Raw genomic sequence first — 144,179 nt, 5'->3', positions numbered from 1 at the left:
AATATTCCCCTTGAATCTTCCAGTTCCTAGCTACCATCAATCGTGCTGCAGTCTGCAAACTCGATATCAATTCTTTAATTTCTTTTCCACATTTTAAATCTTCAAATAGTGACAGTAATGCAACTTTTGGTGTTTGTTCTATCTTCATTCCCACTATTTCTTCAATCTCCAAAAACACCATCTTCCACAATCTTTGTACATATTTGCATTCCCACCACATACGTAAATATGTTCCTATTTACATATTTACGTTCCTATTTACGTTCCTATTTCTGGGTAGGGGGACGGAGCCACACCTGCTGGCCTTGACCCCTATGTCAACATATACATCAGCGCTTGACCACTCTGTCTCAAACCTTGAGAAAAATGGTCTCAAGGGGTGTTCTATTTGCATTGGCTTGAATGAGAGTAGAACTCTCCACACAATCAGGAACCTCATTGTCTGTTCTCCCTTATCTTCCCTTTTACACCATTTCCATATTGTTCTTATTTTCTATGCCTCCTTGTTTCGTTTTGTTTCAAGTCCTTCCTCACCCACCATTACCACCACTAGTGTTTTACTTTCTCTATAGGAAAGAGTAGTGTTATGGGGTTGGGGTTGGACTGAATAAGCTTTCAGTGGTTCCTTCCACTCCAGTGCCTATGACTGCAAAGAGATTCCAGATCTCTTCCAACTATGTAACTCTTGATTCTTAAGATTTCTATAAATAGAGCTAACAGTGTCAGTGACTTGAGACGATGAACTGTTCCTGTCATTGTTTAACAAACCCATTAATAAACATGAGTAAGTAATGATTTTCTTCAGGAAATCCTGTTTCACTATGGGTTCTTCTAGACATCTAATAGGCAGCAGGAATCTGTTGGAGTACTAATGCTGTGAACTCTTACCATATGCTCAGCCTGTATATGTGTGTAAATGAACTGTCTACCTCAAGCCATACATTCCCAGTAACTTCTTCTAAGGAAACTGAATCTTGGGTAAGCAATAGATCCCCTGAAATGTCTCACTGCTCAGAAGTGGAGTTCATGCACATAACAATATAATGTAAGAGTATGGAATCTCTCTCCCCTGCCATATACACCCTGACACCCCATTGCCACATTGAACAAAATGCAATCTTTCTATAATACTCTTCCTTTTTATGTCAAATTTGACTATTCTTGTCTCTTATAGTAGGAACTTGGGGGAAATGACACTTGACTATTTCCACCTTCTGTTCAAATTCAGCATTTCTTATGTTCTGTGGGGGGATTACTTCACCCAGATACCCACAAAAAGCTTTGTGGTATCACCCAATGATGAAAAACAATTTATTTATTTATTTATTTATTACATTTTTATACCGCTCTCTGGGCGGTTCACAAAAATTAAAACCACAATAAAACAACCAACAGTTTGCCAATTGATCCTCTTTGGGGATCTTGATTATGTTATTAATTGTGTGTTATCATTGTGTGTTTCATCCCCTGCAATGGTTGATTGATCATTATAGGCTCAGTATTTTCATTTTGTTTCTTTATTTATGTATTATTTATAGTATTTTAATGCTACCTTTCTGTAAAAACCACCCAGGCAGTTTACAACATATCAATAACAATAAAAATGGTTAATAAATCATTAAAAACAACAATGAATTATAATTTGAAATATTGCAAACAGCAAAGTAATTAAAAGCAATTTAAAAGGCAAAGTTTTGAGAACCAGTGTGGTGTAGTGGCTAAAGTGTCGGACTAGGACATAGATGCTCAGCCCAACCCACCTCACAGGGTTGTTGTTGTGAGGATAAAATGGAGAGAAGGAGGATTATGTATAGGGTGACCAAAAGACTGGATTTGCCCGGATTTGTCTGGGTTTTTGATGGCAAATCCGGGAGAGGGGGAAATCCGGATATATTTTTTTTTAAAGAGCAGCTCTAAAGGGAATTAACAAAAATGCTTATAACTCCGTTATTTTTTAAGATAAAGACATGAAACTTGGGACAATGGTAGCTCTTAGGAAGGGCTTTAGTCATACCAAATTTGAAACAGATCCGTTCATCCATTGATTTTTTAGGAATTTTTTAAAAATTGAGGTTTTAAAATTATTATTTTTTAAATCGTCATTTTTAAAGTTAAAGAGATGAAACTTTGTACCATTATAGGATTTAGGTAGAGCTTTAGCCACACCAAATTTGAAACAGATCTGTTCATCCATTGATTTTTTTAGGAATTTTTTTAAAATCGAGGTTTTAAAATTATTATTTTTTAAACTGTCATTTTTAAAGATAAAGAGCTGAAAGATGGCACCATGATAGCTTTTAGGTAGAGCTTTAGCCATACCAAATTTGAAACAGATCTGGGGCCAGTAGCAAACCCTGTTAACAACAACAGCATGAGTGAAGATACAGTCAGAAAAGATATTTGAGGGAAGGGGAGAATGTAACACACAGAGTATAGCAAAAGCTTCAAAGTACAGCAAAACCTACAAAAGTAGGAGTGAGTGAAGTTAATTTCAGATACATTGAATCTCTCACTTGTTCTTTATTTCAGTGATTTTAACATTAAGATGTTATGTAGAACAGATTTGTCTTAAATGTGTGCTGTAAAATCAGACATGTGACCAAGGCTATGTTCAGGTGGGCACGCCCCCTTGGTCCTGGACATGCCCCCTTGGGGGTGACCATGTTGTCCTCCTTTTTGGTTTCCAAAATATGCCACCTTGGGTTCCTTGAAGGAAAAAAGGCAGGATATGAATGCAATAATAATAAAACATTAAAAAGTTGTGTCTTGAGCCCTTTTCTAAAAGCAGAGAGAGTGAAAACCAATCATAACCCCAAACAGAGTACATGCCAATATTTGGGACAGTAGAAAGGCCTCTCACCATCTCTGCAAATGGTGGTATCCTCAGGAGGGCCGCTACTGCCAATATTATTAATAACACAGCACATTCATAGTGAGATAGGCAGTCCCTTAAATAGCCAGATGCTAAGCATTTTGGGCTTTAAAGGTTAAAATCAAAGCCTTGAATTGAGCCTGGAAAACAATTGACAAACAATGCAGATCTTTCAAATGAATGTTTTATTTCCTTGGATAGTAAGGAATTCATCCATGCAATTTCAGATGATAGATCCCCTTAAATTTGAGATCCTGTTCCATGCATACAGGTTTTTCCACAAGCTCAATATCATTTTGGGAGGTGTAGTTTGGAATCACATAATGCATCATGATGTCATGTGTCCCACGTTATGTATCCCTTCCTGAATGGTTGTTTCCATCTGGCTTTTTATGAAATGTCTGCTTGCTCTCACCAATAAGTACATGGAGGAGAGAGAGAGAGATGGATGAGTATGCAACCTACATGGATGTTTCTTCACACAAGATTGGTTTGTGGAAACAGGTTGAATACTAACTTTTCCCTTAAAAATTAAAGTAACATCATCATGTTTCCTCCTGAAAGAAAAGAGTTAAACCAACTTGCTCAGCACAGTCAAAGAAAGGGCCATAGTTTAGATGCGTGGACCACACATGTTCTGAAGCTTGCAATCGATTCCAAAAATAATTTAAAAATTCACTATCCAAGCTCACTATGATGGTGAGCATTTCAAATGCATGAGTTTTGACCAACAAACCCATTCATTACGAACTTTGTCAGCATCACTATTTCCAATACTGAAGTAATACGATCCTGATCCTGAGAAATGATTAGCAGTGTAGCTGCTGCATTTTGCACCAGCTGAAACTTCTGGGATGTTTATTCCATAGCTGTTTCTTCAAGGGGCTGTGATGAAATGTCCAAAGAAGAATATCATGCACGGGTCAGCAAACATAAAACTATGAGTAGAAATATTGTGACAAGAGAAAATATTTTTGGAACATTTGTTTCTTTCACTAGAGAGTTTAAAGTTCCTCATCCCCCCCTTTTAAAACTTACAGAGAAGAAAGTTTACATGGCTTTCACATCCCTAAAAGCAAAATATGACTTTACCTCACAGCTAATTAAGATGCAAACCACACTGCAAATCTTGTTAGTTTCATAATTATAAAATGTGACTTCTATGATTGCTTCTGTGTTTCTGGATGTATTTGGAGCGGGGGAAGGGGAAAGGGGAGCAGAGTTTTATCATCAATGATTGGAATGAGATTCAAATTGAATGCATTCTTGTGAAATGAAATCTATTTATAAAATCTATAAACTAGGCCACATTCCTGAAATGGATCAAAATGATTCCAAATATGTTATTCATCCTTGGTATATACTCGTTTGAAGTTAAAGAAGTGTGCTTTAATGAATCTTCAAAGTGAAAAAATTATTAACTGCAACCCAAAATAAATGTACATCTGTTAAGATCATCCCTGAAACTGTGATGCATTTGACATAAAATATGTTTATATGAGTCCAATATACACATACAAAAAGCAGTAAGATAACATAGGAAACAACGCATCGTTTAGGTAACCATTTTACCAAATAGAATCCTTGCTTTCCATCAATATTAAAATAAATATTTCTCATTGTTCTTGGCTTTGGAACAATACAGGATCAAATAGTCATAAACAGTTTTCTGTCAGCACTGGAGACAGGAAATGGGCTGTATGCAGAAAGTTCCAGAAAATTTTACAAACAAATTCAGAGCAAGCAACCACAGTTGTTCTGAATAAGCAAGGATTTCTCTACACATGGAATAAATCTTCCACATATTGATCCATTCTTAATTAGGTTTGATATGCACAAAAGGTTGCCGCACATGCACAGTTCCTTTTCTACAATGGGACTACATACAAAGCACGCATTGAACAGATGAGCAGAGCTATCAGATCTGATATTGCTAACTACCTGTTTAAGGGGCTGACTTCAACCTCCCGCGCCATCCCAAAGCTGACAGCTCCAATAATATAGTGTAGTATTGGTTTTTTATGCCATTTAATGCACTTCACCCTAAAATCTTTTCTGGGGATGAAGGCACAGTTTATACATTTTTCAAAGAAATCATTAATTAAATAAATCAGCCAGGCAGGTGAAGACTCACCGATTCTCAACCACAGCAATTCACAAAGTTATTTGGATCAGGCCTCAAGAATGTAAGAACCGTACAAAAACAAAGCACACAATAGAGGTGTGTGCCTTCTAGAATAGTAAGTCAGTGGCATTATATTGTAATGGCTGAGCTATATCAGCCAGGAACTCTGATCGCAACGCAGTGTGTAGAGAAATAATGGTGTATGGAAGAGCTGCCTGCTCCATGCAACCTATGGAACTTCCTTCCAAGTATGTACCCATGGAATCATAGCTTCAAAAGGGAATCTTTACAATTGGGGTGGGGAACCTGCAGCCTATCTGCTGCATGCAATCCTCTGCTGAATTTCATGTGGGGTGGCCCAGAAAGAGCATGGGAAAGATAATTATGTAATCCTATAGTGCTGCTAACTCTGGCCACTTTGTGCCCTGCCTCCACTTACTCTTTCCGGTGGCTCCGCCCATCCTGATCTAGCTCCTCCAACATTGGCTGAAGGCTCCCCATTGATTTTTCCCATAGGTTGATGGTACTTCATAGGAAAAAAAAATGCCCCCCTAGCCTGCTTTATAGCCTGCTTTTCTGCATTTATTATTTATAGAAATACTTATGAATCAACATTTTGTTCTCAAGGGCCTCCAAGTCAATATACATTTTTAAAAAACACACAAAACAATATATATCTTTGCCCTTCCTGGCTAATAAGAGGTGGCTGAGGAATGGTGAATGCAACCTTGTGTGAAGGGGTGGCTTCTGCTATCCTTAAGGGAGTAGTAGTGTGACCACTCCTGAAGAAATCCTCTCTGAACTCAACTACTGCCCAAGCACAAATACCCCTTTTGTAGGAAAGGTACTTGAGTGGGTCATGGTGAAGCACCTGTAGGCACTCCTGGAGGATTCTGATTATCTAGACCCATTCCAGTCTGGGGTTTGATCTGGTTACAGGACTGAATCCTTTGGGGGCACTGTGTTACAGAGGTTCTGGTCTTACCTGCAGGGTCAACAGGTTCAATTTCAGACAGTAATATTGGGTGACTATTCCTTGACCCCTTGGCCACTGAACTATGGGGTTTCATATGTTACAATCTTGTCCCCAATGTTGTTCAACATCTATGTAAAGCCACTGGGAGCCATCATTAAGGGATTTGGAGCCAAGTGCCACCAGTATGCTGATGACATCACAGCTCTATCTCCCTGTGACATCAGGTGAGTCTGTACAAGTCCTAGATCAATGCCTAGACTCAGTAATGGGCTGGATAAGGGCCAATAAACTGAAGCCAAATCCTGGCAAGACAGAAGCCCTGTGGGAGAGTGGTTCCCAAGTCCTGGAAGTAGATTCATTGCCTGTTCTGGATGGTGTTGCATTCCCTTTAAAAGATCATGTTCATAGTCTGTTGGTATTCCTAGATCTGTCACTGTCACTGGAGACCCAAGTGGCCATAGTAGCTCAGAACACCTTTTGCCAGTTTTGACTGGTATGCCTGCTATGGCCTTCCCCAAATAGCTTGGCCACAGTGTTGGAGGCTTTAATAACCTTAAGACAGGATTACTGCAATGCATTCTATATGAAGCTGCCTTAAGGGTGTCCTGGAAACTGGAGGTAGAAACTCATTTGCTGAGGGAACTGCACTAGTGCCTATATGCTGCTGGGCCAGGCTTAAGGTTTTTCTACTACTATATAAACCCCTAAACAACTTGGGACCAGGATACTTGAGACAGCACCTTCTCTCTTATCAACCTGCCCAGTCGCTGAGGTCATCGGATGGGATTCTCTTAGTGTTTCCATGTGGACCTATGGCCTGGCTCGGTTGGAGTCGGCCTGGAGTAGAGCCTTTAGTGTGGTGGCTTCCTCTGGAAGTCAGGAAGGCAACAACAATGTGTTGTTTTCGGTGCCTGCTGAAGACATCTTTATTTCAACATGCCTTTATTGATTGACCACCCATAGTTTTTATTGGCATTGTTTTTGTTGTTGTTGTTGTTGTTGTTGTTGTTGTTTTAAAAAACTTTTAATATGTTGTTTTTATTCTTTTAATCTTTTATTGTTCACTACTCTGAAATCTCCTCAGATGTGGAGCAATTTACAAATATTGTAAATAAATAAATGAGTTCAACAAGAAGGTGCTGGTACAGAGAAGGCCATCTACCAAGTAACCAACCAACCTGGCCAACACAGCCTCTGATGAAGATTGTAAATTACAAGCAGGCTCATCCAGGAGAAGGGGACACAACTAACTGAGATATATAGGATTTCCCTAGAGATGTGAAATTTACCTGTAATTGGATACTGGACAAAAGTGTTGTTCCTCGCCTCGATCCAAGTGGAGAGGCGGGTAAGAAATATATGATGATGATGATGATGATGATGATGATGATGATGTGAGGTTTCATTCTGCCTGTGGACATTTGATCAAGAAAAAGAAACTCTTCCTATGATATCAAGTGGTTTGAGATATAAGTCTGGCTATTATTTGTTTATTTTAAAAATTGTGTAGTCCAGGTCAAGTTGATTTGAGCTAAATTGCAAGTACCAGCCCAAATTGGTTTGAGTATGAAGAAATGGAAGGGCAGAGACCTGACTGAAACTCTTTGCAGGGCTCCAGATTTAGTTCTCATGGGAGCATACCACCACAGACATGCATGTGGGGGAATCATTCATTTGGAAGGGCCCTCAAGTAAAAATCTCCTTGCATGTGGAAAGTTAGATGGTTAGGGAGAAGGCCTTTAACATAGCTTTGCCCTTAGCAGCCGGATCTACACTACTGATTTAAAGTGCTTTATTACAGTTTTGACAACTGTATATGGAGCGTGTCCTGGGGCCCAACAGTTGTCAAAACTGTTATAAAGCACTTTAAAGCAGTAGTGTAGATCCTGCCAGGTGAGATTTGTGTGTGTGCAGGGAGCGTCTGATGTTCGAACTCTTTCAAAATAGTGATTTCCTTCATGTATATTTGTACCACATGCCCTACTAAAGTTTGATATGGGCATATTGGAAGAAGATAGTGAGAGAGAGGCAATGCAGGAGGTTGTATTTACAATGAACTAACCTTAGCTTGCACTGGGTTTTCAGCGGGCATTCCTAGAAGCGCCAGTACTCTGGCTGGCTTCCATAGAACTAACAAATTCAGCAGGGTCTTATATTTCCAAATTACAGCAAGCAGTAAGGTCAACACTGAGCAAACAAAACTTGATATTTTAAAACTCTCCCCAAACTGCAGTTTCCACTCAGGTGCTTGGTATTTAATTTATCTCGATGAGGATAAAAGTGTCCCTTACTGGGATTTGAACCTTTTGAACAGACCACCAAGCCCACTTGAAGAATCCTACACTTAGGGAGATTGCAGCTTATGTTAAAATCCCTTGAAAAAAAAGAATAGATCCAGTTCCCAGGATAACAGCATGCAAATTACGTTGCAAATGAAATAACATGCGGAGTCCTAATGATACCCTTTGCTAAAAAGTTGGCTTTTCTGAGTGGTTCCCATATCAGCTTTCTTTTCCTACATCAGTGGTCTTTGTCTCAAGATGAGGATGACAGAAGCTGATTTTGCAAGGAATCAAACTAATTAACTAACTAATAAAGAATGATTAGTCGATGTGAAATGTTGCTCTTCAGATATTTAGCAGTCTTACCAAATATATCCAACACCTGATTACAGCTAGTCTGTGTTTTTCAGCTACTTTGGACCCAATATGAGCACCTAAACTATTGAATTCACTACCAAGAGCCAATTTGGATGGCTTTAAAAGGGGGTTGGATAAGTTCCTGGAGTAGGTATCAATGGCTAGTAGCTATCAATGGCTAGTAGTCATGATAGTAAAGACTGAAAGTCTATGTACACCAGTTGATGGGGAACATGGGTGGGAGGGTGCTGTGTATGTTTTATTCCAGCAATATTTTGTAGTAAGGTTGCTGTGGCCACAATTTCAAGAAGTGGGAAATGGTGAACTGGCTGGAGATGATTGTAGAACAGAAACTGATATTGCAAGACAAAATGTTCAGCCATGATTTCTTGAGGTTTATATATTATTTATAAACCCTTTTGTTCACTATACCAGTGAACTAGCAGAATAGCAGCGGGTCTTAACTATGAAAGTCAGCAAAGACCAAATTAACTTCAAGACAGAGTCTATTTAGTTTGGTACAAAAATAAAGTATTTTACTGATAGAAAATAACACAGTTTATGGCAATACAAATTTACACCAACATACTCACACACTTGGTCATACAGATTACAGCAGGGCTCACAGCAGTAGAGAGAGAATATTTTAATCTGGTTACAAAGCTCCAAAACTCTCTTTATATACACTTCCCTGAACAAATGATGAAACCACTAATTGGCAATGATAAGACAATTAGACTTTTGCATCATCCCAATAATTCAATAAAGTCCACCTGCAAACTTGACCTTTAAGCTGATTGACTGATGCTGAGTCTTCAGTTTCTTCCAGGTTTTGCAGGCTTGTACAAAGATATGGAAATCACAAAAAACCAGTCCTAATTCAGGACTCCCAACACCCCTTCTTTTTTGGGTTTTCCACTATTTCACCACGTTACAACATTTGTACAGTTAATCACATTTTTAGCCCTCCCTGAAACCTAACGTTTCACAAATCTCCCAATGTTTGATGGCTCCTAACGGTTTTGTAAAGACGTCTGCCAAATTATTCTGGGACTCACAGTAGACTATGTGTTTTAAACTTTAACAGTCACTGGCTTCACCACTGGGACCTTAAAGTCCTTTATTGCTGGATCAGTCAAGTAACTTTACCACTCACCAGCACCATACTTAGCCTTTTTGTAAATCGCCACACAACTCTTGCTTCTTGGAACTTCCATGATTTTGGCTTACTTCCAAACATCAACATTCCAACGTTGCTTTTCTATCATTTGCACAGCCAATGCCAATTTGAATCATAATAGCACAAAAATTCTCATCTGACCTCTGCAGAAAAATTTCTCCAGTGCTCCAAGGTTCGAGATACCTTAAGATTCCCTTAGACACTCCAGGCTGAATTTGTTTTACTACATAGAATAAGCACAAAGAGTAAAGCATATGATTTCACAGTAGAGAAAATGACGTTAAAGTCCCTCCCTATCCTGACTAAATTCCTTGGCGACTAGTTTCTAAGAAACTCTGTTTACAAGCGGCTTGCTTTTAAAAACTTCTCCTCAGTGGCAAGTTAAATACTTCTGTCCCGGAGGCAAAAAACTTCTTCTCCAAAAACCTTGTTGACTCGAAGACTCTGTAATTCGCTTTCCATGGCACACTCCCATTGTTTTCGTTCAAAAGAACTTAATTGCTTTACTTCCGCATAAGAATTAGGTTCACAGCTCACATTACAAGCGTGTATTCCAAGCCTATTGTCTTTGAGACCTGCGGGGGATATGCACCTCCTCCTCCTCCTCCTCTTGCTCTCTGTTTTCTGGCTCGGTCTGAGTTGCTACAGGCGTTTGCCTGCTAGAAGAATCTAAATCTAGTAAAACTGACTGATTATCTCTTATATATACTTCACGCAATTTTGTCCAGATCACATGAACAGCATCCTCTCTATTAACATAGAATAGCTGATCATTCCTCATACAGAGGATTATATAGGTTTTTGCTTTCTCTGCATTTCAATTCCACTCTCTCAAATCAGCTGCACTTAAATCTTCACCGGGTGGGTCTGTAACTACTTCCCACAGCCCTTGGTTCCTTAAACTCATTTCAATCTTAAATGACCAAGTAATATAATTTGTGTCTGTGAGTTGTTCCATTTGTGTATTCATTCCTATTTGAAGTGCCATAACTGCTAATTGGTTGTTTTTTCAACCCTTTTGTTATTTGAATTTCCTTTTTGGGAACTGACCGGCTTAACAACCTCAGAATCCCTTTTCAAATTCAAAAATAGCCTTCTATCAGACAGCGTGTGACTTTGTAAGACAAAAAGCTTTACAAAAAAGCCTCTTCCTTTGTCTAAATCCCAACGTTCTTTTGAAAAAGCAACGCTCCAGGGCAATTAGTCAACGCACGGCTTCTCTGTCTTATCAGGTCCTACTGTTTCTCTGTTAAGAACTAGAATTATGTCCAGACTGTTACTGGCCCATAACCTCTTGAGGTTTATATATTATTTATAAACCCTTTTGTTCACTATACCAGTGAACTAGCAGAATAGCAGCGGGTCTTAACTATGAAAGTCAGCAAAGACCAAATTAACTTCAAGACAGAGTCTATTTAGTTTGGTACAAAAATAAAGTATTTTACTGATAGAAAATAACACAGTTTATGGCAATACAAATTTACACCAACATACTCACACACTTGGTCATACAGATTACAGCAGGGCTCACAGCAGTAGAGAGAGAATATTTTAATCTGGTTACAAAGCTCCAAAACTCTCTTTATATACACTTCCCTGAACAAATGATGAAACCACTAATTGGCAATGATAAGACAATTAGACTTTTGCATCATCCCAATAATTCAATAAAGTCCACCTGCAAACTTGACCTTTAAGCTGATTGACTGATGCTGAGTCTTCAGTTTCTTCCAGGTTTTGCAGGCTTGTACAAAGATATGGAAATCACAAAAAACCAGTCCTAATTCAGGACTCCCAACATGATTGTCAGATCCCAGCAAGAATATGGCAAAATGAGGGATCTGTTGGTTTCACTAAAATGCCTTCCTGCATTTTCATTACTTCTATACTGCATCCTATAAAACTCAGGGCTCCTGGGCTGGCACACATTTTAAAAATGAGACAAGAGCCCTTCATCATGCCAATTTGTAATTAGCATCTCCCTGTCATGTGTTCTAGTTAGCTTTACTTCACCTCATTTTGTGGTATGTAAACCCTGTGAAGTAACTCATACTGTTGGTGCTATGCTGTAAATGTAGCTCCTGCAAGAGAAAGTTCTGTTTTCCTCTCATTTAGCTTCTGAGTGATTTAAACATTTGTTAGAATTTTCCTGGAATCTTAAAGTTTAATTTGGAAGACTGTCATGGAGAGCACATAACATAAAAATACGATAGCTAACGAGAGAGAGAGAGAGCGACAGTGATTTACTAGCGGGCAATGATGACAAATTCCACATTTGCAAAAATATTATTTTTTAAAAAAGCATTAGTTTCACAATATTTCCACTTGCTTTGAATCCAGATGCTAGTTTTTAAGTGGGTAGCATAGGGGCAAAACAAAATTTCGGTTGATATACCTTGCTGAGTGAAGGGGCACTCCTGTCAAGTGAGCCGAAAACTATGTGGGAATTGGAACACATATACTCTAAGGATGTGAGTCACAATTACACTTGCGATGTTTGTTTTGATTATACAATCAACTTGTATCTAATACAAATAATAATAATAATAATAATAATAATAATAATAATAATAATAGGAAGTAGTTTTCTGCCAGTCATTTTTTCCTTCACGTTTTTGTGCTACTCGTGTTAAGAGAACACAAACCAAAAGAAAATAACACCATAAATCTTGCTTCTTATGTCTCTGGCTAATTTGTGCCTACAAAATAGAGCAGGATCAGACAGTAAGCTGCCATCTCCAATGTAGTGATCATGGCGGTGCAATGAACAGCAAAATGGCAAAGCATTTATCCAAGCCCGGATGGTTCTATACTTAGGATGAGAATTCCCTCAAATAATGTCTGGTAGTGATACAAGCCACTAAAATGGTGATTCCTAGGAGGCAAGCAGTGAGAATTGTTGACTAAGCTAAACTTTGAACCTGATAGAAATCAAAATGGATACCATAAAGGATTTAAAGCGCTTTAAAAGCAGTAGTGTAGATCCCCTGCAGATTTAAAAGTGGGCAGGGCACCTGCAGCTTTAACTGTTGTGATGAAGAGGGAATTTCACCAGGTTCTCCATATATACAAATGACACCTGCTGAAATTCCCTTTTCTATGCAATTGTTAAAGATACAGGAGCCCAGTCCTCCTTTTCATATAGTCAGCCTAGCATAATGCCAGCCAAATTATTTTAGATCTGAGGCAGAAAATCCCACAAGTACCTGTCTCCTTCCCTAGCAGTAAAATTCATGTCTAGTGGTCAGGGATAATGGGAGTTATAGGTCAAAACATCTGGATGGGCAAAGTTGCCCACCCCTGTTTGTAAATGTATAAAGCTTTCGCATGAGTGTTCACCTGGTGGCAAATACTGTCACTGTGTCATGTGTGAAGCAGTCCAGAAATGCCTAGAAATTGTCCTCTGATGTTTCTCTGTATTTTCAGTTCATAGAAAAGAGGTCTGACTTATTTTTGTAAATACTGTGCAGTGCAAGATGATTCATGTTAGATTAATTTGATTTTAAAAAAAATTAACTCTGCATTTTGAATCATTTTTTCTTACTTTTTATTGTTCACTGCCTGGGAAATTCTGTAAATAAACAAACAAATGAACAACGTATTCAAAATTTAGTTTAAAATTTACGAACAGTAACATCAAGTTAAAATGTTACACTGTTATTTTAAAAATAAAATAAATGAATACAAAAATACATAGTGCTCATGCTCTATAAACTGAACGTTTCACATTACAGCCCTGAATGTACCCATGCACTTATATTTTCTTGGCTGTTATTTTTACACCTATATTAATCCCGTCATTCACAAAGTTAGTCATAGGCAGGATCTACACTACTGCTTATAATGGTTTATAATGATTATGACAACTGTTCAGGCCCAGGACACATTACATATACCGTTTTCATACTGTTTTTTTAAAGTGTTATATCCTGCTTATGTATGTTCATCATTACACAATGGGTCATGTGCATGAAAGACACAACATAGATAAAACTTTCATGGGATTTTTACATCTACTTATATACAATCCTTTTCAGTGGCTTTAACATACATTCAGCTATAAGTGACCAGTTGTAGAATAATCAACTCATTAGTTCCAAGTCAAAGGAGGGAGGTGTGTTTTGCAAAAGTCTTTACCCCAAGTGAAAAGGGGGTGCTTACATCAATTTTTCAGGGTAAACAAGAATAGGAGCAGGGATTGATGACAACACATGAGATGAGGGAACAGGGAGTGTCAGCATGGTTTCCTTAGCAGGGCATGTTCTCTGTTTTAGTACATTGTTCTATGAGAACAAGCAATGAATCACAGTAGCACAAATCTGTAAAACAGGGAACATCAGAGTTGTTGCTTCATTGACATACTTTCTCTTTCCCTCTCATTCTAACCTTGGGTCATTAAAAGGCTTTGTTTGCATTCTGTAACATTGCCTCATAGCTAAATTTGATGGATGTGTGGTGCTGTGACATCATGACATTTTCTACATGATCCCTGATTGGTTGGGATCATGTTTTGAAGAAGCCAAAGAAAGAAGCCGTATCAAACATGGAAGTGAGGGAATGGCTCTAACGCAGTAACATATTGGGCCACAATCAGGCACAAAAAGAAAAGATGAAAGCAGATGTAATCTTGACTTTTGAGTATATTTAATTCATTCAACATAAATTTTGCAACTGAATATGTAAACAATAAACTCTATCACTAATTCTTCTTCGTTTCCTAAACTGAGCATAGGATAGAAATACATCAAAAGTAGAGAACCGTTTCTGATTCTAAATATTCATTACCAAAATGTTGTAAGAATCGTTTAACTGTTTATGATCAGTGCAATACTTTACATAACTACTCAGAAGTCCCATTGAATTCAGTGGGACTTACTTCCAGGTAAGTGTGTATAGGGCTGCAGCCTAAGTATTATTTGTAGTTGTGGTATTGGAAGAAGAAACTGAAGCCGTCTTCACATATTATTTCTTTCATATACAAGAAGTTGAAAGACTTGTGTTGATTTTAATGTTAGAGTGCCTTTGTTTCTGTAGCTGATTAATGTGGCTGAAGGTTGCATTTAAATGATGCAACTGTGTGGATAGGACTGATTGCACATACCCGTTCACTGAGTCAGGCCACTGGTCCATCTAGCTCAGTATTTATCTACACTGACTGGCAGCAGCTCTCCTTGCTTCAAGATTGGAATTTTTCCCTGCCCTACTTGGATGTCATATGCCAGGTATTGAACTAGGGCGACCACTTAACCGGGGCCAAAAAAGAGGAATTGCATCACCAAAAAAAGATGACAAAAGAAGACACTGATTTACATAGCATTTGCATATGCTATTTTTTATGTATAGATGCTAATTTAGAAATAATGGTTATAACTGAAATAGAAATACATAGTGTACCATAGTGGAGAAGACTGACTAGGTGACCTCTGCGCCTGCTTGTTCTGCTGTCCAGATGATGGCCAACTTCAAGGACCCTGCTTTCCCTCCTCATAGCTTTTGACTATAAAACAGATTTGGACTGGACATCTCTTCAAATAGAGGACTCCTTCAAACAGAGGATTCTCCTCTGTCAGCTATCCAAAATAGAAGACTGTCCTCTGTAAAGTAGGGCACCCACCACTGAACCTTGGACCTTTTACGTGGAAAGCATGTGCACTACCACTGAGCTACAGTTCTTTCTTATGCGGTCATATCATTCACCCACAGTCCCTTGCCACATCGGAGTGCATTGCAGAAAATGGACTTCATTGTTTCTTGGATACATATTTGAAAAAGTATTAGCATACACATGCCCTCATATTTTACCCCTGCTTCAGTGTGAGATTATAAGCTTATTTTTTAATATCATAATAAACGGTGTGTTGTGATCTCAGTGTAGATTTCCCCAGGGAAAGACATTTGTTGTAAGGCATAAATAAACACACACACACACACACACACACACACACACACACACACACCAAGTTCTCGCCTCAATGAAAATACTACAAATTCCCTGAGGCGAAAGACAGGAAGTATTGTAGCAGAGAAGCAGTTTACACTATAATTAAGGATTCATTGGGTTCTAGCTGTAGTAGTTCATAAAATGAACAACAACAAATATTATACCACACCAGGTGGGTTGGGAGTTCTGGAGGGACAAAGTGAGATTGTATATTGGAATGATGTCATGTAAAGGCTATGGTTTTGAGGACACCAGGCCTAGAAAGGAAGTCTATATTCACATGGGATTCTACAATTTCTAATAGCATAAGTTAACTCTTTCTTTAGCTCCCCCACCCCACCCACCCCCGATGTATAAGATCTTAAAACTGTCACTGACCACAATGCTTGGTTTGGCATTTGACCAGGAATGACGATAACAAGTCTTAATGGAGAATAATTTTTGGTTCGTGCTACAGCCATCATTCATAAATACCATTTCTATTTTGTACTAAGTGGGGAAATGGCTTGAAATGTTTTTAAATATAAAACAGCTACAATTTGAAAGCAATCCGAGACTTTTTTTTTTAAAAAAAGTATATTTTGTAAGTTGGGGAATGGTGACCAATTAATAGAAAAGTAATCTAAAGCACTTTCTTCTAAAAGATACAAGGCCAAGCTGATAAAATGGGAAGGACAGGATGTGTTTGAGGATGTGACAGCAGCAGCTGATACAATAAGAAGACAAACTCAAAACTAGAACCTAGAACTTACTGTAAGTACAGGGAAAGTAAGCTCCAGAGTTGAGGGGCTTCATGGCAAAGTGCAATCCCATGGGCCCCCTCCCATTGGTGCTTTCCTTCTATACTAATGCCTGCCCTGTGCCCCCTTTCTAATTGTTTTAAATGTACCTTTATTTTTTTAAAAAAGTTCCAGCAGTCCAATGCCAAGTGGTTTCCAACTGCCATCTTAACTTTCCCTCAAATGCCTCAGAAATTGAGTCAATCTGCAGCATTGTGGCCCACCTTTTTTTTTTTTTGTAGTGGTGGCCATTTTCCCCTCCAAAATGGGGCCCATCAGAGGTGGGCCCTCTCAGGGGACTTGGCAGCTGCCTAAGCATGCCTAATGGTAGCAACTATTTTATTTAGATATGACTTTTATTATAATGCCCCCTAATTTGTATATTGCTGGTCTAAGTTCTTATATTATCTGTTATTGATACTGTTGATTTAATAATATTGTTGCATTATCATAATTATTATTACTGTTTTATGGTTGTTAATCAGAAAAACATGTTGGAATATGTTTGGGTTATACAACTTTTTACAAATAAGTATATTAATCATGCTTTAAAAACTTCTGCATTAAGCTTCCTTTCATGAGTGGCAACCAGTCTTGACATTACACCTGACTCCAAAGGTTCCACTACTGATTATCTTGAGTTTCATACCTTTAATGGACTTATAAGCTCTATTTTGCCCTGCATCTGATAAGCGTCTTACAGATATTTAAAAATCTTAAGAGACATCATGCATGGCCATTTTTGCACTTGTCCTAATTTAGCACCAACGGTGAGATTTGCTACCTTCATATCATGAATGGACAGCAGACTCGCTGTGGGTGGGGGAAATCATGCTCAGGGCAGGACAACCCCCTATTTCACATCTCCTTTGAAGTTAGGTTAGATTTTACTGCAGTGGTGGATTAAGCCGATGCACAAATCTTCAAGAAGATGTTTTTAAAAGATGTGAAATAATGGTGAAATAATAGCAAGAGCTTTGTAAGGTGGAAGGTGTCTTTTTGCAAGGGGGAGTTGGCCAGCAAGATGAGCACTACAGCCTTTTAAGATTTTTGAAAGTGAGAGAAAATATTAAACGCACACCAAAATTCCATTGGGATGACATAAAGTGGTGGTGGTGAAGGAGGTAATTGTGTCACTGATCTCGAGTGATGTCATAGATGCTAATCAATAGATGCCCATGTTACTTACACAGCCACAGTCCACAAAGGGATCGCAAACAATGTAGACACATGTGTTGGGGTGACACTTGAAATTTCCCAGGAAATCTCTGCATGTATGCCATCTGAGGGCTCTGAAGTCAACAAACATTTCGAAATGAAACTATAAGGAAGGTTTGTAGAGGGTTTCTAAGTAAATAGCTGTTTCACAACTGACGAATAGCCCTTCCCTGGGGATTCACAAAAACTTGTGCCCTTTACAGAAGTGACATACAATAATTTTATTTTAGATGGCATTTAGTGGCTGAGAGTAAAAAATGCTTTGGGTAAGTTTAGATAATATATTTCATGTTTTATGATCTGCTTTAAATGTTATAACTTGCTCTGGTGCCCTTGGGATAGCATATGCTGCACCGTGCAATAAAGAATCTAAGAAATAAAATGAACTGATGGCAAACTGTGTGTTAAAGGAACACAGAAATTTGTTGTGGGATTTTTTTTTAAATCATTTCAATGCCATTAAAACATTGAAATTATTATTATTATTATTATTATTATTATTATTATTATTATTATCATTTATATCCTGCCTTTTTTCCTCCAAGGAACCCAAGGCGTCATACATAATCCTTCTCCTCTCCATGTTATCCTCACAACAACAACAACCCTGTGAGGTAGGGCTGGGCTAACAGTATGTAACTGGCCCAAAGTCACCCAGTGGGTTTCCATGGCTGAATCGGAACTAGAACCCGGTTCTCCTGACTCCCAGTCCAACACCCTAGCCACTACACCACACTGGCTCTCATTGGGCCCAATAGCTCACTGGCAGCCACTACATTGGTTTGCCAGCTATTACCATTCCTGTACTGGCATAAACTGGCAGCAGTAACCCATGCTCTGATAACATTTCAACTGGATTACTGCAATGCTCTCTATGTGGGGCTTCCCTTGAAGACAGTCTAGAAGCTGCAGCTTGTGCAGAATACTGCTCCCCTTGTGCTGATGCCAGGTAGCAAGATGTGAACATATTGTCCCAGCTTTGTGAGCTACCAGGCACAAGTCAAGGTTTCAATACAAGTATATAAAGCCCTAAATGGCTCAGGAGCCAAGTACTTGAAGAACAGTCTTCTCCACTACCAACCAACCCAGGATGAAAGATCAGCCGGGGAGGCTCTGCTTCTGGTGCTTTTGAGGAATGTAGCCCATTGGGGAACCAGAGATTGGGGTACCACAGATTGCAGAGTGTTCTTGGTGGTGGCAGCCTGGCTTTGAAGCTCCCTTCCAGTAAAGATTCAACTGCCTTCAACATTGTTGTCATTCAGGTATTAGCTAAAGATGTATTTACTTGCACAGCCTTTGGAGGGCATAGGCAAGTGTTTGATCTATATTAGTGATGTTTTATTGTATTCTATTTTATTTATTTTAGAGTTATGATTTTAATACTGGGCCATTAGCAGTCCTGGGCTCCTTGTGAGAAAGGGTGAAATATAAATCAAATAAATAAAAATCCATATGTATTTTGACATCAGGTGGACATATTTCTCCAACTTGGTACCCAAGACATTTTATTTATTTATTTATTTATTTATTTATTTATTTATTATACCACCCAATAGCCGAAGCTCTCTGGGTGGTTCACAAATATTAAAACCATAGTAAAACAACCAACAGGTTAAAAGCACAAATACAAAATACAGTATAAAAAGCACAACCAGGATAAAAACCACGCAGCAAGATTGATATAAAATTAAAATACAAAGTTAAAACAGCAAAGTTCAAATTCAAGTTAAAATTAAGTGTTAAAATACTGAGAGAATACAAAGGTCTTCAGCTGGTGACGAAAGGAGTACAGTGTAGGCGCCAGGCGGACCTCTCTGGGGAGTAGCTTTATTGCAGGTATAGTCTACAGTATGGGCATAGATGCACAGGACAGGGACCCAATCCAGCCCTCCTATGCTCCCAAGGTGACCACGCCCCTTTCTCCTGACATCACCACCTTTTCCCTGACGATCAACTGTCTGGTAGTTCCCTGGCTTTTATGAAAAGTTGAAATGCCTCTCATAAGGTTTAGCTACTGGTGGTAAGTGCTTTAAGCTAAAATGTGCTGGCATTTTTGGTATTTTGGGCTTCACCCCTTTGTCTTTGGTCCCCCACCTTTTTGCTTCAACTCCACCCATCATTGGAATACGGCCCCAGAGCACTTCTCCAAAATAGAATTTGGGATGAAAGAGCTTCAACACTCCTGTGTCAGCATGCTCTGTGAGGGACAATGACAGATCAATGAGGCAACTGAGCACATCTTCATTAGACTGACTGTTCCCTGGTTCTTTGATGGAACTACCAAGTTTATGGCAACCAGCTTGATTGATAACTGGCAAATAGAGGGAGAAAACCTGGAGGCAGTGACAGACTTTGTATTTCTGGGCGCAAAGATTACTGTAGATGCTGACTGCAGCCAGGAAATCAGAAGACGTTTACTACTTGGGAGGAGAGCAATGACAAATCTTGATAAAATAGTTAAGAGCAGAGACACCACACTGACAACAAAGGTCCGCATAGTTAAAGCAATGGTATTTCCCGGAGTAACCTATGGCTGCGAGAGCTGGACCATAAGGAAAGCTGAGCAAAGGAAGATAGATGCTTTTGAACTGTGCTGTTGGAGGAAAATTCTGAGAGTGCCTTGGCCTGCAAGAAGATCAAACCAGTCCATACTCCAGGAAATAAAGCCAGACTGCTCACTTGAGGGAATGGTATTAAAGGCAAAACTGAAGTACTTTGGCCACATAATGAGAAGACAGGATACCCTGGAGAAGAGGCTGATGCTAGGGAAAGTGGAAGGCAAAAGGAAGAGGGGCCGACCAAGGGCAAGATGGATGGACAATATTCTGGAGGTGACAGACTTGACCTTGGGGGAGCTAAGGGTGGCAACGGCCGACAGAAACCTCTGGCGTGGGCTGGTCCATGAAGTCACGAAGAGTCGGAAACGACTGAACGAATTAACAACAAAAAAGCACACTTATGATTGGCCACTCACAGATGTTTGCAGATTCATTACGTGATGTCACCAGCATCCAGGGCCTCTCCCATGCTATTCCCTGGAAACTGCAGGTTAAAAAACCAAAGATAATGTGGGAATATCCAGGAAATTTCACCATCTCCCAACATGTAACCTCAGCGTTGTGCTATAATCACGCCACCAGATGGTGCAGCCTCATTAAAATGAATTGAGCACATGGAGCAAACAGACAGAGGAAGAATTAAATTTCAAACCATGTGGCTGCCCATGTAATGGCACTGATCACATCCAAGAAGAAATCAGATGCAGAAAGTCACAGTAAGGCAGCACAATTTTTTTGGAATGTGGAGAAGCCCCAATTTCCTAAACAGACCTCCATTCCTAGAGCTTTAGCTTACAAATGCAGTTAACACAACTCCAAGAACATTTTCAGTTTTATGTCTCTGGGAAGCCTAACAAGCAAAGCCCACTTGACTGGAGTGGACTACAGTCTCATGCAACTGCACCCTAAAATGGCAGCACTCATGAATCTCAATGATGATCTAGCAAACTGATGGAATGTTCTGTTCGTGTTCTGTTCCGGTGATCAAGCTAGGTTATGACCTAGCTCATTTGGGTCAATGGCTTTTCTGAAAAGGACATCTAAAAACCCCTGGGAATTAGGCATGTGCTCCGCTCCGATTAGAAGCGTAGAAGCAGGGGCGAATTGGCCTGCTCCGCCTTGCCCAGAGGCGGAGTAGAAGCGGACCGCGGACCCCTAGAAGCAAGGCGAAGAGAAGCACCCATTTTCAGAGCAATCCTCTTTCCGCGGTCCGATCCGATCGCCATCTTGAAACATTTCGCCCATAGGATTGCATTGCGGAAAAGAAAGGGGGATAACTGTGTTGTTTTTGAAGCTATCTTTCTGAAAATTCTTGTGCTTAGAGAGTTGTGGATGGGGGTCATTTTGAGACTACTCTCAGCTCTCTGCGTGGTGCAGTTCGTTTGCTAGAATTTTTTAAAAAACCGGCAGGAAAAATACCTTTTCCGAAGGGCTGAGGGGCAGAGTCAACTCCCGGTCATGATCACATGATCCCAAAGTTGGAGGAGGGGATAGGCAAAACGGGTACAGTCTGAACGGACTTTTCCCAGTGTTTTTTAAAACAGTAGCCCCACCAAATGCACAAACACAACCTGAAATAATATACTACTAAGCCAATAATAAGAGAGCACTGCTACCCACCCTAACTTTGGGGAACAACTGAAAAGATGTGGTGCAAGGGGATGAGCTCCCCTAGGGTATGCCATGTGGACGTGCCCTCACTCTCTCCTGTACTTGGAGGGCCATCAGAGCCCTCCAAAGAGAGTAACCCGGTGAAGCAATGCCTATCATGAGTTGAAGTGAGAGCTTTACTCCTTAGAGCTCTTGTGGTGGAGCAATGGCTTTCATGAGTTGAACTGACAGCGTTGCTTCTTAAAAGACTGGTCACTAGGACCAGTCAAATTGGCAGCTGCTTCCCCCTCCCCTTTGCACGTCCCCCTATTACTGGTAAAAGACAGATATGGCCTTTTTTAAAAAAGTTCTTCTTGTTGTTTATTCAGCAACACTGCTTTTAATTCCACCCCTCCTTCGTTTATTTATTTATTTATTTATTTATTTATTTATTTCATTTTATATGCATTACTGACTTATCCTTGGCTCACTTCCTTATGCCCCCAGAAATGTCTGCTGCCTGCCTGCCTTCCCTCCCTCCTCCCCTGCCCGCCTCGCAGGGATGTTGTGTGTGTCTGGCTTTGACTCAGGGGAGAAGTCCTTCCTGCGCTCAGTTAGACTTTTGGAAGTTCCAAATCCATTTTTCAAGTGTGGAAGAAGATTCATAGGTTTATCTGTACTCCCAATTCATGGCATGTTGGGATTTCCTTTGAAATGGCCCCATTGAGATGTCTGCAGGTTTAAGCCCTGCCAAAAAACAGGGGATGATGGGATTGCCTTGTACCTTGGCATGATTGTGGGTCTAGATGGCATCTGTGAGTGTGCTCACTTCCCTTTTTTTTATCTGTCCAAATGTCAGAGAACAGTCCACGTCTGCAAATGGGGTGCCCGATTTTCATAAATTCCCCAAAGTTCAGGGGATGATGGGACTGCCTTGAGTCTTGGCATGCATGTGTATCCCTGGATTAGCTGTCATGGTGGCGAGTTTGAGGTTTCTAACGTGCAAATTGACGGAGCTATCGAAAGGGGTGTGAATGGGGTGTTGGATTTTCATAAATTCCCCAAAAATCAGGGGATGATGGGATTGCCTTGAGTCTTGGCGTGCATGTGTATACCTCCATGAGGTGTCATGGTGCCAAACTTGAGGTTTCTAACTTTCACAGAAAAAAAGTTGTATACTTTTTTAGCTTAATGCAAGCCTATGGGGAGGAATGGAGTTCCGATCCGGATCCGGAGCTCCGCAGCGGAGCGGAGCAGGGGCGGAGCGAAGTGGCCCGATCCGCAAATCGTTAATCTGGAAGAGAAGCGGAGCGGGGGGTCCGTGCACATCCCTACTGGGAATATTGCATCCTCTTACTTATCCTTGAAAGCAATGCTCCAAAACACTGCCATCTTGTGTCCCTTTAGCATTTTTAAGCAAAATTATTACGTGCCAAAGAAGATCTTTGAAGATAAGGATATGACCCGAAATGTATTTGAAAAGGAACAAACGGCCAGGCTGTTATTTATATAACAGCGGTATAATTTGTACAACCTTGTATTTTGATGTCACTTCCAAGCATACTATCTCTCTTTCGCAACCAGTGAATGTGCTCATATTAGGGCTAACTATCATTCTTTCAATAGGATTAGGGCAAAAGAAACTGTAAATCTGTATCTAGTAGCTGTGCCATTTTTCAGTTTTACTCTAGAGTAGGTTCAGGGGGCATGTTAGACCCTGGCCTTGGGGGTGGGAGTGGGGCTTATAAAGATCCAGATTGGGCTCTATGTGCCTACTCTAGAGTAAAAATAAAACCAGCTGTGGATTTAAAGTAATATCAGGTTTGGATCTCATTCCACCAGCGACCTAGGTCCTTTCTTCTCCTCCCTTTTCTCCTGCATCAGGAAAAGGAATAAGGAGCTATCATTTTTGTCAGGTCCATGACTGTACTTTAAAGGAAATGTGAAGTAATATATAACATAGAAAGGTACTTCTAGAACACCTTTTTCTCACCACTGACCAGTGGCAGTCTGCCCTCAGACACCTAGACTTAAGAAGCAGAGCTTTTTTCCAGGACTGATGGTAAGACTGCAATTCAGACTGAGGCCCAGTACATCTCTTTTAAAGAACTAAACATTGTACATGCTCACCTCACCAGCATTCTGAGAAACAGTGCAAATATTACTTGAATCTTTTACAGCTTACAGCTTATGGTTAATATGTTCAGTGGTAGCAGGGCTGGGATCAAGTATAGGCATGGCTGGGACCTTGTCAGGTGCCCACACCCCAATAGGTTCCCACTGACAAGCGCCCTCTGGACTTGCTCCTCCTCTGGACCAGTTCATGTCAATAGCCTGCATCTTACTACACCTTATGTATATTGTGGTGGCCTATGGCTCCAGGCAATAAGGTTACTGCTACTACTTCACCTGGTCACTTTCACCACTGGTTGTGTGAAGATTTGAACCTGGGTCTCCCAAGCCTTTCTTTATCACCTGGAAGAGCATAGCAAAGAACTATCCAGTTTTGGGACTGCTCCGGCAGGCAGTGATTGCATTTGCTCAATCTACGTATAGCATCATGGGGCTCCAAGTGAGCAGGTTTGCAGTGGCAGAAAGTGGATGCATGACCACTATGCATGAAGTCTTTAGTTCTTATCAGGTATTCTGGCATCCTCACAGACAAAAATATTTTTAAAAAGTACTTAGCAATGCTAGGTCAAAATCCTCCAAAGCCAAACATTTTGTGGTTTTGCAATGTTTTAAGAAAAAATAATGAAATGGCTCCAACGTTGCCATTTCTCTTTGGGCCAGTCAATATGTTCCCTAGTCTTGTTCACACTATGAGCAACTGGACTTCTAAAATGTGCTTTTGATTTTGAAATTTCCAAATCAATTTTCGTGATTTTTTAAAATCAAGATGATGATGATGATTTACATTTATATACCACCTCACAGCTGAAGCTCTCTGGGTGGTTTACAAAAGTTAAAAACTTTCTTCCAGTTGGTTCTAGTTTAAGAGAAGCACAGAGAGATCAAATAACACAGAGGAAAAATTTAGTGCAAATTGTAAGCAAAATGTAGTTCCCTACTGACTTTACAGTAGAATTCATTAAGGTACTGCTACCTGACAGTGCTTCAATCAAAATGAGCTTCTCTACATCCTGTTATGTCTTCAGAAAAAAAATCACTCAAGGTTTTAAAAAATACATTATGTGCCGAAATTTACAGGAAGAGTAAGACCAAACCAGCATTTTGAATTTCTCCTCAGAAATGGCCTTCCAAAGCCAAGGCAGCATGCTTAACAGGTGATGTAAGTGCTGGCAATGTTAAAACAACCCGCCTGTTGAAATGATGATTTATTGAACAAATATATCTCCCAGCAGTAACCGGTCTCTTTCACCTGAGGTCACTTAGGCTTTTACCTTGTCATAGCTTATTGAAAAGGTCTAAATCTGTAATCAGTCACTGAGGCAACAATTTACCAGAAGGGAAGAAGAAAAATACAACACATACACACAGACGTGCATGTACAAGCACGTTTGTTGATATGTGCCTTTGAGAACGTTGACACACCAAGTCTTTCCTGTCATAAATTTTCAATGCCTCCTTTCTTCTTTTGGTAAGATGTGTAAACTGATCTAAGTAGCACACATTTCCAGGCCTTAATGCATTCTTTAAGCCTGGGTCAGATTGCTTTGAAATAGTTTGCTTTTCAATGTGGAATCAAGAAATCACTGTCCTTGACAACATTGGAAAAACAAAGCAAAAAAAAGTCTTCATTGACTGTATTTTCTGTTTTGTAGAACTGAGGTATTCTCCTCAAAATTTTGACAGGATTTTTTTACCACAGAAATCTCATGGATAATCAAATGTTCTCAAATTAACAGGTGGAATATATTTTTAAAAAAAATAAAAAATCCATTGAATTATCCTTTAAATTAGCAGACAACTTAATCAGTTGTAGTAGAAGACTGGGGGTATTATTTGAGGATAAACTGAGTTTTCCTTTGCCTTGCCCCCTTCTCATTCCCTTCCCCTTTGTTTGCCATTAGAGGGGATGATAGGAAGAGAAACTTAATGATCATGAAGCCATTTCTGTTGAAATAACTGATTCTCAATCACTCAAAAAGCTAAAGCATTTTAATTGAATCACTTCCATTCTGAATTATTGCCATCATTATAACAAAAAATAAAAACTGATGCTTTCAGTGTAATCTTGTGCACAGTGCCAGCTCTAGGGCAAAATACCCTCAATGGTTTCCCTTCCTGAGTGAGTCTACCTTCTCACTGCTCCTGTAACCAGCAGCTATTGCTCCTCATCCTTTGTCCTCACAAGTGCTGCCACTTGCTTGCTTGACAGGCAGAAAGCCAGTGAGCAAGTAGGCTGTGGCATCTAATGCTCCTCCTTCTCACCACCTGCAAGAGGCAGATGAACAAGCAGGTTGCAATGGGGAAGAAGAGGAGCAACTCCAGGTAGGCTCTTGTTAGTGGGCTTGTGCTGCTGGAGTGCCAGCCCATGGCAGGTGCCAAACCATGCCACCAGCATATATACTGGGAAGTATGCCACATGGAATTCAATGGGATTTATTCCCAGGGAAATTTGTACAGGATTGCAGCTTTAATTTGGATGGCTTTTCTTTGACAAACTCAAAAATATAAAAGTTCAAGTGGGCTTTTCCCCCTTTCAAGGCAGTTGTTAAATTTAGCTATCCTGCAAAACTGAAAAATGTAAGGTAGCCACATTGATGAGTGGATTAGGAGAAGGAACTTCTAGATGAAAATAACTTTGTAACTGAGCCTGTTTTCTATTCTCCACAATGATCACTATTCAGTGCTATAATTAAGTGTTCCTTATTACTATTTCCTGATCTCTGCTGCACTCTACTGGATTAAATATGTAAGGGTGTCTGTTATTATCTTTAATGAAGGCCTTTCAATTATCCTACAGGTTAAGGGCTTTCATTAAAAGCTACAATACATTATACAATAGCTAAAATACAATACACATATACAAACAGATAAAAGAAAAAAACATGATTTATTCCTTATGTATAGTAACTAAGAAGAGTCAATTAAAGATCAGATGGCATTATGCTAGGGTACTGGATATGTGCCATACTATAATAAAAAGTGGATGCCTTCCCTAATGATATTATAATCAAGTAACTCAAAACCTAACATAATCCATTCATTCAATTAATTAATTAATTAATTAAATGTATGGATAATTTTCCTCCTACTGCAGAATAGTAACCAAGACAACTCACAAATATAATAAAATCCATTAAAATCAAAATAACTCAGTCCAACTTTATTAAAATAAACAATTCATATCTTCAAAATAAAATAACCCAGTAGGACAGTATTGCCAAATCATTCAACCATGAAAGACTGTACAATACAGAAAATACTATGGATAGATAATTTAAAATTAATCTACAAATAATTTACGAAAAAGGGAAAGAAAGACAAACACAAACATATATCCTCATAACATTATAGAAGAAAGCAATTATATATACCAAATATTAAATGACCAAAATAAAAAAAATCATCATTAGCAAGCACCTTTTATTATTTATTTATTACATTTATCCATGCCTTTTTTCCTCCAGTGAACCCAAGGTGGCAACATAATCCTCTTCATCTCCATTTTATCCTCACAACAACAACCCTGGCCAGATCTACACCAAGCAGGATATAGCATTTTGAAAGCGGTTTGAAAACAGTATATGGACCCCAGCAGTTGCCAGTACACTTCAATACCATTATAAAGCAGTTGTGTAGAACCTGCTGCTACGACACAGCCTCTGAACAACAGGTCTGGCCGCGGACTTTACCTGCTCAAGCTAAACCCCACCACTTGAGGAGCCTGAGGCGAGGGACAAACACCGCCTTTCTCCAAACTATGTGGGAAAAGGGGTTAAAATTGGAAGGATTTCAGTAATAAATCAAAGCGCTGTGAATTAAATGTGCTGATGGTGATTTAATGTCAGAGTGGATGTTAAATGTATATAACTGCAGATGATAAATGCCAAAGAAACACATGGGATTTTTGTGGTAGTTAAAACAAACTGAATAAAAAATTATTTTAACATTCACAAACTTTGTTTCAAAATAAAACTTTTCAAAACCTTTTTAAAACCTCTCATCCAATCCTTTCTCTCTTCACCTACACGCTTTCCTTTCTCTCACACAATCACTCTTGAGCTTTCTATATTATCAGTATTGTTTAATATACATCAACTGACTATGTGCACACCACACTCAAAAGACACCCCTCTATACACTGATCCTCAAACTCTCCAGAACAATAGTACTCTACACACAGAGAGCTAACGCGCTAAAGACTCAAGAAGTACCAAAAGTCTCTCTCAATCCCCTCAGTCATTCCCTTATATATCACTCCTCCCCCTTCTAAGACATTCTAACTCCACCCACTCAGGTCAACATTCTAAGCACCACAGACTTACCAATTCAGACATACATTAGGGAACTGACTTGTGGAGTGTAATGCCACACCTGCCCCTGTGAGATAGGTTGGGCTGAGGATCTGTGACTGGCTCAAAGTCACCCAGTGGGTTTCCATGGCCGATTGGGGACTAAAACCCAGATCTCCTGACTCTTAGTCCAACACTTCAGCTACTAAAGTACACTGGCTTAAAAAAAGACTGCATTTAAAAACAATGTAATCTTCTGAGTAATATTTACATTACACACCTCCAGACATATTAAAAGTAACAACACATCTGAACAACTAGGGTAAGATGCCAAGATTAGCTGGATCAAGTTTTCTCTAGCCCCCTGATAAAAGTTAGAATATAACATCATATGTACCAATCTTTTAATATCCCTAGAATCACAAAGGCAAAGTCTTAAAGAAATGAGTATTCCTTCATATTGACTTTCCAACCCACGATACTTTAGAATAGTTCCATTCTGTAAATTATGAGCACTTTGCAAAACGTTAGAAAATGTTAGCAGAAGAGCTGGGGTGAATAAACACAGTTAAGCTTGTGCCAACTGGTTTGGCCTATTTATGCCCTGAATTCTCTGTCTAATTAAAGATGCAGCTTGCAGTTACTCCATTGTAAGCACAAAGGTTGACGAAAAACCTAGCATGTGTAAAAACTAAGGAATGCTTTTCTTCCAGCTAGATACATAAGCAGCACTGATTAAGTTCAGGTAGGCAAATGCACCGATTAAGTCACTTGGACAGAGGCACAGGCAGTAATGTAAGGCCTGTTTCCATATGATGCTTGTTATTGTATATAGTCCTGATTACAAATCTAAAGTGGTTCCTATCATGCATCTTGGGAGTCCCACGATTTTCCTTTAAAAACTCACCTGCAGTTTTTCAGAGTGATTAAAATGGTCAGTATACCAAGTTCATGTGCTATATCAAGCTTGAGTAATCACCACAACCTGATCAACTGTAATAGCAACTTGCCTCCTTTAGGATAATTAAAAATGAAGCTCAGATAATGCTTGGCCCTAGCTAACAAATAATCCTTATGGGTAGAAAAGCTTTAACCTGCATCCCAAATCTGAGTAGTCATGATTATTGGTTGAGCTGTTTGGGGAGGGAGTCCCTCAGACAAGGCATTGCAGTAGAGAATGCCCTGCAACTACAGATGCCATAAGCTGGAATACATCAATTATAATGACTATAGCCAATGTGCTGCTTGTGGGAAGCAATGTGCCTCCAGACACCTTTCTTGATGCCTACCTATGTGCCCTACCCTCCTGCTCCCCTTTTTAATTGACACTTTTTCTTACCAGCAGCTAGGATTGCTGTGAAATAGATTTCTCTTGGGGCATGTCTACACCATAGAGGGGAGTGGGAACGATCCCGGACTTACCTGCTTCTGGGATCATCCCTGGTGTCTATATGGAAGCTCGACATCCCAGAAGGGAAGAGGGATGTCGCGTCCATCATTTTTTTTAAAAAAAAGACAGCGCTGGAGCGCACTTGGACTCCAGGGCAAAAGTATGTAAAAAAAAAAAAGGCTTGACCCACCTCAACCCTAATGTCTGTGCACTCCCCCCCACCCCAGCTCCTTCCCTCTGCTGACCCCTGCTACTCATGGGAAGAGGAAAAAATGGGACAGGCATCCACACTGCTAGCGGTCCTTGGGATTGTCTCAAGATTGCGGGAAAAACCAGGAAAAAAGTGGTCCTAGTTATCCCGGGGAAATGGAGGGATCATCTCTACCGGCTCCTGGGATCCCCTGTGCATCATGTAGATGCACAGGGACAATCCTGGGAGATATAGGGCTGGCGTAGAATGCCCTTGGTGCTGAAAACTGTGGGTTCAAAGGAGTTCTTTAGTGTGTTGGAGAGCAGATCTCCTTACTCATTTTGGCAAGTTACTTCCCTTAACCTTACCTCCTATTGTGGCCATTTTGTGGTGGTGTCCAGGACAGTTTCTTCAAATTGTCAAATGTTGCAATGGCCACAAAAAGTTGCTAATCCCTGCTACACAGCCATCAGCATGGCAAGTGCAAAATCAATGTAATCTACTAGGTAGCAAGGTAGCAATTTGTTACACAGAAAGGAAGACACAACTACATTACTTGTTTCTTTTTGAAAGAAACCAATTCCACCTATTTTTCTCCATCAAATGTTGGAAGACAGAAGACGGCATGTAAGCAGCCACATCAATAACTTTGCACTCAAACATCACAGTAACCCTGTTCAGATGACACTCTAAGCCACGGTAATTAAGCATTTTGAGCTAAACATTATGCCTTGCCGTGTCATGTAAACCATTCCTAACCATGGTGGTTACATACCCACAATTTAAACACACTCACTGCTGCAAAAGGGCCATCTGATGATTCCTCATGGGCTTCAATGATACACACATCCTGAACTCCCCAACCCTCAAAGACTTTCCCATTCATTCAAATGGAGAGAAAACTCTGTATCCACAGCCTTGACTTCTCAATGAGTAGAAGCCCTGGGTATGGATCAGACCTTTGACTTGAGATGTGAGATAGCAGTATAAAGTAGGATGAATTGGGGGGGGGGGGAATGGGAAGCAGGCCAAATTAGAAAGATACACCGAATATACCTTTGAAAGGATCTGTAATTAACTTCTTGGTGTGTTTTTGTGTGTACGTTTTTGCCTTGTGGGTTGATAGATTCTTTACATTATGTAGTCAGCATTGGCTAGTTTTCAGTTCAGGGAAGTCTGTGCAAGGGAGCCAAAGGAGAAACAGACTTTGTTTTGTGCCTCTACACCAGTGTAACATGTTTGGAATAAGAAATGTCAGAGCAAAAGCGGGGGAGATGGATGCATGAAAACAAGAGTAAAGAACATTGTTTTGGCAAATTATTTCCTTCATGTCTGGAGGGTTTTTTCTTTCTTTCTTTTTAAAAATAATAACACAACCCACCAGAAGGAATAAATGAGGGTGGCTGATGAAATGCATTTTGACTTTTTGATGAATGCTTTAGATTGCTCCTTAAGAAGGATGCATGTGGTTTCAGAAAATAGGAGAAACAAGGTTTAATAAAACCAAGTGGAAACCAATTAATTGGGCAGTAACAACATAATGACAGGACTGGGGGAAAGACAGGCTGGTAGCAGAAAATAAGGCAGAGAGGCTGATGATATGCAGACTTCCAGATCTGCTTTCTTTTCTCATCTTGAGCACTGTCTTTCCTCTACCAAAGCTATGTGGTTCTTGGTTGATTCTTAATACGCCAAGCAGCAATAAAAGCTAGTCATAGTTTAAATACAGTGTCAACACTGCCCATGATGCTTTACAGGGTTTCACAAGCAAAGTGGTCAAGGTATCAGCCAGGGAACTAAGAGCCAATGGGACGTTGCCCTTCCTCCCATGAAGACCACAATCATGGCAAGGAGGAGACCAACCTGACCCATCCATCTGCCACAGAAGGAGTAGCTGCAGGGCCAAAAGCCCAGAGACCAAGGGCTACTGGGTTGCATGTATATTATAATAATCGATTGTAAGCGGTCTTCAGATCAGCCACCTTAAGTGCCATTTGTGGTAGAAAGGTGGGGCAGAAGTCAATTAAGTAAAAACATATGATTGACTGAAAGGTAGGATATCAATCTTCTAAATAAATAAATAACTTCGTTCCCCCAAAGTGTTTGATAGTGGGGAATATAACAAATGAAAAGGGCAGAAACATTCATTTAGCAAAGGGAGAAGTGTCAGAAAATTCAGAGTTGCATGTACATTACTTTAAATCTGTGTCTAACAGCTGTGTCTAACTTCTTTTTTGCATTTCTACTCTAAACTAAGTGCACAAACACCATTTGGATTGGGCCCTTACTGTGGGGGTAGGTGCGCTTTTAAGGCCAAGATAACCCCCTTGCACTTACTCTAGAGTAAAAATGAGGAAAAGATGTAGCTCCTAGACACAAAATACTGTCTGTTTTGGCCCATAGTTACAGTTCTGGAGGTATTAAAGTGTTGAGCAAAGGTCTCCATGAAAAAAGTGGGGTTCTGAGGAGAGAGGGGTGCATAAATATAATGGGCAAGAAGAGAGAATGACTGGACAACCTTTGAGTAATAGAGGATAGTAGAGTCGCAGAGCTGAAAATTGATGGCAGAGACATATTATTTCCCTGTTCACACATTTCCAAGAAGTGGAGAGTGAGAAAGTGGATGATAATGTAATGAAGCACACACAGGAACACAAAATGTGTATGAATTAATAAAATATTACTTTATTTCTCAGGTGGATTCAAAACTATGGGAAATTTTTGATTAAAAATAGAGAACCATATTGTTTGTGAATTCAAAAACTTTGTAATTCAGTAGTTATAATTTCAAAACATCAAGTTTCAAAATGCTCAGTCCTTGACTATATTCACTTCTAGTGCTTCCAAACTTCAAATTTAGAAATTACCATTTCTCATTCATAAACGGGAAGGCTCAAGGTATATGATTACCCATCAATACATCATATTTAAGACAGCATTCCCAGGATTATTCAGAAAAACCCTTCTGAGGTCCGGAAAGGCATGGAAAGAACAATGCCAGCTACTCTCCATGGTTGGAAAATCTAATTTGGAGAGGAAGTAAGGGCGTGGGGAGGGGAGGACACTGGAGAAGCCAGGATCCAAGTTAACCTGAGCCTCCTCTAGCCTTCTTCACTACTCCTCTAGCTTTCTTCACTTGTGCTTTTTATATTGTATTTTGTATTTGTGTTTTTAACTTGTTGGTTGTTTTATGATGGTTTTAATTTTGGTGAACCGCCCAGAGAGCTTCGGCTATTGGGCGGTATAAAAATGTAATAAATAAATAAATAAATAAATAAAATACCCTCCAAAATCACTAAAGACTGAGGACTAGGAAGTAAAGATCACCTCTGCTGTCCCTCTTGCCCTGCCGGCTTCAACCTAGCAGGACATAGAAACCTTGGAAGCTCCGAGTTCGGAGGCTTCCAAGCAGCAGGGGCGCAATTGATATATTTATGTTCTCTACATATTGAACGCTTTATTCACCTTTCCAATGCTTCCCCCTGATTATACTTGACTGTAAATTATAGAACAGTAAGAACCTTCATGTCATTTAATGTAAACAACAATAACAACCTTTACATATGTATACCAATTCATAAACTCACTAGGTTGGTTCTTAATATGTTTTTAACTATAAGTGCTTCTTCGGAGGGAACACTTCTCAATTTAACAAAACTCCACGAACTTCTTACTTCTGTTCTGGAAAGCCCCATATAATGTGCTCATTGATAAGGGATTTATAGTAATCAGGTATATAGAACTCTGATTGTAAGATGTATCCAGGAAAGTTCATATCTATGACTGCAATCCTGTTGCTTAAGAGTTGGGAACATATAAATGAGTGATCCAAGAAATGACTCAACCTTCTCCTTAGAAAGCTTGCCAAATTCTTTTTATTTTTCTAAACAAACTCCCACGATTCCAATAGCAACTTAGAACAAAGTAATTCTCCAACATGCAAGGACACCTTCTTGTTTTCATTTTCATAAGTATCTCTAGGCGGTTTATGTTCAGAAGGCTCAAATAGGCCATGCTTATATAACGATAAATTCCAAAATTACAATACATAACTTCCTGAGGCTTGGATGCCTAGAATGCCTTTCTTGCCTGCCCAACTGCTCCACTCCATTCCTTTCTTCATTCCAAATAAGTTTTTTCTGTAAGGGAATTGATTAATGCACAAAAATACTAAACAAATACCTTCTTCTTAAGTTTAATGGTGAAGCAATGTTAAAGACAAAGGTCCATTACTGCCACCAAAGGCCATAACTCAGTTGTAGTTGGCCATAAATTGTGGTAACCCATACAAACCTCCACAGAATTTCTAGCACTGAGTAAGCAAATACCTGGTGTATGGGGTGGCAGCTGCTCCAAGCAGTGGGAGCTGTGGGCAGGTAGCAACACTGAGGACAGAACTGTACTTTCCATGCAGTTTGCCATGTTCTCCCTAAGCTAGACTGATGCTCTCAGGTACATGAAAGGAAAGTGTTCCATCACCAGCTAGGAAGTAAGATTCAACAAGTAGTCTGGTCAACTTCTGTACACGTGATGGAGAGTGGGGGCAGGGTGCCCATCTTGTCCTTTGCCTCAGGCAACAAAATATATCAGGCTGGCCCACCAATACAACTATTTTTATGTGCTTAATCAGAACCTGCTTTACACATTTTGGCACTCTAAGCGATCAATTATGCACTGCTCCCCCTGCTATTGGTGTGCATCCCCTGTGAATTAAAAATATTTACACACCAAAGTTGCCTGGTTCCCCCCTTCCTGACTGGTTCCATCTACTATTTCCACTGTGACATTTCACCAAGAAAAGTCTGGGCCCTTTTTTGCAGTACTTGCATGCATTTCCAAAAGCTGGCTCCTTGCAATGCCTATTCACTATATGGGTCTCAGATTTAAGATTACTATTAACAAGTGTGGGGGTTTTTTTGTGTGTGTGTGGCTAAAACTTACTTTAGGTTGCCTTAACAATAAACAATCTTCTATTAACAGTTTGGTAATGGAATGGCTGCTAATTCCCCCCCCCCCCCCCGCCCCAGGTACTATAACTGTGGAGACTCCCATTAAGAATCATGAAAGGGAAAGGATTCTGAGATTGCCATTGCTTTGAGTGATGTGTGATGAAAAAGGTCCATCAAGGTTCAGTTCATCTCAGCTCTCTCCCATTGAAGGGGGTCAAATCCCAAACTATGGCTTTCAAGAGGCCAGATCTCAAGAATAAATGTGGCAGAAAGGCTTTCTACTGCTAGACTAGTCCTCCCTGATCCAGTTCCCTCCAGATGCATTGGAAGGCTGAAATTTCCACTTTCCCCACCCTGGCAGGGAGGGAACTGAAGAGAACCAGGTCAGGGAAAGCTGGTCTAAACGATGCATTGATTTATTTTATCCAAATTTTGCAAAGCCGCATTAAACTTCATAACGATATGCTCTGAGACTTGAAAACGGGATATAGTTTTCATTCATGCTGAATGCAAAGCTTCTTACAGCTTTTATTCTCTCAATAAAATGCTAGTTTCATTTGTAGGTTTCTTCAGAGAGCACCGCCACTGTAGTAATGTGATATGCCTTGCTGTCCCCAGAATTGGGGAATTTAATTCCTAGTAATTCCATTTTATTCTACCTGAATATAGCTGAACACAATAGCATGGATTGCTCAAGACAGCTTTGCAATATAGAACACTAAAAAAGGTCAGTGCTCTCAATTATAAGAACATTCATATTTTGATATTGGGTTCCTATCGGACTTCGATTTCAACTACTCATGTGTGTTCGCTCTTACACTTTGCTGTCACTAAAAATCTTCAGGGGAAAAAAAAAGAATAATTTCATTCATGTGCATGGGAATATTTCCTTGGAACTGAACCGATGAATCATTGTTAAAAGTGAAACCAAACTGAAATAGAAAAGAATGAGTTCCCGTGTTTTTTCAGGGGAATCTCTATTTACATTTTATAGCAAGAGAATCTTCTCATTTGCAGACATAATTCCACTAGGGGTGTGCACGGACCCCCCGCTCCACTTCACTTGCAGATCCGCGATTTTCAGAGTGGGCCGCTTCGCCCCGCCCCCACTCCACCCACTTCCGCTCCGCTCCGCTCGGAGCTCCGTTTTTTCCCCCCCATAGGGTTGCATTGAAAGCTAAAAAATTATACAACTTTTTTTCTGTTCAAGTTAGAAACCTCACGTTTGGCACCATGACACCTCGTGGGAGTATACACACGCACGCCAAGTTTCAAAGCAATCCCATCATCCCCTGATTTTTGGGGAATTTTTGAAAATCGGGCACCCCATTCACACCCCTTTCCATAGCTCCGTCAATTTGCACGTTAGAAACCTCAAACTCGCTACCATGAAAGCTTATCCAGGGATATATACGCACGCCGAGACTCAAGGCAGTCCCATCATCCCCTGATTTTTGGGGAATTTATGAAAATCCAACACCCCTTTCCATAGCTCCGTCAATTTTGCACGTTAAAAAAAAAACCTCAAACTCACCACCATGACAGCTTATCCAGGGATACATACGCCGCACGCCGAGACTCAAGGCAGTCCCATCATCCCCTGTTTTTTGGCGGGGCTTAAACCTGCAAAATTTGGAACTTCCAAAACTCCAAGTGAGCGCAGGAAGGACTTCTCCCCTGAGTCAAAGCCACACACACACAACATCCCTGCGAGGTGGGCAGGGGAGGAGGGAAGGAAGGCAGGCAGGCATGCAGCTGGCATTTCTGGGGGCATAAGGAAGTGAGCCAAGGATAAGCCAGTAATGCATATAAAATGGAATAAATAAACAAATAAACAAAGGAGGGGTGGAATTAAAAGCAGCAGTGTTGCTCAATAAACAGCAAGAAGAATGTTTTTAAAAAGGCTATATCTGTCTTTTACCAGCAATAGGGGGACGTGCCCGGGGGAGGGGGAAGTAGCTGCCAGTTCAACTCAAGACAGCCATTGCTTCACCAACAGCTCTGAGCTTGAGAAGTAAACGCTCACTTCAACTCATAATAGGCATCGCTCCACCACTAAGAAGTAAACGCTCACTTCGACTCATGATAGGCATTGCTCCACCGTTTTACTCTTTTGGAAGGCTCTAATGGCCTTCCAGTGCAGGAGAGAGTGGGGGCACGTCCACAATGAGATGCCCTAGGGGAGCTCATCCCCTTGCACCACATCTTTTCAGTTGTTTCCCAAAGTTAGGGTGGGTAGCAGTGCTGTGTTTCTATCTCTTATTCTTGGCTTAGTATATGATTTCAGGTTGTGTTTGTGCATTTGGTGGGGCTACTGTGTTAAAAAACACGGGGAAAAGCCCGTTCAGATGAAGAAAGAGAAGTTTCCCAGAATCCCAAGTTACCCGTTTTGCCTATGCCCTCCTCCAACTTTGGGATCATCATGACCGGGAGCTGACTCTGCCCCTCAGCCCTTTGAAAAAGGTATTTTTCCTGCCGATTTTTTAAAAATTCTAGCGCGCGACCCACACGACGCAGAGAGGTGAGAGTAGTCTCAAAATGACCCCCATCCACGACTCTCTGTGCACAAGAATTTCCAGAACGATAGCTTAACCCCCCCCAGTTATCCCCGATTCTTTCCCGCAATGCAATCCTATGGGCGAAAAGCCGAAAATCACCGTTTGAGCCGCGCTGTTGACCCGATTTTTAAAAAATTCTAGCACGTGACCTGCACGATGCAGAGAGGTGAGAGTAGTCTCAAAATGACCCCCATCCACGACTCTCTGTGCACAAGAATTTCCAGAACAATAGCTTCAAAAACAACCTAGTTATGCGCGATTATTTCCCGCAATGCAATCCTATGGCGAAATGTTTTCAAGATGGCGACCGGAGCGCTCCGCCTGAACTAGGAGCTCCGAAAAATGGTCGCTTCTCTTCGCCTTGCTTCTAGGGGTCCGCGGTCCGCTTCTACTCCGCCTCTGGGTAAGGCGGAGCAGGCCAATCCGCTACTGCTTCTACGCTCCTAATCGGAGCGGAGCACATGCCTAAATTCCACATATTTAGGGGAACAGGATATCTGCATATACTGGCAGCATCACTTCTTCGTAGATAAAAGTATGATGCATACATCAAAGCTTGTCTAAGCATGCTGCCTATTGTTGAGTAAATATATTATTACTTTATCAAAAAGGCAAGTGTTTAAGGCCATCTCATTGGTTCAAGTCCTGCAATGTCAGGAAATTGGAAGCTAAGGCTGATGTGTCCCATGGCAGTGATGATGTTATGCAATGTCATAAACTGTGCTTGCTTCCAACTTACCCTCCTCCATGCACCTATACTTTTTCTTGGTCCTTCAGATCCAAAACCTGATGGGGAGGATAGAGTACCTGGGAACAGCATAGACCTTCAAAGCTTTTCACGGTCTAGCTCCTTCCTATCTCTCCTCTCTCATCTCACACTATTGCCCCACTCGTGCTCTTCGCTCCTCTGATGCCATGTTTCTCGCCTGCCCAAGAGTCTCTACTTCCCTTGCTCGGCTTCGTCCATTTTCTTCTGCTGCCCCTTACGCCTGGAACGCTCTTCCAGAACATCTGAGATCCACAAGTTCAATCGCAGCTTTTAAAGCTCAGCTAAAAACTTTTCTTTTTCCTAAAGCTTTTAAAACTTGATGCTGTTTGGACTTTATACTGTTATACTGTTAGTTTTACCCTACCCTGTGCCTGTTTACTCTACCCAGTGCCTGTTTGCATTCTCTTCCCCTCCTTATCGCTTTACTATGATTTTAATAGAATGTAAGTCTATGCGGCAGGGTCTTGTTATTTACTGTTTTACGCTGTACAGCACCATGTACATAGATGGTGCTATATAAATAAATAAATAATAATAATAATAAGATGCCCCATATTGTTATGAACTTCTATTTCTGCTCCATAGGAGACTTTTCTTTCAGACAATGCCTTGAGCACATTCACATTTATGACATCACAGCAACTCAACCAATGGCCAGAGCATACAAATAGGCAGAAAGTTAATTCTTACTGCAGCATTTCCCAAGCTGGCAGCCTCCACATAGTTTGGACTTCAACTCCCATCAGCCCCTGCCAGCATGCAGGAATCCTAGGAATTGTAGTCCAAACATCTGAAGAGCACTATCTTAGGGAAGACCGACCTATTGTGTAAAGGACATTATGCTATAATGAGACCAATCTGATTCATTATAGCACAGACTAGCTTTGACAATTATTTCATCCTCACCTGTTTTACAGTATTAAAAAAAAAGACTTCAAGATGTAGTGAGTTTGGGCAGAATCCAATGTTAATTATTTACAGTTAAGTTTGACCTAAATTCTTATGAGATATATGCATGCTTGGAGTCCACTAAATACCACTGTATTAATATCATGGCAGACATGATTTTTAAGATTAAAATGCAACAGATAGCAGTTTCAAAACTGATTTTAATAACTTCACACAACTTAAGAAAAAAGAGCATTTATAATGATTTGTTCATCTTTGTACAAGAAATTGATGGGTATCATTTCATGTTGGGCAAAATATACAAACAGTACTATAAGGATACATACAATCTTATGCATATTTATTTGGGAGTAAGCCCCATTGAACTCAGTGGAACGGACTTCTGACACACACGCAGAAATACATCCATTATAAATAAGTCTTCTCCCAAACTTGATGGAAAAGATTTAAAACTATGATGTGAACTTCTAGGGTGACCATTGTGCACTCTCGTTAAAAGCGATTGTTGTCTTAATAGTCGCTCTGCAAAAACCTACTGAGATTCTCAGTCTGAGAAGAAACACCTTATACTGTGTAAGGCTGAAAACACATCACTTACTTATTTGGCATATTACTTTGTCCAAGTAAAAACCTCAAGTCAGTTTCGTTGTGAATTTCCACAAATTGTTTATATAACCATTGCTGATAATTGAACTGGACATTGTGGGCCAGTCCGGGCCCAGAATATCCAGTAAAATAAAGTAGCAATGTGATTGTCATGTTGAGCACTTCCCAGTCTCCCATTCCAGTGCATTGGCTGCAGCTTGCAGTGCAAAGGCAGTGCAACTCTGAATGTAATATGGTGACAGCAGTACGTTTTCTATTAGATGTTATCTGAGGAGATTGATGGCAGCCACATTTCCTTTGCATTATCTACTTTCGGCCCTAAGAACACTTTAAAAGAAATGTATATTATGATGTGAAACGTGCAGAGAAGCCTGTGTTGAAAAGACTTCAAAGACATTATAATTAAAGGCGCTCTGTTTTGTATAAACAATGACATCACTTTTGTTTGTTATAAAGAAGTCATGAAATGAAATTCTATTTGGAATGTTTTTGTTATCAAAAGTGCCATCTTGACTTAGATTGAAATAGTATGGCAATAATTTGTAGACACTGTGTGGAAAATTACTGTGTAATTTTTAAGTAATTGTGTGTCAAGTGATTTTTAAAATGTTACTAGGGAGTAATCCTTTTTAAAGAAAAGATGCAGCTTTCATAGCAATGAAAGGCAGCAGGGTGGGAGATATAAACAGCAAGTCACTGGAAGACAGATATACAGAAACAGAGAAAAAGCAAAGATTAAATAAATGTGGGCATAAAAAAACCACTAACAAATGACGAAGTAGTAAAATCAGGGTTATATGCTTCAGTACCATGTATTAAATAAGCAATACTAGCTATTATTATGAATTAACCAATTTTCATGAGTGCTACTCATATTTTACATGTAACCATTCTTTTGTCAGCCAGTATTAAGAGATAGCTTGGCCAGTTTTACTAAACCGATGTAGGAAAAGACACTATGGTGAACCAAGGAAATATGCAACAGACCTGTGTTTTCCAGATACGGGGTGTTCCTCAGGTGGATGCTTTCAATGGAGGTGGGGGGGCTTAACACTACCCCAACAGGCAGTGGAGTTTCATGGCACTGCATTAAAAGGCAAGTGTGGTGGTGGATGGTCAGTCAAGGCCGCAGCCCGATGTGCGCCATTTTAAATTGAAGTATTTTCCTTTGCTAGGTTTTAGGAGCAGCAAACTGAACCAGCCAGATGTGGCCTTTGAAGCAAGTTGAACCAATCAGACATGAAACTTAGCAAAGTAAAATACTTTAATTTAAAATGGTGTGCCTTCAGGCTGCAGCAGCCTTGACTGGCCACCTACTATAGCACTTTCCTTTGGTGTAGCCAATGCAGGCAACAAACCAGGAAAAAGCCTGTGCCATAGCCACTCTGATTCTCTCATTTGCCATTCACCAACAAAGGCAGTGTTTGATTGGAGTAGCAATGAGCCGAATCAAATTTAGCAAAGGAAAATGCTTTGATTTAATGTGGTATGACACAGGGGTGCAGCCTCAACCACCCACTCCACAATGCTTTCCTTGCCATGGACAAGATACAAAGAAACATGGCTGGCAGGGCAGCAGGGAAAGGCTGGCCAGGAGCCCCCCACAATTAGAAGTACCTCACCCAATGCCCCCTTAAAAGATGGTGGCGCCTTTGGATCCATGCACATGCAAGAATGTGGCCATAGACCACCTGCTTCCACTGAAATTGACTCCCATGCTGACTTCTATAATTCCAGTCAGTGGTGCCATAAAAATCAATGGGTTATAACTAGCATGTTGAGCAGAGCATTCATAAACTAGTACGTTCATACTTCCCCCTAGATTATCACCATGCCAGAGATACAGACGCTTCCAGACATCATTAATGGGCCCTGAGCAGATCTATATTTATGGTATAGTTTCCTGGGGTGATTTCAGGATGTCTCCAAGTACCTTTAGCTCCAAGTGGCCAGCACTGCTATTTCAGCAAAAACATGCACATTATTTACCTGTATTTGTTATCCATAAGAGCCTTTGATCGACTGCAAAGGCTCCTGTGTTTCAAGAAGCCTGCTATTTCAGCAAAAACATGCACATTATTTACCTGTATTTACTATTCTCAGGCTTATGTCCTAATGCTCTGGAAATCACAGCCTGATTAAATGACAAGGTAAAGCATCAAAATAACTTCCATCGTACTGATCCTAGGAACAAATCTGTATGATACACATCCAGATGAGATTTCCAAAGGACAGTTAAATGAATTCTCAGTCCAATGCACATTACATTTCACCAGGAACTGATTATTACCAGGAACCAGAGAAACATTTGAAAATCCAAGCACAAGAGTATTTGCCCCATGAGAACTTGCAAAAGGTCATTTAGCTCTTGTTCCTTTGTTAAATCTTTCATTATTTCCGTGCTGCTCTGAAGAGGAACTACCACTAAAAGCAATGCAGCAGTTTGCGGCGGCTGCAATCAAAGTAGATGGATTGTTTTTTACCAATCCACCAGTATTGTACTATTAAATGATTGATTTACACCAGTGAACAAGGGTTTTAAGAACAACTCATGTTGAAAATAATAAAAACGTGGGCTGGATTAGATCTTAACTAAACACACTTATAAAAACACACTGAATAGACTCATCATGGACAAGTTTAAATAACCAAAGACCAAATCTGTTTGTGTTCCATTATCTTGTATTTAATATTAGGATTTGACTGAAACTTCTTCCTGCCATGGTTCGGATCCAGAGTTGATTTGTCCTTATGTGTTTGCTTATTTCAGACTCTCTCTTCATCCACACCTATGCTGCTTGTTTGTGTAAAATATGTTTTGCTCTACTGCAGAGGTAGGCAACCTGGTGCTCTCCAGATGTTTTGGCTACAACTCCCATCTACCCCAGCTAATCTGGCCAATGGTCAGGGATTTGGAGTGTCCAAAACATTTGGAGGACACCAGGTTGCCTACCCCTGCTCCACTGAAATGGCTTAGCCTGACCTATGATCAGGAATGAATAAAACTACATTAATCTCTTCTTCCTCTAAGGACTAATGAGAGCATTCTGTCACTTGCTGCAGCAACACGTTTATGCATTACATAGTATTAGAACAGCAACCAAAATGGAAGGAATTGTCATTTGTTCCCTTCCACCAGGGATACATACTTAGAAATAGAACCCACAGGTACTTCTGCTTCCAAATTCAGGAACTTATACCATATACTGATGATGTAAACACTCCCTGATATTTTTGTGGGAAATGCAGCATAATATGCAAAAAGCACATATTAATATAGCTTTAATAACAAACAATATGTACTGAAAAGAATGACAATGTGAAGTGGCAGAATTAGAAAGACAACTGGAAAGAAAGACCCCTTAGAAGGAAGCCTCCACATCCAATGCCCTCTCAAGTAGCTGCTGATAGGACATGAGGAACAACAGACGTGAAAATGCTCCTCCTTTTAAATGTTCTTCCTCTAGATAGGCCTTTGAGAAAGCACACTGGTGGCGTCTTGAGAAGCCGTAGAATTTCTTGTATCCTGGCCTCTCCTTTCTCCTCCCTGCCCAACAGAACATCCCCTTTTCCTTCCCTCCGAGGTTGCATTTGTAACCTTGAGAAGCGGCTGGTGTGGTTCTTGCCACAGCAGCCACAAAGGATCGGAACTCGAGTCACATTTCTGAGGTCATAGCAGTGTCCTTAGCCTTGGGAGGGGGACACCAAACAATCCTATGGTCCCTGAGATGCTCTCCTAGGCAACATAGGATTGCCCTCTCTGTCAAAAACAAGACAAAAAAGTTCCAGCTGTGATCAGAATCTATTAAACATATGGTGCATCATAATACACACAGAAAGAGAGAAATAAAGAATTTGGGGGTTGGAAGCTTATATCACAAAGGCCTGTTAAAGGCCTGATAGAAGCTTAACCTCTGCTTCAGATTAAATAGTCAAGAGCTCTGCGTACAATGCAATATAAACTGGAGCCAAGCCAAAACAAGCTTTTAGTTTTGTTTGTGCATTTATTATGGCCGCCAACTTGGATGACTTTAGAAAGGGCTAACACTAATTCGTGGAAGTTAATCTATCAGTCGCTGCTACTCATGTTGGCTATATAGAACTGCCAGAATCAGAAGCAGTGTACTTCTGGGAACAGCAACAGGAGAGGGCTATTGCTCTCATTACCTGCTTTCGTGCTTCCCATAGTCATTTGGTTGGCCCTTGTGCATACAGAATGCTAGACTAGATCCAGCAGGGCTCTTATTACTGAAAAGCACACCCAGCTGGCCCACTGAAATGTCATCTATCTCCCTTGCCTAACTTCTGGACACTAGAGGTACTCAAAGGCTACTTTCAATGGTGCAGAAACCTCCCATCTGTGGGATCAAGAGACCCGTTTAATTCCCGAGCTTGTCTGACTAAGCTTGGGAAACTTTCTGATCTATAAACTAAAGCTTAGGTAGAAACTTTTTATCTATTCATTGTAAATGCCCTCACTCCATGTGACTACAGGCATGTCTTTTACTAGTCACATGAGCATGGTGGATTTACAGAGAGCATGTTGACAAGCAATCTTGCCCAAGGTTTAGCTCCGTTGAGTAAAGAGATGTGGTCAGACAAGCTCAGGAATTCCATAGCTCCTTTGCACCTAAGGCTTAGAAGCTTCCTTGGGTGGGTGGGGGCTTCACACTCTGAGATGTAAATAGTACCCATAACTTGGAGAAACAGCTGAGAAACCTTTTCGATTTCCATGCAAGTTGCTTTGGGCTTCTTTGATGAACGTTCCTCCTTTTTGTAATATGTATACTTCGACATGAAACATCAACTCAGCTTCAGTACTGACAGCTCAAGCTGTCTAAATGGTTGCTTAGAGCAACAATATACTTAGGAATGCCAGTGAAGCAGTTACCAATCCTAAACATATGTCCCATTTCCCCATGTCACAGAGGATGTTAGAATGCACAGAATGACTTTTATGTCATGCGGCTTTGACATAAGCTGAGAGTTTCATTTCAGCATCATTGCAAGGGATCCTGGGATACACTTCTCAGGGGCAACAAAATATTGGACTGACCCTGGTTCTGCAATTTTCATATATAACCAAAGACCTCCTACATGGATATCCCTTTTCTTTTGATTGGAAACTTTTATAGATACAATTTCTGAACTTCTGTTTATAGAGAAATATAGATGTATTGCTTAATAGTAGAGGAATTATCTCCACCAATTTTGGAAGAAATCTCTGGTTACACATGACATGCTGTATGTATAATTTCTATTGTGACCAAATCTGTATTATTATTGTTATTATTTGCCGAAAAGAAACTCTTCTTCATTGTCTGTCAATAATTACTCCACTGATGATGACTCCATCTGATGGGAAATTACACGTTTTAGTGGTTTACTTGGAGTTGTCACTCTTTAAGTCCTTCTTCTTTCAGTTGTTCAAGTTCATTCAATAAATCTTTGCCAGCTGCTCCTGCTTTTGAGGCAAACAAAGTAGCAGCTTGATTAAACCCCAGAGTCTTCAGGCTTCTGGCATAATCTGCAAATACCGCATGGATTAGTTTTTGTAAAATGTGGGTTAAGGAATATAGAATTGAACAGAAGTAACCAGGTATCAGACTGCTTAATCATCTCTCCCCCAAACAAGAGTCATCTGAGAGTGGGACTATTTGTGGATAGTGATGCTTATAGCTAGCACCACCCAGGCTTTGATCATTGGTATGACAATCCCCAATACTGAGTTGTGCTCCTTCCCATTTAAGAAGTTGCTCATCATCATCTAGATCCTCTGTTTTTATTTCCTTCTTTGGAAAATGTTGTCCTTTCCCCCCCTAGAATGAGTATTTTCTTTTTCTCCCTAGACTGAGTAATTGAGTTTACAGACACAATGCATAACACTTAACCCCCAAATAATTCTTCTATTTAGTAGGCGTCTATTAAGGCACTGTGCATAATTTCAAAAAGGATATTTGCATCTTCATTAACATCAATTGTGCCATACTTGAGGCAGGCTTCGACAAACAAGGCGGCCCTATCAAAATACCTCACGCTGTTAAAGAGAAGGATGAAGGGTTAGGCTTTTAAAAAACAAACACATCGCTTAAAAATACTTTCAATTATTTTGTATCTAGGAAACATTGTAAGTTTGTAACAGGACTCAGTGATGCCTTTGAAGCAATGCTTCAAAGAGGGCCACTAGTTCAGTCTCCCAATTCTGAACAATAATTGATATAGCATATCTCAAGAGCAAGTAAAAATGCTTTTGACCCTACGCTTCCTGAAAAGAATATCAGTTAAAACACATTAACAATGAGATATACAAAACTTGCACATCTTCATTTCATGGCCTTTTCATCCCATTTTCTACATTTTTAATCTATATCTGTATACCTATCTGTCTGCATATTGATACCTTTTAACTGAGAATAACACTGTAAGTGGACTAGTCTAAGAACACTTATGCCGCAATTAATTTGTCAAAAGACAGTGGTTTTGCTTTTAACAGACTAAACAGCTACCACTCTGGAAATCATTACTCAAGGGATTATCACCAAAGGAGAACAGCCCTGCAATAATATACACGGCCATTCAGATGCAAGTCCCAATGATTTCAATGATGCTTATTAAGGTACAGGAATGCATCCTAATTCATATTCTTTATAGAACACTTAACATCCTCACTCTCTCATAAAACACGTATTTTTGAACTGACAAATTGTAGCAAAACCATTTTATTCATAAAGGTATTGCAGTTTTAAGTCTCCATTGGATGTGTCCGACTTCTGCCAATTTCCTTTCACTGGGGTTTATATCCTGTTGGTGTTTTAAAACTGTATTGAAAGTACTGTATGCATGCCACTGAATCTATATTCTTTATAGAGAATGGGGCTCATGACATTTCAGATGAATAAGGGAAATAAATTGATAAATTGATACAAACCTGTGTAACATCTCTGCAACTCTCATGAAGCAACCCAGGGAGAGGAGGACAAGGATGGCCTTGGATTTCTGATTAATTTGTGGAGAACAAAGGTGATCAACCCAACGCTTCAGGACATCAGCACATTCCTCTGCATTCAGACGAACCTATGAAAGGAATTATTTGAAGGAAATTTAGAATCTAAGTCAGTTTAAGTTTTCATACAATCATAGAAAAGCAGAGTTGAAAGGGGCCTACAAGGCCATCGAGTCCAACCCCCTGCTCAATGCAGGAATCCACCCTAAAGCATATCTGACAGATGCTTGTCCAGCTGCCTCTTGAAAGCCTCTAGTGTGGGAGAGCCCACAACCTCCCTACGTAACTGATATATGTTTTATATGTTTTAATTAGTTTTATGTATTGTATAATATTTTTGTATTCTATGTTGTTCCCTGCCTCGATTCTGAAGGAGAGGCAGATAAGAAATAAATAAAATTATTATTGTTATTGTTATTATTATTGTGACCCCCTCTTCTCTCCGGCAAGTGAACTATGAACGTGCCAGCTTTCATCTTCCTGGCTTCTTACCTGGTCACAATGTATGAATATAATCATTTATTAATCAGAAGAATCTCATTTAAGATAGGAGGACTGAGAAAACTACCTACTTTTGCAAGCCATGCTGCTCGATTCCATTCACCATAGGTTTGCAGGTAACGACACGCATCAGCAGCTTTATCGATTAAACAAAGTAACTGGACGCCCTCTGGGAAAGGAAAAAAAACCCTATAAAGATGAACTAGTCAAAATTTAAAACCAACAATGTCCCCTTTGTTAATTATGGATGTCAGAGGGACCCTGACTACTTGCTATCTCCAGAATGCAAGGAGTATCCTAGCCCAACTACTGTCTATTACTAATTGTGATCCCAAGCATGCATTTCTACTATACAAGCCATCACAAAAAGTCACACAAACTTTCTAAACAGGATCCATTGTTACAGTGCAGGGATTGTAAATACCTCTAACTGCCTCCACTTCTCTCAATGCCCCATTTTTAATTTTATAAATATGTAGCGGTACTTAAAACTAGGTCCTAAATTGAACACTTCAGGCTCAGTCTGTTCCAAACTGCGAGTGTTTTAGGTACATGTTACATACATAGGAATTGGATGGATTGCACTGCATACTGAAAGGGGAGTGGAAGGGTGAGGACTAAGCTCAAGACTCATGCTTGATTGGACATTACACAGCCATGGCCTATAAACAACAACAACACACATTTTGTAAACTAAAGTTACCATACCACCATACCACAGCAAATTTTCCCAAAGGCTCAGGATCCAATTTTAAGTAGACACTACGGGTACATCATTATTCCAAGAAACAGTTTTCAGCAGTACTTCCCCTTCTTAGGTAGCACTCAGCTACACTTAGTTCAAGGGGGCTTCACTCAAAGTTGCAGCCATTATTTTGCGCTCAATTAAGAGAACGGATATCTCACCAGCTAGCTTTCCATTTGCGATCATGTTGGTTGCAACCAATTTGATGGTGCTTTGGGAAGGACCTGAGGAAGTGACTGTTGTGACCAGACATGCCTTGAGCGAATCACAGTAGTAATAGGGGTTCTCAGCACTTGTCTCCAGAAGCAACTGCACAGCTCTATCAGTCTGAAAAGGGGATAAAAAAATAGTTACATAAAAATAAAGCTTTCAACGCATTCTAGACACCCAGAATAGCCACCACACTCGTTTGGCAGTTGTTGTTTACTTTTAAGGGGAAATGAAATCATACTGTAACAATAGCTATTGTCTATGTAACTTAATTTTGCCTACGTTTGCTAATAAACTGCTTGCATGAGCCAAAACTCAACAAATGCAATTGTAAAAAGCCTAAACAGGCAACATAAGACAGGCTAAATTAGCAATACAAACCTGGCCCAAAAGTAGTAGCTGGTCAGTGCATTTCCTGGTGTGATCGTAATTTGATCTTTTCACCTCTTGGAGATTGACCCTTTCAAGCTGGAATTTCTGCAGAGAACCATATGTAAATGAATAAGAAACTGAAACTGATTATTCATAAACAAGTAATATGAGTCCTACTGCTATATAAAATAGATGATTACAGTCTCAGAGGATCCTGATCGAAGGACCTATTATTATGTTTCAATGGTGTAAATTCCTCATAACTTCCACAAGTCATTTTCACATGGGAAGGTTTATGAGTCCCTACATGGACAAGTTGGCCCATGTATATTCTCCATACCAATAAACAATGGGTAAATTGACCCTAAGAAAGGAAGGGAAACAGGAACAGAAAGGGATAGAAAGAGGTAAAGACACAGAAAAATAGCTGCAATTAAGGGTGCAATCCTATATGCATCTACTCAGGAGTAACTGCCACTGAACTCCATGGGAATTATTTCCCAGTAAATGTGCACAGTAAAGCATTGTGAAAGGATTTAAAATTCTGCTGATCAAAATTCTTGAAGATGAGAAGTTTCCGACAGATGCTAAAAGAAAGGGAAAGCAAATTAAAGGAACTAAAAAGTAGGGCTGTGCTCCTCTTCGGTTCAGAGAAGCGATAGCGGAGCGGCCTGATTCGCCTCCGACAAAGGCGGAGACGAATTGGGTTGGGGGGGGGGGGCTGTGGATAGAGGCGAAACGGTTCGCCTCGATCCGGAGCTCCAGACGCAGGTAAGTGGGGGGAGGGGGACTCACTTGGCGCTGCTGCCGCCGTCCGTGCAGTGACGGAGCCAGGTAAGGGGCTGGGGGGCTTACCTGTGTTCGTCGCGGGCTTCAATTGAGGCCCCGGCTTCAAGCCGGAAGAGGCTGTGGCCTGCTTCTGCTTTGTGGCCTGGTCCTCAGTTGAAGCCCGTGACAGAAGCAGGTAAGGGGGTGGGGAGAGTTTCGCTTACCTGGCTCCGCCGCCACCACAGCGGCGGAGCCAGGTAAAGGGGCAGGGGGGAGGGGGGCTTACCTGCCTCCGTTGCGGTCCATCGCGGGCTTCAATTGAGGCCCTGGCTTGAAGCCGGAAGAGGCCGTGGACTTCTCTTCCGGCTTCAACCGGGGCCTCAATTGAAGCCCACGACAGAGGCAGGTAAGGGGGGGGGTTGACTTACCTGGCGCTGCCGTCCATATGGCGACGGAGGTGGATCTCGCTCCATGGAGCAGGCGTTGGGCGGATCAACCTGAAGCGGTTCGGGCCTGATCCGGAAGTTCCAGATCAGGCCACGAAGCGGGTTTGGGGGTGGGGGGGAGTCTATGCACAGCCCTATTAAAAAGTGGCTAACAAGTTGAAGAATTTTAGTAACAGAATTATGGGAAAGCACATACAAAGGAACATGATACTAATCTAAGGGATAAAAGGACTAAGGCTTTCAACAAAAATATAGCTGTGGGTAGAGGCAGAATATGAATATGGTAAGAACAAAGCCACCATCTGTTAAGACTAAACCTCTGTTTCATACTATTGATAAAATAGTATAAAACTATTTATACTATATTTATAAATATATTGATAAAATAATATAAAACTATTTATACTATTATACAGGTATTTATGTTGCTTCACTTTTAGATTATGGCAAGCGAAATGGCGGCTGACTTGCTTGGTACTGAAGTTATAATTCTTACATTTTTTTTTATACATCAGAAGGCAGAAATTTTGGCGTAACTCCTTTGTTTTTGTAAGGTCCTCAAATTCCTTATGGGTACACCTTTGGAGGATAGTGATTCAGCTGTTCTTTGGGCATGAGGCATTGAGACAGTGTGGCTATATATACAAAAATAAGCTAAGTATCCTATCCCCATTTCTTTCAGTGACAGAACCACAAATCCAACAGATCCTGCATTGCAACTCTCAAAGCAAGCAGTGTCAAGCATGCATTTCGGTACATGAGGAATAAAAACAATTATACATGTCTGTATGTATAAAATCCTGAAATGAAAAGACTCTATATGAAAGTGAAATTATTCCCTTTATTGATCTGACTTATTTACTTGTTTTAAAATCTTGCAATACCTGGAAATAGGTGTTTTCACACAGTGTATCGTAACATATATCTAGCGGGTTCATCCATTTTTCTTGAATAGTGGGTGTGCCTTCCATTTTTACTGTTAAAGTTTTTTCTCGGGAAAAAGTATGCAAATAATGGGCTGCAACCGTCCAGAAATGAAGTTCAGATTCATCCCCATATAGCCTGGGAAAAGCAAAAGTCAGAATTAATGGTTCTATAGCATCTACAGTTTTAGAAGACAGACTCATCATCATCATCCCGAAAATAGGTGGAATATGAAAAAATATATCAAACCCTTCTGAACGGCACTCTATTTATGCAAAGAGCAAGTGATATTGTCCATCTAGGACTCTGCTACTTTGGAAAACAGATGGAGCAATTTCCACACACATCAAGAACTGCTCAAGGCAGGGCTCCCCACAGATTGTGGGGACAACTCCATAAATGTTGCACAAGTGCAAACTTGTACCAGCAAAAAATGAAGAAACAACCCCTAAGAAGTCATTCAACAGGCAGTTTGAGGCAGAATAGGATAACTTTATTCCACTTGCTTCACAGCAGATGCTGCATGTATCTTTACAAATCCAACTAACAAATGAACAGAAAGACAAAAACAATGCTCTAAAAGTTTGGTTTTTTTTAGTATAGCTAGCAGTGATGTGGGTTTTCAGAAAATTTTGAATTGGAAAATTGTTTGAATTTAAGAGAGAGAGAGAGAGAGAGAAGAAGAAGAAGAAGAAAGTGACTGAAAACTCTTTACATTAATTTTAGCATCCCAAAGAACTGTGCATGATATGCTGACAACTACTCATCAGTGGTCAATTCTCTTCCACTACGGCTGTTGGGGCACCCTCAATTTCACTGTCACTATTTATTAAATGCTTTTCATTCCAAGTCATATGTGTATTTCATTGACACATATGTATTCTCTCCCTTAATCGCTTAGGATAATCAGCTGAAGACATTACAGCTTTGAAATTTCCAGGCTTGCTTAATACTGGGCAGAATCCAACAGGGTGCTCTGCCCCCTCTCCCGGCCGATTCTGTTCCTCAACCAAGTCCCACCACCTGCGCAGTACAGATTTAGCGCTTCTGGGAGCAACCAGAAACAGAAAGAATGAGGCAGTTCAGTGGAGCTCACAGAGGGGAGCTCATTGCACAAAGGATAGGTCCCGCTTGCGTAACTGAATTGGTATGAGGGTTGACCTGTGCAATAGCTCCGTTGACAGACCGCCCATTGTATTTGCAATTGGCATACATTCATTTTTATTAATGAACATTCGAAATGGCAAAAAAATATTATGGAAAATAAAGCACTGGAAAAATGTCCATGGAAAAAAATTCACCCCACATCACTGATAACAAGCTTCATTGCATCTTTTATTTCTTCATTAATGTTGATCCCAATGCTGAACATATATATATTATACACACACGTTACCTTAATCCAAGGAATAAATAGCCCTCCTGGTTTTTAACAGAAACACCTAGATGCTCAGGCATAAAAATACATGAACATTATTTGTAAGATAAATACAAAGAGCTTTTGACTTTAACACATTTCTGTTACCTTGAAAGTAATAGGCACCGCTGCAAGAGGGTGAACTCTGGATCAAGTAAAAGTTTCTTGATGTCACTACAAAAAGATAAAACAATCTTGCTGTATGGCATATTCAAACACATTATTGATGTTTTTATTAAAAAAGAAACCATTCTCATGTTTAAATGAATGAAAAAGCATAACTTACAAAAATATAACAACTGAAACATGGTACAAAAGATATAGAGTGATCATATCATCACACTCATCAACTTTGCCAGTACTTAATATTGGTCTGGCTGCCAGATTGCAAGTAGAAGTCCTAACACGAAAAGTGAAATATAATCCTGATACTGAGAACCAATGAAAATCTTGTGAGTATCCTTACTACACATGAATAATATTATCACTCTGATTCTACATGCAAGAGTATGGGGAATACCAAAGTTCAAGATCAAGTTAACTCCAAACATGCCTAATAGAGTATCACAGCAGCAATTCAAAGTCATTTTTGTTAATGCATTTTGGTAGTATGGCACATCAACTGAAGTATGCTTACTTGGACAATGAGTGCAACTGTTCTTGCAGCAGATTTTTAACATTTTCATTCTCTGGATAATTTCTGCAAAGCAAACATTAGGATTTAATAGGCAAATATCGGCAGTCAGAGGACAAATATCTCAACTCTGATCCAGAGTACAGCAAATGGCACAGAAGGCTGCACCCCCTATGCGATGCTCAGAATTTAAAAGAGAAAATGGGGGTGGAGAAAAATAGACTCCTCTCAGACTTGGATCAGCTCTCTGATGCTGAGAAGTGGGAATGGGTCTTCTCTTCTCTTCTCTTCTCCATTTCCGTTCAGTACTGTGAGGAGCCACAAAGCAGCGCCTTCCTGCATACAGCCAATCTAATGCATGAATGGCATTCCCCTTTTTTAATGTTTGGGACAGATCCACCCATGTAAAGGGACAGATAACACTGAGAAATCCCCAACACGGCAACCAGGAATCTGGGAACTGCATGAGGATATTTTAAGCCCCCACCCCAAACTGGATTTACATGCTCCTACATGTTGAATTTTCTTGCTTCATCAGTGTAATTTCATACATCATTGAGGCATTTCAGCTGCAACAAGCTAAAATTCAAGTACTGCTAATGTCTTTTGCATTTTGTTATTTCCACAATGGTAGCTGAACAAGTTGAACATAAATGCCTGCACATACTATCCCTGATCCAAAGAGGTCAGTACATGCTCTGTTTTTCACATGTCCATCGTATACAAGTACATCCCCCACCCCCAAATACTCATTCTTGTAGAGTTAAACAAAGAGATGTATGGGCACATCTGCTCCTTCCAGTGATGTGAACAGGAAAGCATTTTAAATGGAAGAAGCTCTATAGTCGGGATGGGCAACTGGTGGCCCTCAGATGTTTTGGCCTACAACTCCCATCATCTCTCACCATACTCTATGCTGGCTAGGGCTGAAGCAAGTTGCAGGCCGAAACATCTGGATGGCCACAGATTGCCCGCCACTGCCCTATGGGCACGTATGCAAGGAACCACTGGCCCATTCTAGTATTGTCTATAATTCATGATATACTGATTGTAAGACGCACACTAATTTCAGTACCACCAACAGAAACAAAGCTTTGATTCTAAGAAATAATAAATGCACCCGCGATTCTAAGACGCACCCCATTTTTAGAGATGTTTATATGAGGGGAAAAGAGCGTCTTAGAATCGAAGAAATACGGTAGCTGAATTGAACCACTAGAAAGAAATGTAATGTGAGCAGGTGAAAATATGCTCTGCATATGGATAGGCACACTAAATGATTATCAATGACTGGTTCCAAAATGTATGAAATTCAAATCTGAATTGAACATAGTTGGGTCTTATGATTCACCGGCATATCCCTAAACCCTTAGTCTTTATTTTGCCATCTCATAAAACCAGAAGTTTGAATATTAAAAAGGAGTCTTACATGTCTGAAATATCCAGGGAATATTTATTACTCCAAGGTTGGTGTAGCAAGAATGCTTTTAAAGCTAAAGAAGCTCGTGGAACAAGAAGATACGGGCACCACGCAGGTTCTAGCAACAAAAAAGAGAGGGGGAAAATCACAGTGTCAATCAGTAAGGATGATAAAAAAAAACCACAAATATGGATAGAGACAACTAAGGCTGGCTGGGAACTTTGCTTACTTACTATGTCCCTTCAACTAGAGTTTGTTATAGTTTGCCTTCATTACAATTTCCCAAAAAGAAGTGAAGTCCCAAGAATGATCTTCATATTACAGATAGTGAGGCTGAGATGTTGTATGATTAAGGGCACGTCTACACCAGCCCTATATCCCGAGGTAGACTTTGGATCATCCCTGTGCGTCCAAGTGACGCACAGGGCATGCTGGGGGCAACCTGGGCCAACCAAGGACTTTCCCCGTGATATAGGGAACCGCAGAAAACCTGATTTTTCCACGGTCTCAGGATTATTCCGTGGAGCATGGGCCATGTGGCCACTGCTCCCGGGTCCTCCCGTCATCCCCGCGTGTAGGGACTGTAAAATGGGCATGGAGCTGCACGGGGGCAGTCCGTGCCCATTGGGGGTGGGGAGCGGGTTTGGGGGTGTTGGGGTTTTTTTTAACCTTTTTGCGGAGGAGCACAACTGCGCTCCTTCTCCCTCTTCAGAAAAAAAAAATGACGGCTGCGACGTCCTTCCAGGATGTTGTGTGGCTGTTAAATTTGTAATTTTGCATTGCTGCTGTTTTTATCTGGTTGAGCTTTTATATTGTATTTTATATTAAGGTTTTATACTGTTGTTTTATACTTTGAATGTTTTTAATTTTTGTGAACCGCCCAGAGAGCTCTTAGAAACGTAATTAATACATAATAAATAAATAAAGATGCTGGGGGAGGATCGTGAAAGCTGCTAAGTCCGCGATCCTCCCACCTTTTACACCCTATGGTGTAGACATGCCCTAAGACTACTGAGTAACTTCCTGGCTCACAGCCTATACTCTTAATCACTAGCTGTGAGGGATAAACACTGATCCCTTCCAACCAGGTCGTTCAGTGGCATGGCTTAACACAAAGTTCAGCATGGATTTCAGGTGGGTTAGTTCCTTGTAGTTCATCAGAGCTTCATTATAAGACTTTTCTTGGCATAATGTAGGTTTGCTGCTCTGATTCTAGGGCATTAATCACATTGAAAAATAGATCTCAACAGTTAAGATAAAAGTTAATCAGTTAGCCTTATAATGAGTCAGCACTAGAAGAGTTACAAGAGGACTTATAAAAATGCAGAAATGCGGAGTTGGGGGGGTATTCTGTAGAGATAATGGAAACTAGTTCACTGAACTGGCAACAGACTGAACATTTGGTACACAACAGAAAATCTGGACCAAATGTAAGACCACAACAGTAATAGACATTGTTTATTTACCCCATACATGAAGAGTAGGGAGAAGACAGCATCAGTCTTTTACATTTATAAAGTGCAATCGCGATGTATTGATTGTCATACTTCAGAAAATTTGGATTGTAAAATCTTTTGAAGCCACTGAACTGAAGAGTGCAATTTATTTTAAAGACAGAGCCTGCATACATTTGTGTATATTAATGTGGTTTGAGAGATAATGATAACGATACCTATGGTAAACATATTGATTAAAGACAAAGATTTAAAGAGTGAAAGCACTTTTCCTTTTTTATATAAATTCTTATTACTAGACTAAGCAAATGTAGTAGGCACAAAAACAATCTAACATTCATACAAAAGACAAGGATCAACATTATCTAATACTATGGAAAAGCACTTTTCCATAGCTTAATTTCTATAAAACAAATCCGATAGATTTTAAAAACACTGGCTGAGATACAAAGAGTTGTTTAAGTTAATGGGAAGGTCTTGGGTGGAATTATTTGTGGGGGAACACTTCCACACCCCTGCCCTTTATGTGCCATATAAACAGCTTGTTTAAAAAACTCAAACATTTGAAAAGCAGTTTGCCATGTGGCAGCAAGGACAGCTGTTTGAGAAAAAAAACAAATTTAAAGTCCCAAAGGGTATGGAAAATGGCCAATTTCTTGTGGATATTCACAACCAGAAGCTGAACCACAGCTGAGGCTGCATTGCTAGTCTAAGCTTCAAAGGATGGAGCTTTTATCTAAATAAATGTTCTTCATTTCATTCTACAGTACTGTTATAGAATCAGTAAATTCTATTCTATTCTATTCTTTCAATTCTATTTTCAATTCTATTCTTACTTTTCTTATTTTTAAAATTCTTATTTTTATTTCCCCCCAGTAATGAGTTAAAATAAAAATGCAAAACACACAGCAAATATATAACAAAACAACAAAAACAGCTCTGGAAAATGCAGAAGGCATTTTTTAAAAAAATGTTGAAGTATCAGGCATTTTTTCTAATGATGAAGAGCAAAAATAGTGAAAGTTGAGGTGCCCATTTTAAAAATGATCACGGAAAATGAAAAAAATAAACAAAGACTTGGCTCCAAAGATGCCCGTGCTGCCTTCTCACACACTTCTGTTCATGTGCTGAGGCTTTTCTGGGCTCCCCTTCCTACTACAGCCCTTTGCATGCCCCTGAGGATCAAGGGATACTCTAGAGCAGCATGCAGTGAAGTGTGGTGCAATCCTAGGAGAAAAGAGCAGGCACTCAAGAGCATACATGCAGAAGTGTCTTCCATTTGCAAACAGGTTTCTTTGGATTTGAGACAACATTTCCATAGGTTAAATGCTTGCAATTAGTATTTTGTGAGAACAGATGAGAAGAAATCGTATTTTAAAACATGATTTACTTACCTTTGAGCCTTGGTTTTGGTGTGGGATTGGCAAAGGAGACCTCTCTCTTTTTACTACTTCATGCCTCAAATGTAGTGATTCAGGGGAGCTACGTCATTGCTTTTGGGCACTTACATTTCCCTAACCATATGCCTCAAACTCTGTGCTTAATGGATCTTCCTCAATGCATAATATTGATGTTTTAGGATGAGAAACAATTTTAAACCACCTGGGTTCTTATGCCTGCACTATGAAACTTGCACAACCCTGGTGGATAAATTGCATTTCTCTCATCCTCTGGCTGCTTCCCATCATTTCAAGTGTCACATAATGCAATCTAATATATAAAAAAATGAATTGCATTGCTAGATCTTTTTCCATACCTGACAATTCTTGCTCATCCATTCTAAAACATGCTGATTTCATTGTCATCTCTAGCACTCTGATGCATCCATCATCTGATGCCAAGATCACTTTATCTGAGGTACACCAGTCAACATCAAGGACGCGGAAGTTAGCATTTCTGCCACTTCGTAAGCTGCTCACCATTTGTACCTTAAAGATGCAACATATTAAAGCTTTACAAAGGGCATCAAAATCAAAAAATGTCTCCTTTTCCATGTACTTCCATTATTTTTTTATTATATATGAAAGATATTTTTATGGTCCCTTAAAATATATTGAAATTAACCTTTGCTTCTAATATTTTAGACATATATCCATGCCAGAATGAGGTTGCCCTCTAGATACCATCTTCTAAAGTTAACTTTTACATTTAAAAGCCTGGGTCTAATATCTGGATTTCACTGTGACAATATTGCCGTGGAAGTCTTCAAAACTGAAAGTCCACACAACTGCTTTTTGTCCTGCCTATTGCCAATCTTTATTTCAAATACTCTTGAAACTATTTTGTTTTCTGAACACTTCAAAATAAAATTGAAAAAGACATCACACAAACATTCACTGTAATCAATATCATGTGGTCATCCTTCAATTTCATGCCAGACGTCAGATTTAGAAAGTATGCAGGGCGGATAAAAATAGGTAATTTATTTATGTTTATAGCACATATTTTTGCTTTAAAAATTGTAAATCCTAAGTTCCTCTTAAATATTTTTGATATTACATAACCATGTTACCTCCATACAGAGACTCCAAACATAATTAATGCCTATTTCTCTCTATCAGATATACAGAGTTAAAGGAAGCTTTTCTGTGTAAAAGAACCAATTCAATCATTTCTCAAATATGAATATTTGCACTTTACCAACCAACCAAACATAGGCATTTCATTTTCACCTGATCAAAATAAACTGGTCTGCCCAGTAGCTATCAGACAGATGAATCATGGATATTTAATTTTGCTTTCTACTTTGCATTTGTGAGGGTGGAGCTAGGCTAAAGCAGAGCGAAGCAGAAAGGAGAAACCCTGGAAAGAAGAAAAGACAAATCTACCCAATGCGCAGGTTACTATAGTTCCATACTTAGCCTCACAAACGGTCATAGCTGTGGTTGTAAGAAATGGCCTATATGGGAATATTTTAAAGACATTCACTCTATAGGTGAAAAAGGAAAGCAGGCAAAATGTATTCCAGTGGTTGTAAAAATTAAACTGTGTATATAAATTTCTATTCAGTTGTAAATTAACATGGTTTATTGGTCAGTTCTGTGCCACTGTTTAGAAAATATATGTAGGCTCCGTTCATAAGATACCTTAAACCATGGCTTTAACCATGATGGTTAAGCCAGAAAGCCGGGCTGTGTTCAGAAGACACCTTAAACCATGGATTTAATCATGGTGAACAAAGCAAAATGCCTTACACACCATGGTTAAAGCTGTGGTTTAAGGTGTCTTCTGAACACAGCCTGGCTTTCTGGCTTAACCACCATGGTTAAAGCCACAGTTTAATGTGTCTTCTGAATGGGCCTGTAGTAGTATCAATAGAAACTTGACTTGGGGGAATCCTTTGAGAGTAACACCTAAATGACGGAAGCCTCTAGGATTGAGGACTTCCGAGTATCTAATGCCCCACTGGGCTCTTGCCAGTAGCAGTGAGGGAAGCTATTTTCATCTCTCCATTCACCTTAAATGCATTTCTCACTAGACTGGGCTCAGAGCTAGCTGTCTGGGACCAGGGGACAGGAGCTGAGAGGCTTGAAGATCCAGTGCATTGCCAGCCACTTGCCTGACTCTAACTTGCACTGTTCTCCTCATAAGGTTGTGACACCAACCTCGGGGAAGGAAGCCACTGTGGAACTTTCCATGGCAGAGTTGAGAAAAATTCCCACTCAGGCGTTCCCTTCTAAGCTTGTAGCACAGTCTTAATCTTTGAAGGGGGAAATCCCCATCATCCTACGGATCCTCCAGCACTATCTAGGGGCTACAGAATGGTGCTCTTGAAATGATTAAAATCAGCCTTTCATCTTGATGCAACCTATAAACCACTGGAGGTATTCCTCGGGTGACCATACGAAAAGGAGAACAGGGCTCCTGTATCTTTAACAGTTGTACTGAAAAAGGAATTTCAGTAGGTGTCATTTGTATATATGGAGAACCTGGTGAAATTCCCTCTTCATCACAACAGTTAAAGCTGCAGGTGCCCTGCCTTCTTTTAAATCTGGTCACTCTAGTATAGCTCCTGCAGCTTTAACTGTTGTGATGAAGAGGGAATTTCACCAGGTTCTCCATATATACAAATGACACCTGCTGAAATTCCCTTTTCTATGCAACTGTTAAAGATACAGGAGCCCTGTCCTCCTTTTCATATGGTCACCCTAAGTATTCCTTATAGGGAGGATTGCAGGGTGATATGCCTATTTAGCAAAGTCCAAGTATTTGAAAAACATGGATAATTCACAATTCAGTTAACTGTACACAGGAAATGTTACTACCAAGAGAGGCCTTGTGCCTTTTCACTATAAGTTTAATAATAATTTTAGTGGCTCAAATACCTGGATAGCAACTAATATTGATAACAGTTTGAAAGAGCCAGAAAAAGTATAAACCTCTTTTTGAAAGGCATGACTCTCCAATAACACCAAATGTTAAATATAATTTCAGCATTCCTATTTAGCACAAACACAGAAAAAGTAAAAACATAAATAAATGTTATCTACCTCCTTTGTATCCCAAACTTCAGCCCCATCGTTATACATTGCTATAAGCTTTTGGTTTCCTTTCCCAGGGGCAAAGCGTATCTTCCTCACCCAGCCTCGGTGTGTGGGGATACCCCTGGAAAGAGATCAATAGTGCACATTTTCCTTAAAAAGAGTTTATGCTGCGATATGGCACAGAATGAAGAACTATGTTCATCTAAATGAAAATGTATGTAAGGAACTTTTGAGGAAAAGCTGTCAGTTAATACCATCTCTGCCTCTGCCCATATTCTTGATTTGATTAAATACAATGTGGCAAACTATCATTAGATAACTAAACAGTGAAGCATGACTAAAGCACTATGAACATGACCCTGGCATACAGTATCTGTGGCAATCTTTCCAGACATGTATTTTATAAATGGTTTTGAAAACAAAGTTGTCTGACTAAGGCTCTCACAGTCAACTTCCGTCTGGCCTGCTCGTGCAGCAAAATTATTTCAAGCAGGTGCTCTAGATTGGGCCCAGCTCATGAATAATTTGGGCAGATTGGCTGCCGCCAAGAAGTCAAAACAGCACTGACCTCCCATCTGCATGGTAAGCCATTCTGTGAAATGCTGCCCATGTGGTTTGGCTGATTTTCAGAAATGCCAGGGCGCGTCTACTCGTACACTCACATTCTCGGTTCCTTTTGTTTGTCAAACTTTTGCTTTGCAATCAGTTGAAGATTAAATACAAACAAACAAACCTGATCTAACCCACATACAGAGTTTTTCTGCAGATGTTTCCCTGGGCAGCTCTCAATTACAGCAAACCATGTGATTGTTGATGTACCACACAAAATGACTTACCACACCGATTCAGGCACACACTAGCTGACATTTAGATGGCAATCAATTCATGAGTCATGTATGAATTGGGCCTCAATGGAATTTTATGCAGATTACTACCTGGATACCCTGGCTTTTAAATCCCAGAAGTTCAAATTTCCATCAACGTCTCCGAGAACCAAGATATCTCCCTTCCATGCGATGCATGTTATGCTGCCCATGCTTCCCTACAAAGATTTCAAAAGCAGAGGTTAAAGTGACACAAAACAGATAAAGTAGTTGTTTAAAACACACATATGCATGTATATGGGAAAAACTGCAAATTGGGCAATTTGGGGCTATGTCCCCTCCCACAGCAGCCCACTGTGCCCCATCTCACAATTTTCAGAAGTCTCCGTGAAGCCACTTCCCCGAGGGCTTAATTGAAGAAGAGAGTATGGGAAATTCTTGGTCACTGAACTTCCTTAAGGGTCAATCCTAAAACAGCTACACTGGTTTCCAGTTTGTTTCCGGGCATAATTCAAAGTGCTGGTTATGATCTATAAAGCCCTATACGGCTCAGGTCCAGGTTATATGAAAGACCATATTCCCCCTTAAAAGCCTGCCTGTGCTTTAACAACGTCAAGGGAAGCTCTTCTCTCAGTCCCACCACCATCACAGGCAGACCCGGTGGGAACATGGGAGAGGGCCTTCTTGGTGTCTGGAACTCCCTTCCCAGGGAAGCTACACTGGCTCCCCTCCTTTTAGCCTTTGCAAACTCTTGCTAGTTCACTTTTAGCCTTTGCAAACACCTGCTAATTCACAATACTGTCTACAGTTATTATAACTCAATACCAAAAATAATGAGGTGAATCTTTCCATAATGAATACAAGAGAATCCACTAAAGTAACTAATTAAAAATTTTTTAGGCCATCTTTAAGAGTAAACCGCTCTCAAGGTGGCCTATTTTAGTATAGCTTTGAAGCCTGAATTTTCTTTATTATATTTTAATAGCACTGGATTATATGTATTGCACTATAAACTATGACACACACCCACTGTAAAATAAATGCACCCAAATGGTGGAGTTCAAATGCCAATAAAAAGGGTTAATGTGCCTTACTGGGAAACAGAAATTGTATGCTTGCTATAGGAAACAGAGAAGCCAAGGATCAATTTCTAATCAACTTCCATTACCTTTTCTTTTACTCTAATACCTGAATAAGATGGTTGCCAGGAACAAAGCTAACTGTTTACATAAAACATGTACAATATAGTTGGGAGAGAAAAAAACACTAGACAAGCTATACATCACTGTACTCACAAGCTGTGATCCTCAAAGCCATTCACTAATAACCAGTAATTTAGTTAGCACTATAGCGCACAGAATAAAAAAAGTAAAGTGATACCTACCCAATTGACCTCACAATAAAAAAAAGTACTTAAGAATCTACTGATGTTAAATGTTTTGATCACGGTGGAAAATGAATACCCCCTAATTTCATGTGTGCCTGTGCATGGGCACATATCCATATCTATCCATATAGAGCATAAAGCAGATGTGCTTCTCACATGACCAAACTTCTCCCATTACTATCAATGCCATTCACATAAAAGGAGGCTCAAGTAGAGTCAGGGTTGCTATATTATTCATCAATACTTGTAGCAACAGATTATATTGTATTAAACACCCAAGAAAAAAGGTACATAAAATACAGAGAAGTTTTGCCATGATTATTCTCATCACCCCCAGCCCACAGTCGCTATCAACGATAGGGGCCACGATGCAACGATGGGTGGGAAAATTAGCTAGTGAGTAGGGTCAGGGACAGGGTATGGCTTAGAAGACAGGAAGGTGAGTTATTGAGCATCCACCTCAAACAATACGTGAATTTCTCACGATGCACAAAGATTCAGGGGCATTTTCATTCCATTTACCCTCAAAATGCCAAAAAAAGTCTGGCCAAACACTTTGGCACAGCAATACTGTAGTGTAACGTTCGGCTTCCAAATGCCATTATATGAGATTTAGGGTACAAATGCCCATGGGCACAGTGCTGTGCTGCTACAAAGATGATTTCATATTTCCCCTAGAGAAGACAGATGAGGTTCCTATCAGGTTTCCAATTAATTAATGGTCAAATTATATATGGCTAGTAAGGCTGAAAAGGAGTTAATTTCACTTCTTTTCTTACATGGATTTAAGTACAGAAAATCCATAAAACTAATAACTTATCTTCATTATTTCTGAAAATATTTAAGAAGGGATTAACGTTCTTATGTGAAAGGGCACTGGACTCTAAAGCAGCAAATCTTGAAATGACGCTGCAAAGTTGGTAGAAATGGCTCAAAATAAGGAACTTCAGGAATGTGGCTAAAGGCTGCCACTTAGAATATTTCAGACATGGAAAGTAGTTGTTTTTTTAAAATGATATGGCCACAGGAGGTCAGCATTTCACATACACACTATGATTTCAAATACCATGCCTTTTGTAGGCATGCTACTGTAATCTGAAGGCAAACAAAGGAAGCAGATTCTGGAGTCTCACTGACTGGAGAAATCCCACTGTCCCCAGCAAATTGTTTGACATTCATAGCTCTTGACTGCTGTCAGATGGTTGGATCCAGTCTTAGTCGTACTTAGAATAGGCCTGTTAAAATGAGGGGGGACTTGACTAAATTAAGTCCCCTCTAATTTTAATAGGTTTACTCTAAGTACAACTAAGGCTGGATCCAATAAATGGTAATGCATCTAGTCCAAACCATGCATGGGAGTGCTCCAGCAATTCACGCGACTCCCCTGTTGTGGATATGAAGTTCCTTGTGTACAGTCAGTAACTGCATGGATACTGCATGGACTGCTGTTGGATCAGACTAACAATGCTTGCCTCATGCACAGTATAACAAGTTGTTACAGATATTCCTCAGTGCACTTTCCTGGTAAAAATACAATTGGTATTTGCTATCATCGTTTTAGTACAAGGTTTGAAGATAAGAATACCTATACACTGCCCTAACTTATTTGTGACTTATAGGGTAGATTTTTATTTCAAAGAGGTTTCATAATTATCTATTACTAAAAGTATATTTTATATGACCAGTAGAAATGTAGATTAATATTAATAACTGGAGGAAAGCAACAGGAATGCAGAGCCATCGTTTACAATGGCAAGAGACAGTTGTTCAAGTTAAGTTTTTATCTATGGATCTCAGACTATGACAGATACAACACAAATTCATACTATGGGCTTATTGTACTTTGATGAGAGTCTACAAACTTAAAATTGACTCAGAGATTAGATGCTGGTGGTACAATAACATAAGCTTCGGAATGTATCAAATGATACTGGATTGCTCAGTGATACCACCTTTTTGTGCACAAGCCAATAAGCATGTAATCATGACACTTCGTTTGTCTTATGATACTTTGGTACCTCATGTGATAATTGGATAAATCCCCAAAAGCATGACAATTGACTCCATCTCATGAAGTGTGGTTGCACAGAGCAGCACTGGTTACTAAGTTTTTATAACACTCTTAAAAATTTGAAGTCAAAGCAATCCCAGGATGTGCAACAACAGATTCAAGATTTCATCTATGGATTCAAAGTCCACAGATGAGTACTTAACTTGCACTATTGTCTCCTGTCAGTGTAAAAGATGGATTTTTGCTGTGCATGGTTGGGCAACATCAGTAAAAAAGGAGGATTACGACTAATTGAAAGAAACATGGGCAACTATCTAGAGAAGAAAGGCAGATATTCCTATAATCACTCCTTTTTTGGTCTTTCAATGTTACAAGAGTGTTATAAAAAATAAATAATGATGGCCTGAGAGAGAGAAGGAAGAGGTAGAAAGTATAAGTAGACTCAGGAGGAGGGTTATAATAGGTACTTTCACTCTAAGTACTTTTTTTTAAAAAATCTATAAAATATAATAAAAAAGACATTCAGCAGTAAACTTACATCAGGAGGAATTCTTGCGCTATCTTTGACAGAATTCCCCTCCACCGTCAAGTGATAAACTTGTCCATCGGTATCTGTAAACACAAAGTGCTCCCGAGCAGAAATGTTCTGGCTCAAATCAGATTTACTTTCAGCTTCCTGCAATAAGCTTGGGAAGAGAAAGCAATACAATAAGTGATTTTCCTTTTCAAATGAACAGTTCAGTTTATTCAATATACATTTATATTACACATACATATTTTCTTGATACATATATTATATCTATCAATGAAAGAAGTAATCTCTTAATAAAGGCAATGCGAACAAACAAACGCAAGTAGACATGGACCAAAGTCTAAAGTTTCTTAGAAGAAAATACAACTGCTTTCAGTTCATGTTCCCTAGTCCCAGGGTATGTTCTTAAAGGCACAACGATGCAACAATAAGGCTGAAGATAAGAAATTCTGGGTCTTGTTAGTGCCTGGATGAGAGATTGCTCAGGAATGCTGTACCCCCACCTTGAATGGGGTTCCATGGAAGAAAGGTGGAATAGAAATGGAATAAATAAATTCCATGCACATGGTGAGATATTCCCCTGCCCTACTGTAGCTCCTCGCCTAGTTTTTCACATAGTGTGTTCAAAAAAAGAGTAAGCAATAGAGACCTGGTCAACACAATCACAGTGGCTGAAACAAGCCACTAAGGCTTGTTGCAAATGCTGTGCTTGCCAGGCACCTGCTGGCTGGATTCCCCCAATTTACCTCCACCGGCACGGCTTGCCATGTCATCCGAGGCTGGACGGCATGTCTTGTTTGGGATGGGCAGCAACCCTCAAATAACCCAAGTTGCAGTGGTTCAAGCCACTCCAATGTGGGTAATTAGGGAAATCTGGCTGATACACACGGTGGATTGTTTCAGCCACCACGATTATGTGAACAAGGCCAGGGAGGTCCTGCTGTTCTGCTGTATACATGGAGCTTACCCACAACTGGTCTTAGTTGCTTGTCGCACATTCATGGTAAGCAGTGCTGAATCTGGTGCATAAATTAGGTTAAAATCTAAGGAACTGTAAACTAATAAGCTTCTTATCTAAAAGTATTATGCAGACAATCTAGAAAGTGCACAGTCACACCATCAGATTCATAGTTCTGCAGAAACTCCCAAACTGCATAGGAAGCTTCTGTGCATGTTTACTTAAGTGTTGTGTCAGAGATCTGTGCAGAATTATCCCCAGCATTAAAATCAATGAGAAGACCTTGTGTGCAAACAAGGAGCAATTGGAACTACGTGAGTATTTACTAAAACAGCAAAGGGGAACCTGAGACAGATATTCTAATGATCACAAGTTAAAATCTAGAATCAGCACAAGCTTCCTGTCCACGTTGTGCAGCCCCTGTACCATGTTTATTTATTTATTTATTACATTTCTATACCGCCCAATAGCCGAAGCTCTCTGGGCGGTTCACAAAAATTAAAACCATAGTAAGACAACCAACAGGTTAAAAGCACAAATACACAATACAATATAAAAAGCACAACCAGTTATAAAAACCATGCAGCAAAATTGATATAAAATTAAAATACAGAGTTAAAACAGTATTATTATTATTTATTTATATATATATAGCACCATCAATGTACATGGTGCTGTACAGAGTAAAACAGTAAATAGCGAGACCCTGCCGCATAGGCTTACATTCTAATAAAATCATAATAAAACAATAAGGAGGGGAAGACAATGCAAACAGGCACAGGGTAGGGAAAACAGGCACTGGGTAAGGTAAAACTAACAGTATAAAGTCAGGACAAAATCAAAATTTAAATTTAAGTTAAAATTAAGCGTTAAAATACTGGGAGAATAAAAAGATCTTCAGCTGGCGACGAAAGGAGTGCAGTGTAGGCGCCAGGTGGACCTCTCTGGGGAGCTCATTCCACAATCTCATATTCCAAAATTTGAAAATCTCCCAGCCGAACAAATAAAATAGTTTTGCATTAGATGTTGTGAGCACAGATTCTGAGTGTTCTTGGTACAGAATTTAGGTTCGCTTGGTGCAAACAACAAGTGATGGTTTGGCATATAATGTACGGTATGCACATGTGATCAGAGAAACTGATTGCTAAAAAGCTTGTTGGTGTTTGTCTTAAACAACTGATTTATTTATAAACCATGCTGTTATTGTTTGTTCTGCTCTCTCTCTCTCCACACACACAGAGTTACATTATAGTAATGCTGGACAATTCTGAACCCATGCTTGCCTCCTTCTGTTGATCTCATAGTACAATGGGATTTCAAAACACGACTGATTTAAATCACAACGGGGATGAATATTTTATTTTGATACCTCCAAAATCAACAGCTGCAATGCTAAAAGAGAGTAACCTTTAGGAAGAAAGCACTCAAAAGAAAAGCTAAAGTGGATTCTCATTTAGAATGGTGCTGATACCTGATCACTGAAGACTCTAAACTGCTTTGCTCTGTATCTGATACCACTGTTTGTCGGGCCATCGCTTCACGGGTTGCAAGCTGCTTCTTTCTTAAGCTCTTAAGGTTATGAGAAGGTGACCATTCCTGGAAGAACAGAAGCCATAACCTTTTATGTCTACGGATTATTCACCAACCCAAAAATTCCATTTGGATTTAATTGCATGAAAAAAAAATGTTATGAGACACAGCAACATGTGAGTAAAATCCCATTTTCTTCCCATCTTGCCTACACAGAGCGAGAAAAAGTGAGGGAAGGATTTCTACACTAGAAGGTATAAATCCCATAAATGATTCCACAAGCAAATAGCCATTTTTAAAGCCATACAAGAATTAATCATCATTTACATATTGAATGAAAAACTCAGAGAACTCCTTACCAAAGCAGTGATTGTAGGGAAGCTTTTTGACATTTCTCTTAGAAGTGTGCATGTCCTGATATCCCATAATTCCAAAGGCTTGTCTTTAAAAATAACTGCTAAATACTGCCTGAAATAAAAAAAAGGCATTTTCCACATCAGAAATACACAAGAAAATTTCCCAGTGGCCTTTAAATGCTATAGAACTGAATGGGAGGCGTTTAACGCATGGACGCCACCAAAAGCAATGACTCTCCACCTCCTCTTCCATTAACCTTTAGTAAGGCAAAATGTGAGATGACACTGTGTAGCTTCATGCTATCCCCCAATGGCTGTTGCCTGTGGGGATGGGCAAACTGAAACATAATGATATCAGGCTGTGCATTTTGCTTAGAGATGTGAAGATGCAGGGGAGGGGACCCCTGGTGGGTTTTTTTTAAAAAAAAAGTTGTATTTTTCCAAAGCAGGAGGGTGGGACTGAAAAACCAAAACTAAGCCCAGGTGCATAAAGGCTAAGTCGTAAGTGTGTACAATATTCAAGTTCGTAAAACATAATTATTGTTTGCTTCTCACAGAAGTTACTAGGGGATGCAGGGGGGAGGGAGTGTGTGCCTTAAATTACTATTTTCATTTGTTGTTATTGTTGCATGGCTGAATTTGGAAGTGCATTAACATCATCTTTAATGGAAGGTTTTTTCATCCTAAACACACACTCACACACACAAATGGATTCAGGATAACTAATTCCCTACAGTTACTATGATACTTGGAGCTTAATAGTATGCATCCTTACCGAGAAGTAAGTCTCATCAAGTTCAGTGTGGTTGCTGTCAGGTAAGCATAGTGTTGAGTGAAAATACTGCTCTCTACTTCATCAGCCCCCGTTTGCACGTAACAAATCTTAGGGAACCATTCATCAATTGGGAGGAGGCTTCAAAGGACTGTGAGGGACGTACCATTACGCCAATTAATGTTCTTTTTTCGTTCTGTTTAAAAACTTTTGAACTAACAACTGCCATTCCAGCCCCCTTCCCTTCAGAATGTTTCAAGCCCTGATAAGGCAGGATTCACAATCATGGGATCTCTGCAAGTGCATTCAGCTAAACATGCTAACAGAGCCGTTTACAGACCTTTGTGCATCTAACTGACAGCCAGGAGCGTGGAGACATTGGGGCGGGGCTTACATGCTCATCCCCCCACCCCCTCCACAATTTGGCCCTACATGTGAGCAGACGAACGCCTGTGAAAGACTATGATTAATATAAGAAAGGAGGAGACATGAAATGGGTGCACCAACTGTAATGAATAATTCCATCCTTGAATGGAGTTATTAGCTAGTCTTTGGGAGAAACGGGGACCATAACGACAGCCAGTGTGGTGTAGTAGCTACAGTTGGGAGATCCGGGTTCTAGTCCCCACTCAGCCATGGAAGCTCACTAGGTGACTTTGGGCCAGTCAGGAGGAGGAGGATTATGTATGCCACCTTGAGTTCCTTTGAGGAAAAAAGGCAGGAAATAATAATAATAATAATAATAATAATAATAATAATAATAATAATAATACCACCACCACCACTGATAACTCCCTATCTTTATCCACAAGCACAGCACTCAGTGTATTTGAATGGAAAACAGCCCACAAATTCGTTATCTGGACATTACCATTTGCTTGCTTAAAATTTCAATGTTTACTTAACTGTCTTCTTTCTATAGAAAGCCCTGTATGTACTTGATTATTCTAGCCTGCTACAAGGATGTTGGCATAATTCAACATAAGAGAACACATTAACTTTTTCCTGACTGAGCTGCTTACTTCAAGTGAGACACCTTTATCATTTCAATGGCTGGTTCATCACTGCCTCGCTCCCCACGAAATGCAGTGCTTCTACCTAAAACACAAAAGATATAAGGTAGCCAATACAAGGAAAGCCAGTGTAACTGACCTGTCAGTTACTGTTTCTTTAATCACACTGAACATCTTACATTTTGTCTTCTCAGCAAGCTACATGTTCAGTCTCTGGTGCCCATGTTATCACATTATAATAGCTTTCTATGTCATGAATATAGCTTAAATTGAGATATTGAACATGAAACATTACTAGAGGTTTGGCTCCAAGCCTTCCTGTTATTCACACTCCTTTCTTTCTGCTTTCTACAAGGGCGAAACCTCCAATTTCAACCTACATTTTAGCCAAGTTCTCAAGTCTTTTTGATTTAAAACTAACAAACACTCTCTGAGGTGTTGGGCTAACTCAATCTGTTCAAAATTGTAACAGCAGTTTAATCAGAACCAAATCCTGAAAAAATCTCCAATGTGCTTTATTCATGCTCAAGCACAGGTTTTCAACTACATGGATTACATTAGAACACTTCCAACTATATGGTTCCTCTAGTTTAGAAAACAAGAAGTCCTGCAGAGAGCTGGATGTTTAATATATGGAAACTAGCACAAATAGCATTAAAATGCATTTACTTGTACAGGCATGAATTTATTTTCCAAACTGTGTCAGAGTTATTATTTTTGTGGCTCTTTTCCCACCATATTAAACAGCATTACACTGTACATTTAAAATATTGTGTGGAAGCTATTTCAGAAAATGAAAGGGACATTTCCATTATCATTACCAGCTTGTAAAATCATTTCTTTCTTTTGGTGGTAGATTTCTTTCTTTGTGGGAACATCAAAGGAAGCATAAATGGCAGCCTGCTCATGGAGAAAAATTAGATCTCAAGTGATCCAATATTTTCAGATTTATTCTTTCATTATATCCCATAGTTATAAGACAGTAAGAACATTTTAAGACTGAATTCCTCTGGGCAAGCTTTTTGAAATTGAGAAATATGTTGAACATACTACAGGAATTACAATACACTGTGAAGCTTGTTACCAGGAAGCATATTCTACCAAGTTGCCAAGGCATAACCCATCTGAGCAGGACCATAAGAACTCTGTTCAATTCAATGGGCTTGGGAAAGCTGTTAAGCTAATATCATGAACATAGGAACAAGTGAGAGCCAGTTGTGGTGCAGTGGTTAGAGTGTTAGACTGGGACTTGGGACATCCAGGTTCTAGCCTCCACGAAGCTCACTGGATGGTTTTGGGCTAGTCACTGACTCTTCGCCTAACCTACCTCACAGGGCTGTTGTGAGGATAAAAATGGAGAGGCGGAGGGCCATGTAAGTCGCCTTGGTTTCCTCACAAGAGGAAAAAAGGCGGGATATAACTGCAATAAAACTAAAATAAAATAAGTGTGTGGTGTAAGTGGCTAGATAGTTGTTTTTAAAGCATGAAATCTAGCTTTAAACCCCAGCTCAGCCAAGTATTTCTCAAATTAAAGGTATTGGACACCAGCAACAGGAGGAGCAAACACTTATGCATATCTTACTGTTAATAGGCCTATAATAAATTAAAACAGGATTTCCCGAACTTTGAGTTTATGACCATAATGGCGACAATTCCTGGATTGGTTAACCACAGATGAGTAAAATGACAAGCTGTGTGCTCATCATTTTCATTTTCAATTAACAAAGCAGGAGACTCGTTCCTGGATTATTCCATGATGTGTGAACCTGGAAACTATAGGTTAATTCTGGGTTAAACAACTCAGAGTGCACCTTGGAATTGCCCATTGTTTGGTACTGGGTTAATTCTGGGTTGTTTAAGCTACAGTTAACCCACAGTTTACGTGTTTGCATGTCACGGAACAACCCAGGAATGGGCGCTTTGCTCATTTGCAGCAGTTCCTGGGTTTAACGAACAAAGGAATTGCCCCCACTATGTGCAAATCAGGTCACAATTTCTTTGAGACTGCTGGACTGAAAGAAGGGAGAAACACATTTCACACTGCTAACAGGCCATTATTTTCAAATTGCACAGAGAAAGGCCACAGTAACGTGTGTGTGTGATTTAGAAGCAATGCGGGAGTGTGGTGGATATCTCTGATGAGGGAGCTGAGTTTGGAAAATGTAATAGGCTTAGAATGAGATCAAGATTTCATAAAGTTTGAGAACTGCTGATTTAGCTGTACGTTTAAACTAGAGCTGAATTATTTGTATTCCAAGATGAAGTTAAAATGTAGTCAGTTTTAACAGTGCTCCATCTTTTGCTGACAATGGCAATTTCTTCTCATTTACGCCCTGAAGATGATTCATGAAATAAACGTGCCAAGCTAGGATCATCTAAAATGTTTTGAATTCCAGTTTCAAAAAACTACATTAGCTCAAAGCCAATAGATAAGAGTCTACACAAGCCAACATCACCCAGGTATTATATCTCACTTATATGAGGGTGTACTGTTTTTAATATTTTTATATTGTTATTTTCTGTTTTTTGATTGCTGTTCAACACTTCAATGATTTTCGCAGGAAAATGACATAAAAACACTTTAAAAAAAGCCCAATCAATCAATAATTCTTGTCAACAGTTATGCTACACAATATATTTACCTGTGGGAAGATCAACCAACTGCAGCTCATTTCTTACAAGCCCCAGATTATTAGGTGTTGATGTGGCAAAAGAAAGGAAGCTGCTCAAGCTTGTCCACTCAATGCCCCTGTCAGAGAAGAATATATATGAAGCACATTATGTAAACTATTTGAGTTTATAGGAAATGTTGCAGGTTAATGGTGTGGGGAAAAACTGCTCAATTTGCAGTGAGGAGAAAAAACATGCTGAACCAATCAGTGCTTCCCTTGAAAAAGAAAAGGTGATTGCCACACTGCAATACGGACGATATTAATATGACTCATCACAGAAAGATAAACACTCTTTTGTATCCATAATACAAGTTTATGTGAACACTACAGTACACCAACTTATACAACAAAACCAGTTTTAAAGTTACGGCATTTACCAATAGGCACTGGTGAAGGTAGATCTTTATTTCAAGTAAATGGGCATCATTTTCTATTCAGAAATTACTTCCAAAAATATTATAGGAATGTGCAAGAGAAAAATAGTGATTTATTATGGGTTTTTTTGCCTCTGTTACTATGTGGCCCAAAGTAGGTTTGTGGTCTGAATTGTCAGTGACTGAAGAGAGACTTTGGGGTCATGATGTATATATCAGTAAAAATAGTAAAAAAAAACCCTACAGACTAGGAGGGGGAGAAACATTGAGCTAAGGGGGGGTGGGAGATAGCGAGGCTAGAGTGTGGTGTAGTGGGTAAAGACTGCCCTTACATTTCCACATTTTAAATTTAATTTTTTTTTTCTGAAAGGGGCAGGGAATGGAGAGCTTCACAGGCACTGTTGGGAGTCTACATGGCACCTGTGGGCACTGCCTTGGGGATCCCGGCTTATACCATGAACACTCATGATTAAGAACAAAATTCCACAAAGGAAGTTTCAAGCACACACCAACCATTTGCCATTTTTGCTACACACTTATTGTGCAGGTTCTGGGAAAATGGAACACTTCATTCTGACCACCCTGCCGTGTTTTAATAAAACGCTAGCACAGAAATATAATTCCATGCTGGGCTAAGTATGACCCACTTAGTTGCATTGAGAGTTAGGTGCACTTCTGCTTCAAAAAGCTTGTAGAACTTTTGCTTTTGTTACTGTCCTTTGAATAAAAGGTGCCAGAAATTTGTTCACAACATTAAATCAGAGTGAGTGTTACAGTTCTAATGCACAAGTTCAGAAGCAGACTCTTCTATTTCTATTTTTCAGGTAAGTTGTCATGAAGACTACTACCACTGGATGCAATTAAGAGTTTCACTAGGTTAGTTTTATGGACTACACCTATACTTTAGAAGTATAAGGCTCATGGATTTTTATATACAATGCAATTTGTAGCAGCCACTTTAATGGAAGTAAGGGATAGAGAGAAGCAGAGTTTCACAGCTTCAAAACCTCCAAGTAACACAAGGTGACCTACTTTAAAAGTCACTCTTTATTGTGAAATTTATATAGTCTCGATGAGGAAATGGTGACTGCAGAAGGGCAGTGGGAAATAAGAACTGATAGGTTTATTTCCCCTTCCTATTTTAAAACTTTTATTTATCACCCATAGTTTTGGTTCACAAGTAGGACCAGGAGGGGTGACCTAATGTGCATACGTACGTACATACATATATACACATATGTGCATGCACGGGTACACACACACAACTTCAATGCATTCACTGAAGTTCCACAGATCTTTGGATAGATGCCTCAACAAGACAAAATAGTAAATAAACTTTCCACTTTTCCCTAATCTATAGCTGATTTAACCAAGCAGTTTCTAACCTGGCACAGCATTCTCCCTGAACAGGTACTTATTCCAGATTTAAAGACAAAGAATATCCTTCCATAGTGCAAGTCCATAAGAGCAGCATTTCTCCAACTGTGTTGTTATTTATCATGGGCCCTCTGGGGCAGATATTTGGAGATCATGAAGGGCTGAAGAACAGAGGAAAAAGCACTAAAAATCGCCCCTTTCCCTGTTCTGCTGCATGATACTTTCCAACAGCAGAGAAACACAAGCTGATAACATCTTCAGAATATAAGAGGAGACAGGCAGAATTGGACCAAATGTCCATCTAGTGCAGTATGTTGTTTTCAACAGTGTCTAGGAAGATGCCTACAGCAATTCCACAAACAGCACATAACATAAAGAACTTCGGCTATTGGGCGGTATAAAAATGTAATAAATAAAAAATAAATAAATAAAATTTCATTTTCACATGTATACTATCTCTGAATATGGAGATTCAGACCTATACTAAGACAACTAAGTTGTCTCAGCTCTTTACACAATCATCTCAGGCCATCATGCTTCCTGCAGAGGTGTTCTGTAAGCTAAATTATACACTGGCTGAGTTTGGACAACACGATAGTCAACGGTGGGGCAATAATCGACTCAATAGTTGTTTATCTAAGGGGTACTCCCCGCATAACATGATAACAATTGCATGTGGTGTGGATTAGGATCAGCATTGAGTTGATTAATAGTCCACGCTTAGCTGACTCATTCATCCCCTACCTCTCTCTTTCCCTCAGTCCTCCTGCTAGTAACCTATCAACCATTGCTGCCGAAAAATCTATCCTGCCAGCTGGACTAGAGTGGCAGCCACCACTTTGACTGCTCTTTCCTTGTGGTTCTGTGGCTGATGAAATAACCAATGGTGGTCGAGGAAAAGACCAATGGTGCCCTCCACACAACTTGATAACCAATAGTAGTTCAAATAGCCAACTTTGCAATGCATTGTTTATTTGTGTTGGTTATTTTGGCCAACTAACTAACCATTGGTTAAAACATACACACCATACAACACGCTAAACCATGGTGGGTTAAATAACCAACCGTAGACTATTTAAACCACTATTGGTTATCATGTTATCTGAATCCAGTCTCTATGTTCTGATCTAAGAAGCTACAGGTACTTCAGCCCAGGGGTGGCCCTCCAGATGTTGTTGGACTACAGCTCCTATCATTCCTAACCATTGGCCATGCTGTCTGAGGCTGATGGGAGTTAATCCAACCACACCTAGAGGGCCACAGGTTTCCTACCCCTGCTTTAGCTTTTCCTTCATAGATTGGCTATGTTGCATGCAATGGGCAATGTTTTAAAAAACACCCCTCTAAATATACAAACTTGCTCATGCAGCATTAATTACGAGGCAGCCCTACTTTATCTCTTCATACAACCATTCCCACATTTCAGGGAGCATGGGGAAACCTCAGTACAGATGAAATACATGGTTTTCGGCGGTCAGCAGCTATTTCTGTGATCATGGCAGATGGCAAGGCTGTCCCTTCCTCACTTGTGTAGCAACCCGTCTCTGGCATCATCAGGGGGGTTGGGGGAAGAAATATGAAGGCAGAAATTGGTGTCTGAGTGGTACGTGAGTTTTTAAAAAGTGGATGGGTAGAAGGTAAATTTCCAGATGTTTTGGACTTCAACTCTCATAAGCTACTGTCTATGTGTATAAGACAGTCACATTGCCTTAGCCTAAGCAACCTAGCAGGATTATTGCAAGGATAACTGGATAAAATGGTTTCTGAAGAAGAAGGAGGAGGAGGAGGAGGAGGAGGAGGAGGAGGAGGAGGAAGGGAGGGAGGGAAGGAAGGAAGGAAGGAAGGAAGGAAGGAAGGAAGGAAGGAAGGAAGGAAATGGTTGCTGACTTACATCCACATACCAGTCCTGCTCACATTTGAGTTTTCTTCATTTGATACTGTGGGGCTTTATGGAGAAAATACATGGATGACTGTCACTTGCGAATCAGCCCTACACTGCTTTACATGTACAGCTTACAAAGATGTAAAATGTAAATGTAAAACCTATCAAAGATATTCCAAAGTAGCCTTAATTTCCAAAACTGTATAAAAGAATAATAAGGAAGTTCTCCCCAAAAACAAAATGTTGTTTACCTCATACATAAAAACTGAGAAAAATGAAGCATGAATTATTTCTATATTCTTTGTAGCTAAGAAATTTCACACGCACTTTCATTTTCTCACTGTTCTGTCAATTTTTACAAACATATTTTGCATTTCACAGCTACTGAGGAACTCCCAATAGTTAATTGTCACATGGGGACTTCAATTTATTTTAATTAAATTTAATTTTAAACCTAAGATGTTCAAAATGTTTTAAATACTTTGATAGCACAGAGTTAAGATTAGGAAAAGCCCTAGCTAGTGTATCAATTATTAAACGGAGAAAAAGATGAAAGTATGTTTAAAATTATGCATATCACATTGTATAAAGCACTGGTTGAACTTGAATGAGATAAGACATTTTAAATGGTTTTAAAATTAACATTTGTGAAATATTAGCACTGCTGTTTAAGCTTTAAGTGTTCTAATATTAATATAAAAATACAGCAGAAAACTCAAAAGGCTAAACAACAAAATATCAAACTTATATAGACCCACTAGCAGTTACAAGAAAAAAGAGGAAATAAATTATACAAAAATTAAAAGCAAGTACTCTTTCCCCAGTGACTATTGTGTGCAATACAAATCCTCTATATGATCCTAGCAATCAAGCTTAGAGCAGATTTTTGTGATCACACTCTTCTAACTAACCGCTGCTTGTGTTTTGACATGTTTAACAGTTGGTACAAGCCAAACTCTGATTTGGTCTGCCATGTGTCACAGATAAATGTCATGCTGTATTGTGGTGTATAAACCACTTTCAGACTTGCTTGCATCCTGAAAAAAGAATTATTGGAACCAGCTGTGATATCTCTGCGCACAGATGACTGAAATAATCTTTGTCCCAGCTACTTTTGAAGCATACCACAATACTGAAATGTTGTGTCATTCTGGTAGGTCCTAAAAATGGGAAATCAGCAAATAGGAAGAAGACATCAGCGGTCTAATTAACTCTGCATGGCTGTGACTAAATACCTGATTATTTGTTGGAAAGATTTTGACCCCACTCTTTGACCAAAAAAAGCCGCCCACACCAGCTTACAAATATCAATAATAAGCCAGTCCATGCCCTCAGGCTTATGGTTTGAATACTCAAAAGGAAAAGGGATTGAGAGGGAGGAGGAAAAAGGCAAAGGCAGGCACTGGATCTTAGTTGTGGTTCTTACAAAAACCAGCTAGAGTGGAATGCATACAATTCAAGAAGTGGAGGAGGCAAAAACTGCTGAGCGGCCTTGTTTCCCTCCCCTCCCTCTGCTGCAGCCCCATGGGATGGGAGGGAGGCATCTGGGAGGAGACTTCAAGTGCAGTGGTCCATTAAATGCTCATCTGACTCTACTGCTCACTCCCAGCTTCAGAGAAATTTAGAGCCGTCTTAGCCAACATCACGCCCTCCAGACGTTTTGAACTGCAACTCCAGGGATTCCTGACCATTGAACATGCCAGCTGGAAGTGATGGAAGTACAAAACATCTGGAAGGCACTGGGATGGGGAGGGCTGCTCTGGATCAGCATAGCTAGTCGTCATCAATCGGCATCCTCTCAATGACATAGTATGGCTTATTTTAAAAGTCAGGCTAGCGTAACAGAAACTTTAAAACAGAACAAAAAATAAGCCTCAGTGAGCAAAACTGTTTCCTATAAGATACACCTCATAAGTCGTAATGCATGTGGTGGGTAGCTGTTCCATCTATTCGTATTTTAAATGTAATTTTAATATTTATATGTGACTCACATAGAGATTTATTATATTCAATAGCAAATAAATACCAGAAATAAATAAATAATATACCTTCTGATGCTTCTTTAAAAATATAAATAAACAAAGCAACCATGGGTGCCTGGAATGGTGAGTAGAGGGCTATCTAACTTTTTCCTAATCATGCACAAGATTTTTCCCCTGTGGAAAGGATAGGATTAAGCAGACCATCCTCATTCCAGACTCCCGTGGCTGTTTGGGGGTTTTCCTTTAAAAAAACACACACACCAGTGGCTAGGAGGAAGAAACAAGGAGTTGCCAGTCACATATAGCTTGGCCCATATAAATATGGCTATTATCAAATTTGATTTGGCATAATTCCCTATGCTGCAATGTTCCAGAGAAAACAAAGCCATGCATTCAGCCTTGATCAACGCATACATTAGTTACCAGTTCAAATATGTATAATGCAAACCAATTTTCACAACAAATCAATGTTTTCACAGAGCTATGGCCCTATTTGCGAAGGAAGATTATCCTACCGAACAATCTTCCAGCATGCCATTTACGATTAAGCCAACTGTTTGCATTTCTGATGGCACCTTGAAACATTTTAATTCTCCTCTCCACAAACAATTAAAAACAACTCACTTGACTTCACAGGAATGAATGCTCAGCTCTTTATGCAGGAGCCCACTGGTAAGGTTGTACACCAAGACTGAGCCATTGCTTGTTCCTGCAAAGAGTCATTTGTATATTTGTAACATTTACAGAATATTAACATTTTAAATTCAACTTTGGGAAACAAACAAAACTGAATTTTTCACAAAGTTTGCTTTGCTAATTTACTCTCGGTTGATGAACTGGGCACTAGCCACATTTTACATCCAGCTTCCCTAGTACTAGGGAAAGTCTTGCGGGTCAGCTAACTTTTTATTTAACAACATGCCCTGTTGTTAAGGTGACAAGGAATGAAATGCAGGTGACCACATGGAATCCTTCTGTTCTGCTTCTGCCAGCTCCCTCGGTTTACAAGTTGGCCTTGAAGGAAAGGGCTTCCAGCCAGCATAGAAATGCAGAAAGCAGGAACGGATTACTCTATTCCTCCACTTGATTCTATGATAGCCCTGAAGTAAGGAAAGCTTCTTCTTCACAGACCAGCACAGAAAGAAGAAGAACATATTTTCTTGCTGGCTGTGGAGAAAGGGGGTTGCCTATAAACTACCAATCTCTCAGCAGGATAGTAAGAATTTTTGCAGGCCAGTAACTTTTGTGGGCTTGTTTGCAAGGCATAAGTCCTGTCAATATAAAGGCAGGCGGGTAGTGTTTATGCACAAGACATTCCAAGTAGACTGGCTCTGTAATTTCATGTATTTAACCAAGGATCAGGTAGATAATCGATCACAAAGATCACCTCTAATCTCCGGCAGAACCTTAATGGATGATTCATCCAAAGCAGTGCGTATTATGGGGTGGGACATTTGGGCTTACCTTGACTTATTACACAAACAGAATTGCTGCAGTGTCCTGAAGACTTATCTCATACACAGGCACTTCCCCTTAAAACAGTGAAAAAGTCACCAGGGCAAGCAGCAACTTCAGCTTGAGGGACGAGGCATTCTGGATTAAAAATGTTACTGTAGGTCGGGGGGGGAGCCAGTGACCCTCTATTATTATTATTATTTATTTATTTATATAGCACCATCAATGTACATGGTGCTGTACAGAGTAAAACAGTAAATCGCAAGACCCTGCCGCATAGGTTTACAATCTGTTGTTGTGAGACTCCATCTCCAAACAGTTCCAGCCAGCATGGCCAATGGTCAAGGACAATGGGAGTTAGAGTCCAACAGCATCTAGAGGGACACAGGCTCCTCATCCCTGCCAAAGATAAACCTCCTCTGCAGTGTCCCCTCGGTTACAGAATGCCATCCCCACAGGTTTATTTATTTATTTATTTATTGCATTTCTATACCACCCAATAGCCGAAGCTCTCTGGGCGGTTCACAAAAAATTAAACCATTCAAAGTATAAAACAACAGTATAAAAACATGATATAAAATATAATATAAAAGCACAACCAGGATAAAATCAGAAGCAGTGCAGAAATACAAATTTAAAACAGCCAAGTTAAAATTAATTTATAGACTGTTAAAATACTGAGAGAATAAAAAAGGTTTATCTGGCATCAGCATTAATACCTTTTCAATGCCAGAGAAAGACCTTTTCAACCTCTGTGCTTTTAATATCTGGTATTATGCCACGTTTTAATACGGTTAACCCTATGGAACTTGTTAGGCCTCATATAGCTGAAGTCATGATTTCTAGATTTCAACTATTTAAAGTGATCATTTTAGTCTTAGCCCTGCTGCTGTACAGAATGTTGTTTATGTCGATTTTGAGATGTTTAACCAGTTTTAGCATGTCTGCATGTCTCCCACAGTGAGATCGTTACTGGGTGACTGATAAACAGAATGAATAAACCTCAGAAAAATATGTGTCAGTATTGAACCTGCAAAAAATCTATTGCACTGCATAAGACCAAGACAAGCCATGAGAAGAGACTAAGCAGACATCATTTGGATTGTACAGAAGAGCAGGGGACAAGGTTAGCCATCATACTTTAAGGCTGCTAACCTTCTACAACGAAGCATGGCTGGAAATGCAGGGAGTTTTTTTCTTATGTTTTTCTAGATGTTTTTGATGTCTAAACACACATAGGATTGCACCCTAAAACTATTAACTGCTTTGAGCAGGAGACGCTTCACTAAACCTGATTCAGGAGTGCATTCCATTAAAATAATGGCAGACCTTTCTGAACTGGCTGGCATTTTGGAGCCCGAGTTAAGCAGATATTTAGCTGGGGTAAGCTTAATTCACTGCATTTTCAGCATTTTATATTTTAATTACTTGAAAAATGCATCGTTAGCCACACTATGCCTTTGGCTTGGAATGGGACACAAACCAAAATGATGTCATATGGCAGAAGTAACCAAGAAGAGGAGAGGCTGCAAACAGTTTTGCTTAAGAAGAAAACTTTTCATGTTGGATGACTGCATTTATTCTGAAAAATAATTCAAGGACTAAAGTAGCTCAGTGACATACTATTTTGGAGAGAAATAGGGCATGTTTACATTTAAGGGTATAGAGGGGGAGGATCGTGGACTTACCTGCTTCCCCGATCCTCCACCAGAGTCTAGACGGCTATGCGATGTCCCAGAAGTAAGGAGGGACGTCACGGCCACCATTTATTTATTTTTTTACAGAAGAGGAGCTGTGTGTGCGGAATTGCTTCCCCCACCCCACCGCCATTGGCACGGAGCCATCCCGCATGGCTCGGTGTGCGTTTTAGGCCCCGGGACCATGCAGCACACCAGCTATGGTTCTCAGGATGGTCCTGGGACCGTGGGGAAAATTGGGATAACTGGGCAACCAGTTCGCAGAAATGGAGGGGTCGTCCCTGCCTGCCCCCGGGATCCCCTGTGCGTCATTTGGACGCACAGGGATGATCCTGGGAAAAAACCAGGTGTGGACATGCCCATAGTCTCCCCAAGGTTACATACAGTTTACTACCCACACTTGTTATTGCAAAGAGTCAGACTAAGAAACATGGTGAACTCTCCTGTTTAAGGAAACTTACCAACAGCAAGGAGAGGCTGATACTGCTTTATGTTTTTTGTGGTAAGAGGTGGACACATGCGTATAGCAAACGGAGGCAAAGGGAGGCCTGAAAGAAGCCCGGTTAGCAGGAATTTTAAATGCACTTCTTGTAAACAGCAACTTCTTAGTTGTTCTTCTGTAGAAAGTGTGCCTTGCCCTGTTTTATTTTAAAACAAAAAGGAGCACAGATCATTCACACGTGATTTGGCAGAGCAATCACAAAACTGAAAAAGGAAATCATCTTTCCAATAAAACTTTACTGTTTATATAGCATAACAATAATATTTTATAAGAAAGTTGTTCAACTTTATGCGTTCGACAAGTGCTGAGTCAGTTCCAGTAAAAATGATCACCTCTTTTACATCAGTGTTATCTAAGAACAGCCCTCAATCAGAACTGTGTAGGGTATGTTCTTCTGTTTTCAGAAGCCAAAGATTTAAACAAAAAAAAACACAGAAAAAACAGAAAGCACAAACATCTGTTACATTTTCTGTTAATTTAATCTTAAATACACACAATTCCCTCAAATCTTTTCAATTCTGTAAATTCCACTTCATTGTAATGATCCAAGTCTTTGTTGTAAAAGACTGCATCCAAAGTAATTAATTATCAAAGCTAAAGTTAAACATAGAAAAATGACTACTTAGTAAATTCCAGGGAGGGAAGGCTGTTAGTTGCCATAAAATGAATGAAGATTCTTTGACACTTTAAACACAGGAATGCAGTTATGGTGGCATCTGTTTTTGTGGACTGGAGCACTTTGTCGGATGCAAGTGTTACCTGCTACTCAGGTAATTACTAAGACAGATCTTTAATGAAATCAAGTTGGCTTTAACAGCTGCACCCATGTCTCAGAACAAATCTTAAAACCATGTATATATTTCACACAATTATAAGGTTTGTATATTGGATTTTACAGTACTCAAAGCATTAAGGTGTAATCTGCTTTGATAATTTCCCCCCTAAAAATCAAAGTTTCAGTCAAAAAACTTCTCATAACAACATAAGTTAATTCAATGATGTAAATTCATTCTCAGAATTCTGTTTGAACCAACTGCATACCAGCTACATTCCACATTTTAGCAGATTTCTGCCCCTGCATTACTTACCTATCATATTATCTAGTGACAGGTCGGGAAGCTTATTCTGAGATGCTCCAACAGGAATTCCACAGAACGAGATGGGTGAATACAAAGGTGATACACTTGAATGGCTGGAAAAGGCAACAACAACCACAAGACGTGAGCATGCACTCCAGCATGAGCAACACCTAGGCAGAAAAAGGGTGGGGTCTCCACAGACAGGGGCAGCTTTGATTCTCAGTGATTAGGGTCAAAGGGGGCAGGGAGTAGGCTGAATACCTATTGTGTTCCTGAAATGCTGTCTATTTCCCTGACAGATTCACCCACCCACAAAACCAGCTGTGAACACACATATATTTAAACTGCAGCAGTGGCAGACACTTGCAAGGGTTGCACATAATGGCAACCCACAATTTTAAAAATGTAAGAACGTAAGAAGAGCCATGCTGGATCAGATCAAGGGTCCATCTAGTCCAGCACTCTGTTCACACAGTGGTCAACCAGCTATCAACCAGGGAACCACAAGCAGAACAAGGTGCAAAAATAATAAAAAATGTGGTTTGTCATGAATAAGTCTGTGTGCTAATACACACTGACCCATGGACCTCTCATATTTGGTTTGCTTAGCATTATGTGCATAGCAGGAACTCTGACTTGTCTCTTCCCTGACAAACCAGAGAAATAAGCCAAGAACAAACCATGGGTTATTTCTCTGGCTTGTCAGGGGAGTGAAAAAGTAGAGTTCCTGGTTCATGCATGGGTTGCTTAGCTGCCTCCATTTGCAGTGAGACGAACCAGTACGCTGCCTTGTTTGTGACAACTCGGTTTTGATTTTTACACAAAATACTAGGTTGTTATTACATGCCAACCACTTTGGATTTTGCTTTACTAAGATCTCTTTAGTTCTTGGGGGTACTACAACTGCCTGTGCAATTACTTTCTCAGCATGTGAATTTATAAAATATTTACATGAAAACTGTGTCCCAAACTGCTACATCAACCTTATTTCTCTCTATATTAGAAATGCACCAGCATCATCACTTCTATAAACTCCTTGTGTATACATTTAAAGAGATGATAAAAAATGTAAGCAGGTTACCTAGTGCGCAGACTTCGGCCTGCAATGGTAGACCTCAGCTCCCATATCATCACTCTACCATCACTGATTATGAGAGCTGTAGAATTTTCATTCACTGGACAGCACACCATACTGAATGGGCGAACAGTCTTGGTAACCCTGATGGCATCGCATTGACTTCGTAAGTCATAGACCAGCTCCTGAATGGGATCAGGGTCTGTGAATGTCAAAATACCAGATGTCGGATACCCACAGCTATAAAAACAAACGCAGTTACCATGCCTGTATGCCAGTTCTTCTGATCTTCACTGCTACATCTTCAATATGATAGGAATTAACAATATTTTTATATAATAATGTGCTAGGTCATATTGCACCACTTACTGGAGAATAAATGGGCACAATAAAAGATATAGTAATCAATTACTAAAGAGACTGAAGTATGTGAATATACACTGTATGTCCACAGAGAGTAGGGACAATTATCTGCATTATATAATCAAATATCTTCACGTTATAACTATACTGAGATGCCATAAATACCAATTTTAGCTGGTAAATTGACAGCCCAAGTTTGATCACTAGTAAGTGGAAATTCTGGCTAGTGTTAACTTCATAACTTCAAATGTGAATTATCTAGTTTCCTAGATATGAGTAGCCCACTCACCTGGATCTTCATTTGATGTAACACTTAAACTATGGGCAGATCTGCGAACTCTCAAAGTTATACAGCCATTTTCATGTAGGCAGAACAATCCATCACGCTGAAAACAAGGGATTACCTAGATACACAGAGACAGGAACCATAAATTAGTTTTCTTCATATTCCTTCAGCATTAATAAACCAATACAAATCCCACAGGGATTAATGAGTGGGAATGGTTACAGTTGTCTCAAATTAGCTTCAAGTGTGCCTTTATTGAATCATGACTCAGTATGGAGCAGGATGAGGCTAACCTAAGGAATAAGATCATTTATCTGATTTATTTATTTGTGACATTTATATACTGCTGAGTATAGTAAAATCTCTCAGCCGTTCACAATATTAAGATCATGTAAAGTCTACTTGAGTTAAACTTGCAGAGTCCAAAAGATTTGATTAAACACACACAAAAAATTGCCAACTAATTTTCTAATCGTTCATATGCTCCTATTGATTACAGGGTAGCCTGAGCAGTAGCCTCGCATGTTAGTTGCCAAATAGAAATGGCTAAAAAATCTTAATTATTAATATTAACATTAATAAATTAATGTTTATAAATAATCTCCTATTTGAATTGACCGTGGTGAACCTTATAACAATACCAAATTGAAAATGTGTCAATAGAGTAATTTTACTGGCTTACGAAGAACACTCAACATCTCTTAATACAGATTATTTGTTCCTAAGAATGGCAGGTACCCTTTGGTATGTGCAATTAACAGAGAATAAGAAGAGTGATAAAAGGTTGAATATTCTTTTATTGTGATCGATTTCCACCTCCCTGATAAAGAGGATGGAACCTGGATAGTAGTAGTAGCCTTAAAATACCTCCACCAACACCACACAGAACTAAAATGCACAAAATTAAATTGTGCAAAAGCTTGGTTACATATAGTGAGGAAATCCACTTTAAGAAAACTGTGTATTATGATGGAGGAAACCTCAGTTACTTAAAATATTATTTATGCTTCTATACTAACACCTAGGAATTTGTGTTACAGTAGAGTGAGTTTCAATACTTTTCAAAAAGTGTTAAATGTCTGAGGTAGGAATCACATTAAGGTGACTTTGAGTAGGATTTTGTACTTTGTAATGAAGAATTCCTTCAAAATGCCACCATCTCCGCCATGATAAATTTATTCTATCCGCATGAGTGAGCATGCTTTATTCTCAGACATTTACAATAGTTGTGATGTTTAGCTTTATTTCGCAGTGGCTCACATAGATTAACAATTCCCATAAGATCAAACAAGCTCAGATAAGCCCACATGTTCAAAAAAGGTGATGTCACTGATGAAGAAAGCATCTAAACAACTATAAAATGAGATTTCCTTTCACCACAGGGTTGTTTCCATTTTAGTAATTTGCAGCAGACTTTAGGGAGCTGAATTAAATAGTGTTGCCATGCCAGGCTCCAATTTTCTCTCACCTTGTTTATTGCTTTTCACTATATGTTAACCACAAGAATACCACCATCCACAAAAAACACAATAAACACGCTGCAAGTGCTAGCTCTTATTTATTTTTTCCATACACTTTTGCCAACTTACCGGCTATTTTCCCATTTCAGAGCCTACAGCAACTTGCATGCATCCAGTTGTCAAAAATTAGTTTGGCAAGGCGCTGACAAGGAGGCCAAAGTGACCTCGGGGTATAGCTGTCAGTCGTAATGCTCCTTCAAGGTTATTTTACTTTTCAGCACATATTTTGCCCTGAAACTTCTGGTTTTATACTCCCTACTGACTCACAACTGTTGTCTTGGATGATTATTGCATACATCCAGTCTATCAACAGAAACATCTGTATTCCATAAGGAAAGTGGAGCAAGTGAACTTTAAGCAAGGCTTTAAGTCATGACAAAAGCTTTGGAAGATATGTTGTGAAAGGAAGCAAACTTTATACCTTGCCTTTCAGCCCCAAACAAGCTTATTTAGCATTGAGAACAACATAAATGCCACAAATTATGTGTGTCCCGTCCCCCTCAACTGACGTTGCCTTCAATGGCAAATACCTCTTCTATAGCTATGGACAAATACAGAGCAAAATGGAATTAAACATTCACGATAACATTAAAAGACACATACATATTTCCAAGATGGATTTATTACCTGTAGGAAAGGCACTCCTGTTCTTTCGATTGCTATCACACCTACTGTCTGGTTTACTTCAAGGTCAAGAATCAAGATTTCTCTTGGGTAGAGTAACAACATGTAGTTTCGTTTGGAAGGCAGGTAGGATAGCTGAAGGCAGTCATTCAGTGTTACTGATTCGGCACTAAACACATCACAAATAAGCCCTATTAAAATATTTTTAGTAGCGAATGGGCCAGCTTTTTGCAAAGCTGTTAGTGTTCAAATACACAAAATGGAACCCACAACAAAATTAAACAGCAATGTGTAATGCTTTGTAAACAGCTACTAAGGACATTTTATATTCTTTCATCTTCAATAATTGATAAGGCTATTACAGAAATACTATTTTACCATAATCTTAAGAATATTTGAACCATAACATTGGCAACCAGCTCTTTTTGTCCTGGTTCACACATAACACCAGTTAGGCAGGGGGAAATGTGCTGCCTCCTGCTCGTTCATTACTTCCGCTTTGCACCCTTTTGTCAAAAAACTCAGGAATGCCCCTTTCTTGGGTTGTTAGTCATGACGTCCAAATCTGGCACTCTGGTTTGTTGAGGATTAAACAGCCCACCAATAAACCATGGTTTCAAACACTCGGTTGTTTAATCCTCAACAACTCAGAGTGCCAGGTTCAGACATCATGACTAACAACCCAAGGATGGGGCATTCCTGGGTTGTTTTGGAAAACAGATGCAAAGTGGAAGAGATGAGCATGCGGGGGGCAGCATGTTCACTCATTCCTGGCCCTGGTTTAAATTCCATTCTGTGGCTGGGTTCATGCACCATGGTTTGCCATGAAGTGTGGACTCAGCTGTGCTAACAAAGCATGATTTGCTAACCACAAACAACCCAGAAGGAAAACCCATAGTTTGTTGTTGGTTTGTAAACTATGGGTTGTTTAAACCATGGGTTGGCATCATGTGTGAACCCAAAACTGTGGATTGTGCATGGGTTATTTCACCAGGTGGTAGAGGCAAGAGTAGAAAAACAAACAAACCCCACAAACCAGCTGCTATACATGTCAGTACTATAAGACTGTAAAAGTGCTTGGGATACAAAGAGAAAATGCACAAAGGAGGGAAGCAAACAACCCAGAGATGGAGAAAATCAACCACCAGAAACAAATTATCTGCCAAACCAAGCCTGGGTAGGGCAATCAACCATGGGTTAATCAAGGATTAAATAAACGATTGGTGCCAACCAGGACTGTGCATTTTGTCTGGGCCAACAAAAGGCGGCTTTTTTAATTGATGTGTTAATTGATCAGAAGCATTGGCTGGCAAGTGAGAAGCACTTTACAAGTCATAATGTAGAATTGGACAAGCACCCACATCTCCCAAACCATAAAAATAGGCTCCAACCCAGACAAAGGAAATTATGCTTTGGTCCCACTGAAATCACTGAAACTCTGGATCGGACCCATAATGGATCAGAAGAGAACTTGCCATTACTGCTACTCTCCAGCTTTCCCCTTTTACTGCTGCCGGCCTCCTCTGGAGGAAAAAAATTGAGGGAGCCAATTGTGAAACATCAAGCCCAGTGAGAAACTCTGAATTCTATTTAAACCAGGCCTCTGTGGCCCCTTGGAATACAGCAAGGCCAGTATTAGTAGCATGGATTATCTTTACTGCTGTTTGGGTTTTTCATCCTGCTAATTTTAATTCTGCTCCATATTTGTTATTTCGCTGCAATACTGAGTTTATTCTATATCCATTGAAATGTTTTTTTGTCTTATTTGAATGTATTGATATGTTTTGTAACAGATTGTTATCTATTTTGGTAAAGTGTTTATTGGGAGCCACTTTGGGCATGGTTTACCGCTGGAGAACAGCATATAAATAAACTTAAAACAAAATACTTAAGGAAACGTTAAAGATACCACCTAAAAATGCCCCCATCGCTCTACAAAGAGACTAAAATAGCAGAACCAGTTTCATTTTTGTCAATTTTGAAGGCTCTACCCCCTGGAATGTAAATAGACATAGGCTTTGCATGCTCTATAAGCCAACATAAAAAGATACTATTTCGCAAAGAATTGCCAAATGAGATGTCATCAGGCCTTTGTTTGAAATGTAAAATTCTTATTAAGGCACTGATCTTACACTGGCATTAACATCAGGCGTTAAGTGCCTATTCACAATGCAGTCTGATGAATTTGTTCACACAATTACTGACAAATCTAAAGCTATTCAGGATGAAAAAAGGAACAAAGAACAAAAATTGTGCCATATGAAACTTAATGCTTGCTAGGAGAAACTATCAAAATGCAATGATCAAGTTTATTAGAGGTAACATTTTTTAAAAATAGACTTGACACATATTTTCTAAGAAAAATAAATAACTCACACCTACATTACCTATCAAGTACAAAACAAACCAACAGAAACATTCCCAGACCAACATAACGTTCTTGCAAATGTCTGAAACATTTTGACAGGGGAGCTTACCAGCAGACTGTGCAATTAGGGAGTCTTTTGACTAAGCTTCTTATGCAGTTATCACCCTGGGTGAACAAGTGGTAACTTCAGTAAAATTCTACAGCCACTTCCATGAATTTGATAATATGTTTTGGTGCAGCCAAAATTGTAAGGGGGGGGAGGGTTAGAAACTACCATCCCTCCCTTCAAAGGCTTTTGTTGTATTAATGACACGGTTACTCTGGATAGTTAATCATCACAACTGTCTGTAAAAAACAAAAACTAATCGAAGATAGCTGCTCTGGTCCATGAGAAAAACAAAATCTAAAATCTACAGTTGGGCAATTATTAGGACCAACAAAAATGTCACAAAAGTGTGCAAGCTTTAGAGATTCCCAGAACCCCCAATTAAATGGCAAAATCTTTCTCCTCCTCTAAATAAGTAACAATTTACTGCCCTACAACCTGGGTTAATAGTCACAGAGGCAAAAACGGATTTTTTTTAACCTTCTCCTGTTCTTGACTCCTTTTAAACTGCTATACAATAGACCAATCAATTAATAAGTCTTACAGTATAGGCATTATACGGGTTCATCCACACAGGACAAGTTTTGTGAGCATAGCAGAAAACACTCCCTTAATACTTACCTTGGTTTTTCATTAGTGATGAGAATTTTTACTTTGTCCAAGGCCTTTTTAGCCCCAGTAGCAGATACGAGCTTGTTATGAACAGGACTGGAATGGGGGCTGGAAATGTAAACCTTTTTCCCCGAACTGACAGGGGCCTTGGAAGGAGAGAAGTCCGAAATGAACACTATTCCTTCACTTGTGAGCACTGCACCAAGAAAAGGCAGTTATTGTTAAAAACATGTGGAGTAATTTGATAATAGCATTTCACTTTTAGGGCCTGTTCAGAGAACACGTTTAGCCATGATTAGGCTAACCCTTTTGCAGCAAATGGTTAGTGAGCATGTTTAAATCATGGGTTATGTTAGCCACCATAGTTAGGAATGGTTCACAAATACTAGCTATGACAATTAAATCTGATTTTTAAATGGAAAAATAGTGTAGGATTATTGGCAGACACGTTTGTCCTTCTAAATTAGTTCAGCATACCAACTTGCAACTACCCACAACTTGTCGCTTGTATAGCATTGCCCCATAGGATGGATCTCTAAATGAAGAGGCCCTAATGTACAATACCTTAAAAACCTTTAGGCTATAACCCTTCATAACTGCCTTGAAAGCAAATTCCAGTCAATTCAGTGGGACTTATTTTTGAGTCAGCATGCTTGGTAGTAGGTCCCTCTTGAAAAGACCTCCTCACACACATGTACACATAATACACCCAAACTAGATCCTCATTTCTCATTTTTACGTAAAAGAAATCAGAGGGAGGGAAAAACCCACACCAGTTTATTAGAAAGAAGTAATGACCAAACTAAAAAGAATATAGAGATGTTCTAATTAAAGTTTGAACAGAAAGAGTAATGTATATTTTTGAAACCTAGCAAAGAACTCCAGATGACCTAACCCGTAGGTCCAGTCACAGAATACCATCTATTTATTTATTACAGTTCTATAATGCCCAATAGCTGAAGCTCTCTGGTCAGTTCACAATAATTAAAAATAGTTAAAAAAAGAATAACTAGAGTTCTAGGTCTGGACAACACAAATAGCTTTTTTAAGCAAAAACAGAAGGACACGTTTCTAAACTCCTCTTCCCAGCCATGTAGGAGGGAGGAGGGGGAGGGTATCAGCCTGAGACTCACTGTGGTTTCTTCATACTTGTTGGACTGCAATTCCCATCATTCCCAACCTGCATGTGTTGCAGTCCAACACATCTGGAAGGCACGAGGCTGGGAAGGCTGGTTCAGCGTGGTGTGTGAATGCGGGCAAGAGTCAGCCCTGCATTTCCCTTCTTCTCCGCTAATGATGCTATCCCCGTTCAGTACACTAGAGACATATGATGAGCCTGCATATGCACTGTACTTTTAGACTCTCAATTTTGGACTTGATTTGTGGTACACTTGCTTAGCCATTAACACCTTAATTAATTACTTGCTCTGCAACCATTCTCATTTGACCACTTCAGATTCAATGGTTTTCCCCCAAGGTCTCTCTAAAATATTACATATGAGCTTAATTAAAATCACCCTATGTTGAGTTCTCTCTCTTTTCTCTTATTGCATTTCCATGCCTTTTGCCTTATGATCCAACAGAAAACTTTCATGCAACAGTAAAAATCACTCCTACGGGATAGCAGGGAAATGAATACTTCTCTAAGACAGTACTCACATGTTAAATTTGAAGGATCAAAGGGATCAAATGAAAACGAAAGGATGTTTTCTGCATAACTTTTCTTCCAGAGTTTGGTGCCAGTATCTGCATTCCATAACACAATGTAATTTGGCGGGTGAACTGCAAGTAGCAGATCTCGAGAAGCGTCCTGATTCCACAGCCATTGCATATCTGTCAAGAAGGAAGGTGGGGGGGAAGAGAAGCAATTGCTCTTGAAATAAAGAACAGCAATCCCTTTAATCCTCTGGGTTTCCAGGACAAAAATCAGAATAAGTAACATACTGGAAACCTACAGCTAAATATTTCAATATTTACAGCAAATAAATAAATCCTTGTGTTGCTTAAGAATTAAAAAAATGAATGGCATAGGCATATCACAGGTTAGCAAGGTGTGGAAAACCACCAATATTATCTATTATTGTTCATTCAGAGAAAAATAAACCTCTTAACAGCAACAATGCCTAGAGATGTAAAGGCCCGGGGGAAATCTAGAAAAATTAGGGGGGGAAGGCTTTTCCATTTTTTCCCGAAAAATTGAAAAAATGTAAAAAAAAATGAAGAAAAACAGATTATGCAATGTTTTATTTTAGCATGATGAATAAAATGTTTAAGACAAGGTGTTCAGATATTTACTTCTCCAAATGATTTCTAAAAACTATGTACAGTATCAGATTATTACAATTTCTGTGCACCGAGGACAAGCAAGTCCTAGGTTGCAAACTGAGACTACAACTCTCAAATGCAAGAGCAAGATGCATTTCTGCCTCTAGGAGACACTGCCATTGAAACAGAGACAAATGTGTCTGATTAAATTTCATGCATATTCATTGAATCTTGGTCCCTGCTTTTTCTCAGTTCTTTTTATGGGAATGAATAGAAGTGAAGTACTAGGGGAGAAATAAATAATTTTCTTTGCTACTAATGTTGATGGTCTCTTCTTTTTAAATTGTTTTTTGTATGATCCTCATAAACTGCAAAACCACAGAGGTTCCTTACAGCTCAGGAGCTTGTTGCTCCATTTGTTATAACAACAACAAAGTTTAAATTTAAAAAAAGTAAATTCAATTTGTAATAATGGATTAAATACACTGTACTTTTAATTTAGCAAATGTGATAATTTTATGCCAAACCAACTTGTACATAATTACATCTTATGTTCCGAAAATAACAAAATGACTTTCAATCTGTAAAAAGTACTAATATTGCATCCCCACCCCCAATTTTTCCAAAAAAATCAATTTCCCCCCTGAAACCCCCTGGAAAAAAATGTTTTTTCCCCACAGCTTCAAAATTTACAGAAATTTTACATCTCTAACTCTGCCCCCTACCGGTGGAGATGGGAAACTGCCAGAACACATCTTATGAGTAAGAGGAGCCATTCAGCTGACATCTCTTTCTTAAATGGCCCTGAAAGTCCACAGAGCCCAGTGCAATCCTTGCCAATGTTGCTGGCAGAAGGACATCCCAAAGCATTTGTAAGCAAAGACATAACGTGACACTTGCTACATGGGCAGAGCTTGGCACCAAGACAGTGACAAGCCAGCAAGGATCGGAGGTAAAGGATTCCTAATGCAAGACCACATGGTTGGTTGAGTCTAAGGACGACTGTCATTTGCACTTTGTTAATGGAGAGGGGGGGAGGGAATGGGGGAGACAGGGCAGGAAAAGGGAGCTGAAAATTAAAAAAATAACTGACAGCAGATAGATGACATATTTGGATAACTTTGAGTGAGATCAAAGGAAGCAGCCTGTTAGGCATGCACAAGTGCTTATTTATTTATTTTGTTTCTCTAATGCCCAATAGCCGTAGGTCTCTGAGCGTTTCAGAAAAATTTAAACCATACAAAATAAAAGTACAACTGGAGCAAAACCAAGCAGCAATGCACAGATTTAAAATACAGATTTAAAACCTCAGAGCTTCTGACATACCCACAGGGACCTTGCTATTTTTTCAACTACAGCTCATTCTGCTGCACCAGAAGGAGTACCTCAAGGAAATAGGAATTAGGAAATAGTTTGGCAGTTGGTACAGGGAGCTACAGTAGAAAGGAAAGTCCTCAGATGCCCCACTGTAGCCACAGAACTCTCCCTCCTGGTGCTTTCCAAAACAATCTAGATCCGGTTAAATTAATCTTGACCAATGCACCCCTGAAGAGTCATCATTCATTCAGGATATTAAAAAGCAAACGAACTTCAAGACAACGGTCAGCAATTTTATTTCTTAACAACCTCATTTTTATAACTAACTAGGGAAAAGTTACAATTAATTACTTCAGATAAGGTAGCTAGTGGCTGAGAGCTTCCTGAATGTTCAGTAAAGGCATACCTAGGGTCAACAAATTGTGTTGCCGGTTGGTAGGCAACAATTATTCTGACTGGCGAATTGGAATATAGTAAAAGCGTGCCTAAGCACATGCAGAGTGCCTTTCCTTTTCCACTGAGGTAGTGCAATCTGCCCCTCTCCACCCCTCCCACACAACCTTGAGAAGGGTTTATAGGACAGACAGCATAGGGCTGAGTCCCTCAGGCTTGCATGATCCCCTCTGTTTTTGCTAGCAGCCAGAGATCTACCAATCAAAGCAAGTCCCAAAATGGTGGCACAGAGGTAGAGCAAGACCCAGGAGGCAATTACCTACTGCAGAGGTGTTGAACCTCACATCCACCAGCCAAAATCAGCCTGCCTGGAGTCCCACTGCAGTCCTCCCCAAATGGCCTAACACAGGGATGACCTGCATATACAGGTACAAAACCGTTACTACAGAATATTATCAAAATTCTGGGATGGGGCAGCTGCAAATGGACCAAGTTTGACACATGTGCACTGATAAGCATTGCTCTGTTAATGACATTAGCTTTGCCCTGAAGAGTGTCAGTGACATTAACAAGGTGGCACTGGCCCCTGCAAGCAAACCAAGTGGGCTTGGCACTCTGCTCAGTGCATCCCCCACCCAGATGAGCCACAACATTTGCAGTAACAGGTCTGGCAGCAGTGGCGATAAAGCCTACTAGGTGGCATGCCAGGTGTTGAGGCCGGGAATCAGAAATCCTTTCTGATGCCATTCAGAGCAGTAGAACACAGACTCCCTCTTCCCCCCCAAAAAAACCCACTGCAGGTTTTTCTGGCGGTCTAAATTTATTGATTGATTGCTTATGTATTTATCACATTCTAAACCATCCAATAGCCAAAGCTCTCTGTATAGCTTCTGAAAAGCAAGTTCCTTCTAGATAGCTGGCCCCTGGGCATTCTTACTCACCAAGATCAAAGACTTGAACGCGTGGCTTTGTGGAAGACTGAACACAAGTATTTTCTATTTGTTTGGGAAATGGTGATGTGAGCCCAGATCTCAAGATGACACTTAAAGTGCAATCCTATACATGTCTACTCAGATGTAGGCCCTAAAGTACTCAATTGGACTTATTTCTAGGCAAGTGTGCATAAGACTGCAGCGACAGCTCTTTTTAACACCAGAGCCATATAGATAACACACATGAGATTTGCTTTACACACTGCTGGGTCTCATCACACCTGATGGAATATGGCATATGCAACCCAAAGAACCCCGAGCCTGGCCACTAAAAAACAAAAAAGCTGTCAAAGGCTAACTAACAATGAGATCATATTATAGTTATCATTTCCTGAATCATAACCTATTTTCACTTGCCTCATTTCATCGTTCTGTCTCATCACTCTCACTCATTGCTTGATAAGAGAACTAATTGCCAGATAAGGGGAAAATATTCCTTAGCTGGAGGGGGCAGCTAAAATTAATAAAGAAAATAACATCTAAGAAAAATGAATGCTGAAGAGAACTTGAATAATTATTGGAAGGGAAGTATAATGCCTCCATTTTGATCTTGACAATCTTTGATGAATGCAAGCAAGATTATCTTTAAATATGTGGGTAGATTACAGATGACAGATTCAAATAAGCTACTACAGGAGAAGAATCAGGACTAAGTGACAGCAATAGTAAAACATGCCCAGAATTTAAACACCTTATTACACAGATATATTCAGCACTGTATATGTTATGCATTGTGACCAGATCATTTCCACTTCATCATAAGAAGCAATCAAGACAAATTTCAAATTACTTCAACAGCATTTCAAGCAATGCAGTTAAAGGAGAAAAGTGTTTGGGTCATTCTGGGTCATAAAAAGTTTTACAAGACAACTTGGCAAGCAAAGTATCAATTATTCATGGAAGCCCATGTTGGAAATTTCATCTCATCAAGATGCTGCGAATTTTACTTCAGGAATAAAACACATCTATAACTGTGATGATAATGAGGAATGTGGGTAGTACTATAAACAGCAGGAGATGCACAGCTTGCTACGTGGGGAAGATGCCACCAGAGAGCTGAGACACATTAGAGAACATTAAGATGGAAATTCGTTTTAAAGAGAAAAATGTTGAAAACAAGCTTTTATTCTTGCTCAAGCTGCTATCATTTTGAAGGGGATTCCAAATATAATATAATATCCTATTACTTCAGAACTCAGACAAGTCAATCACCGAGCAAGTGGCTAAGTTTTTGAACTTAGCCATTTCTATTAGATCCACTATGATTACTTGTCTGTTTAATAGCTAAATGTACGGTCAGTCCTTTCATATGTAACTTTTGCTGGAATGGTCTATTGACTGCAATAAAATTGTTGTTGTTGTTGTTGATATCATATAATATAAATGCCTTTTACTGAAAGGCATAACAATTTTGCACTTGCTGCCGACAGTTTGTGAGAGAAAATTAAGATGACATGATGTCACACCTTTTCCAGGCGCTCTATCACTGAATGATGGTTCCAGCCTAACAGTACTCTGTTATAAGATTATGTATCTTCAGTTAACTGAGCTGAACAGAGTTGCTAGAATACACATCTGAAATGCACAGATGCAATGAAAAATCCAAATAAAAAATAGAGCAAAGAGGGTTGCATATGTACTGTTGCTTCTGTGTGCCCTTCCAGTTTTCCTTCATTCATTACTTACAGCTTTTTTTAAAAAATATGCAGGCTACAATTCCATACAATAGCCTGGTCATTTAACACTTCAATCACATATTGATTCTCTTCACCATAGCTTTACTAAATACTAATTAACATCCCTTGCAATGGGATGGGAAGCCCATATGTGAAATGTACCACCACGTGAACAGGTTGTGATGATGAGCAAAAAAACCCAGGAAATATTCAAGCTCTACCTACTGCATACAACCCCCTAAAGCAGCATTCCCCAACCTGGTGCCCTCCAGATGTTAGCATGGCTAATGGTCAGGAATGCTGGAAGCTGTAGTGCAAAATATCTGGAAGGCACCAGGTTGGGGAAGGCTGCCCTACTGCATGATCAAGCATCTAAGCTGGCCAAGAAATGACCTCTTTGAAATCCTACCCAATAAAACACACAATCTAACTTTTAGAGGAACTGAGAGTTACTGCATAGAATTTAAATTTCAAAACAGTAATGCTCACTGCTACACAAGAATTCCTAATCTGGCTTTGTTTTACAACTTTCAGTAGCAACTGTGAAAAAGGAGCCCGGAAGAGCAGATGACTTGGTAAACTTGATATTAATAAAAGCCAACATTTCCACTCCACTTAATGTGAACTACAGATCAAGTAATCCTTTAGGTATATTCCCCTTACAAGAAGGGCACCTTCTTTATACATATGTCCCAAAGACAGCAATATGACATAGCAAGTAATATTATTCAGAATAAAATGGTCTGCGATATGCTGATTTCTTTAGTATACACACACACGTGTGTGTATACTATAGAAATCAGCTTATCGCAGACCATATACTGCGATATAACTGGGGGGGAGGGGCTAGCAACAGAGCAGACTTCTCCTGAGGGTCAACTGCTGACATACTTAGAATTGCCCTGAACAGTGGGATATAATTTGCCATAAGTAAAAGGAATGTCATTATAGGCCCAGCTCTACAGAAAAGATCAAGACATTAAAGTAAACATGTTTATTAAAATGTATACATCACCCAATGATCTCAGGATACCTTACATTTTTTATATTGCATCCACAGTCTGATTGAGACAATAAGTTAGTATGGGAGAAATTAACTAAGTGAAACCATAGAGAAGGTGAAAGGAGACAGTGGATGCAGAAAAGGGAGGAAATAGTTATGCCTAAAGGAGAGTCATGACCTTGAGTAACTATACTGCTCTTTACTCAAGGGCTCACCAGTCTAGTTTTATTTCTATACACTTCTTCAGCATGTATTCCAATGTTCAAGATACACTCACTGTGCAACCTTGTAAAGATCTACTCAAAAGTAAGTCCCATTGAGTTCAAGGGGCCTACTCCCAGTTAAGCATATATAGAATTACACCATTAATGATTTGTGTAACCAGCTATAAAGATAATTAAAATACTTTCCAACCATTACCTTTTGTAAAATGATTTCAGAACTTTTCATTAAGTGAAATAAAGCCCCATTAATCTCAGCAAACCTGAAGTATGAATGTTTTATATTGTTTTTAAGATGTATTAACCCTTTTTAAGCCTCTGGGACAAAGCAAGTAAAACATTTACAACTGAACAATCATACTGAGTGCATCTTCTATGCAAGGAGAAGTGCACACACTGGAATTACTTGAATGTAAATAGGAGTTAGCAAGATTGACTACTTAACATTATTTCTTCTTCTAGATAGTAAGTACATTTATTATTACAACATTTTGTGGTATACAAAAAAGCAGTTTCCTTACCCTGAATGGGTTTTGTGTGCTCTTGAATTTCACAGCGAGCAGCTCCTGTAGCTACATCCCAAACAATTATCTTCCCAGTGGCATCAGCAGAAGCCAAGCGCAAAGAATAAGGTGATCCAATATTGTGGTGGTAGTTTTCCTTAGCCCACTTAACCTGAAGACAAGAAGGTAAGTAAAACTGACAGTTATTTGTAACAAATAGAAGCATAAAACACTTTTGGATCACTTTCGGCGGATAATGAAGCATAATCAAGAAATTATAGTAGAAAGAACTAGTTTGTGCTATTTCTAGCTGAATAATATGAGGAAGAATGATAAATAATAAGCTAACTGGGGGAAATAAAGACAGAACAAATGTAGTTACACCAGTTTTCTTATATGGCAGTTAGAAATTAATCTATGCTATATCACTCCCTCTAATAGTGAACTCAGGTGATGCATGCAGACAGCAATAGCACTAAAATAGGGCCACTGAAAAACAGGGTTTACAGAGGTACTAAAAACATTTAAAATAATTCATGAAGGCAGCCCATGAGGGTTGCTCTTTGCTCATTTTAGAGTAAAATGTTGATTATGCAACCTTCCAAAAGATTGTTTTTGAAATTACCTTGACAACGTTAGCTTTGTGCCTTTCCAAAACCTGGAGGGTCTGAGCAGTCTTTGAATCAATCACCAGAACAAGAGAATGGCATCCATATGCAATCAAACCTTGCCAGCCCCTAGAAAAGTATAACCATATAGTCAGAAAGAAAAAGATAATTTCAGTGAGCCTTGGTAGACATACTGCTGCTGGGGAGCACAAATAGGACAACACGTTAAGGGAGCAAAAAGCAGAAACATGTTAAAGGAGCAACCCTATGCCCCCCAGACAGCATCTGGGGCAGGGGGACACATAGGATTGTTCGGTTTCTGGGCTCTGATGTTGGAAACAGAGTTAGAATCTCGGAACCCAGAAACCATGCTTCCCCTATGTAGCCAGCATGGTTCTGGCTATGTCTCCATACTCAGAAATGGAGTGCACACACAGGGAAAGAGAGTGTTTCCTGGGGAGGGGAGGGGAGGGGAGGGGAGGGGAGGGGAGGAGACTAGGGCCGTGGACATTTATTTATTTATTTATTACATTTTATACCGCCCAATAGCTGAAGCTCTCTGGGCGGTTCACATACGACTTTCCCTATGGCTGCCCCAGCCTCAATGCTCCAGCTGCCCTGTACTGGATATTCGGCTGCTGACTGTCCTCATAAGATTACTCCCTAAATGTGTGATTAAACTACTTATGATCCAAAAAACTGTAATTATTCGGTAACTCCAATAAGTTTCAAGTCAAGAATCTCCTCTCCCACAAAAAGAATACACCCTGTAGTGACATCACAATATATCTGGAAGACTCTTTTGGCAGCTACTCTTAGGCATATCAGCAGGAATCCCCAAATTGTTCTATTTAACAATCATAGAAGAATTTTTCCTCAGTTCTCCAGCGATGGAGGTCTAGTGCCCTTTTTCCTCCATTGCGCCCTTCTCCAGCATGCTACTAGCTTGTCTTTTAAGTTCAATGTGTCATTGCACCCACACCTCCATTTACCATTTAACTCATGCTCCCTTTTGCTAAATATTATTTAGAAGATGCTAAATCCAGCTGCTTCATAATCCCCAAAACCAGCTATTTCATGATCCCATCTCAAAGCCTCACCCCCTCCATTTTTTAATATGCCTCATCAAATTTGTTGCAGGTTTCTGATTGTAAAGGCTGGCTGAGGGATGCCAGGAGTTGTGGGCAATTTTTCTGTCTAAACATGCATAGGATTGCATCTTTAGTATCCCACATAAATTAATCATATACCCTGCATTAAAATCCAGACAGGCTTTCAAACTAGTTTACATTTCACTAATGCTCTCCTTGAGACTGCGCTTTCTTAACTAATCTAGCATCCACTGTCCAACACAAGATTCCTACTCCTAAATTTCCTCTCATATACCGCCATGAAGCTTTCCCACACAACAGCTTGGGCAGCACCCCACACCTATCTTCCATCCACTGCACTAAGGCTGGACTCCCGTATACTAGCTTTCCCCAACCTGGTGCCCCCCAAAACTTTTGGAGTGCAACTCCCAGCATTCCTGACCACTGGCCATGCTGGAGTTGAAGACCAAAACACTTACTTCAAGAGATTTCGTTTCGAGTCAAATTGCATACGATCGGAGTGTGACCCTCGCAAAACTTAATGATCTACCCACAGTTTCCTTCATAGTCCACGCACGTGATCCTATAACAACACTTCCCCACTCCCCCACCCCACCGGCCTGGACGCGGCTCCCCTCCTTCCCCACTTCTACCCCTTTCCCACTCACCAATCTGCCGCCCCTCGGTTCTGAGGGTTGAGCGCCCCGGTCAGGGTCCGAGCCGACAGTTTGATGTTAACCATGTAGGGCTGCATGGCTTAGAAGAAAGCAGGGGGTGGGGTGGGGGGGTCTCGTCCCGAGCGGCCGACAGACCGGGGGCGAAGAAAGGAACCGAAGCTTTTCTAAGGAAGCAGTCTCTTCCGGGCGGGGCGCCACCAATCCTTGTCCCCAACTGATCCGACTTACCCCGCCGGCCGCAGAACATTGGTTCCGGCCCTCAAAGAATGTTTCCGCATAGGGAGAAAAGGGGGGAATTAAAGAATTGCTCCAGGGTGATTCCTTCCCGCATGCTCAGTGGCGGGAATTGAAGCCGCAAGATTTTAGCTTGCCCCTACCTTTCCCCACTCTATAGATTCACTTGAGCATGCGCAATAGCAGCAAACCAAGGCTTAAGAATTGCTGGAGTTACGCTTCTTATTCGTAGAGACAAAGTTTTCTTAACGTCTTATTATTGTAACTATGATGCTGATAAATTTATTATTATACCGCCTCCGAGCAAAAGTTTCTATTGAGAGGGCGGGTCGGCAGAGGTCGCTAAATTAGCCTTCCACAAACAGGTGCCCTACAAATCTATAGGACTACAATTCCCTACATCCCCAGCCATCACGGCCAATGGGAGTTGTAGTCCAAACCATCTGGCAGGCACCAGCTTGAGAAGACAGGCCCAAAGAAATAGGGTGTAACAAGATGTAACTTATGGAGGGAAATGCATGATGTTCTGAATTATGGAAACATTTTTTTAAAAGAAACCAAGACTCGTTTGGAAGCACTGAGTTTATCCATATAGTCTGACATATTCCTATGCCTGATTTCAGATGGTGCTTGGGGAAATAATGGAGTCTACCTGTCCTGTCCCTCACTGCCCCAATTTTAGCCAAGATCTGAGAATTCTCGCCTGCAGTTCCTCCTTGCTTGCTTGAAAAGCCACATCCTGAGCAGTGGTAGTGCAGTATGCAACACAGCAGAACTATCACAGGTTTTACTTTTAATATTTTTGTTTTGTAGCAGTTCCTGCCTGTTGGTAAGCATTTCTATTTTATTTTAGATAATCATTATTTATATCTTTAAAAATAATAAAGAAAAGCTATAGATAAAAAACACATCCAGCTGACCTCTTACAGCTGATGGCTTTATTTTCTTATTATTGATTGATATAGTACTGATAGTGTTTACAGTGCTGAGTGCTCGGTAACATTGCACTTAACATTTACAAAGTAAAGCTGTGTTCAACTGATTTTTACCTAGGGCAAATGGACTTCTTTAAACGAGCAATTTATAGTATACTCATGACTGGCCACTCAGTGTTCGCGGGTTATTTTGACGACAACGACGTGAACCTCCTACACATTTCCTGTTCCTTTTCCCAGTTCATCCGTTCAAAAATAAGCCTCAGAAAAGCCTCAATTGAATATGTCAGGATTTCCTGCTGTGTGTGGTTGAAGTTGCGCTATAAAATGCCCACTAGAGGATGCTGTCCCATTAAACTATATGGGCTGGTAAGTTTTAAATTACAGATCACATGGTCACTGCTCGTGTAGTTCAGCATGTTTCAAATGCGGAAGAGAAGCAGGAAGCAGAGCGATGATAAGGAAACACGATTTCCCCCTGTCTGAAAGTCCTCAATGACATTAAAGTGGAAATGGAAAAAGAAACATACTTTGAAGTTAATGGAAGGAAGATCGTTTTTGTAGCAAGTATCCAAACAACCTGTAGAAACTTGAAAAAGGATTACAGAAACTTACTTTTTCCCACCCTAGTTCACTGAAGGCTACAGTGAAAAAAAAGGGGGGAGCCACTGAGCTCAGCTCTGTGCCCCCTCAGCTCAGCTTGGCAATCCCCTCAGATTCATGCCCCACGCAACCAGCTAGCACACCCACCCCTAAGGCTGGCCCTCAGTGCGACTGATAGACATTTGTCTGAGGTCAGCTACTGAGTTCATGGGTGAGATAAGGCTGCAGTCATATACATATTTACCTGGGAATACATCCCATTCATAGAATCATAGATGATGATGATGATGATGATGATTATAATTATATTTATTTATTTGTATCCTGCCTTTTGCCCAATGCTCGGCCTCATTGAATAGAATAGCAGAGTTGGAAGGGGCCTACAAGGACATCGAGTCCAACCCCCTGCTCAATGCAGGAATCCACCCCAAAGCATCCCCGACAGATGGTTGTCCAGCTGCCTCTTGAACTCAGATGGACGTAGTTCTGAGAAGACATGTAGAATTGTGCTCTTAGATTGCAATCCTCTTACCTGGGAGGAAGTCAATGGGAGTTGACATCAATGGGGCTTACTTCTGAGTGATCATATATAGGATTGCACTGCTAGCCACTATGCTACACCAGCTCTCATTGAACTTCAGTTTCAAAAATGGTAGGCTTAAGTGTCATAATTGTAATTCTACAAACTTTTTTTAAAAAATAAATAAATTATAATGCAGTAAACCATTTCAGCCCACATACAAAATCTTCTCTTAGGGCTCCATCATACGTATTTCCCCCCCTGCTTTGCCTCCATGGTTTTTTTTTTTTACCTCCAATGCTCTTTTGCTTGTTTGCTCTTCCCCTCCACCCTGCCCCTTTCTCTTTCTCCCTCCAGATCATTGGTTGCTCCTTCCCCACCTTTAACAAGACAGTCCTGTCAGATGAGTACTTCAACCAGACTGCCTGGCCAAAATGGAACAACCCTTTAGTCTGGCTCTTTGGGGGCATCGAGGGAGTACAATATTTGTCTCTGCAGAGATTTAGGCATTGTACAATTATTATTTTTTAAATGCTTTCGACCCTGGGATGCAAGGTTTGGGATTTATATTGAGGCTTGGAGCCCACTGCTGGGAGAGATCGCTTTTCCCTCCCAAGACTCCCATGTACATTGATGGTGCTATATAAATAAATAATAATAATAATAAGACTTGATGCAATCCATTCAAGCCAACAGCAAGGCTCCCGTCACAACACACGCCCCCAACAAAGGAAAACACACTTAGGGGAAATAATCCAGACTTTAGGCGTTCTAGGAAAAGATGGAAAAGGCTGGGGAAGAGGCGGGATGTCAGCAGAACAGGCACGGTGTCATGTGAGTACCGTGTTGCAAATCTGCACACCAGGCATGGTGAGAGTGCACTAAATCGCTGGTGTGATGGCGCTCATGTCATACACTGAACTCTGTCAAAGTTCATTTGAGCAATCAAGATGACAGTACATTACAAAAATACGTCATATTATACCTGAGGTTATATTTCTTATAACTGAACCAAAGAAAAGTTGCATCTGGAATAATCCAAGTCCTTTTTTGTAGCTGAGAAATTATACAGATGGTTCTTATCACACAGAACCAGTGAGCCACAAATTAATTCTTGTGAAAAGCAATAATAATGCACAAGATAGAAGACAAGATCACAAACACATAGCTTACTCATCTAGAACCAAGAGGGTGCTGTAGCTCTTCATTTTTATACAGGTAAGGTATAGAGAAGGGTTGGAGAACTCATGCTATAAGGCTCACTAGCTTGATTTAAGATAGTACTGTGAAGCCCCATCTACTCCAAATGAAAAGGAAGTTTTCCTGTTTCCTTAATAGATAATACGATGCTATTTAGCAAAATCTTTGTTGAACAGATGTTCATTCTGTTGTCAACGAAATAAAACTAGTATTACAAAAAATAATTATAAATATTAACACCTTCATTTTGCAAATGCCATTGTGCAAAGCAAGTGGAAAGGACTGCATATCATCAGCGGAAAGCCAGAAAGATAAAACATTAGTTCTGCACAAAGTTCTTCTGACTTCCCTAAATGAAAATACGTCTGAACACATCGACAACGTCCTTTTTCAAAAGCATGAAAGCCAGAGGACAATTTGCAGTGCAGTAAGATCATTCACTGGAAGAGGGGGAAGAATACTAAATACCTGTCCTTTTACAAAATGTATTTTATCCATAATAACTTGCCAGTCTTGCTAATAGTATTTTGAAATAGATATAAGGATATCATCATATTTATTTTGTTGCACTACCGAAATGAATGTCAGTTCCTGCTCTATGCTATATCTATACACACATACATACAATGTGGTATTTATCAGTACAAGTTCTAGACATCTAATCTCTTTACTCTCATAATGCAGTTGTCTTATACATTTTTTTAAAAAAAACCACAGCAGACCCTCGGGTATACTATTGTGAATAAATATCTGTATTAAAGTATTATAAGATTTAAAATGATAGTTTATTTAGAGTTGTATGACTAACTAACATTTGTATAAAATGAAAATTTCATTTTCCTCTTATGCAGCTTGTTCACATATAAAATTGATTGTAGAGATCATTGTGATTATATTGAAATCCCACAGTATCCTCTATAATGTTGTCACACTGTGTTTTTTTTCAACAAGAAGTTTTTAACTAGGGGTGTGCACGGACCCCCCGCTCCGCCCCGCGGGCCGATCCGAAAATTTCGGGTCGGCCCGCTCCGTGCCGCTCCGCCCATACTCTGCTCCTCTTCGCCGCGGAGCTCCGGCTCCGAATCGGAGCTCCGCAGCGGAGGGGAGTGGCGCCAAGTAAGGCCGGGAGAGCAAGGCGGGGGGGTTACCGGGTCCTGCCGCCATCGCCGCCCGTGCGGCGACGGCGGCAGAGCCCGGTAAGGGACCAAGGGGGAGGGGGGCCTTACCTGCCTCCGTCCGCGGTCCGTCGGCATCTTCAATTGAGCCCGCGGTTCAACCAGGAAGTCTGGGCTGCAAGCGGCACAGACTTCCTGGTTGAACCGCGGGCTCAACTGAAGACGCCGACGGACCGCGGACGGAGGCAGGTAAGGGAGAGGAGGGCGGGGGGGGGTTACCCGGCCCTGCCGCTGTCGCTGCATGGGCGACAGCGGCAGCGGCAGGGCCCAGTAAACCTCACTTACCTTTCCAGCAGAGCTCCGGATCGAGGCGAAGGATCCGCCTTCACCTCGATCCTCTTCGCCACGCTCTGCTGGCCCCCCAATCCTCTTCGCCTCTGCCTTAAGGGCAGGCGAAGCCCCCCACTCCGCTTCTAATTCGCCGGTCCGGTTAGAAGCGGAGCACATCCCTATTTTTAACCCACCACTTTACAGAGACTTCTGCTCCTGGATTCTTTGTGGGATTAAGATCAGCTCCTTTAAACATGTTGTTTTTCTTTTACTGCTTTTCTATATGTTCCATTACGCAACCACTGGCACTGTTGGTATAATAGAATTGCACAATTCCACCAGGGCTTCATGTCACCATTCACAGAAATACCAGACTTTCCTTGTTAGAACCCCCCTCCCCCCACTATAATGTTTGCAAAGCATGGGAGAATCCCTAGCGGATAACAACTTCATGTAAAGCACCTGAAAACTACCATGAATGAGGAATCATGAGCACACAATCAATGCTCTTGTGGAAAGGTTCTTACTCTTTTTATTTTAGGTGTCAATGGTAAGAGATTGTGGGAGTTGCAGTCTATCAACACCTGGAAGGTCACATATTCCCCATGTCTGGTCTATCTCCTTTGGCTTTGCCAACTAAAAGGATGCAATCAACATCTGTTACATTTATATACTGCCCCATATCTGAAGCTCCCTGGGCCTCTTTCCTTCCTCTGCCAAAATGTGAAAAAAAGAGAACACTAAAATACAGTGTTTTGTGGCTTATAGCAAAATACAGGGGTTCTCTAATATTCTACATATGCATATTACTTCATGCAGGACATTGGTGAGAACTGTTGGAACTCACTACCACTCTCTGTGAAGTGAGAGTATTTCTGAACTCACCTGCCACTCTGCTGTGGCTGGCCCTGCAGAGGGAGATCAACAGTGATCGGGAGGCTATCTGCCACTATTGGCCTTCTCATTCTGCAAACCTTGCTAAATTCCTCAGATTGCCTGGAACACAATTTGAAAACTGCACTGGCTTGCCTTTCACAGAGCTGCTGCCTTGGAGCTGTGAGTGGTGAAAAAGGAGCAAGATGCAGTTATCTAACCAAACTTCGATGGAAACTATAATTTTCTACTTGATCTCTGGCAGCTTTTTACACAGAAGATGATAATTTAGCCTAACAAGCCCCAGGAGATTGAAAAACATTTCATTTTGTACTTCTTCGGTGGTTCATCCTCTCCAAGTGGGCAGAGGCTGGCTTGGCGTGTGTCTGAAGAGAATCAAAAGAAGACTGGGCAGCAAGGCAGTAGGCGAGCTCCATGGAAGAGCAGAGCAGAGTATGCGTTTCCTGCTGTTCTATTACTCTTGGCTCTGCTTGGCTCGTGCTTTCTATAATTACTGAAGGGTTTCTTCAATTCTGGATAGCGCCTTGCATTGATAAGCTGTTTGCAAAGGGCGACTGCTAGTTTTTCTTTTGTCTGGCTTGAATAGACAAGGGAGCAAGGGAGCAAGGTGACAGTAGCTTCATAGGATTTGGAGTTGAACATTTTTGTGTGATGCTGCATTGGGAGATTTAAACCATCAGGTGGAGAGATACAAACACATTTTTTAAAATGATGCTTTGGGAAATAGAATAATTCTGTTTCCCAGACAACATGTTGTTACAGCAGATACTGCCAACTGGATAGCTCTAGTTTTCCCTGTTATTCTTGATTAGGGACAAAGCCCTTTGTGTTTATGTTGTTCCACAAGGTTCTGGGACAAAAGACTTGTATGTGTGTCTTGGTATTGTGTAAGATGACCCTTTCCACCCCCCACCCCCTTGAGTCTGGCCCTAAGCCCTTAAGGCAGGGATGAAGAACCGCCCAGAGAGCTTCGGCTATTGGGCGGTATAAAAATTAATTAAATAAATAAATAAATAAAATCTGTGCCCCACCAGATGTTGTTGGACTCCAGATCCCATCATCCCCAACCAGCATGGCCAGGGATGATGGGAGTCGTAGACCAAGAATATCTGGATCGAGTTCCCCATCCCTGCCTTAAAGCTATACTTAGATGAGCATTATTTAGAAAGAAGACCCTTGTTTTTATACTGAAGTGTGTACAAGACTAAAATCCAAACAAGGATACTTTTCAATAAGGTCATGTGATGAATATCAGGATAATCATCTCCTTTTGAGAGAGGAAGGAAGACTGTGAAGGGGATAGGCCTCCTCTGGGAAGAGGTTCACTGGGTATGCACAGGATTGTTTGTTGTGAGCTATGCAAGGCTGCAATTCTATAAGTGCTTCTAATGGCTGGGACTTACTTGTCTGGGTTATAGCTGTGTCCAAATGTCCTCCCAAAATTCTTCACCCTGTTTGTGGGCAGAGAAATGGGGCAGGGGGATTTTTACCAAATTTCTTCTGGGGAAGGAGAGATTCTCCAACAGTTTCTTGGACTGGGGCTCAGCTCACCCTTAGCAGTGGTTGTAGCACAGCTTCTTTCCTTTTTCCTAAGGGATTTTGTCTTTGAGCTTACTTTATCATTGTGAAGAAGCTGAGGGTTCTTTCTTTCTTTCTTTCTTTCTTTCTTTCTTTCTTTCTTTCTTTCTTCTCTCCATCACACTGCATTCTCCCTGGCTTCCTGTGCCAAATCTACACGGAAGATGTAGAGCTTTATCACACCAGCGTTCTACTGTGCAATCACTGAGAATTGCATGCAAAGGACTCAGACGTTTTCCACCTTATAATCTGCTTTGATTGTGAAGTACCTCCATGCATCCTGCCTTAATTGTGCTATAAAGCCAAAAGATTCGCTGTATTTAGCCCCTATTTTTGAGCATATCTTCCGAGCCCCCGCTGGGGGGCAGGAGCAGGATTTTAAAGAAATGCTTACATCTGCGTAAGCTTTAAAGATAAAGACACCAAAATTGGCACAATAATAGATATTAGGGAGAGCTTTAAGCATACCAAATTTGAATTGAATTGGGTCATCCGTTGATTTTTAATGATTTTTTTACATTTCCCCCCTTAAACTCACTTCCTGGTGTGCAAAGGATCGCTGTCGCCCGGTAACAAAAACAACAACAACCACGAAAGCTTAGCGCTATGGGGATAATCCGAGGGAAGCAGGTACGTGGGATGAAGCTTTTAGTGTGGAGCAACACGTGATGTTGTCATTCCACAGCAAACATGCAGCTTCTCTCTCAAAAAGGCACATTTCCCCAAAGTCCTTTTAATGTATCTTTTTTCCTTAAACGTGGATTCCACATGGTTCCACTGCAGTGGACCATGTTCCCATGAATTAAATCCTGTATATTGGATGTGCCTAGGGGTATGTTTGTGACTTAGCTGTGACCTGGTCAAGGAGTGGGGCCCATCCCTCCTCATTTCTCCACCTCACCCCCACCCCATTGGCAGTAGATGCTTTAGGCACAGACTTTTCCCCCACTTAGCACTATTATGCAGTAGCACTATTTCACTGCTTACCTGTTTATTTTTTAATTTGCATTGTTTCTCAATTGCACTGTTTCCTTTCTCTGTAGAAAGAAGTCTTCAACATTGCTTCTTCACAGTCCTGTGATTGCAAAATGTGCAACGTCGCAGTAGGGCAATAGTCATAATTGAGTTGTACTGAAGTAGTGAGGGCTTCAATATTGCTAATTCACGCTCCTGGTGGATGTGAGGGGAGAGGAGTGGGATAAACTACAAGATGTAATTAATCTCTTCCCTTAAACTTCCCTGAGCAGGTGAGCCTTGAGTGGGGGAGGTAGCAAGCTTCTGTGCAATTGATGATGTTCAGTTCTACTTGCTGGATTCTGCCCACCCAACCCCAAAGTACGGCAGTTCACATTCCATTTGACCCGTGAAAGTGGGTTTTTAAGTAGTGTATACTCTGCTTTTCTTGCTTTATGTGCCACGGACAGACCAAGAGAAGACTTCATGAATTTCATGAAAATCCAGATATAACCAGAAAATGCTTCTGAATCTATTTCCATGTAGACTGGGCCCTGATCCGAGAAAGTCCTACAAGTGGGATGTCTATACGGGTTCTTTACTCCAACCTAAACGCACAGATTCATGTTTCAGGACACGTGACACAGCCTTCCATTCGACACAGCACAGGGTTTTTAACGTGATAGTGCGCATATTTGTACTTGCAATTTACCGCGACTTTTGATCAACGTCCAAGTTTGCACCGCATTATAATTATGTATCATTGGTGGAGTTAAATCGCATTTAAATAGCATTTCAGGGCAGGACAAAATGATTGGCCGATTTCCTGCCTTTCTACCTATCGCGTCCTCCTCTGGCTCCCTCGTTCCTTCATGCCATTTTCATTTTAAATTATATGATTCTGTGGAGCTCCACAAATAGAGCTTATAATATTAAAACAAAGAGGAGGGAACGGGCAGCCAGAGGGATGAGATGTGTTCAATTACCCTCTCACTCATTGGAAAAAAGCTCAGTGTATTTAAATGCTACATCCCCCTGCATTGACTGCCTCTCCACCTGTGCCCTGCACTGGGAAACTTTTTTCTTTTTGGAGGGTTGTCCTTTGCAATGCACTGCTTCCCCCCACTCTCGCATCCTACTCTGCTGCCTCGTTCCTCCACCCCCCCCACCCCAGAGCTCCGAAGGTACAATTTATAGCTTCACTCGTCTGTGCTCTGTATCATCATATGTGCACATTAATAACTGTACTTTTAAAAATCAGGAGATAAATCGCTGTTGCTGCTTTGCCTAGATTCAAATCTTTTCCTAGATTCAAATCAACGAAAATTCAGGTTTATATTCAATGAGGAGCAATCCCATCGTCATATAGATGGGGGTGGGGGCAAGGAGGAGTTACCCATGAAGTCTTCTCTTCCCCTTCAGATTTAACTGAAGTGCAGGAAGACAGGGAGGCTGCAGGCTGATGGAGAGATGACTGTACCATCAAAGGCAGGTCATTAACACATGCTCCTTTGCCACCTCATATGTAAGGTAAGCACAATAAGCCTGAACCTCACCAATGGGAATTTCTCTGAAATTTTCTTCTGCATTGAACATTTGCTTTGAAAACTACGTTGTTTCTATCAAGTTGAATGAGAATGTGGAAGAAATCTTTGGCGTAACACTAGTCTGGGTAGTCCTGTATAGGATTGCATTGTAAAACACTGAACTTTTACTCACGGTAGCAAATTCTGCACCAGCAAATTCAAATGTTGTATGAATTCCACCCAGTGTCTTTGTGTGTTTTGCACAATTTAATCAGCTTCTGCTGTCCACAGGGAGGGAGCGATGAACAATAGGGGACCCTTTCTCTCAAGCCACCGATAATCCTTCTGAGCTACACTCTAGCCTCAGAGATTTCACTAAATCAGGCCAGTGCAACATATGGCCCATCAAGCCAAACACAACTCATATCTCAGCAGCCACATATGGAAGCCTACTAGGGGCTCAATAAATCTCCTGTCTTTAATGCCTGCTTAGTACTGCAGAAACAAGTGACTTGTTCAGCACATGGCAGGCTACACTGCTGGGCTATGTTGATTTGTACGGATCACAGGCTTGCACTAGGTGCTGCCCACACACATTCAAGTTTATTGTTTGCAATCATAAGGGATAGAAAATTAGGAGGGGGGTGTTGTTTTTAAAAGGTGGTATTTTTAGGATGCTGAGTTCTAAGCCAGTGTGGTGTAGTGGCTAGAGTGTCAGACTGGGAGTTGGGAGATCCAGGTCTAGTCCCCACTCGGCCATGGAAACCCACTGGGTGACTTTGGGCCAGTCACAGACTCTCAGCCCAACCCACCTCACAGGGTTGTTGTTGTGAGGTTAAAGTGGAGAGGAAGAGGATTATTTACGCTGCCTTGGGTCCCTTGCAGGAAAGAAGACAGGATATAAATGCAATAATAAAATAAATAAATAAACCCAATACCACAATCCTTTCTTTTTCAGTGAATGCATGGATTCACAGAAGACACTCTGCCCTGAATATGTTATATATCATTGTAAGTGCTTATGTGAATGAAGATCTATTAAGCAGCTTGCATTTTGAGAAGCAAAATAACCAAGGAGCATTGAGGAGGAGAGCTGACATGTGATGGATATTTGGCATGACATCCTTTTAACATGGGCACTCTGAGGCCTATGTGAAGCAATATAGGACACCAAGAAGCTGGCATTCCGGTTAATGTTTCTGACACAATTTGGTCTCTGTGGCATAATTGCTTGAAGAAAAAGAAAATACTAAAAGACTGGCTTCCTAGATAAATCATGTAAATCAATGTATATATTCTAAATTCCAAAAGACTAGCCCCGTTAATCTGTAGTTAGAAAAAGGCAAAGGGGACAATCTAATGGGAAGTGCTCCTGCACAAGTCCTGTTGAAATAAATGAGCACTACTGTGATCTTAACAATGGTTCAATTGATAATGAGGCTTGTTCTAGAGAATGTCCTGGCTATGCAAAGGGTGAGGGGACCAGAGTTACAAATGGGTGTATAGCCCTGTGCATGCTTATTCAGAAGTAAATCCTACTGAGTTCAGTCTGACTAGCCAAATCTACACCAAGCAGGATATTGCACTATGAAAGTGGTATGAAAGCGATATATAAAAGGCAAGAGCCACACTTCTGCTTTGTAGCAGTATTGAAGTGCACTGACAAATGTAGGCAGCCATTCACACATACCATATCCAGCTTTCATACCACTTTCATAGTGCTATATCCTCCTTGGTGTGGCTCCTGATTTTTATATACAGCTTTCATACCACTTTCTTGGTGTAGATTAGGCATTACTCCCAAGTACGTTTTGGTTACTGACAGAAAAGTTGTAGAAAAACAGCCTGCTTCTTCACAAAAAGGACAGTGAAGACGGTAGGTGTGTTCATACTTGGAATGAGATGTACTGAATCATAAACCCAATTATCAAGGTAAAAATGAAAGAAAATAGGAAAACAAGTCCCAGCTTATGAGACTGGTACAACCGGTCTCCGGTAATGGAGAATGAGATAATGTACAGATTGGAAGAAATGTGGTCTTCGGAAAATGAACTATCATATATATATATATATATATATATATATATATATATATATATACACACATACATACACACACATATATACATACACACACACACACACACACACACACACACACACACACACAAGTTTAGGTGTCACATAGAGGTCCTGATATGCAGCAATTTCTGGCTACCCAGGAATTGTGACACAGATGCCCCCTAAATATTTTTTCTACACTTGAAGTGAAGAATTTGTTAAGGTAAAGGCAGCAGATTCTGGGAAGTGGATGGCTGCCCTCCCCCACCCACTAATATTTTGCTGTGCCTCGAGGAAAGGAGGGGATACCATTCATTCAGGTATGAATTCCTGGCATGTTGCATATTCTGGCTACCCATGAGAGTTGTACAAGTACATTCTATCTGGCTACTCCTAAAGTGGAAGAGCAAGATGATACATAGGCAGCAGATCCTAAGATATAGAACTTTTTGAAAAACAGCAATTATATTTTGTTACACCTAGAATGGAGATGTAAATAGTATTCCAGGTATAAAATTCTGCCATAGCATTTTCTCAAAACATATCCTGTTTACTTGAGGGCCAGAAATGGATGTAACATATAACCTAAATAGTTGCTGGAACATAAGACAAGCGATCTAGAAATAAGAATGTGGGTTTTACAATTCTTGTTGTCTTTTGGCCTCATTGTGTTAATTTCATCTCTGAGCGACAAATTTATCTCTGAGCGAGATGTTCCTTGCATAGATGATTAGATAGATCCTAGGAATTGCACTCAATAAAGGAGATGGCCTTAATTTGAGACTCTCTTACAAATGACAGATATCCATTTCTGGCAAGGTTTCAGTGGGCTCTAAGGTTATTCAGATAAAAAATAGAATCAAATTGCTCAACTTAGCAAAGATTCAACAGTCATCTTGCACAATCGCAGAATAGTAGAGTTGGAAGGGGCCTATAAAGCCATCAAGTCCAACCCCCTGCTCAATACAGGAATCCACCCTAAAGCATCCCTGACAGATGGCTGTCCAGCTGCCTCTTGAAGGCCTCTGGTGTGAGAGAGCCAATGGCTATCTCACATTAGGTCAACAGCATCACTGGGTGTAACTGGGAGGCACCATGGGTACTAAAATGAAGAGGTGTACTATGCAAATACATATTTTGCAGCTATTTTCCCCCTGAAGAAGTTGATACTCTTATGGCATAACATACAACCCACTCCCATATACTTAATTTATATGGCAAAAATCTAATAACATGCTTATATCCCATTCACAGGATGAAAGCAATGGGATACTAAAAGCTTACCCTTTGTCTGAAATACTAAAAGATTACCCTTCAATTACTCCCCCCCCCCGCCTTCGGAACACACCAACTGATTTATAGAATTGTTAATTGAGTGTCACCTAGTAACACCGACTTACAAGCCTTTAAAAAGAGAGTCTCTGGGGAGTTTGTTAGAAGAGTATAAAAATAGTAATTTGCAGTGGCCGCTGATAGCAGGTTTAGAGCCAGGGTCATTGCCCTAGTAGAAAACTAGTATTCCCCTCTCCATGGTCGTCAAAGATAATATTGATCCAATGTCTTTGTGTGTTGTGACTGCACAGTGATTCACGTTATCTTTTGTCTGGGAGAAGAGATAGGCTGGAGGCAAAGAGAAGTGAAAATTGGGGGAGGGGGAGGGAGAACGTCTAACCTGCTTATGGAGCAGTCTCTATCTCAGGGGTCAGAAACATCACGCCTTGGAGCCAAATCTGACCCTCTGGGGTTCCCAGATTGCCACATTTCCTTTCCCTGACCCCAACCCTTACTCCCAAACACCATTCGGTGATTTCCCAGTTTTTTTGCCATTTCCCCCCATTTTAAAAGGTTGAAGTCACTAGCAGTAAAAGATTTAAGCCACAATAAGCTAGTTTTGGGGGGTATTTCTGGTCCCGCTCATTTTGCCTTTGGCCCACCCACTCAAGCTGAAAGAGGTTCCCAACCATTGCTCTATGTGAACACTGTTTTCTATGGCATGAGCAGGATGTCCAACAGGTGCGCAAGTATATTGCAGGGCTTCAGCTGTGGGGAAAGCACCATGCATCTCTGTGCACTCTGAATACAGAAACCTTTTGCATCACTGTGAGGTTCCTGTCAGTGGAGACTGAACCACCAAATATTAGGAGTGGTGGGTAGGTTTTGTTTGTTCACAAACAGAAGTGGAGAAAAATGGCCTCCTGAAATTTGCAGGAATATCAAAATTGGGGGTTAGTATTTTGCCAAATATTCTCTTGGGAAGGGGAACAGATTTTGTAGAGCTTTACTTTCCCCCATAGGAGTGAATGACAGCCGTAACTGAGGAAATAATGGGGGTGCCCTTGGGAACACCACTAGGGTGGGAGATAAACCTGCCTTGCACCTCTGGTAATTACAGTGGCTTATATTGCCTTATTCTGAGTCAGACTATTGGTCCATCTAGCCCAATATTGTCAACAGTGATTGGCAGCAGCTCTCCATGTTTCTGGCACTTTTCCCCCAGCCAGACCTGGAGACAGCAGGGATTGAACCTGGGACCTTCTGTATGCAAAGCATGTACTCTATTACTAAGCTATGTCCCCTCCGGTTTCCTTTGACACATATAATTCAATGGGAACCTCAGGGAATGGAGACCTTTCTTATAATTACAATAAATAATGTTCAATATTTACCAAGCACCTAAAACTAGATGCCATCTATAGAAGTAATCAGATAGTGTTATGATGACCCAGACAACCAGAAAAAACAGTGACCTGGAGGCAAATCCAATAGATGAATCAGTAACATTACATTTGGGCGCCAGAAACAAGCCAGAGTCCAGCAAATTGGGACTGTCCAAATCGGTGCCTACCAAGCCAGTATTCCCAGGGAGCTGGACCTCACAAAGAAACCATCATTCTTGCCCCCCCAGGGGCTTCACATGATAATCCTGCTCACCTCTGCAGGCAGCATGCCTGCCCAGAAAGAGATGATCATGATGGAAAAGTAGCGGGGTGCCAGAGCAATCCCTTGAAAGTTCTCCATTCTCCAGTAAGAGGATAGGGGCTGGAGGTGAGGTAGGTAGGCTCATGAACTATTTAAAGGTTCCATTTGCCCCCAGTACTTGTAGGAACAAGATATTCCTAAAAGAAGCCAGTTCGCTGTGGAATGCATGAGTCGGATTCATAGAAATCTTATGTCATTTCAATCTGTTTTGGATTATTCCAACATCTTCAGCAGCAAGAGGGAACACTCCAAAGAGTGGATAGGGAGACATTTTTCTCCCTCTCTCAAAATACTAGAACCCCGGGGTCATCCCATGAAACTGATTGGTGGGAGATCCAGGACAAATAAAAAGAAGCACTTCTTCACACAGCACATAGTTAAATTATGGAACTCACTACCAAAGGATGTAGTGCTGGCCACCAATCTGGATGGCTTTAAAAGGGGGTTGGATAAATTCCTGGAGGCAAAGGCTATCAGTGGCTACTAGCCCTGATGGTTGTGTGCTATCCCCAGTATTCGAGGCAATAAGCCTGTGTGCACCATTTGGTGGGGAACGTGGGCGGGAGGGTTGTGTTGCACCATGTCCTGCTTGTTCATCCCTGGCTGATGGCTGGTTGGCCACTGTGCGAACAGAGTGCTGGGCTAGATGGACCCTTGGTCTGATCCAGCATGACACTTCTTATGTTCTTAAGAGGAGAGGCCTTGCCTGCACCTGTCCACCAGAGGGAGTGAAAACACCATAACTTAGTACTGCTGAAAAAGGAATTTTTTGGAGTATAATAATACAAAAAGTAGGAAGTGGAAGGGGCCCAGGGTCATCCATGTGTCATACACACATAACGTCAGGATCTTCTGTATCAAAACATCCCCTAAGTAGTCAGTTCATGTCATTCGGTGTGCAATAAGCAAGACTGGACAAGGTGTATCATTTATTTATTTATTTATTTATTTATTTATTTATTACATTTTTATACCGCCCAATAGCCGAAGCTCTTGCTAGAGGTTCTTAAGGGGCGTGTTTAAAACATTGGCTCAGGAAAAGCAAGAAGACTACAGCTGAGAGCAAAAGCACTTCAGAAATATTAACCTGCTAAACCTGTGATGATTGTCAGCATCCAGTCATGCCCACAGAACCCAGCCCTTGTACAAGGGAACATCTTATCCTCTTGCATAATATATGCAAACCAAGCATATTCACACAGAATATATTCATATTTTGCATAATTTATTCTGCCTTGGTTAGTCATGGGAAGAGGGAAGAGCTGCATATGGCACAGAAGCCCTATTCATTTGGACATTGATTTCATTGTGCATAGTCCAGATACTTTCACACCTACTTTCACACCTTTAAAAGGCAGAAACTACATTCCTGGGCTCCAATTCAAAGTGCTGGCTTTGACCTCTGAAGCCCTTCATGGTTTAGGACCAGGGTACTTCAAGGTCTTCCTGTCTCTATATGAACCTGCTCACATACTAACCCTTTTAAATGAAATGCCTCTTCCAAGTTCCCTCACCATCTGAGGTGAGCCAGGTGGCCACCAGCGAGAAGGCCTCCCTGATGGTGACACTCCAGTTGTGGAAGGCTTTCCTCAGAAAGATTCACTTGGAACTGACTTTGAGCCTCATCAGATAGGGAGGAAATTGTGTTTCCCTACCGTTGCTTTGCCTCCTGCTTCGTGTCACAATAGGGATGAACAGCTTCCTTGAAGAAAGAGGAAACAAACATAGCAGTGACCCCGTGGCCTACTCAGTGGGCATTTTTATCATGCAGCTTCTCCTGCCCACAGCAGGAAACAGCGACAAGTTTCATTATAGCCCCCCCCACCAAATGGATTTTCCAGGTCTTTTTTCTTTTCTTTTTTGTGATGGAAAAAAGAGCAGAAGGAACAAGAGACGTGCAGCAGGAACACTGCCTTGTCAAAATGTCCCACGGAGAACTGTGAGTGGCCAGTCGCGAGTGGGCCATAAAATGCTCACCTGATGATGCTCTTGATTGTCCCTTCAGCACCTGCCTTTTTATTTTCCAGAGATTTTTGATGCAGTTTTAATCCTGCTGACTGTTTTAAGCACCTTTATAATGTGGTGGCTTTTAGCTTATTTTCTTTTTGTGTAGGCATTTTAATGGTTGTATTCTTTTGTAAGATGCCCTCAGACTATGATTAAAGGACAATATTGACTGAATGAATGAATAGAAACTTGCTACTGAAAAGGAAAACCAGAAAACCAAAAAAAAACAACAAAAAAACAAAACTCCAAGCTGAGATTCTCAGGGCATTGAATTCTGCACCCAACCTCAAACTCCATGAAGAAATGTTGCCATTGCACAGGACATACAACCCTTGCTTAGACTGGACACTCCACTAGTCCTGAGCTGGCTTTAAATCCCTCCTTACGCCACTGAGAAAAACTACTGCAGGGTGAGTTCAGTGGCATGTGTGTTGTGTAACCCCTGTTCATGCTAAGAGTCATTCACTCTTAGCATGAACAGGGTGCATGCTTAGCATGAACAGGGTGCATGCTTAGCATGACATAAGAGTCATTCGCCTCATTGACTTCTATCAGCCGTTCTACCACCACAGCAGGTCATCCTGCCTAGTCTGGACAGGTTCAATAGACTCTCTGAGCTCATTAACACTCATTAACACCTAAACGGTTTGGGGCCAGGTTATCTGAAGGAACGCCTCCTCCCATATGTACCTACCCGGACCTTAAGATCATCTACAGGGGGCCTTCTCCGTGAGCCCCTGCCAAAGGAAGTGAGGCAGGTGGCTACTAGGAGGAGGGCTTTCTCCGCTGTGGCACCCCGGTTGTGGAACGAGCTCCCCAGAGAGGTCCGCTTGGCGCCTACACTGTACTGCTTTCGTCGCCAGCTGAAGACCTTTTTATTCACTCAGTATTTTAACACTTAATTTTAACTTAAATTTAAATTTTACTGTTTTAACTCCGTATTTTAATTCTATATCAACTTTGCTGTGTGGTTTTATCCTGGTTGCGCTTTTTATACTGTATTTCGTAATTGTGTTTTAAACTGCTGGGTGTTTTACTGTGGTTTTAATTTTTGTGAACCGCCCAGAGAGTAATAAATAAATAAATAAATAAATAAATAAATAAATTCAACACTTAGCTCATATTGCACTATTACATTTAGTGAGCAATCCTTTGTCCCCTAGGGGTGGAGGGGACATAGGATTTTTTGGTTTTCTGGCTCCCTGCCTCCTCCCCTCCCCCTTGCAGCCAGCTTGGAGTGAATCACAGTGGCTGCCACTCCAGGCTCGTAAAACTGAGCATGGAATGGGCAGAAAACGGGCATTCCCAGGGGTGGGGAGGGGAGGAGACCATGGAAGCTTTTTTAGACAGCTTCTTCTGGGATGCGCCGCCTCCCCCTTCTACTCTGAAGATCCCCGGGTAGCCACTCAAAATTGAGCATCTAGCAACAATTGCAGGGTGGACAACGCACAGAGGAAGGGATCCTCTCCATCCTTCATGTTCCCTGCATTGGATACTTGCCCTTAATAGCTATAACCGAAGCCCTGTCTAGATAAGAATATTACTAGTAAAACAGTATCACTTCAGATTGCAGGGGAGTATTAATAAATAACTAATAATATGTTTATTTTTTACCCACCTCTTTCTCTGGATCGAGGCATCAAATACAAAGATACTATAAAATACATAAAACTGATTAAAAACATATAAAACTAATACATTATTAAAATAACAGCCAGACATCTTAAAATTTTACTGGGTAGGCCTGCCGGAAGAGATCAGTCTATAGCTTTTTTAAATTCAGAAATACTGTTAAGTTGGCAAATCTCTCCCAGCAGGCCATTTCACAGTCTGGGAGCAGCAGAAGAGAAAGTCCTCTGGGTGATGGTTGTCAGCCTAGTTTTCGCTGACTGAAGTAAATTCTTCCCAGAGGACCTGAGTGTGCAGGGTGGATTGTACAGGAGAAGGCAATCCCACAGGTAACCTAGATCCAAACCATGTAGGGCTATAAAGGTAATAACCAACACTTCATATTTTGCCCAGAAACTAATTGGCAGCCAGTGAAGTGATTTTAAAATTGGTGTAATATGGTCACCCCTAGGTGTACTAGTTACCAATCTGGCTGCCCTATTTTGAACTAGTTGAAGTTTCCGGACTAGGCACAAAGGTAACCTACAGTCATGTGAAAAAGAAAGTACACCCTCTTGGAATTGTATGATTTTACATATCAGGACATAATAACAATCATCTGTTCCTTAGCAGGTCTAAAAATTAGGTAAATACAACCTCAGATGAACAACAACACATGACATATTACACCGTATCATGATTTATTTAACAGAAATAAAGCCAAAATGGAGAAGCCATGTGTGAAAAAGTAAGTACACCTTATGATTCAATAGCTTGTAGAACCACCTTTAGCAGCAATAACTTGAAGTAATCGTTTTCTGTATGACTTTATCAGTCTCTCACATCGTTGTGGAGGAATTTTGGCCCACTCTTCTTTACAACGTTGCTTCAGTTCATTGAGGTTTGAGGGCATTTGTTTATGCACAGCTCTCTTAAGGTTCCGCCACAGTATTTCAATCGGGTTGAGGTCTGGACTTTGACTGGGCCATTGCAACACCTTGATTCTTTTCTTTTTCAGCCATTCTGTTGTAGATTTGCTGGTGTGCTTGGGATCATTGTCCTGTTGCATGACCCAATTTTGGCCAAGCTTTAGCTGTCGGACAGATGGCCTCACATTTGACTCTAGAATACTTTGGTATACAGAGGAGTTCATGGTCGACTCAATGACTGCAAGGTTCCCAGGTCCTGTGGCTGCAAAACAAGCCCAAATCATCATCCCTCCACCACCGTGCTTGACAAGTTGGTATGAGGTGTTTGTGCTGATATGCTGTGTTTGGTTTTCACCAAACGTGGTGCTGTGCATTATGGCCAAACTTCTCCACTTTGGTCTTGTCTGTCCAAAGGACATCGTTCCAGAAGTCTTGTGGTTTGTTCAGATGCAACTTTGCAAACCTAAGCCGTGCTGCCACGTTCTTTTTAGAGAGAAGAGGCTTTCTCCTGGCAACCCTTCCAAACAAACCATACTTGTTCAGTCTTTTTCTAATTGTACTGTCATGAACTTTAACATTTAACATGCTCACTGACGCCTGTAGAGTCTGAGATGTAAATCTTGGGTGTTTTGCAATTTCTCTGAGTATTGCATGGTCTGACCTTGGGGTGATTTTGCTGGGATGTCCTCTCCTGGGAAGATTGGCAACAGTCTTGAATGTTTTCCACTTTTGAATCATCTTTCTCACTGTAGAATGATGAACTTAAAATTGTTTGGAAATGGCCTTACAACCCTTCCCAGATTGATGGGCAGAAGCAATTGCTTCTCTAAGATCATTGCTGATGTCTTTCCTCCTTGGCATTGTGTTAACATACACCTGAATGCTCCAGACCAGCAAATTGAAAAAACTTTGACTTTTATAGAGGTGGTCATACTTGCTGATGATTAATTAATCCCGGGCATTTGATTAGCAGCACCTGTCTGCTACTTAGCATCTTAATTCCTATGGAAGCAGTAAGGATGTACTTACTTTTTCACACATGGCTTCTCCATTTTGGCTTTATTTCTGTTAAATAAATCATGACACGGTGTAATATGTCATGTGTTGTTGTTCATCTGAGGTTGTATTTACCTAATTTTTAGACCTGCTAAGGAACAGATGATTGTTATTATGTCCTGATATGTAAAATCATATAATTCCAAGAGGGTGTACTTTGTTTTTCACACGACTGTATGTACAGAGCTTTGCAGAAGTCAATCCTTGAAGTTACCAGTGCATGCACTACTGTCTTAGGTCTTCCAACTCTAGGAAGGGGCACAGCTGGCGTATCAGCCAAGCTGATAGTAGGCACTCCAGGCCATCACATCTATCTGGAACAGTCATTTGGAGCGTCAGATCTAGAAGCACACCCAAGCTGCGAATGCAGTCTTTCAGGGGGAGTGTAACCCCACCCAGAACTGGTTGACACACCTCCAAACCTAGGTTGGGGGTTTTGACAGTAAACACCTCCATCTAGTCTGGATTCAGCTTCAGTTTGTTTTTCCTTATCCAGCCCATTACTGCCTCTAAGCATTCATTCAGAGGATACACACTATCTTTAGCTGATGCTATTGTCGAAGGCATAGAGAAATATATTTGGGTGTCATCGGCACACTGACAGCACCCCGCCCCATGCCTCCGGATGATCTCTCCCAGCGGTTTCATGTAGATGTTAAACAGCACTGGGGATAGGATGGAGCCTTGCGGTATTGAATGTGTGAATGTTCCCCACCCACCCGAAAAAAGTTCCTAGACATAGAAATCTAGCAAGTCAGGGAGAAGGCTAGGTGGTTCATCTGTTCTCTCTGATGTTAAATTTATATGTGCAGAAATGGGCGCAGTCCAGGAAACCTCTTCTGTCATTAATTAGCTAATTGTCTAGACAAAGCCTCACTTACAGCTTTTGCCTGTGCTAATATAAGATGACTCAACTCCAATCCTTGAATAGATGTTGAAAACAGTCAATGCTTAGAGTGGTATTATTAAGCAAAGCTTAGTAATAAAGATGAAAGATTCTCTGATATTACACTGCATTAGAAGTACAGTTGCCAACGCCGAATAAATGCATCTTTAAAAACTGCATTAACTGAAATTTCACTGGCCCATAGACAATGAATAAGATTTGCATTTTTCTGCTATCCTCCATTAATGAATGTATGAATTACTGCAGTGACAGACAGAAGCGATTTTCACACTTTAAACTTTTGCTGTAAAGTATTCCATGAGTGAGAGTCATGAAATAGTGCTTAGTATTTTTCCTAATATGGCCCATTCTCTGTTAGAATTTTAGATCTGAAAGAGCTTATGTAAATGTTTCCCACTAGTACACTCATGATTTGATCTGACTTTGAAATAATGCTGAAAAAGCAAGTTTTATGTTCACTGCTAAAAATTAATGTAGAAATAAAGAACCTCACAAGAACCATCACAAGTGACATATAAAAATGTCCTGCACTTACAGATGCCTGGCAGGGCAGGAGGAGCAGTGGCATGGCTGAAATATTACATCCATTAGCAGAGTCAAAGATATCATAAGCTTCATGAGGAATGCGGCTGTCAAAAATATGTTTAAACAAAGATACTGCCTACCTCATTCTAACTATGGCCAATACTTTTTGACCAAACAGCTTCACTCTTTAAAAGCATGGGCTTCACAGTCTTGATCATACTCTTCAAATAATGGTAGGGTGTCCTCTTTTTGAAGGCATCCTCCTTTTGTTTGAAGGGTAGGGCTGACCTAACCAATTTAAGGATAAGGAAACATAAGAACAGTTGCACATCAACCGTTAGCACATGGTCAGCTGAGTATACAAGCAAGTGCGCAAGCTACCAGGTCACAATAGTCCACACTATAGTAAAGTTTAATGAATTTCTACACATATTATAATTCTAAATCTGCATCCATACATATAAATTAGCATAGACAAATTTTATGTAAATTGGCATCTTTTGTCCTTTTTTGGGGGGTGATCCATTTCCTCTTTTTTGGTGATTCATATGTGGGCTAAATAATGGTGCCCTTTAATTTATCTGATGTACCAGCGGGTTGCCCAAGATAACAAAGTGGCGTTACGGTAACCATCCTTGAAGCAGCCTTACAAAGTCTTAATAAAGGGCAATAATAAATAAAATATAAAACATAAACTGCAGCATCTCATCCAGCTTAAATACCTCCAGTGAAAGAGAGCCCGTCACCTCCCAAGGTAATCTGTCCACTGTCAAACAGCTTTCTCCTAATGTTTCACCAAAATCTGTTTCCTTATCATTTATATCCATTGGCTCTAAACTTACCCACTGGAGCCACGTGAGGCTTTTATCGTGTGCTCATGAATGGTCACTTATGGAAGTTTGTAGGTCCTTTACAAAACGTTGTTATCCTCTAGGGCCTCTCCCATCCTTTTGACCTATATCACGGCTTTTCCCTTAATGAGGAAAAATGCGGTATTAAATCTGGGATGTGCAAATATTGCCGTGAGTAAACTGTGCAATTGTGCTATACCATAATGCCATCTAGTGGCTGTTTAATGAAACATAGAACTTGCAGAGAAAGGAAATCCATGGGGAGGGATGTGTGGAAAGCAAGGGAAAGCTCGTGTAAAGAAGCCAATTTTGATCTAGAAAGGAATCTGGAAGTAGAAGACTCAATGAAGCTGTGGGATAAAAGCATGGTGTAGAGAAGCCCCAAGTCTGCTCCATCTTCTGTGTCTCGGCGCTTCTGCTTTCTGAAGAGTGTTATCATGTCTTTCTGTGATCTTCTATTCTTCAGGCTAAATATATACCCAGTTCTTTCAGCCATTCCCCATAGGACTTGGTTTCCAGAACCCTCACTATTATTTCCACCCCCTTTTCATTTATATCCCATATAGAATTGTAAAAGAATTTCAAGGATGGGCCTTGTGTAGGAAACAGAATAAATTTATATTGCGTTTTTTCTGTGTGTGCAATTTTAAAGGAGATGCCCTACTATTACAACACCACTCATAGAACCTGTTCAGACAATCTCCAGGCCCTATGTGATACAGCTTGTTTCATAGCAGTTTCTGCAATGCAGGATGAAGAAGATCCCATGTTTAAATAAAAGCAGGATCTCTCCAGTTCATTCTGCCTCTTTTACCTGTGGTAATTATATGGGAAGCAGGGGGAGAATGAAGAAGTGTGTGTGCTTGTCCCAATCTCATACTGGCTGGCTGGCTGGAATTCTATCATTTGAACAAACCTATAGCTATGGCTGTGTTTCTAAAACGAGCATTGGGTGGCATGGGAAAACACAGATTTCTTTAACACCAAGGCTCAGTCAAGTTATGTATTTTGCAATTACATTTTTGGGGAGAATCCTGCATGCTTCCCTCCACAATTCCCTTTTAAGCCCAGCATAGCCTGGGAAGGCTGCATCTGAGTGGAAAAGGGGTGAGTGAGGAGAGGCTGTTTAACTCTTTGACCTCTAATCATTTTTCAGCTCACATTTCACCCAGATAAAACCTTATGCAGGCACACATATGGGCTGAAACTGTGGCCTAATCTACACCAAGCAGGATATTGCACTATGGAAGCGGTGTGAAAGCGATATATAAAAGGCAGGAGCCACACTACTGCTTTATAGCGGTATTGAAGTGCACTGACAACTGTTGGGGCCCATTGACACATACCATATACCGCTGTCATAGTGCTATATCCTGCTTGGTTTGGCTCCTGCCTTTTATATACCACTTTAATAGTGCAATATCTTGCTTGGTGTAGATTAGGCCTGTGTAGGGTTCACAGGTCTGCACACAAGCCCTGCCCTTAACATCTCCTGCACCCAGACTCCTCAAAAGACCTCTGTGCTGAGCTGAGTTTCCACCTGTGTTCAACCTCTGTGTGATTGGGAAGCCTTAGTAGGGTTCTCCATTGTACAGTGGCTTCTAATTATGCTCAGATGAACGTGGGTTCATCTAACTCATCGGCCCTTTGCAGATGAGATGTCACATGTACATGTGTTATGAATCTGTATACAGGGATGCATTAATGTTAAGACTCTATATCTTCTAGTAAGTAGATCTAGAGAGTGAGTGGGATCAGTGGCAGTAGACATGTTGTATCTGCATATGTGAAATGATTGGCTGGGGTGGGGGCAAAATGGTGTCTTGAGAAGAGCCCATGCACCCAGGGACATTGGGGATGGAGCTTGCATGCCGGTCCCTGCCCTCCAACATAGCTTTAGGTCTCAGGTTTGCAGCCAATAGTCTTCAGTTAATGTGGAACATCTCATTGAAACCTTCACAACTTATCTCCACATAGGATTTTGTGTTAGTGTGGTTGGGTTTTAAGGCCAAATGAATACAACATGCTTTCTGAACTTGTTTCTGAATCTTAAATTAGGAGTAGTAAATCCCTTGCGTCTAACTGGCTCAGATGAGATTTGACCTTGTTTACTTTAAAACGGCTAGTCAAGCTACTACTTTTCACTTAATTATTCATGCTTTCACCTTCATTTTGTCATGATCCAACCCTACAGAAAACTCCCAGCTCTCTTTGTTCTCTCTTTGCCTACGATGGGACTTGAATTGTTGATTTGAGAGTAATGTTTTATTAATCTATGTTTTCTCTATTTGCATCATCAAATGTTGCAGTTCTTCTCCTTAGATGAATATTAATGATATTCTGACATCTGAAAATGAGTTGAGTTCCCACACTTTTACCTAATTTATTTATTTATTTGTAAAAAAAAAACCCACTTAGACTGGTCTCTTCAACAGAATGAAAAGAAATTTGCAACGTGCTGTTCTTTTTCACTTGATTTATGTGTCTTGGTTTTCATTATATCATAAGCTCTGTTGTTGTAAACACATTTTCTGTTACACTATTTCCCTTTTAAAAAGAAGTTTTCCCTGAAATGTTTCGCCATACCTATGGTTTTCCACTGCCATATTTTTCATGGTGGAAGCTCTAAGGTCCAGTAAGTTTCCTTTTTATCCCCCATATTTTTAACATCTATATGAAACTGCTGGGTCATCACAGAGTCTTCAGTTAAATGCCACCAGAACACTGATAACACCTAGATTTATTTCTGTCTGTCATCTGAGTCAGGTGAGTCTGTGCAGGTGCTGAAACAGTATAATGGGCTAGATAGTGCCAATAAGCTGTAGCTGAATCCTGATAAGACAGAGTCACTGTAGGTAGATGCTTCTCATGCCTGGAAATTGGCTCAGGTATTGGTTCCGATATGTGGCTCAGGGATATTCCTTGTTTCAGCTTTCTCACTTGAGATCCAGGTGGCCTCAGCAGCTCAGAATTCCTTTTATCAGCTTCAGCTGGTTCACTTGCAACAACCATTCCTCGACAGGGGGTAGCCTGGCCATGTTGGTGCCTGCTCTAATTTAGTGCTGTGCTGGAAATTTCTCCCACCATTCTCATTCAATTTGATGGAAAAGAAATTACTTGCTCAAAAACTCCACCCAAGGAAATTCAAAATAGATTATAAAATGCCTTGAGAATGAGGCAGAAAAATGGAAGTCTTTTTCATGGGGGAACAAAACTTTCACGAAATTGGAGGTCAGATTTTGGCACAGCTATAGGTCTACATCTTCCCTGGCACTGGACACAACACTTGCTATGGGACTTTCAAAAAAGTAGCAGTATTAAGCATCTGCATTAGAGATAAGATGTATCTACAATTACACCACAGAAATTTCACGATGAAAACAAATATACAAAACAAGTCTTATCTTCACACTTAAATCTACAGATTCATTTCTGAACAAAGCTCCAAGTCTGTTTCCTTCCTCTGTTAATTAAATTTCTTCCTCCCCCGAACCTTTGCTTACATCTTGAAAATTCTTTTTTCACTCTAGATTGATTGCATTGTTGATGCAAATGTTTATGCTGCTGTAAAGTTTGTTGTTAATAAAATATCCTTTATAGTCAAGGGCCATGTCCAACTTAGTAATTATTTGTGATTAAAAATCAGGCAGAGATTGCAGTAGGAGAAAAATTAAAACTGTACAAAAATATGCTTGAATCAAGAATTACTTCTGACATAGTGTAGTTAAGCACATTGTTACAGTGATTGATATACACTAGGATTGAACTGTTCTTAATAATCAGAAGTAAATGTCCCTTTTTTCATTGTCCACCATTTAGTTTGAACACCATCTTGTCAGTCAATTTCTAATCACCCATTCAGAGCTCCTGAGTCATAAATAGGTGACATTTTTCATTCCAATCCAGCAATCCTTAGAATCATAGAATCATAGAATAGTAGAGTTAGGAGGGGCCTATAAGGCCATCGAGTCCAACCCTCTGCTAAGTGTCCTTTCAGACATTATTCTAGGGGTTGTTCATAGGGGGAGCAATGCCTTTTCCCAACTCACACATGTTCATTAGAATACCTGAAGTGTGCCTTCCATGTGCATAGGTTGAGGGAATGTGCATAGGTTCAGGAAAAGGCTGCCATATATGTTCACTTCAGAATAAGTTCTGAAAAAAGCTCTAATTCTGTTGTATTCTGGAACACCGAATTGTTAACGGTGTACTTTCCCTTTAAGCACAACTCAGCCTCTAAAGACACACTTTCTCTTTCCCCTTAGGCACAACAAAGTCTGATGTAGGCCTGTGTTCAGAACCCTGCCAAGGAACTATATATAACCCTGTTTAATAAATCTGTTTATTACCAATATATGTGTGGTGCTTGTACTGAACAGTACAAGGCCTGATGTACACACAGTGCCCCTTCCCACAAGGACTTCTGTAAACCAAACCTTAATTCAGAAAAATCTGACAAAATGGTAAAGTGATGTTCCAGGCTGAAGCTTGATCAGAATTTATTAAATACCATTGAAGATCGAGATAAATGGTCATGTTTCCAGTTACGTCCAGGCCTGTGTGGTTTCTTTCTTTCTTTTCTTTCTTTTTTCTTTCTTTGTGTAATATTCAAGCCGTATTTAATGTTCTTTTCTTTGCTTTTTTTTAAAGCTGGTAACCCAGGATGTGAATTTATTATTTATTTATTGCATTTTTATACCACCCAATAGCCAAAGCTGAACAAAATCAAGTGAAAGAATAAAGAGGAGACAGGTAAAGCAGCCTTCCCTAACCTGGTGTCCTCCTAATGTTCAGGACTCCAACTCCCATCAGCCCCAGCTAGCCTGATCAGTGGTCAGGAATGAGGGGAGCAGGGATGTCCAGATTTTGTGAAATCCATCCCCTGTCTGTATCATGGATTCTGCGATGTCATTCATTCTGGCATCCATTTGCAGGTGGATTTGGGGTTTTTTTTTTTGTTGTTGTTATAAAGTAAAATATATAAATAATTCCATAAGAAAGTTTGGAATTATTTATGTTAGTGTGTAACATTTAGTGTATTGTCCCCCATTCCATTCAACTTTTCCCTATGTATATTTTTCCAACGTGGCATATGTCTCAGGAGAAACTTGTGTGTTTTATTGTGAATAAATTTGCGTAAATTTCAGATATCCCAACTCATTTTAGTCCATCTTGAATTTCCCCAGCATACCTAGATGGGAGTTGTGGTCCAAAACATTTGGAGGGCACCAGGTTGGAGAAGGCCCAGGCAAAAGATGATTTTTTAACTGCTGCAAATACACTTCTCAAGGCACATAAGTCTTGTCCTACTTTGCATCTTGAGCAAGTATAGAGCAGCAAGTAAGTGAAATCAGTGGGACTGACTCCTAGATGAGCGTGTATCGGATCACAGCCTAAAACTCAAGAAATTTCAAAAGCATTTGAGAAATAAGCATGCAGCACTGAAACCAAAATAACGTTCTGCACTTCTGTCCCCATTGGTGGGAACATCTATTCTCGATTTACATGCATTCAGAGCACTGGTGCTAATTAAGTCTGCTGGATGCTTAAATGCTTTCCATCTGTCGTAATTTTCCACAGTGGTAGGCACAAGCATCTTATGTTATAAAACAGTCTCCCATGCACCACAGAAGTTACTATCAGTGGTAAAACTGCCATGGTGATTGGTCATATAGCTGTTACCTAAGAGTAGCTGTTAATACCGTGGATAATCTGGCTATGCTTTAATTAGCACCAGGTAATGGTGCATAATCAGGCCTTGGAGAGATCTTATGTATGTGACCATGTAAGCCCGTATGGTAAACATTATCGCATATTTCTGCTACAAAGGTACTGTTAAAACAAATTAATTTTGTTGCAGTGGCAAATTTCTGCCCTCTCAACAAAGCTTTTGCCGTCTCACAGTAGCACATGTTAAACTTGAGACCTTCTACATTTTAATCCTGTCTTCCAAGGAATATATTTCATTTAACCAAGACTATAATACCAGTGATGGGTATGGATATGTGCTGGAACTAATTAGTCAGGTGACAAGAGGAACAGCTTAAAATACTGTTATAATTAAAGGAGGAACAATAAACAGTCACCTTTAAAAACAGAATTTAAGGAAGCCAGCTTATCCTCCAAATCACTTAGGGCTCAGTCCTATGCATGCTTAGACAGAAAAAGTCCTACAACTCCTAGTATTCCTCAGTCAGCATTGCTGGCTGGGAAATACTGAGAGTTGTAGGACTTCTTCTGTCTAAACATGCATAGGATTGCAACCTTAAAGAGAAATGAACTCACCAAAATGCATTCATTTAAATGCCAGATAGTCTGGGCTTACATTGTCTGAGTTCAGACAACACAATAGTCAATGGTGGTTAATAGTCAACTCCACGGTTGATTGTCAAGAGGATACTCCCCCCACAATATGATTATAATCAACTATGGTGTGGATTAAGGCCAGCATCGAGTTGACTATTAGTCAACAGTGTGTTTGATTGACACATTCCCCCGTCCTCTCTCCCCTCCCCTCAGTCCTCCCTCTGGTAGCAAGTTGTGAATTCTGCTGGTTGAACTAGAGTGGCAGCTACGGCTTTGGTCACTCTTGTCAGTCACCGAAAATACCCATTGACAATTTTTGTGCAACAAAATAGTCAGTGGTGCCCAACACATGACATGATAAGCAACGGTTGTTCAGATAATCAACTCTGTGCAGCATTGGTTATTTGCGTTAGTTATTTGGCCGAATAACCAACCATGGTGTGAAAAAGCCCCGGCAGATGATACAATAACCAACGGTTGGCTATTTAACCCACCGTTGACTATTTAACCCACCATTGGCTATCATGTCATCCGAACCCAGTCATTGTGACTACGTTTGCACAACACAGCAAACCACCTTGGGCGGGCAGACAGCCACGGTGGGTCGTTCTGTCATCCGAATCTGTAAGACTGATTTTATTGTGGGTTGCCATGATCAGCTACAGTGCCGCTTGTCAAGAGTGGCAAAAATGCCTGTGCTCCTCACTTTTTGCCATCTCATCAGTAACTACCCTTCCACCAATACTGAAACAGCATTTTGGAAGGACTGTCACCCATTTTATTTATTTATTTATTTATTTTATTATAGCACTTTTATCCTGCCCTTTAGCCAAAAAAGGCTCTCAAGGCAGCTTATACTCATACCCTGGCAATAATAATAATAATAATAATAATAATAATAATAATAATAATTCGGCGTCTCAAAAATGCCCAATTGGGATCATAATTTTAAGGATGAAAAATGGGGTGAAACAGCTGTAGGGGTAAGTGAACCAAAAGCAGGGTGGGGGATGGACGGACAATATCTCCCCCTTGACGATTTGATCCTCTCAGTTTTAAGTGTTGGATTGACACTTTCACTGTCCTCCACCTTTTCAGCACTTCCCCAACTCTCCAGCTACCCCGGAAAGGGAAGATATTAACCCCTTCCTACTTTTGGCAGCTCCTTTATGAAGCAGAGCAGCTATTGTGGTTCCCTGAGAACACACACACACACACACACACACACACACACACACACACACACTGAGAAGGCAGCTGCATGAGGTTGGAGTGAATGGGGGTTGCTGGTGCTGCATTTGTTCTATCCCATTCTGCCACCCTCTGTCAGGAATATTTGCTCAAATTTTAGGGCTGGGAAGTAAATGGAAGGGAAATCTACAAAAAATTAATGGCTGGGAAGTAAATGGAGCCATCGAAGCAGGTGCACACATTTCGCCTCCATTTACTTCCCAGCTTTTAAATTTGCATACATTTCCATTCCATTTACTTCTCAGTCCCCAAAAATCATGCAAATATTCCCAACAGGTTTTTTTAAGAGCTTAGAAGGTAGCAGACCAGGAGGGATGTCGGTTTTGTTACCTGCTCTCCCTCCTTGCACCCTTTGATAGCTGACACATACAAGGAAATTCACCAGGCAAGACTGCTCATATTGGACAGCCATCAGTGCACATTTGCGAATTACATCATCATCATAGAAAATTAATAAAATAATATGACCAAAATTGCACCTTTTTGAAGCACTAGGTTTTGGTTTCAGTACGAAGGTGACAATCCCTTTTCCTTTCCTTTTTGTTTTTAAAACATTAAAAAAAAAACCCAGCAGGCCAGGCATGTGGGTCCTAGAAGCATTCTGGGAAAATAAAAATGGTTAGCTGTGGGCAGTTGGAGCCTCAGACAGTGCTTTGCTTCGTAGTGTGCTTACTCCACCAGCTAAAAAAGTGTTTTTTAAAAAGCATCAGTAGTTGCAGGTGCATTGTGACCGCCATGCAAGGTCTCTGCAGATATCACACTGTCTGCAGCCTCCAGACTGGGAAAGGTAGTTCTAGGGTGTAGATTAATTCCATGTGAGGAGATGGGTGCAGCCCATTGGGCTTCCTTGTTGCCCTGCTTGAAGAACAAATGACTGAATGGTCTTTATTAGCTATACACTGTAAAGTCAGGGGTGGGAAACACGTGGCCTGTGAGCTGGATATGGCCTCTGTGGCCATTTTGGGCTTTCCTTGTCCAGCTGTTGAATTGATTTGTTGTTTATTCGTTCAGTCGCTTCCAACTCTTCGTGACTTCATGGACCAGCCCACGCCAGAGCTTTCTGTCGGTCGTCGCCACCCCTAGCTCCCCCAAGGTCAAGTCTGTCACCTCCAGAATATCATCCATCCATCTTGCCCTTGGTCGGCCCCTCTTCCTTTTGCCTTCCACTTTCCCTAGCATCAGCATCTTCTCCAGGGTGTCCTGTCTTCTCATTATGTGGCCAAAGTACTTCAGTTTTGCCTTTAGTATCATTCCTTCAAGTGAGCAGTCTGGCTTTATTTCCTGGATTGATTTGAATTGATAGCAGCACACAATTGAATTGATAGCAGCACACAAAATCATAGTAATTTAGCCTCCAACACTGGGGCAGCAAATTCAGCTGTACATTCGGTGGTGGTAGCAAATTCAGTAGCAGAAGGGGACAATGAAATAGAAGTTGCCCACTCCTGGTCAAGATCTACACCAAGCAGGATATAACGCTATGAAAGGAGTTTGAAAACGGTATGTGGAATATGACATAGGCCTAATCTACACCAAGCAGGATACTGCACTATGAAAGCAGTATGTAAAAGTCAGGAGCCACACCAAGCAGGATGTAGCACTGTGAAAGCGGTATATGGTATGTGTCAATGGGCCCCCAACAGTTGTCAGTGCACTTCAATACCGCTATTAAGCAGTAGTGTAGATTCTGCCCTGCTGTACATCAAGATTAGAAACTATGAACACCATGTCTTTCAGAGAAGCTTCAGCATTACTCATCTTCTTATAAGCCTCTTGATAAGTTTCTGAGGAACCGCAGGGCTCCTCAGCACAGAGTTTGAAGACTACTAGCTTAGGGCATCTTCCCTGGCATACCTTTGCTCATAAAAGTCCAGCAGATAGCCTACATGAAGCCGCTCATGATGCAACATTATCTTTGAATTTAGCAATGTTATTTTTGTACGGAGGTAGTAGTTTAGATATGTAGCCTCAAGAGAAACATAAAGACAAACCCTGCCTATTTTACTCAGGCCCTTGCTTGAAGCTACATCTATATTTTACACTTTGGAACGAGAAGTCAAAATAAATTCATGTTGTTCCAAATGTAATATGAGGAGCACAAACCTCAGCTGGGTAAAATATCCTTGTTTCCATCACTAAAAATAAATAAATCACAAACTGATTTGTTTGGCTTTAAGTCTCATCAGACTTTATGGATTTATATTAGCGGTCTCTACTAAATTCATTCTGCAAAAAAAGAGAAAAGAAATAAAATCCTCTGTTAATATATAGGAGAATAGTATCTGGTGGGGACACACACCACCCTTTAAATATCCCTTTCCAAGTTCTGCAGTATGCCTTATTGACCTTAATTACTTGTATTAATTGCTGGATTTTCCCTGTGATTAACTTGTCACCAAAAGTTCCTCCTCCTGCTTAAAACCTAGAAGAAACTGCATCGTTGCAGGTCCCTGGGACACAGAGATAACATTGTTACCTGACTGAATTTTAATTGGGAATGTTGGTGTTTGTTTTACTAAAACTGGGTTTCAGGGTGACAAACAGATATTTGTGTTGTTGCCTTTCCACCTTCACAATAGGGGTGAGATAAACAAGTGGGTGGGGGGGAAACATTTAGGCTGCAATGTTATATCCTCCTAATTGGGAGTAGAACAAAATGAATATAGCCTCCCAAGATTTTTCTCATAGATTTTCTTTTTTTTACTCTTTTTTGTTTTGTTTTGGCTACCTTTCAAAGTGAAGGCAGCAGCAACTGCATTGGCAACTGGTTGCCATTTTGCCCTTCCAAAATGCTCTGGACCCTGGTGTTTCAGGGCACTGTGAGGGGGAGGAGGGGGATGGTGACTGCCATTAAAAACAATGCCAGGAAATATTCAGAAAATAGTTGGCAAAGGGACCCTTTTTGGGGTCCCTCTGAAAAAAAATCTTCTGGGAAACTTTGTCTCATCTCTACGCTTCCACAACACCATGGCTAAGGAGAAAAACCCAAGAAAGGAACTGGCAGCAACTGTCAATGATTCAGGAAATAATGGAAGAACACTATTTGGTAAGGTATGAGGATATGAGGTCCTGCAGAGTTCAGTAGCAGAAAGGAATAATTTAAAAAGAAAATGTGCTGCTTGGAGCACAACAAGAAGCAGGTCCAGTCGAGAGGTGTTAACCCTTCCAAAAAAACATCCATGCATGGATCACATTGATGATAGCTATTATGTGGCGTTTTTGATGAACTGAACTGAACAGTCCTCTGAAGGAATGGTCTGAGGGCCAAGAATTTCTAATCAATCAAGTATACCATTTTGGCAATGTCTATTTGTACTATAATATAAGGAACAAAACAGTGGCACCCCGGTTGCATACAGTGAGGCCACAGCTATGAGCTGTGAGCCTCCTGTCTATATGGACAACACACAGTCACCTGGGACTAGAAACAATGAGAGCAGCCAGTAACCTTCTTCAGATTTCACTAGTAGTGGGGCTCCTGGATCGAGCACTGGCCAGAGCCAGTGTGTTATAGATATCAAGGTTCAAATCCCTACATAGCCATGAGGAGTTGTGCCTGGTCCACCATTATCTCTCAACCTGATCTACCTCTTGTTGTCAGGATACAGAGGGAGAACCAAGTACATTACCATAAACTCTATGGAGGACAGGTAGGTAGACAGATAGAGAGGACTGGAGAACGTGATATAAATGATGAAGGGAAAGCAGTTCTGCAACACCTGGTCAACACACCAGCTAGAATTTATAGCAGGTTCTAGGTTAGAGGGAGGCAACCTAATGGCCTCCAGATGCTTTGGGCTACAACTCTTGCAATCCCTGCTATTGCCCCTGCTGGCTGGGGATGATGGGAGCTCTAGTCCAAAACATCTGGTGTCCCCAACATTGCCTTCATCTTTGCTCTTGCTCCTTCCTGAAGGCCCAGGCTGAGTGCTTGCTCCAGGCCTAGAACATGTACTCTATTGTCAGCAGCTCTGCTGTTCCTGGATTCCTGCCTGCCTCACAACAGATTCAATCCAGATGTGGCTATTCACAGACCAGCCAGCTGGGACACAATTAGTCCAGGAGAACACTGTAGTTACTGCAACCTGAACAGCATGATGTTTATTTTATAAGAGCTGAGCAACGTTTTACAAATGAGTCTGATCTGCCCTAAGGGTGTTACATATGCTAGAAGCGAAAGTCAGTTGAACACTCATAAATTATCTGGTGCCTTATTTTGCCATTTTGTTTTAAAGGCTTTTAAAATACAACAATTGCTCCTGGTTGCTGCTGCAGTGACAAGTCATAGGCCTGAATGCTACATTACTCCAATCTTGTGCTTTAAAAAGACTCTTATACACTAACAGAGTTATTGAACTCCTGCAGTCCCATTCTGTCTCTGTTGCAAGAAGGCCTGCTAAATTCAGCCAATGACTGCACTGGCCTGCTATGATTTGCTCATTTGACACTAATAATTTAAGAATTAAATCCTACCATCATACTAGTTACCATCCTACTAGTTACAGCTCAGCGTATCTGGACTTTCAAAGCATTTTGCAGTGTGAGTTCCATCTTGACCTTGAAAGCAGATGCCACCAGTATGCAGTTTATTTATTTATTTATTTATTCATTCCCCCCCCTCTCTCTCTTTTAATTGTGGATTCAAATAGACTGGATACGGGTAAGTAAACTGAAGCTCAATCCTGATAATGCAGAGGTACTGTTGGTTGGGTGATTCATTTATCCAAGGAGGTGGTGTTCAACCTGTTCTAGATGGGGTTGCATGCTCTCTCTAAGGAAAAAAAAAGGGGGGATGCTGGGATATCCAGCTTTGTCTCTAGAGATTCAGCCTCAGATGGAATACTTTTCAACAGCTAAGGGCAGGTCTGCCAGGTACAACTCCTTCTAGACAGAGATAGCCTGGTGAAGGTAAACCATGCTTTGACAATCTCCAGCCTAGACTATTGCAAGTTGCAGTACATGGGACTGCCTTTGTTGACTGTACAGCTAGAGCAAAATGCAGCCGCCAGGTTGCTAATTAGGTCTGGGCAAAAGTTATGCATTGGTTTCCAGTTCATTTGTGATTATAATTCATAGTGCTGGTACTTACTTTAAAGTGCTTCTCAGTATGAAGCTTTTCAGAGTACTTACAGAAACAAACTTATTCTCACAAAAAGGGTTTTTTGGCAAACACATTCTTTCATTGGTGCCTAATACAGTATATGTTAATTAATTAGGAGAAGAAGAAACAGTGGGGGCCTTTGCCACATTCAGCATTTTATAAGAACTTCTTTTTTATAAAAAAAAGTTAATAAAATCGCAGCAAAGGTTTAGTAATTGCTGCCACATACAATTCCCCCCCCCGCTGCCCCCACATATCCAGCACAAGTCCAAGTCTCTGTGTTAAGCAGCTCAACGGTATTAGCTTTTCTCTCTTTCAAATAGGATTCTTAATATCCACCTGAACAGCCCTCAGGGATGAATACACAGGCCATGCTTAAATGTCTTATTGATTTGCCAGATGCAGCATTAGTAAAAGACGGTATAATAAGACCCATTAAGACTTAATTCCCAGATTAATACCATCTCACTGTTGATATAAGGACATAAACTGCTGTTTTGCAATATATGGAATTACAGTAAGAGACAGGCTTTGGCACTGGAATGATTTCCATAAATCATGCACTAAGAAATCCTATGACATGCCCCTTTAATCTAAATATGGGCAATGACCCTGGAGTCCCAAACTAACCCATGTTTTTCCATTCCCACCCAACTTTTTAAAACAAAACAAAACGGAAGCCTCACATTTTCAGCTTCCAAACTGTTTTTTCTCCAAAAATAAAATAAAATTAAATGTATCCCAATTGCCCATTTCTTCACAGAATTTGGATTTTGGGCAGGAAACAATTGAAGGCCTTCCTGGGCTAGCAAGACAAGCCATTGCTCCTACACATCTGTTTAGGTTTGCAGTTAACGTGAAAGGCCTGGGTGATGCACAGCACAGCAATGCCTGGTAACTAAAAGAGATGCTGTCCTGATTGGAGGCTGAAAATATTTTTGAATAAAAGAGCTGTGCAGAATTTGCAGAACTTGGAAGGAACTGTAAGAAAAAATGGTTGCATATGGTATATATGGGAGTAGTTTGGATGAGTTGATGAGGGGAACATTGGTCCCGGACAGTTTAGAATTCCAGTAAACTGGTAATAAAAAGTAACTTCTGTTTTTCACACAGATACTGATGATGACTATGCATAAATATATATCTTAAGTACAATGGATTGGATCTAGGAACTGCTACTTTTGGCAGGAGGACTCCACTCTCAGAAGATGCCCCCTCCTGTTTTTTAGGGATCCCCCTCTCCCCACATAGCACACCTCATTCCATTCAACAGATTACCCCAACCTAGGGTGACCATATTTTGGAAAGTAAAAAGGACCACACCCCATCATGGCCACCCCCCAAGAGGGCATGGCCATCCCAACATACTATGTGTGGCTTGCTGGCTGCCCAAACAAGCAGTCAAGGTGGGTGGAAGCCCCAACTGGAGTGGAGGAGGAGAAAGCTCACTTTCTGGGGCCTTTCAGGGGTTGACTAATGGGGCCTCATGCTCGAGTCCAGTACTCTGTCTCAAAGAGTGGCCAATGAAATGCCTCTGGAATCTTCCAGGAGGGCATGATAATGACAGCCATTTCCCATCATTTATCTCCAGTGGTTCTTCAGTGACTAATTTGAGCTGCTAAGTGGGCCCTCCTGCTGCATAAAAACTCCACAGATTGTTTAACTGACCTCCTGGCCTACTCCTACCAACTCTGGCAGCTTTCCTCTGGTCTTTGTCTGCAGAAGGTTCAGAAGACATGACACCATTGAGCAGTAAATGATGAGTAATTAAGAGCAACTAAAAACAACACCGCCATACCATATGTCTTCTAAAATGCTTGGCAGAGGTTGACCATTGTATGTGCCTGCTAATATAATCAACGCATTTCCTTCGTCGGAGTTTGGATTGAAAGTTTCTACTTCTATTCACTTGGCTGTACAGAACTGAAGAAACATTTGAGAAACGTGGCATGTGAGAATTTCTAATCATTCCCTCTCAAATGTTTAGCCTTCTACATATAAATTGGGGGTGGGGAGTTGAACACCTTAAAGCCAGGGTTGAGCAGTATTCCACGATGTTACAGTATTTTAAAGAACTATAGAACCATGCAAAATTTAAGTAATCTGCTTGGAATAAAAATAGGTATCTATGGCAGAAGGAGATGATGCAGATAATCAAGGTGCTCAAAGAGGAGGTATAAAAGGTTGAGAGAGAAAACGTGAGAAGAAGGGAGAGAGAGAAAGGGCTGAAGATATATACCTTATTAATTGGGAGTCTATCCATCACCCCCCCCCCCCGTAATTAAGGTTGTCATTTGTTTTCCTGCTATGTCTTCTGTGCCTTGGAACAAAGAGCAGCAATTTAACACATTTCTGCTCTCAAATCTTCAACCCGCTGAATTTCAGTTAAAGCCACAGAAGACCAGTCAAAGCCCTCTTCCCTTGACGTAATTTCTCATCTGCATGTGGCTGTATGCTGCGTGTGAATGATGCAGCCATTTTAATGAGATATACATGTGGGCGTTCCTCCAGGGGAAGTGGGTCCTACGCCACTGCAATGGAAGATTTGGAGGGAGTCTATGACTTACTGGATTTACAAAAGCTGATGCTGCAGTAGAGCGGTCCCTGAACACTTGGCTACCAAGTGTGGAAAAGCAGGCTCTATGTCTATCCATCCATACACATAACTCCTGGGCTTGTGACTGTGAATCCTCATTGGTTAAGGGAGCTGTCATGATTCATTCCTGTGCTTCAAAGTTTACCACTACACTACCATGTCTGTGTGCAGTGAACAGTTAAAGGACAGACATTCAGTAATGTGAACCTTCATCGAGAGTCCAAAATAATACACACCCATCCCAGATTTATCACTTACTCTGCTGTTTGTAAGAACTAAGTTGTAACACATGCCTGTGCTCAGGACTCTGTCATGTTGTTCACTAAGTATCATTGTTCCCCATTTTATCAATCAGTCATGTGGAGTTAGGATAAGACAAAAGAACAATTTGGACACAGCTACATTTCTCTTTCTTGTTAGAATCTCAACTTTGACCGAAATAACAGCCACCAGGAGTCTGCCTTTCTTCAGAAAAGCTTTTTTTCTCCACATGTGTCGATCAGTACCTTAAACATCTTTCCGCAAGCCCTTGTTAATTCCTAGAGCACTATCCAGTCCTCTTTCATCTGTCACCACCTCTTTGATCCAAATTACTCTGCCCCTTATCTTTTTTGAAGTTTATATGCCACATTTCAGAGGAATTAAGGCAGAAACTGTGAAGGACAGCACAGGATTAGTGCTGTAAAATGCTAGCTGAGACCACACTGGTAAATGAAGGACAGCTGCTAAATAATCCCCCAAATATGGCAAGAAACAGAGAAAAACCAAACAGACCCCCATAGGACTGGGACACATTTTTCCAAATAATATATCATTAATTTTTAGTAGGGAACCAGAAGAGGAATTTTAAGTGCCTTTATTCTAAATTGACAAATCATCAAGACTGGTGTAGGGGGAATGGGAAGATAAATGACATGATATAAGATGATGGAAAACTCAGTATCTTGATTATTAGGATTATTAGTAATAATAGGCAGATCCCACCCTCCACATTCAATTTGTAAGGGTTAAACTGCACTAGGGTGGCCACTTACAAATCACTACAAAAGAGGAAATGCATCACAAATTTGCATAACATCTGCATATGCAAATTTACAGATATTGGCGTAAATTTAGGAATAACTACTTTAATTTTAATAGAAATACAATGCATCTCACCATGGATGAGAAGACTGACTAGGTGACCTGTGTGCTTGTTCAGTTTGCTGACTAGGTCCTAAGGGTTGATGGGCAACTTCAAGGCCCCTTCTCTCCCTCTTTATGGTTCTTTGACCTTATATCAGACAAGGACTGGACAGCCCATTAAATAGAGTACAACTTTGAATAGAGGACTGTTCCCTGCCAGCTTTCCAAAATAGAGGTTGTCCTTTGTAAAGCAGGACACCTGGCCAACCAAATGTACTGCATCTAGTGGAATGCCTGAAGTCTTGTCATTTGTCATTTCCCCAAAAGCACCACCTGGGGAAAGGGCATGATTTGGATCAGGGCTGCAGCTGCCCTGATCCAAATCACTTGTTTCCCCTTTTAATGATAGAGGGTAAATTAATGTATGTATTATGGATCAGTACCACCCAATAAGCCAAAGTTCTCTGGCTGGTTCACAAAAATGAAAACCATAAAATATTTATTTTTATTTAATTTATTTGTTTTTATTTGTTACATTTTTATCCTGCCTTTTTCCCAAAGAGACAAAGATGGTACACATGATCTGCCACCTCCACTCCATTCTACCCTCACAACAACCCTGTGACGTAGATTAGGCTGAGAGCTCCATCACACATGGGAAAACACGCTCCCTACCATTTCTTCTCAGCTCCTGGTTTCATTGCTCAGTTACTTCCTGTTTCAAAACAGGAAGTTAACAATGAGCACGAGGCCCATTCTAATGGGCGTTCTAATCATGCTGCTTCTCCTGCAAACAGGAGGGAGAGCAGCAACTTCCAGTTTTAAACATATTTCAGATTTTCTGGGGAGGGGTTTAGTGGTGCAAGGAAGGCCAGAAGGGGTGGGAGGCAGACAATGTCATGTGAGGGACCTGGGAAAAATTCGTGAGTGCCTAGTAACCAGCATACAAAAATACACTCATTGGATGGAGCCCTGAGAGTCAGTGGCTTGCCCAAAGTCACTCAATGAATTTCATGACAAAGAGGGGACTTAAACTTTCCAGTCCTGGCCCAATATTCTAACCATAACATTGGCTCCCATACAACATGATCGAACATAATATAAAACCTTTAAAAGTTTAAAACAGCAAAGTAGAAACCAGGGCAGGATCTACAGTACTGCCAGGACACAGTCCATATACAGTTTTCAAACTGTTTTCAAAGTGTCATATCCTGCTTGGTGTAGATCTGGCCCAGAATAAAAGACAGCAGCAGTATAAAGATCCAAAAACACTATAATATAACACATTTAGAAAACAAAACGGAAAGCCTGAGAAAATAAAATGGTCTTCGATACCCAAAAAGACCGCAATGTAGGTATCAGGTGAGCCTCTCTCAGTTACGCATTCTGCATTTGGGGTGCTATCACTGAAAAGGCTGTTTACAGGGCTTAAGTCTGTTAGATTTCCTCTCAGCAACTAAAGGTCAAGCAGCATCACAGGCCTTAGATAGACCTAAAGTTTATCCCGGGATCAGCCCGGAGTCATCCCTGTTCATGTAAATAACACACAGAATATCCCGGGAGCAGGCAGGGACAACCCCAGGACAATCCAGGGATAAACCTTAGGTCTAGCTAAGGCCACAGTTTCTGTTAATTTAAATCTGTTCTTGTATTTTTAAAACTTTACACTGCTACTGGTTTTGACTTTGTAGTTTTAAACCTTTAAAAGTTTTATATTTAGTTTTATCATGCAGTATTTGATAGTTTCATTGTTGTGAAATGCCCGACAATGGAGCTACATATAAAAACATAATAAATAAAATAAATATTATGTGCATTCAGTTTCAGCTGCCTTCACCAAGAAGAAATACTTGATTTGATTATCATATCACTTACTGGCAGGTTGCAAATCAGTATAGGATATCACTTCTGATCCCATCAAGGGATACTTTCCTTATACTACGAAGGAATTGATGGTTCTTTTTTTACACAGGGATGAGTAATCAAGGATGTCTTCTGTGTCATTCCCATTCATTTTGCTGAAGCTCACATGGAAATAAGTAACACTTTTGCACCCAAAGAGTCTTTCCATTTCCAGAAGATTCTGGCTGCTGGCTCATACTCTTTCAGCCTCTTTCTAGAAGAGAGGAAAGTGAGATATTCTGTCAAAAACTCTGATGGAGCAGAACTGTGTTGTTTTTAATGCATTGCCTTTTGTGAACCTAGTTTGATGCTTATTCCTTGCACTCTGCAGCATTTTTATTGCCGTTCTGAAAAGGCTTAATTAAAAAAGCACTAAAAATCTATATACCTGTAGATGCATAAAGATGGATTAGTTTTCTCGGACATTCTTCTATAAATTGCTTACTAACTCCTATTTCAAAAGCTCTCCTTGCAATGACGTTTACAAAAAAGTATAACTGTGTGCTTGTTTTACCTTATTGTAAAGCAGAACAATTTGTAAAGATTTAATTATTGGTTATGCTTTTTTATAGCAACATAAAAAGGATTTTAAAATAATATTTTCATGTTTGGCACAAAACGTACTTCTATGATTTTAAGTGTACTACGGACCAATGCATTGTAACAGCAGGAGTAGCAGCATTTTTATTATTTAGCTATAAGCAAGAGCAGAACAGAAGGAACATTGAGTTGAGCAAAAAATTTACTCTCAATTTCCTGACCACCAGCACAAATAAGGAAACATGCAAGGTAACATATTTTTCATTATCAAGCAACAGAGAACATACTAATTTATTAGATGTAACAAAATTCTTCCTAATGCTAAAGTCAGACATGTTTTACATTTGGATCCAACACTAAATAACATAATGGGCAATATATTCAGTCAGAGTTTTGCAAAACGCACAACAACACTGTTCCAATGGTCATCCCTTATAGCTGTTTTCTAAGGAAGCAGAGGCCATAACGTTAAATCTTAATTCTGCAAAGGCCTCTGTATGTAAAGCTGAGGTAATAAAACCCCAATAACTGACTTTTTGGTGGTCTAACCTGATACATTGGTACAATCTAAAAGAATGAATGATTAATGTATCAGCCAGAAAGCCTTTTCCAAACACAAGATGCCTTAACTGAGATTTAGACAACGACTGGATGCTAGTTAGGGGTTTCTAATGCAGCAAATCTCATTTGAAAATTTAAAGGAGAGCTATAGACTGTACAAACCAAACAAAAATGGCAAGTGTGTTTGACAAACCCCCACTTTTGCCTACTCTAATTCTAGCAGCAGTATCTGCTACTAAAATTTCAAAGAAGCATCAGCAACCTTGGATCTATAGCAAAAACAAACAATTTAATCTCCAAACTATGTATCAGAAACAATAAATTAACTAACTAAAAATAAAATGCTATGGCAATGTTTAACAATTACAGTCCTGAGAAGGAACAAAGTTTGCCTTTAGAAACAAGAAAATAAATTTTCTCATAAATGCTGCTTAATATTCTGGGGCACAATAAACATTTTATTCAAGTAAGATGTTACTGCAAAATCAATGTTAATTACAAAGACATTAAATATGGAGAAATAAAACTTGGTTTTATTTCATGGGAATCTGTAATAGAGCATATGCTTTACATGCAAAATATCCAAAATACAATCCCAGCACCTCCAGGTAAGGCTGGAAAGATTCCTGTGCGAACCCCTGGAGACCTGCTACCAGTCAGGGAACATCAGGGTTAGGCAACCTGGTACCTGCGGAGGTACATATGCTTTTTATATTGTATTTTGTATTTGTGTTTTTAGATTGTTGGTTGTTTTATTATGCTCTTCATGGTTTTAATTTTTGTGAACCACCCAAAGAGCTTCGGCTATTGCGCAGTATAAAAATGTAATAAATAAATAAATAAATATGTTTTGTACTACAATTCCCATAATCCCTGACCATTGGCCATGCTGGCTAGGGAAGATGTGAATTATAGTCCAAAACATCTGGAGGTCACCATTTGCCTATCCCAGGTGTGGACAATACTGAAATAGATGGTTAAAGAACATAGGAATTGTAACTTCCTCTGTTCTTAATTTTTCTCTAGGACTAGCACATCATAATTTCAGTCCTGTGCTCAGTTCCTTTAGTACAATCCTATGCTGCTGGACAGTGTTATTTGGAATGCTGCCATTCTTCAACTTTCAGGCCCCTGTGCAAGGTCTCCCCATCTCTGAGTGGGATGGTTTTATGCATTTGGACATTAGTGCACATACCCATGTCAATGTGTGCACTAGGACATGAATGCCAGTGCATTGTTTCCCTTTTATGTACCGCCCAGAGAGCTTCGGCTATTGGGCGGTATAAAAATGTAATAAATAAATAAATAAATAAATAAATTTTATCCAAATGGTGAAGGTAGCTCTTTAGTGTGTATCTTACAATCGATGGCATCTTAGAATTGAAGAAATACAGTAGTAAATAATAGAAGGGAGTATTTGGTTGACAGTTGTCCCTGGCAAGCTGTTATTGTCCTCTGCAACATCTTCAGTAGTTACCCCAGTCACCCATCATGGCATGAGAAATGCCATGATTAATACATTACCTGTTGTACATAGTATGCCAGGATAACTGATCATGTGAGATTATACAAAATAAAATCTTTTAAAACCCATGAACTACTGTAATGTTTCAAGATGGCGATCAGACCGGACTGCGGAAAGAGGAGCGCTCCGAAAATGGGCGCTTCTCTTCACCTTGCTTCTAGGGGTCTGCGGTCCGCTTCTACTCCGCCTCTGGGCAAGGCAAAGCAGGCCAATTCACTCCTGCTTCTGTGCTTCTAATCGGAGCGGAGCACATGCCTACTCTGTACCCTTGAGTCAAATTAACAGGAGAGGAGAGATAAACTAATGTT

General features: G+C 40.4%; 1 protein-coding gene across 1 annotated transcript; it reads right to left on the bottom strand.

Moving 5' to 3' along the window:
• Nucleotides 1-39,245: 39,245 nt before the first annotated feature.
• On the bottom strand, nucleotides 39,246-100,344 carry WDR11 (WD repeat domain 11). The gene is made up of 29 exons (XM_063132740.1): nucleotides 100,144-100,344; nucleotides 98,402-98,513; nucleotides 97,795-97,948; nucleotides 91,066-91,239; nucleotides 89,416-89,602; nucleotides 86,324-86,489; nucleotides 84,180-84,294; nucleotides 83,534-83,729; nucleotides 82,462-82,565; nucleotides 81,333-81,509; nucleotides 78,344-78,428; nucleotides 72,075-72,181; nucleotides 69,442-69,517; nucleotides 67,651-67,759; nucleotides 67,233-67,357; nucleotides 64,810-64,957; nucleotides 60,985-61,091; nucleotides 60,056-60,170; nucleotides 57,322-57,493; nucleotides 54,121-54,229; nucleotides 52,695-52,757; nucleotides 52,166-52,231; nucleotides 50,601-50,778; nucleotides 48,512-48,607; nucleotides 48,082-48,247; nucleotides 47,247-47,344; nucleotides 46,600-46,745; nucleotides 45,629-45,708; nucleotides 39,246-45,225 (listed from the first exon to the last, which is right to left on the bottom strand). The coding sequence occupies exons 1-29, from the start codon at nucleotides 100,227-100,229 to the stop codon at nucleotides 45,068-45,070; spliced, it is 3,675 nt and encodes a 1,224-aa protein (XP_062988810.1). The 5' UTR covers nucleotides 100,230-100,344; the 3' UTR covers nucleotides 39,246-45,067.
• Between the last annotated feature and the right edge of the window lie 43,835 nt (nucleotides 100,345-144,179).

This window comes from Elgaria multicarinata, chromosome 8 (genome assembly GCF_023053635.1).
Source record: "Elgaria multicarinata webbii isolate HBS135686 ecotype San Diego chromosome 8, rElgMul1.1.pri, whole genome shotgun sequence".
In the NCBI taxonomy this organism is placed as follows: Eukaryota; Metazoa; Chordata; class Lepidosauria; order Squamata; family Anguidae; genus Elgaria; species Elgaria multicarinata.
This window is presented reverse-complemented; position numbering and strand designations above follow the sequence as displayed.

Bases quoted from the DNA above. Each gene is read 5' to 3' on its own strand.
- WDR11 (XM_063132740.1), bottom strand. From the start codon at position 100,229: ATGCAGCCCTACATGGTTAACATCAAACTGTCGGCTCGGACCCTGACC. The intron at 97,949-98,401 runs GTAATTTCAAAA...TCTTGTCTTCAG, and splicing joins ACAAAGCTAACGTTGTCAAG to GTTAAGTGGGCTAAGGAAAA. The intron at 81,510-82,461 runs GTAAGTAATGCA...AAAATAAAACAG, and splicing joins GTCACTAGATAATATGATAG to GGCAAGGCACACTTTCTACA.